The sequence below is a fragment of the Hemitrygon akajei genome, unplaced genomic scaffold (assembly GCF_048418815.1).
Source record: "Hemitrygon akajei unplaced genomic scaffold, sHemAka1.3 Scf000082, whole genome shotgun sequence".
In the NCBI taxonomy this organism is placed as follows: Eukaryota; Metazoa; Chordata; class Chondrichthyes; order Myliobatiformes; family Dasyatidae; genus Hemitrygon; species Hemitrygon akajei.
In genome coordinates this window covers 3,234,639-3,347,778 of record NW_027331968.1, presented here as the reverse complement: position 1 = coordinate 3,347,778, position 113,140 = coordinate 3,234,639, and the positions used below count along the sequence as shown (strand labels likewise).

General features: G+C 45.5%; 1 protein-coding gene, 2 non-coding genes and 1 pseudogene across 3 annotated transcripts; 1 reads left to right on the top strand and 3 right to left on the bottom strand.

The window, feature by feature from the left end:
• The first annotated feature begins 51,263 nt into the window (after positions 1 to 51,263).
• On the top strand, positions 51,264 to 110,331 carry LOC140722627 (uncharacterized; annotated as a pseudogene).
• Positions 51,317 to 51,402, bottom strand: trnay-gua (transfer RNA tyrosine (anticodon GUA)). Its single transcript is given in 2 exon segments — positions 51,317 to 51,352; positions 51,366 to 51,402. It is a non-coding gene; the product is annotated as a tRNA-Tyr (tRNA).
• On the bottom strand, positions 51,912 to 51,984 carry trnaa-agc (transfer RNA alanine (anticodon AGC)). Its single transcript has one exon. It is a non-coding gene; the product is annotated as a tRNA-Ala (tRNA).
• Positions 76,289 to 77,977, bottom strand: LOC140722616 (uncharacterized). The gene is given in 2 exon segments (XM_073037321.1): positions 76,289 to 76,419; positions 76,421 to 77,977. Coding segments are annotated over 2 exon segments (1,641 nt in total). The 3' UTR covers positions 76,289 to 76,335.
• Positions 110,332 to 113,140: the final 2,809 nt, after the last annotated feature.

The window sequence follows — 113,140 nt, the reverse complement described above, 5'->3', positions numbered from 1 at the left end:
GAGAACACTGCTACTGAAGTGCAGAATGATAGGAATTTAGTTCATCCCGGAGCCAGAGAATAACAGCCGTACAGAGAAAGCTGCAAAGCCATGCGCTTGAAATGGGCACTCTCAGTGATAAATGATGGCGGACAGATGATTGCTAACAAAATTATAGAATTGCAAAGCGGGGTTCCTTCTTTCTCTTTGTTACTGTGTATGCTAATCAAAATGGCTTCTTTGTTTTGCTAAAAGTAGGAAAGCTTCTTTGTTGCGAGAGAGTGCTGGAAGCTTGTTTGGGTTAAAATTTACTGATAACGAGAATTGTATTCCTTTGTTAACCAATTGGGATTAATGTTGTTCTTTCTTCTGAGTCTGTAAGCTATTGTTGACGGACTTTTGGGGAGCCGGCGCGAGGGTGTGTGAGAGAGAGGACGCGATGCTGTAAACTGGGCGAGGAACGGACGCAAGCGGGGGTCCAAGGCCGGGAGGTACCCCGAGGAGAGGAGATGAAGCTAGATGTGCTTGGTTGACCACTTCGGATGGTCCTGAGCTGCGATTCGAGGAGTTCGGAGGGGATCGAATGGTGGCCCGAAAACTTCAGTAATTGAGCTCCAACGGTTGTGCACTAAGTGGTTTGGACTTTGATAAGTTTGGCGCCTTTTCGTTATTTTCTTTTCCTTCATATATACTGTATGGCTATTAATCAGTTATAGTAATCTTTATAAACTGTAATCATTTAATCGCATATAGTGTCCTGTTTGTTCTTTGGCGAGGCGGGGACATCACACAGCATCCACACCAGCTGATTATCCAGTTTGGCGGGGCCGAAGGCTGCTCCCCCTGGATGAGAACGAGCTGAGCGAGCCTAAGGCGACCCAGGGGGTTACATTGTGGGCTGCTCGTCCGGGATTGATTTCTGTGGAAGCTGTGTGATCGCCCTCTTTAAATCATTCCAATGGTTGAGAAAGAGAGTTACCTTTAAATCATGCCTGCGGCGAAGAGCTGGTGTGCCTTTCCGGGTGTGCGTTTGCTGGCTATCTCTGCATGTGCGTTGGGTGGGGTGGCTGTTGGTGGGCGTTGTTCGATTTCCGAATAGCGTTGACGAAAAGGTGGTGGGGCCATGTGCTGTCCATGCTGTTAAGAGAGCGGGGAAGGACTGGTGGGTATATTTCAGCTGTGGTGGGTTCCGTTCGGTTGTTGGAATAATGTCTAGTCCTAAAGGGGCGGAGGCGTGGGCGGAGCGGACCTCTCAGTTGTTGGATGAGTGGCAGTGCTTGGCTGAGGGAAAGCGACAGGGATTGGTTGAAAGTTTGAGTAGGCGGGCTGGTGACGTAGTTAGAACTGTCGGGTGCAATTACCTCGAAGTGACAGCTGCCAGTTCTGGGAAAGTGTGGGAAAATGCGTTTGTTTCGACTGGAAGTCAAATGCCGCAGCTGGGGGGCTTATCATATCTGTGGCAGAAGATTGGTGGAAAGTTGTTAGGGTAACCCTTTTGGCTAGGGGGCAGATAGATTGCTTGCGGTGCCAGGGCGATCTGTCAAGGGGATCAACTCCTCCCTCAGTAGTGCAGTTGATTCGAGAGCTGTCAGGAAAGTTAGAGGAGGCCCAGTGGGGGAACGGCTTCGGGTCTCTGCGGGAGCACGTTCCCAGCAATGTACCAAGGAACTCCCGAAAGGAACAGACCCTATTCCTGAAGGCTTAGAGGGACCACGTACTCGGGTGTCGTTATGGATGGATGGAAGCCCCGTTAAAGCCATCTTCGACACCGGGACGCAGGTCAAGTTGCTGTACAGTTCGTTTTACAACCGGTATTGGAAGCATTTTCCCTTGACGACAATGAGGGCACTGGAGATTTGGTGTTCCAGTGCCGGTGATCATCCAGACGACGATTATTGGTCAGTGAAAATGGAGTTCTTAGAGGCCAATGCGGGGTTGCCTGAGGTTCGTGAATCGTCAATGCCGATGTGTCCGGACAATGTTGAGACGGGCAGCGTTTCGATTCTGGAGGGGACCAACACCCTGCTGGTGTAGAGACGCCTGGGGGCCTGCCCGGAGGAGGCGGGTGAGAGCTGTTTGGAGGCATTTTCGATGCACCCAGAGTTTCGAGCTGCTTGTGAGGACTTGTGTAATAGCCATGGTAATAGACTGCCAGTTATGGGAAAGCGGGGGGAAATGCATTTGGTTCGATTGGAGGTCAAATGCCGCAGCTGGGGGGGGGGGGAGGGGGCCATATCTGTGGCGGGAGATATTGTGTAATAGACTTGTGTACTGAATTCAAACGAGAGCCGGTGGTGGTACGTCCTGGGGCAAGTATCTGAGGGTGAAACCCTCGAAGTGGACGCTCCGAAATACCACGAGGGAGGGGAGTTGACCGCTGAAGACACCTCGGTGAGAGAGAGGTCGCGGCGACTGGGCCCTGAAGCCGTGGGAGAGCTAAGCAGCGTGAGTGAGGAGTATAGTGCGCTGAAGAGGCGCACTGTCGGTGATCAGAATACGGCCCTGAGGGCCGAAGAGGCGATGGCCTGACTGAGTGTTGCGAAGTGGTTTAAGGTGCTGGATCTGAGGAGTGGATGTGGCCAGATCCCGATGAGTGAGGCTGACAAGGAGAAGACGGCCGTTATAGGTCCCCTAGGATTCTTTCGGTACGAAAAGATGCGACAGGGCATATCCGGAGCCCTTGCAACCTTCCCGCGGGGCATGTGGAAGATCATGGGGGATGTGGAGGCGTTTGGAGTTTTGGCAGATGTGGATGACCACCTGGTATTTGGATTTGCCTCGGAAGAATATGAAGTGAGGTCGTTGCAGGAGCGGCTGAGAACTACAGAGTTCTCAGTTTTTATTGGACACGTGCCAGGGCTGGTGAAGGTCGCAGCTCGTGAGTGACTGTCTCTACGGAATCAAGTTTGAAATGAAAACGGAGAGACTGGAGAAAGTTGATCTGAAGGAAGTCATGAGGGAGAAAAAGCTGGAGAGAAGTGCAGTGAATACTGAACTGGAGGCTGACCAATCTTTAACTGCTGCTTTTCGGGTCGGGGTGGAAGAAGCTGTTGGAGTAACTGTGTCCCAGATTGAGGTGGCCGGGATGCTTGAGTCACAACTGCTGAGCCTGTGGCGAGAGTTGCAGGAACCAGAGAAGAAGCTGATGTCTCGATTGCAGGAGGATGAAGAGACTGCAGGAGCTGTGCAGGCCACGTGTTTCAGTTTGGAGAAGATCAAACAGCAGCTACCGTTCGCGGAAATGAGGAAGAATACAGATTAGATGGATGTCCGGGATGTGTGGTACATGCTGCCTTTTGCTGACTTTTCCTCGATTGAGGAAGAGACCTTTGGCCCTTCTCCCACTGAGTCAGGTGCAGTGGGGAGGGTTAGCTGTGTGCAGTGGGGGGCATGAGTGAGAGGTTGAGAGAGGAGTTGGTAGCGGGCCCGAGGTATCCCCAGTTGTGTCCAAGCCTGAAGGGTTTAAGTAAGGGGGTACGGAGGTCTCAGAGGGTTAGGAAACTCCCAGAGAATTTGGCCTATGTAGCACCTGAGGAACAGGGCGTGAGGATTACTGTTTGGGGAGCAACATCAATGTTTGTGCCTGGGTTAGGGTTTGTGTTGGCAGGAATGGTAGGCGAGTTATTTAGTAGTCATGAGGACATGAGTTTTATTTGCTGGGGAGAGAGTGTAAAGGGAGGGTTCTTCTTTTTCTTTGTTACTGCGTACGTTAATCAAAATGGCTTCTTTGTTTTGTTAAAAGTAGGAATGCTTCTTTGTTGCGAGAGAGTGCTGGAAGCTTGTTTGGGCTAAAATTTACTGATAACGAGAATTGTATTCCTTTGTAAACCAATTGGGATTAATGCTTTTCTTTCTTCTGAGTCTGTAAGCTATTGTTGGCGGGCTTTTGGAGAGTCGGCGCGAGGGGGTAAGAGAGAGAGGACGCGATGCTGTAAACTGGGCGAGGAACGGACCCCAAGCAGGGGTCCAAGGTCAGGAGGTCTCCCGTGAAGAGGAGATGAAGCTAGATGTGCTTGGTTGACCACTTCGGATGGTCCTAAGCTGCGAGTCGAGGAGTTCGGAGGGGATCGAATGGTGGCCAGAAGACTTCAGTAATTGAGCTCCAACGGTTGTGCACGAAGTGGTTTGGACTTTGATAAGTTTGGCGCCTTTTCGTTATTTTCTTTTCCTTCATATATACTGTATGGTTATTAATCAGTTATAGTAAACTTTATAAATTGTATTCATTTAATCGCATATGGTGTCCTGTTTGTTCTTTGGCGAGGCGGGGGCATCACACAGCATCCACACCAGCTGATTACCCAGTTTTGTGGGGCCGAAGGCTGCTCCCCCTGGATGAGAACGAGCTGAGCGAGCCTGAGGCGACCCAGGGGGTTACAATTACATTCACCCTGGACTGGTTTATATTTCCTGAAATGTGCCTGATTTAACCTGGAAATGAAAATTAGTCGTCTGTGATAGTAGAACAGTAAAGGAAGCACAACTATTCCCTGTAAATTATCCCGGTATCAATTTGTCTGTTATTCCTGGAAATGTGTTCGGTACAGTTGTTGCTAACAACGTTCACGTGAATAATCTCAGAAATGATCAGCTTTGTGTTTGAGGAGCATTTGATGGTTCTGGACCTGTGCTCAATGGAGTTCAGAGAGACGGTGGGGATGGTGGGGGATGTATGTTAAGTAAACCTACCGAATGCTGAAAAGCCTGGATACAGTGGACATGGGGAGGATATTTCCATTAGACAGAGTCTGTCATCTCACTGTACAGTCTCAGTAAAAACATGCTTCTCTATAAAACTCGGATGAGAAAGATTTTTTGGCCAAAACATGTCTGATCTGTGTAATTTTTTGCCGCAGAGTTTGGTTGAGGCTGCAATTTGGGTATATTTATGACAGCGATTAATATATTCATGATGGTTAAGAAGCTTCAGGGTTACAGGAGAAAGGCAGGAATATGGAGTTGGAATGTAAATCAGCCATGGTTAAATGGTGGGGCAGACCAGATGGATCAAATCACCTAATTCTGTTCCTGACTGAATGATGGCTCCTCCTTATCCCATAATGTTTTGTAACGGGTGAGGGACAATAAAAGATTGCTTACTGAGATCATTATATCTTCTTTCAACTTTTAATTTTCAGTGAGGGTTGTTCTTAGTAACATTAAGCAGAAATGTTTAGGTCTCCTTTTTATTGTTAATGTGCTTCATTATCTCTCTGGTTAAAGTTAGACCTGTGGTGAGAGGTTTATTGGAAGAAAAAACCCCAACTGGAGGCAAACGACAACTGAAGACGAGGGAACAGCAACAAGTGAAGCAGCCCGAGGACTGAGAGCATAAACTGGAGAGAACAACTCTGAATCAACTGACTCGGAGTTCTCATTGATTCAGTCGGAAGAAAGCTCAGTGAGTCTAATTTACTCAAACACTGGTCCTTTAGATATTACATACTTGTACAAGGGAAGGTAGGATTTAGTTGGAGTTTGACTGAATGTGCTCAGAAGAACCAGTTATGCCTTTGTCAGACCCAGTTGCAATCACTCCAGGTCTGGTACTGTGCTTCCAGCAGCCCAGCCCTTTAAAACCACTCCCATTCTGTGGAAGTCGAATCCGGAGAAAGTCTCCCAGAGAACGTACGGTACAAACTCTTTATTCCGGGTACCCGGGGCTTACTCAGTTAGTCGCTGAAACAGGAACAGTCGATGACCGTTCCCGCCCAATCCACTAACTGACTAACAATTATCCTTAGACCACAGCTATATCCTTCCAGATACTCCCCACACATGACAGGCTGGAGCCCCTAAAGACAAATTACAAAATAGTCATAATGGCTTACACACACAGAACAGACTGAAGCTGCCCTGTCTCTGCGCATGAACACACAAGGCGATGAGCGTCCTGAAACCCTAGCTATCTACCCTCAAGAAGAAATATGGCTCAGCATGGCTTAGTACATCTGTTGATCATCAGCAGTTTCTTTCAGAAAAACAGGCTGCTATTTTTTAACGTTAACCCTTTTACATACTTTATCATTCCCTCCTTTAGATCATTACATGATCAACAAAGCAGTAACTTTTTACAGAGAAAGCAACGAAGTACAGCATTGACTTCTCAGTGGGTAAAAACAGTGTACAACAGTAATTATAACAAAGATATGTACAACTATTTGGCCATAATGCAATATCATGCCCCACATATTACCAAACAGGCCTTCGAAGATCACCATTTCGGCCCTTCGGTGAACCCGTGAAAATACTGCCCTACTTTCTTGATGCTGTCAATCTCCTTGGCAGAGTGCTTGGAGAGGGATGTAACGTTAGTAGACTCATCAGGGATATAGGTGCAGCATTCTGGGTCAGTAATAGCACCGGTTCCCCCTTTCTCAGCTGGGATAGACTCTAAAGCCGTACGATTCAGTACGACTGTTTGCCGGATTGCAATCATTTCAGTGGATATTTCTGTTACTTGGGCCTGTGTTTCTGTCAGGGCCCCTGCAGTGTTGTGGCCAGTTCCTCAAGTGCTGTAGCCAAATTGATTATCTCTCGTGAATTCCTGGCTACTCCATAGGAGAGAAAAGCGAACATCCAAAATCGCTCAGTCTCAGTTATTCCTCTCGGCTGCTGGGCACCTGCAGTTATGGCCAGGATGCATGTTTCCCAGTATAGGAAGATCAGTTTGGTGGGGGCCTGCGATACCATCCCTCAAAACACCGACAGCCACAGTCATCTCTGACTGAACCACAGTTCCTCACTCTCTTCCCCAGGTGTTATTTGAGGAAGCCCAGGCTGAGAGTTCCTCATTCTGGTTGAGTAGGATTACAGACATTGGGATCATAGTTTTACCGAGCAGGCCCCTAGTTCTACCTGTTTGGCAAGGTGTGACAGAGAGACAGAAAGGTGTTGACATGGGGGCCCCCAGAAAGACATAAACACGAACACCTCTGTTACATTCCTGTAACGGTTTAAATGAACCAGCAGCAATAGACCACACCTGGAGTGTGATTTTGATGTTAAAACCACTGTCTTTATTCGTATCTACTTATAATATAACAAATTAAGCAAAATAATCAAAAGCTAAAAGTATTATGAGTACACACATGTGTAAATATAACTCCCAGACCATTGAGCTCAGGGAATACCAAGCTTAAGGTCCTGAGATGGTAAAGTATGAAAGTTCAGTTCATCCACGGAATCAATGACGAGAGAGAGATATTTGTAATCCAAGGTGAATGTCGAGAGAAGGCAATTACGTTGAATTCCACAAATTCCACAGTGGTAAAACAGGATAACAGTCGCTGTAGGTCTTATCCGTCGTTGTTCTAAATCCACATACAAATTATCTCCAAAAATATCATATCACAGGAGTACTGTTTTCAGAAGGAACTACCACCTAGGCAAGGGTTAACACACAGGTAGATTCCGCAAGGTACTCCCAATCCAGACCCAACACACAAAGTATTACCGACAGTGATTTCCACAGAATATCCCTTCTCACAAGTGTTTACCACATAACACACCCGAATCCAGCTAAGGGTTAACAAAAGTGGTAGCCACGGGATACTCCAACAAAATCCCCAGATGGATTATACGAATTATCACCAACAGTGATTGGTCACAGGGGTACCTCTTCAAGTGAATTACCACAACGAGGCAAGGGTTAGCAAAAGTGGTCCTCACAGGATACTCCCAAACCAACAGATCCATAGGAGTGGCCTTTGGCCACTGGGCCCTTTGTTTCGAACTTTCCATCTTCTTTCTTTCTCTCTGGCTGACTGTGTTTGTGACTGTCCTTGCTTAAATAAAACAAACAGTGAGCTATGTAAACACAAGCTGCAAGCAAGTGTAAACACGCTGCATAGTCAAATAGTTCCGCCCCTCTCTCTCTCTCTCTCAGTAAGAATCAAACAGGAGCCGGGAAAGCCAGGCTTGTATACACAGGAATTTAGAAGGAGAATTTAGAATTTAGTATTTTTTCCCCATATCGCCTTTTTAGTTATCTTCTGTCGCTCTTTAAAAGTTTCCCAATCCTCTGGGTTCCCACTCATCTTTGCTATGTTACACATCTTCTCTTTTATTTTTATACTGTCCTTGACTTCCCTTGTCATCCACAGTCGCCCCCTACTCCCTTCAGCTGGCTTTTACCACTGAAATGGTGTGGGACTACAACCAGAGGCCATGGGTTAAGGGTGAAAGGTGAAATGTTAAGGTGAACATGAGGGGAAACTTCTTTACACAGACAGTCATCCAGGTGTGGAATGAGCAGCCAGCGCAAGTGGTGCATGCGAGCATGTTTTCAACATTTAAGCGGTTCGTGTAGATACCTGGATGGTAGGGATGTGGGAGTGGGCAGTTTAATTAGTTCAGCACAAACCAGATGGCCCAAATGGCCTGTTTCTGTATTGTAATTTTCCACAAAAACCTGAAGTAACGCTAATATTCACTCTAAGTCCTTTTAACAGCTGTACAGACCAACCATTCACCTCAGCAGGGATTTTTTATATGGCGTTAAAATTGTGGAACTTTAAGTTAATAATACGTGACAGAAAATCCCAGATGCACGTCACGAAAGACAATTTGCATGAGAGTGTTTCAGTTACTGTGGGGCCAGGTACCCATGCAGCTCAGCAGGAACAGGGAATTATACCAATGGAGAGAGTCAAACTGAGCCAGGGTACAAATTTCAGATGGCAGAAATGCCCCATTCTTATAGAAATAGGAAGAGAATCGGGGAATTAATGGTCATTCCAGATACCAGCACGCTGCCCAGTCAGGAGATGATTTTTCTGTCCAACTTGGGTTCAACCTCATTGAAACAGTGAGGAACAGCCAGATCAAAACTTGGCGACTCAAGCAATCTCATCTGAAATGTTGTCCTACAGCCATTGATGGACTTTGTAAATCATTTCACAGGTTAAAACGAGAAGGAATTTCTCTCCAGGAAACTCAAACACAGCACGCCAGTTTTGCTGTCTCTGTCCAGATATTTAAGAAGTGGAGCGAGGGATTCAATCGAACATCCTTCCTACTCAGACTGAGGGGAGGGATTTATTCGGTCATCTGACCAACTGGCACGCCCGTCATTTTACACAGGAGAAAGGCCGTTTACCTGCTCAGACAGTGGGAACGGATTCACTCGGTCATCTCAACTGAAGGTACATCAGCAAGTTCACTGGGCAAGGCCATTCACCTGTTCTGTGTGTGAGAAAGGATTCAATTGGTCTTCCCACCTGCGGACACACCAGTCAGTTCACACCGGGCAGAGGCTGGTGATCTGCTGAATTTGTGGGAAAGGATTCACTCAATCATCTGACGTAATGGCTCACCAGCGGGTTCACACTGGGGAGAGGCCATTCACCTGCTCAGAACGTGCGAAACGATTCACTCGGTCATCCGACCTAGAGACACCAGCGAGTTCACACTGGGGAGAAGCCCTTCCTTTGTTCAGAATGTGGGAAGCGATTCACTCGATCTTCCACCCTACAGAGACATCAGCGAGTTCACACTGGGGAGAGGCCGTTCACCTGCTCAGTCTGTGGGAAGGGATTCACTCAGTCCCACCACCTACAGGGTCATCAGCGAGTTCACACCGGGGAGAAGCCATTCACTTGCTCATTCTGTGGGAAGAGATTCACTCAGTTATCCCACCTACAGAGTCATCAGCGAGTTCACACTGGGGAGAGGCCGTTCACCTGCTCAGTCTGTGGGGAGGGATTCACTCAGTCCCACCACCTACAGAGACACCAGCGAGTTCACACTGAGGAGAAGACGTTCACCTGCTCAGAATGAGGGAAGTGATTCACTCGGCCAGCCAACCTACAGAGTCGCTTGCGAGTTCACACTGGGGAGAGGCCGTTCACCTGCTCAGAATGTGGGAAAGGATTCACTCAGTCATCCCACCTACTGGCACATAAGTCAGTTCACAATGGGGAGTTGCCGTTGTTATGAATCCCTAGATTTCGTTTGCTGTGGACTGTCATTTTAAGAGAGAGAATTTAAAAAGTTAAATCAGTTTGACTTGCAGCTTGTTTACATCGCGTGCAGCTTGTTTAGTTCTAACCGAGGACACAGACACTCGGAGTCAGACGGAGACGAAGGAGGGAAAATGGAAGGATCGAAATCAGGGAACTAGTGGCCAACGGTCACTGATCACAACTTTCCTATGCCCACAAGGCTGGGTTAATTATCGATTCAGCGTACTCAAATGTGTGGTTGTCACCTCGTTTGATCCACCGGAGTGGATCTGATTTGGGGTATCCTGTGAAGACCACTAATGTGTTAACCCTTGCTGGGTGTGGTGTGGTAATTCACTTGAAGACGATACCCCTTGTGACAAGTTACTTTCCATGATAATTCGTATGTGGATTTGAAATGATGACGGATAAAATATACAGCAACCGTTGTCTCGTTTTAGCGTCATGAAACCTGTGCAATTCGACATAATTGCCTTCTCTCAACATTTACCCTGGATTACAAATATCTCCCGCTTATCACCTATTATGTGGTTGAACTGAACTTTCATTCTTTGCCATCTCAAGACGCCAACCCTTGTTTCTCCCGAAATCAATAGTCTGGGAGTTATATTTACACACATATATCCACATAACACATTTGTTTATCTTGATTAAGTTACTATATTGTAAGTAGATTCTAATAAAGATGGTTTTAACATTAAAAACAGACTCCAGGTGTAGCCTTTTGCTGGTGTTCGTTTCTAACGCGTTACAATTCATAACAAAATTTGGGCCTGCGTCTGCGATATGAACAGATTTGGGGGCGTAGTCATTAATTATCGATTTCATTGGGGAAATTCCTTTTGATTTATTTGTGTGTGGAAAATCAGCAGCATTGTATGTTGATAGATGTCAGGAAGCGACAACCTCTGAGACATTAGAGCACATCAGAAGGGTTGAGTGGTTATGTATTGCTAAAATGTTAAAACTTGCTAAGGGGAAATCGACAATGAGGAGGGCACAGATGCGGAGTGTAATAGCTGAACATTATGTATCTGAGGGTGTGTTTAAAGTGGAGGAATTGGAGGTGTTTCCTGAAAGTAAACCTAGTGAGCTTGAGCTCCAGTACAAGTTAGAAAAATTAAATGCGGAGGCTGCGGAAAGTCAGAGGCAGTTTGAGGCTAGAGAGGCGGAAAAACAGAGGGAGGAAGCAGAAAGGCAGAGGCTGTTCGAGTTGGAAAAGATAGAGAGATTGCAGCAAAGGGGTCGAGTGTTAGACTCTGGTGATAAGTTTAAGCCAGTCGGGAAGTTAAATTGGTGCCTCCATTTGACGAAGCAGAGGTTGAAAAATACCTTCAGCATTTTGAGAAGGTTGCTCAGAGTTTAAACTGGCCAACAGAGGGTTGGCTTATTCTCTTACAAAGTATAATTAAGGGGAAGGCTCAGCAAGCCTATTCGGCTTTGACAGTTGATGAAGCAGCTGATTATGAGATTGTGAAACAGGCTGTGCTCAAAGCTTACGAGTTTTTCCCAGAATCATACAGGCAAAAGTTTAGAAATTTGATGAAGTCTGTGAACCAATCTTATATGGATCTTGCTTATGATAAGTGTATGTGTTTTGACCGCTGGTGCACATATAAAAATATAACTGATGATCTTAACTGCTTGTAAGAGTTGGTTTTAATTGAAGAATTCAGAGGGTGCGTGCCTGATGACATAAAGAGATATTTAGATGAAAAGGATGCTGCCACTTTGCAGAAGTCTGCTGGATTAGCAGATGAGTTTCCTTTAACTCATAAGGTTAAGTTTATCCCGAATAAGAGCTTCCAAAAGAGTAGCAGGGATCACCAGTGTAATCCAGAAATTAAAGCTGGGACTAGTGACAAGAGTAAGGATGAAGGGAAGCATTTGAAGGAGAAATATTCTGGTCTTGCTTGTTACTATTGTGAGAAAGCTGGTCATATGATGGCTAATTGTTGCCTCCTGGGGAAGAAAAAAGGAAAAGGAGGCAGTCCGGAATGCCTGTGTTCAGTCTGTTGAAGCACCAGTAAACCCACAGGGTTCTGAACATTCTGTTGAGACTCAGATAAGGAAAAAGGAAAAGGAGGCAGTCCCGAATGCTTGTGATCAGTCTGTTGAAGCACCTGTAAACCCACAGGGTTCTGAACATTCTGTTGAGGCTCAGATAAGGATTTGAGAGGTCTGACCCAGTTAAGAAGAGATTCGATCATTTTACGTCAGATGGGATTGTATTATTAAAGCAAGGGTCAACCCCGGTACCACTGAAAATTGTTTGAGAAAATTGTTTGAGTTTATAGGGCTGAAATTTGAACTTTGGCCCACAGTATGCCCTTAGGTGGCCATTTTCGAGTGAATATAACTGTAAACAGGTTTATGAAATAATTTTACTGGCTTAATTTGAGGAAAGATGTGACCTTTTGCAAACATGTCACACTTGTCCATTTGTGGGTAAATCCCACCAGGTCACCCCAGTGGCCCCACTATAGTCTATACCTGCATTCGGTGAAACCTTTTCTAAAGTTATAGTGGATTGTGTTGGCCCATTGCCGAAGCCTAAACCTAGCCATCAGTAACTACACAGTATTATGTGTACTGCATCCAGATTCCCAGAGGCAATACCTCTCAGAAATATTAAAGCTAAAACTGTAGCGAAAGTTCTTACCAAGTTTTTTTTCACTTTTTCTGGATTGCCTAAAGAAATCCAGTCTGATCAAGAAAGAAATTTACACCTGGATTATTTCAGTAGGTATTTTATGAACTAGGAGCTGAACAAATAACATCCTCTGCGTACCATCTGGAATCACAAGGGCTGTAGAAAGTTTTCATTCTACACTCAAAACAATGATTAAGACATACTGCGTTGAAAATGGAAAAGATGAAGGAATATATTTGTTTTTGTTCTCAGTAAGAGAGTCAGTACAGGATCACTGGGCTTTAGTTCACTTGAACTATTTGGTTGTAGACTGCGGGAACCTTTGACCTTGTTAAAGGAACAGTGGATTGATGGGGATGTACATGTTAACTTGTTAGACTATGTTTTGAAGTTCAATGAAAACTACACCAAGCGTGTAGTCTATTGAGACAAAACTTAAAGATTTCTCAAAACAAAATGAAGTGTTGGTTTGATAAGCGGGCTTGCGAAAGAAAATACCAGGTGGGGGATATCTTATCTTATCTTATTTTATCTCCAATGTTGACGAATCCACTCCAGGTGAAATTCAATGGACCGTATGAAATAGGCTCTCAAATTAATGTTGTAAATTATGTTATTAAAACACCCGACTGACGTAAACTAACACAGGTTGTACACATAAATATGATAAAGCCTTATTTTGACGAACAAGCACCATCTGTGAGTGTTGTTGTCAAAACATATGAATCTGGTAACCCTGAGAATGAAACAATTGACTCGCCTGAGACTTTTCACAAGCCAAACGTGGCCCCAGTTATAACCATATAACTGTTCAGGCCACGTTAGGCTAATGAACTCGGTTGTTCTGGAAAAAATTGATAACAAGCTGGGTCATTGGCAGCCAGAGCAACAACAACAGCTGAAGGAATTAATTCTGAAGATTAAAGATTTATTTCCTGATGTTCCCAAGGAAACCACGATCGTAGTAGATGATGTAGATATTGGTCAAGCCAAACCGATTAAACAACACCAATAGCGTATGAAAGTAGAAACGTGTAAATTGGCTGAGCAAGAATTTGAAAATATGCTGGAAAATGGTATTATTAGTCCTTCAGCATCAGATTGGAGTCACCCACCGTTATTGTGCCCAGACCTGATGTCAGTATTAGATTTTGCACTGGTTATAGGAAGGTAAATGCAGTAACAAAAATAGATGCCTGTCCTATCCCTAGGGTGGATGATTGCATCGATAAAGTTGGAAAAGCTAAATTTCCAACAAAGATTGATCTGTTGAAAGGGTTTTGGACAGAGGTAGAGAAATTTCTGCGTTTGTGATACCTTCTGGGTTGTATGAATACAATGTTTTGCCGTTTGGAATGAAAAAATGGTCCAGGATAATTTCAGATAACGTTTGATTCTGTAATTCGAGGGTCAGAACACACAGATGCCTATATTGATGACTTAGTCACAGGGAGTGACACTTGGGACGAGCATATCTCTGCAGTAGAGAAGCTGTTTGACAGGCTTTCGCAGGTCAGCCTTACATTTAGCTAAGAGTGAATTTTGCCATGCCACTGTGACTTATCTTGGCTATGTTGTAGGTCAAAGCAAGTTGGCTCCTGTTCAGGCAAAAGTCCAGGCAATTTCTGAAGTTCCTATTCCGACTGGTAAGAAGGCTCTTAGAAGGTTTCTGGGAATGGTTGGATAAAGTTCAGCAAGAACTTTACTGATATCGCTCTTCCTCTGACTAATCTCCTGAAGAAGGGTCAAAAGTTTGTTTGTACCGAGCCTTGTCAGGAGGCATTTGATCGATTGAAAGCCATTTTTATGTCATTAACCTGTGCTCAGGGCACCTGACTTTACAAAGCCATTTTCTGTATCTGTGGATGCCAGTGATGAAGCTGCCGGGGCAGTGTTATTACAGAAAGATGATGATGATGTTGAACAGCCTGTAGCTTACTTTTCGAGAAAATTCAATCAGCATCAAAGAAATTATTCCACCTTAGCCGGCTCACTTTTGCCATTTAAGAAAAACTTGGACAGATATATGGACGAGAGGGGCTTGGAGGGATATGGCCCAGGTGTAGGTGAGCGGGACTAGGCAGAAAAACGGTTCGGCACAGCCAAGAAGGGCCAAAAGGCCTGTTTCTCTGCTGTAATGTTCTATGGTTCTTAGAGAAAGAGTTGTTGTCAATCATCTTAGCTTTGCAGCATTTTGATATGGATGTTTGTCCTGAGAAGAAACCTCTTGTAGTTTATACTGATCATAAACTGTTGGTTTTTTTTGATTCAGGTAAAGGGCAAAGCCAGATGATTGTTAAACTAGTGTCTGATTTTGCAAGAATATGGTATTGTGACAATACATATGAAAAGCACGGACAATATGATTGCCGATTGTCTTTCCAGATGGAAGCTTACAGTTTTAATAGTGATGCAGAATCTGGTATTTGCATACGATTCTGCAATGTGTTACATAATAACCATACATGCATTATTTTACATACTGCAGCTTGCAGTTAAAATTTTGCTCTTTTAGATCAAGAACAAATTTCCTTTGTGGGGGGCGAAGTGTTATGTATCTCTTGGTTTCGTTTGCTGTGGACTGTCCCTTTAAGAGAGTGCCTGAGTGAGGTGGGGACTAACAATGACGTCAGCCGCTGACTTTCTCAGCTCACTTTTGATTTTTACAGAGAGAGAGAGAGAGATCAAGGAGGCGGGACTGTCTGACTTCCAGCTTGTTTACATTACTCGCAGATTGTTTCGATTTAAGCGAGGAGACAGACACAGTCAGAAAAAGGCAAAGAAAGAGAACAAAAGGATTTAGACAAGGAAGCTAGTGGCCAAGGGTCACTGTTTGGAACTCTCCTGTGCCCACAAGGGTGGTTTGATTATCGATCCAGTGCACATCGAATGTGCGCCTGTCACCTCAAATAATCCACAGGAGTGGATTTTGTTTGGGGAATCCTGTGGAGACCACTTACGTGTTAAACCTTGCCTGGGTATGCGGTGTGGCGATTCACTTGAAAACGATATCCCTGTGACACACACGAGGAAATCTGAAATTCAAACAACAACACACACAAAATGCTGGTGGAACACAGCAGGTTAGGCAGCATCTATAGGGAGAAGCGCTGTCGACGTTTCGGGCCGCGACCCTTCGTCAGGACAAACCGAAAGGAAAGATAGTAAGAGATTTGAAAGTAGTGGGGGTAGGGGAAATGCGAAATGATAGGAGACCGGAGGGGGTGGGATGAAGCTAAGGGCTGGAAAGGTGATTGGCGGAAGTGATACAGAGCTGGAGAACGGAAAGGATCATGGGACGGGAGGATTCGGGAGAAAGAAAGGGGGGGGGGTGGTAGATGGAGAACAGGTAAACAACTAAACATGTCAGATATGGGGTAAGAAGGGGAGGATGGACATTAACAGAAGTTAGACATTTTAATTACACGTCCCATTCCCATCCTGATCTGTCTATCCATGGCCTCCTCTATTGTCAAAATGAATCCAAACTCAGGTTGGAAGAAGAACACCTTATAATCGGCTGGGTAGCCTCCAACCTGATGGCATGAACACTGACTTCTCTAACTTCCGTTAATGCCCCTCTTTCCCTTCTTACTCCATACCAGACATATTTAGTTTTTTGCCTGTTTTCCATCTCCCTCTGGTGTTCCGCCCCCGCCTCCTTTCTTACTCCCGAGGCCTCCCGTCCCATGATCCTTTCCCTTCTCCAGCTCCATATCTTTCGCCAATCACCTTTCCAGCTCTTACCTTCATCCCACCTCCTCCGGTCTTCGCCTATCATTTCTCATTGCCCCTTCCCCCCACGACTTTCAAATCTCTTACTATTTTCCCTTTAGGTTAGTCCTGACGAAGGGTCTCGACCCGAAACTTCGACAGCGCTTCTCCCTATAGATGCTGCCTGGCCTGCTGTGTTCCACCAGCATTTTATGTGTGTTGTTGATCCCTGTGACAAGTCACTTTCGGTGATAATTCGTATGTGGATTTGGAACGGCGACGGATAAAACCTACGACGACTGTTATCTCATTTTACCACCGTGGACCCTATGGAATTCAACGTAATTGCCTTCTCTCTGCATTTGCCCTGGATTACAATTATCTCTCTCCCATCCCTTATTCCGTGAATGAACTACACTTTCATACTTTACCATCTCAAGACTCTAAGCCTTGTTCCCCGCTCCGCCCCCCCCCCCCCAACCCACCACCAAGCTCTATAGTTTGGGAGTTATATTTACACATACATACATCTTGCTTAAGTTACTATATTGTAAGTAGATACTAATGAAGATAGTGTTTTTAACATCAAAGACGTGCTAGTCAGAGCAGAAATAGGAGGATATTTCAAATGAATACGTGGCTTGAAAAGGTGCAAGGGGGAGGGATTCAAATTTCTGGGGCATTGGAACCAGTTCTGGGGGAGGTGGGACCGGTATAAACAGGATGGTCTCATCGGGTCTGGTCTAGAACCAATGTCCTAGGGGGAGGGTTTGCTACTGCTGTTCAGGAGGATTTAAACTAACGTGGCAGGGGGATGGGAACAAGTGCAGAGAGACAGAGTGGTGTAAAATGAGGGTAGAAGCAAAAAGTAGTAAGGTGAAAAGTAAAAATGGCAGGCAGGCAAATCCAGGACAAAAAGCAACAAGAGCCACTTTTCAACATAATTGTATAAGGGCTAAGAGTGTTGTGAAAACAAGCCTGAAGGCTTTGTGTGTCAATGTGAGGAGCATTCGTAACAAGGTGGATGAATTGAATGTGCAGATAGTTATTAATGAATACGATATAGTTGGGATCACAGAGACATGGCTCCAGGGTGACCAAGGATGGGAGGTCAACGTCCAGGGTTATTCAATATTCAGGAGGGATAGACAGGAAAGAAAAGGAGGTGGGGTAGCATTGCTGGTTAGAGAGGAAATTAACGCAATAGAAAGGAAGGACATGAGCCTGGACAAGGTGGAATCGATATGGGTAGAGCTGCATAACACTAATGGGCAGAAAACGCTGGTGGGAGTTGTGTACAGGCCACCTAACAGTAGTAGTGAAGTTGGAGATGGCATTAAACAGGAAATTAGAAATGCGTGCAATAAAGGAACAGTAGTTATAATGGGTGACTTCAATCTACATATAGATTGGGTGAACCAAATTGGTAAGGGTGCTGAGGAAGAGGATTTCTTGGAATGTATGCGGGATGGTTTTCTGAACTAACATGTCGAGGAACCAACTAGAGAGCAGGCCATTCTAGATTGGGTATTGAGCAATGAGGAAGGGTTAGTTAGCAATTTTGTCGTGCGAGGCCCCTTGGGTAAGAGTGACCATAATAAGAGTTAAGATGAAGATTGACATAGTTAATTCAGAAACAAAAGTTCTGAACTTAAAGAAGGGTAACTTTGAAGGTATGAGACGTGAATTAGCTAGGATAGACTGGCAAGTGATACTTAAAGCGTTGACGGTGGATATACAATGGCAAGCATTTAAAGATCACATGGATGTACCACAACAATTATTCATCCCAGTTTGGCAAAAGAAAAACCAGGGAAGGTAGTGCACCCGTGGCTGACAAGGGGAATTAGGGATAGTATCAAGTCCAAAGCAGAAACATATAAATTAGCAAAAATAAAGCGGCATACCTGAGGACTGGGAGAAATTCAGAGACCAGCAGAGGAGGAAAAAGAGCTTAATTAGGAAAGCGACAAAAGATTATGAGAGAATCTATCTTTATGAGGGAAAGCTGGCAGGGAACATAAAAACAGACTGTAAAAGCTTTTATCGATATGTGAAAAGAAAAAGATTGGTCAAAGCACATGTAGGTCCTTTACAGTCAGAAACAGGTGAATTGATCATAGGGAACAAAGACATTTCAGACAAATTGAATAACTACTTTGGTTCTGTCTTCACTAAGGAGGACATAAATAATCTTCCGGAAATAGTAAGGGACCGAGGGTCTAGTGAGATGGAGGAACTGAGGGAAATACATGTTAGTAGGGAAGTGGTGCTAGGTAAATTGAAGCGATTAAAGGCAGATAAATCCCCAGGGCCAGATGGTCTGCATCCCAGAGTACTTAAGGAAATAACCCAAGAATTAGTGGATGCAGTAGTGATAATTTTTCAAAACTCCTTATATTCTGGATTAGTTCCTGAGGATTGGAGGGTAGCTAATGTAACCCCACTTTTTAAAAAGGAGGGAGAGAAAGACCGGGAAATTATAGACCGGTTAGTCTGACGTCGGTGGTGGGGAAAATGCTAGAGTCGGTTTTCAAAGATGTGATAACAATACATTTGGAAAGAGGTGAAATCATCGGACAAAGTCAGCATGGATTTGTGAAAGGAAAATCATGTCTGACGAATCTTACAGAATTTTTTTAAAGATGTAGCTTGTAGAGTGGATAAGAGAGAGCCAGTGGATGTGGTATATTTAGATTTTCAAAAGGCTTTTGACAAGGTCCCACAAGGAGATTAGTGTGCAAACTTAAAGCACACGGTATTGGGGTATGGTATTGATGTGGATAGAGAATTGGTTGGCAGACAGGAAGCAAAGTGTGGGAGTAAACGGGACCTTTTCAGTATTGCAGACAGGGACTAGTGGGGTACCGCAATGCTCAGTGCTGGGACCCCAGTTGTTTACAATATATATTAATGATTTAGACGAGGAAATTAAATGCAGCAGCTCCAAGTTTGCAGATGACACGAAGCTGGGTGGCGGTGTTAGCTGTGAGGAGGATGGTAAGAGGATGCAGGATGACTTGGATAGGTTAGGTGATTGGGCAAATTCATGGCAGATGCAATTGAATGTGGATAAATGTGAGGTTATGCACTTTGGTTGCAAGAACAGGAAAACAGATTATTATCTGAACGGTGGCCGATTAGGAAAAGGGGAGGTACAACGAGACCTGGGTGTCATTGTAGACCAGTCATTGAATGTGGGCATGCAGGTACAGCAGGCAGTGAAAAAGGCAAATGGTATGTTGGCATTCACAGCAAAAGGATTTGAGTACAGGAGCAGGGAGGTTCTACTGCAGTTGTACAAGGCCTTGGTGAGACCGCACCTAGAATATTGTGTGCAGTTTTGGTCCCCTAATCTGAGGAAAGACATTCTTGCCATAGAGAGAGTACAGAGAAGGTTCACCAGATTGTCTACTGGGATGGCAGGACTTTCATATAAAGAAAGACTGGATCGACTAGGCTTATACTCACTAGAATTTAGAAGATTGAGGGGGAATCTTATTGAAACATATAAAATTCTAAAGGGAATGGACAGTCTAAATGCAGGAAGATTGTTTCCGATGTTGTGGAAGTCCAGAATGAGGGGTCACAGTTTAAGGATAAAGGAGAAGCCTTTTAGGACCGAGATGAGGAAAAACTTCTTCACACAGAGAGTGGTGAATCTGTGGAAATCTCTGCCACAGGAAACAGTTGAGGCCGGTTCATTGGCTATATTTAAGAGGAAGTTAGATATGGCCCTTGTGGTTAAAGGGATCAGGGGGTATGGAGAGAAAGCAGGTACAGGGTTCTGAGTTAGATGATCAGCCATGATCATACTGAATGGCGGTGCAGGCTCGAAGGGCCGAATGGCCTACTTCTACACCTATTTTCTATGTTTCTAAAACCAGTCTCCAGGTGCAGTCTGTTCATGCTGGTTCGTTTCTAAAGTGTTACTGTTCGTAACAAAATGCTAGAATCTATCCTGCCATAGCCTATGATCGTAGCTTATAACTCTTACCCCACCAGGTGCTGCATTCAATAAAACCTCTTGTCGTTCCAGCAAACAGAAACTGATTCTTGGAAAACTCAGTGAGATAGAAGGTGCAAGATAATACTTCACAATGAAGTCAAATGTTACAGGAAACTTTACTGATACACTGTACATATTTGTCTCAGTCAAAATAAGAATTATAAAGCTCAATTGTTTAATCACATATTGTGTACCATTTGTTATTTCGGGGTACAGTACTGATTTGTAACAGTGGACACATCACGCAGCATCCACCCAATTGAGATTTCTTCAGTTTCGCCGGGTGGGAGGGGCTATCACCTCCTATATTAAGCTGCCAGCCGAAGCGAGAGTTACATAAGGTTAGGTGAATAAGCGAATCGCTTCCCACATTCACAGTAGGTGAACAGCCTCTCCCCACTGTGAACTCAATGATGCACATTTGGTTGATTTGGCTGAGAGAATCTCTTCCCAAAGTCCGAGCAGGTGATCAGACTCTACCCAGTGTGAATTCGCTGGTGTCCCCGTAGTTGAGATGACCTCATGTTTGCTTTTAGGGATTTCGTCTGCAAGTGAATCGCCACACCACATACCCAGGCAAGGGTTAACACATAAGTGGTCTCCACAGGATAGCACAAACAAAATCCACTCCTGCAGATTATTCGAATCCCTTCCCACAGTCGGAGCAGGTGAACGGCCGGTCCCCGGTGTGAACTCGTTGGTGTGCCAGTAGGTCGGATGACCGTGAATCCCTTCCCACAGTCTGAGCAGGTGAACGGCTTTTCCCCAGTGTGAACTCTCTGATGTACCTTCAGTTGAGATAACCAAGTGAATCCCTTCCCACAGTCGGAGCAGGTGAACGGCCTCTCCCCGGTGTGAACTCGTTGGTGTGCCAGTAGGTCGGATGACCGTGAATCCCTTCCCACAGTCTGAGCAGGTGAACGGCTTTTCCCCAGTGTGAACTGACTTGTGTACCAGAGGGAGATGGAGAACATGCAAACAACTAAATATGTCAGGGATGGGGTAAGAAGGGAAGGAGGGGCATTAACGGAGGTTAGAGAAGTCAATGTTCATGCCATCAGGTTGGAGGCTACCCAGCCGGTATATAAGGTGTTGTTCCTTCAACCTGAGTTTGGATTCATTTTGACAATAGAGGGGGCCATGGATAGACATATCAGAATGGGAATGGGACGTGTAATTAAAATGTCTAACTTCCGTTAATGCTCCTCCTCCCCTTCGTACCCTATCCCTGACATATTTAGTTGATTACCTGTTCTCCATCTGCCCCCCCCCCCTTTCTTTCTCCCGAGGCCTCCCGTCCCATGATCCTTCCCCTTCTCCAGCTCTGTATCACTTTCACCAATCACCTTTCCAGCTCTTAGCTTCATCCCACCCCCTCCAGTCTTCTCCTATCATTTCGCAATTCCCCTCCCCCCACTACTTTAAAATCTCTTACTATCTTAACTTTCGGTTTGTCCTGAAGAAGGGTCGCGGCCCGAAACGTCGACAGCACTTCTCCCTATACATGCTGCCTGGCCTGCTGTGTTCCACCAGCATTTTGTGTGTGTTGTTGTTTGAATTTCAGATTTCCTCGTGTTTCTCACAGGGATATCGTCTTCAAGTGAATCGCCACACCACATACCCAGGCAAGGTTTAACACGTAAGTGGTCTCCACAGGATTCCCCAAACAAAATGCACTCCTGTGGATTATTCGGGGTGACAGGCGCACATTCGATGTGCACTGGATCGATAATCAAACCGCCCTTGTGGGCACAGGAGAGTTCCAAACAGTGACCCTTGGCCACTAGCTTCCTTGTCCAAATCCTTTTGTTCTCTTTCTTTGCGTCCTTCTGACTGTGAGTGTCTGTGTCCTCGCTTAAAACGAAACAAACTGCGAGTAATGTAAACAAGCTGCAAGCCAGTCAGTCCCGCCTCCTTGAGCTCTCTCTCTCTGTAAAAATCAAAAGTGAGCTGAGAAAGTCAGCGGCTGACGTCATTGTTAGTCCCCACCTCACTCTGGCACTCTCTTAAAGTGACAGTCCACAGCAAACGATACCGAGAGATACATAACACTTCGCCCCCCACAAAGGAAATTTCTTTCTGAACTAAAAGAGAAAAATTTTAACTGCAAGCTACAGTATGTAAATTAATGCATGTATGGTTATCATGTAACACATTGCAGAATCGTATGCAAATACCAGATTCTGCTTCACTATTAAAACTGTAAGCTTTCATCTGGAAAGACAATCGGCAATGATATTGTCCGTGCTTTTCATATGCATTATCACAATACCATATTCTTGCAAAATCCGACACTAGTTTAACAATCATCTCGTTTTGCCCTTTACCTTAATCAAAAACACCAACAGTTTATGATCAGTATAAACTACAAGAGGTTTCTTCTCAGGACAAACATCAACATCAAAATGCCGCAAAGCCAAGATGAGTGACAACAACTCTTTCTCTAAGGACCATAGAACATTACAGCAGAGAAACAGGCCTTTTGGCCCTTCTTGGCTGTGCCGAACCATTTTTCTGCCTAGTGCCACTCACCTGCACCTGGGCCATATCCCTCCAAGGCCCTCTCATCCATATATCTGTCCAAGTTTTTCTTAAATGTCAAAAGTGAGCCGGCTAAGGTGGAATAATTTCTTTGATGCTGATTGAATTTTCTCGAAAAGTAAGCTACAGGCTGTTCAACATCATCATCATCTTTTTGTAATAACACTGCCCCGGCAGCTTCATCACTGGCATCCACAACTATAGAAAATGGCTTTGTAAAGTCAGGTGCCCTGAGCACAGGTTAATGACATAAAAATGGCTTTCAATCGATCAAATGCCTCCTGACAAGGCTCGGTCCAAACAAACTTTTGACCCCTCTTCAGGACATTAGTCAGAGGAAGAGCGATATCAGTAAAGTTCTTGCTGAACTTTATCCAACTATTCCCAGAAACCTTCTAAGAGCCTTCTTACCAGCCGAAATAGGAACTTCAGAAATTGCCTGGACTTTTGCCTGAACAGGAGCCAACTTGCTTTGACCTACAACATAGCCAAGATAAGTCACAGTGGCATGACAAAATTCACTCTTAGCTAAATGTAAGGCTGGCCTGGGGAAGCCTGTCAAACAGCTTCTCTACTGCAGAGATATGCTCGTCCCAAGTGTCACCCCCTGTGACTAAGTCATCAATATAGCCATCTGTGTGTTCTAACCCTCGAATTACAGAATCAAACGTTCTCTGAAATGATCCTGGACCATTTTTCCATTCCAAACGGCAAAACATTGGATTCCTACAACCCAGAAGGTATCACAAACGCAGAAATTTCTCTACCTCTGTCCATCAATGGAACACACCAAAACCCTTTCAACAGATCAATCTTTGTTGGAAATTTAGCTTTTCCAGCTTTATCGATACAATCATCCACCCTAGGGATAGGATAGGCATCTGTTTTTCTTGCTGCATTTACCTTCCTATAACCAGTGCAAAATCTAATACTGCCATCAGGTCTGGGCACAATAACGGTGGGTGACTCCAATCTGATGCTGCAGGACTAATAATACCATTTTCCAGCATATTTTCAAATTCTTGCTCAGCCAATTTACACTTTTCTACTTTCATACGATATTGGTGTTGTTTAATCGGTTTGGCTTGACCAATATCTACATCATGTACTACGACCGTGGTTTGCTTGGGAACATCAGGAAATAAATCTTTAAACTTCAGAATTAATTCCTTCAGCTGTTGTTGCTCTGGCTGCAAATGACCCAGCTTGTTATCATTTTTTTTTCCAGAACAACCGAGTTCATTAGCCTAACTGGGGCCACGTTTGGCTTGTGAAAAGTCTCAGACAAGACAATTGTTTTATTCTCAGAGTTACCAGATTCATATGTTTTGACAGCAACACTCACAGATGGTGCCTGTTTGTCAAAATAAGGCTTTATCATATTTCTGTGTACAACCTGTGTTAGTTTACGTCAGTCGGGTGTTTTAATAACATAATTTACAACGTTAATTTGAGAGCCTATTTCATACGGTCCATTGAGTTTCACCTGGAGTGGATTCGTCAACATTGGAGATAAAATAAGATAAGATAAGATATCACCCACCTGGTATTTTCGTTCGCAAGCCCGCTTATCAAACCAACACTTCAGTTTTTTTGGAGAAATGTTTAAGTTTTGTCTCACTAGACTACACGCTTGGTGTAGTTTTTATTGAACTTCAAAACATAGTGTAACAAGTTAACATGTACATCCCCATCAATCCACTGTTCCTTTAACAAGTCAAAGGTCCCCTCAGTCTACAACCAAATAGTTCAAGTGAACTAAAGCCCAGTGATCCTGTACTGACTCTTACTGAGAACAGAAGCAATTATATTTCTTCATCCCAGTCTTTGCATTTTCAACACACTATGTCTTAATCATTGTTTTGAGTGTAGAATGAAAACTTTCTGCAGCCCTTGTGATTCCAGATGGTACGCAGATGATGTTATTTGTTCAGCTCCTAGTTCATAAAATACCTACTGAAATAATCCAGGTGTAAAATTACTTTCTTGATCAGACTGGATTTCTTTAGGCAATCCAGAAAAAGTGAAAAGAAAACTTGGTAAGAACTTTCGCTACAGTTTTAGCTTTAATATTTCTGAAAGGTATTGCCTCTGGGAATCTGGATGCAGTATACATAATACTTTGTAGTTACTGATGGCCAGGTTTAGACTTCGGCAATGGGTCAACACAATCCACTATAACTTTAGAAAAGGGTTCACCGAATGCAGGTATAGACCACAGTGGGGCCACTGGGGTGACCTGGTGGGGTTTACCCACAAATGGACAAGTGTGATAAGTTTGCAAAAGGTCACATCTTTCCTGAAATTAAGCAAGTAAAATTATTTCATAAACCTGTTTACAGTTATATTCACTCGAAAATGGCCACCTAAGGGCATACTGTGGGCCAAAGTTCAAATTTAAGTCCTATAAACTTTAGGAACTACAACTTGGTGAACAATTGCCCATTCCTCACTCGCTGGTATAGCAGGTGATCTCCACTTCCTCATTAACACTCCATCCTTGAGATAATACCCCACTGGCACTTTCTTAATCTCATTATCTGAGAGAGCTGTTTCTTTTAAAGCTTCAATCTCAGGGTCTCGGTTCTGTTCTGCTTTAAACTCCTTCCTGGACAGGGATAAATCTTTCTCATCAGACTTACTACCTGAATCCTGTTGAAACAATGAAGGCAGAAAAGTCCCTGACATTCATCATAACCTGCATCCCGATTTTGGCTATCATGGGTATCAGAATCTTGCTGCACAGAATGGTCTGTGTCGGCAGCCTTTTTAACCATACTTCGAGTTCCTGCGCAGGAAGGATAAATGTTAAAATCCATCTGTGGGTCGTCAGTGGTTGGGTTAGTTGTCAACAGCAATGCAGGAACAACTTTATCATCTGCCAGGTCATTCTCTAACAAGCCAAGTAACATCTTCCACCGGTAAACTGGAGCACAATCCGATTTTATCAGGTCCCGAAACCAACCCTGACTGTAAAGTTACCTTGTACAATGGAACAGAAAGCACAACGCCCCCAATGCCTTTAATAAGATTTACCTCACCTGTTTCAGTCTCATCACCAAACTTTGGAATGCTGTCTCATATAAGTGACTGAGAAGCCCCTGTATCTCAAACAATTTTCAGTGGTACCGGGGTTGACCCTTCCTTTAATAATACAATCCCATCTGACGTAAAATGATCGAATCTCTTCTTAACTGGGTCAGACCTGTCAAATCCTAATCTGAGCCTCAACAGAATGTTCAGAACCCTCTGGGTTGACAGGTGCTTCAACATACTGAACACAGGCATTCGGGACTGCCTCCTTTTCCTTTTTCCTATCTGAGCCTCAACAGAATGTTCAGAACCCTATGGGTTTACTGGTGCTTCAACATACTGAACACAGGCATTCGGGACTGCCTCCTTTTCCTTTTTCCTATCAGAGCCTCAACAGAATGTTCAGAACCCTGTGGGTTTACTGGTGCTTCAACATACTGAACACAGGCATTCGGGACTGCCTCCTTTTCCTTTTTCCTATCTGAGCCTCAACAGAATGTTCAGAACCCTATGGGTTTACTGGTGCTTCAACATACTGAACACAGGCATTCGGGACTGCCTCCTTTTCCTTTCTCCTATCAGAGCCTCAACAGAATGTTCAGAACCCTGTGGGTTTACTGGTGCTTCAACATACTGAACACAGGCATTCGGGACTGCCTCCTTTTCCTTTTTCCTATCTGAGCCTCAACAGAATGTTCAGAACCCTATGGGTTTACTGGTGCTTCAACATACTGATCACAGGCATTCGGGACTGCCTCCTTTTCCTTTTTTATTCCCCAGGCGGCAACAATTGGCCATCATATGACCAGCTTTCTTACAATAGTAACAAGTAACATGAGAATATTTCTCCTTCAACTGCTTCCCTTCATTCTTACTCTTGTCACTAGTCCCAGCTTTAATTTCTGGATTACACTGTTGAGCACTGCTACTCTTTTGGAAGCTCTTATTCGGAATAAACTTAACCTTATGAGTAAAAACAAACTCATCTGCTCATCCAGCAGGCTCCTGCAAAGTGGCAGCATCCTTTTCATCTAAATATCTCTTTATGTCATCAGGCACGCACCCTCTGAATTCCTCAATTAAAACCAACTCTTACAAGCTGTTAAAATTATCATTTATATTTTTTATATGTGCACCAGCAGTTAAAACACACAAACTTCTCATAAGCAAGTTCCATATAAGTTTAGTTCACAGACTTCCTCAAATTTCTAAACTTTTGCCTGTATGATTCTGGGAAAAACTCGTAAGCTTTGAGCACAGCCTGTTTCACAATGTCATAATCAGCTGCTTCATCAACTGTCAAAGCAGAATAGGCTTGCTGAGCCTTCCCCTTAATTACACTTTGTAAGAGAATAGGGCAACCCTATTTTCGCCACTTTAAACTCTGAGCAACCTTCTCAAAATGCTGAAAGTATTTATCAACCTCTACCTCGTCAAATGGAGGTACCAATTTATCTTCCCGACTGGCCTTAAACTTATCACCAGAGTCTAACACTAGACCCCTTTGCTGCAATCTCTCTATCTTTTCCAGTTGGAACTGCCTCTGCCTTTCCGCAGCCTCCACATTTAATTTTTTTCACTTGTACTGGAGCTCAAGCTCACGAGGTTTACTTTCAGGAAACACCTCCAACTCTTCCATTTTAAACACACCCTCAGATACATAATGTTCAGCCACTACACTCTGCATCTGTGCCCACCCTATTGTCGATTTCCCCTTAGCAAGTTTTAACCTTCTAGCAATACGTAGCAACTCAACCCTTCTGGCGTCCTCCAGTGCCTGGCACTTCGAGACATCTATCAACATCCATTGCTACTGATTTTCCACACACAAATAAATCAAAAAGGAATTTCCCCAATGAAATCGATAATTAATGACCACGCCCCCAAATCTGTTCATATCCCAGACGCAGCTCCAAATTTTGTTATGAATTGTAACGCTTTAGAAACGAACACCGGCAATAGGCTCCACATGGAGTCTGTTTTTGATGTTAAAACCATCTTTATTAGAATCTACTTATAATATAGTAACTTAAACAAGATAAACAAATGTGTTATGTGTATATATGTGTGCAAATATAATTCCCAGACTATTGCGTTCGGGAGAAACAAGGCTTGGAGTCTTGAGATGGCAAAGTATGAAAGTTCAGTTCAACCACGGAATAGGTGATGAGAGAGATATTTGTAATCCAGCGTAAATGTTGAGAGAAGGCAATTATGTCGAATTCCACAGGTTTCATGGTGGTAAAACAAGACAACAGTTGCTGTAAATTCTATCCGTCATCATTACAAATCTACATACGAATTATCACGGAAAGTCACTTGTCACAAGGGGTATCGTCTTCAAGTGAATTACCACACCACACCCAGGCAAGGGTTAACACATCAGTGGTCTTCACAGGATACCCCAAATCAGATCCACTCCTACGGATCAAACGAGTTGACAACCACACATTTGAGTACGCTGAATCGATAATTAACTCACCCTTGTGGGCATAGGAATGTTGCGATCAGTGACCCTTGGCCGCCACTTCCCTTGTTTTGATCTTCCCATTTTTCCGTCTTCGTCTCCGTCTGACTCTGAGTGTCTGTGTCCTCGGTTAAAACTAAACAAGCTGCGAGTGATGTAAACAAGCTGCAAGTCAAACTGATTTAACTTTTTAATTTCTCTCTCTTAAAATGACAGTCAACTTCAAACGAAATCTAGGGATTCATAACAACGGTCACTCCCCATTGTGATCTGACTGATGTGCCAGTACTTGGGATGACCGAGTGAATCACTTCCCTCATTCTGAGCAGGTGAACGGCTTCTCCCCAGTGTGAGCTCGCTGGTGACTCTGTAGGGTGGATGACTTACTGAATCCCTTCCCACAGACTGAGCAGGTGAACGGCTTCTCCCCAGTGTGAACTCGCTGGTGTCTCTGTAGGGTGGATGACTTACTGAATCCCTTCCCACAGACTGAGCAGGTGAACGGCTTCTCCCCAGTGTGAACTCGCAAGTGACTCCGTAGGTTGGATGACTGACTGAATCGCTTCCCACAGACTAAGCAGGTGAATGGCTTCTCCCCAGTGTGAACTCGCTGATGAATCTGTAGGTGGGATGACTGAGTGAATTCTTTGCCACAGACTGAGCAGGTGAATGGCTTCTCCCCAGTGTGAACTCGCTGATGACTCTGTAGGTTGGATGACTTACTGAATCCCTTCCCACAGACTGAGCAGGTGAACGGCTTCTCCCCAGTGTGAACTCGCAAGTGACTCCGTAGGTTGGATGACTGACTGAACCTCTCACCACAGACTGAGCAGGTGAATGGCTTCTCCCCAGTGTGAACTCGCTGATGACTCTGTAGGTTGGATGACTTACTGAATCCCTTCCCACAGACTGAGCAGGTGAACGGCTTCTCCCCAGTGTGAACTCGCAAGTGACTCCGTAGGTTGGATGACTGACTGAACCTCTCACCACAGTCTGAGCAGGTGAACGGCTTCTCCCCAGTGTGAACTCGCAAGTGACTCCGTAGGTTGGATGACTGACTGAACCTCTCACCACAGACTGAGCAGGTGAATGGCTTCTCCCCGGTGTGAACTCGCTGATGTATCTGTAGGGTGGAAGATCGAGTGAATAGCTTCCCACATTCTGAACAAATGAAGAGCTTCTCCCCAGTGTGAACCCGATGGTGTGCCATTACTTCAGATGATTGAGTGAATCCTTTCCCACAAATTCAGCAGATCACCAGCCTCTGCCCGGTGTGAACTGACTGGTGTGTCGGCAGGTGGGAAGACCGATTGAATCCTTTCTCACACACGGAACAGGTGAATGGCCTTGCACAGTGTGGACTTGCTGATGTACCTTCAGTTGAGATGACCGAGTGTATCTATTCCCACTGTCTGAGAAGGTGAACGGCCTTTCACCTGTGTAAAATGACGGGCGTGCCAGTTGGTCAGATGACCGAATAAATCCCTCCCCACAGTCTGAGTAGGAAGGATGGTCGATTCAATCCCTCGCTCCACTTCTTAAATATCTGTACGGAGACAGTAAAACTGGCGTGCTGTGTTTGAGATTCCTGGAAATAAGTTCCTTCTCGTTTTAACCTTTGAAATGATTTACAAATTCCATCAATGGCTGTAGGACAACATTTCAGATGAGATTGCTTGAGTCGGCAAGTTTTGATCTGGCTGTTCCTCACTGTTACAATGAGGTGGAACCCAAGTTGGACAGAGAAGTCATCTCCTGACTGGGTAGAGTGTTGGTATCTAGAATGATCATTAATTCCCCGATGCTTTTCCAATTTCTATAACAATGGGGCATTTCTGCCAGCACCAATTTGTACCCTGGCGCAGTTTGACTCTCTCCATTGGTATTATTCCCTCTTCCTGCTGAGCTGCATGGGCACCTGGCCCCACAGTAACTGAAACACTCTCATGCAAATTGTCTTTCTTGACGTGCATCTGGGATTTTCTGTCACGTATTATTAACTTAAAGTTCCACAATTTTAACGCAATATAAAAAATCCCTGCTGAGGTGAACGTTTGGTCTGCACAGCTGTTAAAAGGACTTGTGGAAAATTGCAATACAGAAACAGGCCATTTGGGCCATCTGGTTTGTGCTGAACTAATTAAACTGCCCACTCCCACATCCCTACCATCCAGATACCTACACGAACCTCTTAAATGTTGAAAACATGCTCGCATGCACCACTTGTGCTGGCTGCTCATTCCACACCCGGATGACCGTCTGTGTGAAGAAGGTTCCCCTCATGTTCCTCTTAACATTTCACCTTTCGCCAACATGCAGCACCTCGCACTTGTCCGCATTGAATTCCATTTTCCATTTCTCAAGCCATATTTCCACCTGGTCCAGGGATATTCTGTGGAAATCACTGTCGGTAATACTTTGTGGTTGGATCTGGATTGGGAGTACCTTGTGGAAGCTACCTGTGTGTTAACCTTTGCCTGGGTGGTAGTTCCTTTTGAAGACAGTACTCCTCTGATAAGCTACTTCTGGTGATAATTCGTATGTGGATTTAGAACAACGACGGATAAGACCTACAGCGACTGTTATCCTGTTTTACCACTGTGGAATTTGTGGAATTCAACGTAATTGCCTTCTCTCGACATTCACCTTGGATTACAAATATCTCTCTCTCGTCATTGATCCCGTGGATGAACTGAACTTTCATACCTTACCATCTCAAGACTTTAAGCTTGGTATTCCCTGAGCTCAGTGGTTTGGGAGTTATATTTACACATATGTGTCCTCATAACACTTTTAGCTTTTGATTATTTTGCTTAATTTGTTATATTATAAGTAGATACGAATAAAGACAGTGGTTTTAATATCAAAACCACACTCCAGGTGTGGTCTATTGTGGCTGGTTCATTTAAACCGTTACAGGAAGTAACAGAGGTGTTCGTGTTTATCTCTTTCTGGGGGCCTCCATGTTAACACCTTTCTGTCTCTCTGTCACACCTTGCCAAACTGGTAGAACTAGGGGCCTGCTGAGTAAAACTATGATTCCAATGTCTGTAATCCTGCTCAACCAGAGTGAGGAACTCTCAGCCCGAGCTTCCTCAAATAACACCTGGGGAAGAGAGTGTGGAACTGTGGGCCAGGCAGAGATGACTGTGGCTGTCGGTGTTTTGAGGGATGGTATCGCAGGCCCCCACCAAACTGAACTTCCTACACTGGGAAACATGCATCCTGGCCATAACTGCAGTTGCCCAGCAGCCGAGAGGAATAACTGAGACTGCTTGATTTTGGATGATAGTTTTTCTCTCCTATGGAGTAGCCAGGAATTCACGAGAGATAATCAATTTGGATACAGCACTTGAGGAGCTGGCCACAATACTGCAGGGGCCCTGACGGAGACACAGGCCCAAGTAACAGAAACATCCACTGAAATGATTGCAATCCGGCAAACAGTCGTACGGAATCGTACGGCTTTAGATTTTATCCCAGCTGAGAAAGGGGGAACCTGTGCTGTTATTGACACAGAATGCTGCACCTATATCCCTGATGAGGCTACTAACGTTACATCCCTCTCCAAGCACACTGCCAAGGAGACTGGCAGCATCAAGAGAGTAGGGCAGGATTTACACGGGTTCACCGAAGGGTCGAAATGGTGATTTTCGAAGACCTGTCGGTAATATGTGGGGCATGAAATTGCATTATGTCCAAATGGTTGTACATATCATTGTTATAATTACTGAGGTATGCCGTTTTTACCCACTGAGAAGTAAATGCTGTACTTGGTTGCTTTCTCTGTAAAAAGTTACTGCTTTGTTGATCATGTAATGATCGAAAGGAGGGAATGATAAAGTATGTAAAAGGGTTAACTCTATATTGAAAAATAGCAGCCTGTTTTTCTGAAAGAAACTTCTGATGATGACCCAATGTGTTAAGCCGTGCTGAGCCATATTTCTTCTTCAGGGTAGCTAGCTAGGGTTTCAGGATGCTTATCTCCTTGTGCACTCATGTGTGGAGATAGGACAGTTTCTGTCTGTTCTCTGTGTGTAAGCCATTATGACTATTTTGTAATTTGTCTTTAGGGTCTGCCATGTAGTAAATATTTTTGGCTCCAGCCTGTCTTGTGTGGGGATTATCTGGACAGATATATCTGTGGTGTAAGGGGAATTGGTGAATTGGGTGGAAGCATTCACAGAATGTTCCTGTCTGAGTGACTAAGTAAGTAAGTCCCGCTCTGAGTGGATAGTTCAAAGGTTAATTTATTATCAAAGCAGGTATTCATAAATAACGCTGAGTTTTTTTTTCTTCTCCAGAGAACCACGAAACAAAGAAAACATGAAAGTCGTTCAGAGAGAAAAAAAAATGAAACTCCATCCCTACCCACCGCATCAAAACGGACGGCATCCCGATCATCAACCCCCAAAATCTGCCCCTCCCGCACAAATGGGAAGAAAAATATCGACACCCGTTAAAAAACATTCCTACCTGGAACAACTGAGGAGGAGCCGGTGTCACCAGTGTGGAGACGGCCACATCGGGAGCAGCGGACACAACAGGCGATCCCCGGAAGATTCACAGGTGAAGTGTCGCCTCACCTGGCAGGAGGATTGGACAACGGAGAAAGTTCGGTCGTCCCGCCCTTTCACTGTGACACCCCAAACCCCACATCAAATCCGTCCAAACGAATCTGGGCGAACTTTAATGACCAATAAATATAATTCATCTCAGCGATCAGCTGTCTGAGTGATTCCCTGACTCTGAGAGGAAGGGGTACCTATGGTCCACATTGTCAGGGTGTTGAGTTTACCAGGAGACAAAGACTGCAGGGACGAGAGGTTTTCTGTTGACTAATACACTGTGTGTGGACCCCGCTGGCAATTCTGGTGTTGTGACCCGAATCGAGACAAACACCACGCTGCCCACTCCACCAACAACACGGCACAGCCGAACACATAACAGAGGACTTTACATCTCACAGCACTGGATTCAGTGATGAAATCCGTGATTAATGTTGTTGTCCCACTGAAAAGTCCATTAACCATAACCATAACCCTGCAATATGGTGTAAAATCCCGCTCCCCATACTAACACGGGTTATACAGACCAAAGAACAAATTGCCGGAGGAACTCAGTGGGTCGGGCAGCATCTGTGGAGGGAAATGGACCGTCAACATTTCGGGCCGAGACCCTCCCTCTGGACTGAGTGTGGACAGGAAATAGTCAGAGAAAAGAGGTGAGGGGTGGGGATGGGGCAAGAGCTGGGGAGTAAGAGGTGGCTACAGGTTAGGGGGGAGGTGGAAGGTGAAAATAGTGACAAGGGTGGGAGGTGAGTAGTTGGGGCAACACGGGGCTGCAAAAGATGGATATTAATTCCATAGAGGATGAACAAAGAGGTTAGAGAGTATTTGTTATAGAGAGCGCAATGAAGATTCACCTGACTGATCCCTGGAGCGGTGGGGTCATCATATGAAGAACGATCAAATGTGATAACTCCAAATGTCATTTAGAGAATCGAGGACTGAGAGGCGAACACATTGAAATGCACAACATCATTACCGGTTGAACCAGGCATCCCAGTCTCTGAAAAAGGGGGTGGACTGTCCGGGACTGTGATGAGGGGAAATGTCTCCATTCCGAGGGTGGTAAATGTCTGTAAATCCCCACCACAGAGGGCGATGAAGACTCAGTGATCATCATCACGTAGAAAAGAGGCCGGCAGATGTATGGAGACCGAAGGGATAGAAGAAATGAGGATCGGACAGAAAAATGTGGCTGAGATCGAAGAGCAGCCGCCATCTTGTTGATGGTTAGAGGGGCCGAATGGCCACCTCCTGCTGTTTCTCACTTGATGTTTCAGAGTTCCTGTCCACTGAGACCGGAGGAATGTGAATAGAAATTAGTGTTTATAAACACAGAACCGATTAAAATGAAACGTGAACAATTCCTGTTTGGGCTTGAATTATGTTTAGGAACTGGATGGGAATCGAACCCGTGACTCTGTGACCTGGGGGTGGAGGGAAAGCGTTTGGCGTAGATATGGTGTGGAAAAGTAGACATGTATCTGGTGTAAATATGGAATAATGTGGGGAATGCGGCGGATGGGTCCGGCAGTGTGTGATGGGCGAAGAGCAGAGTCACCGGTTCAGGTGGGAGACCCTCCACGCGTCATCTGATCCCGTTTCCTGTTCACGTTTTTCTGCAGATCTGCAGCATCTGCAGGTCACTGTTCTACGTGTACGTGTAGCTTCACCTTTCCCCGTTCAGACAAGGCAGTGAGATCCGGATCTGTCACGTCCTCTCGTTGTGGGTGGACAATGTTTTTTTTCCTGCAATATTTTCTGCATGTTTCATTCACTGTTTCAACGTGCTGAAGTGCAGCCGATGTTTCTGGGTGTATGACCCATTTATGTGAGAATTTAGCCATTTATATTTATCTGAGCTTCTCATAAATGTGTACAGTTTAATTCAGCTTCACTTCAGAATTTCCAAAGCAACAACGCTGTCAGTCAAATAGTTCCACACAATTAAAATGGTTTAATACATTTTTATTTTTGTACTATATATATATATACTTATTTTAAATCACAATTGTTAAAATCTTTTGTTAAGAATTAGGTTCTACTGCTACCGCAGAGACAACGAATTTCAAGGCATATGCCGGTGCTATTAAACCTGATTCTGATATTGATATGGGAGACCCACCAGCGGTCACCTGATCCCAGTTACCGCAGATCGTAATGTGAGATTGAAGCATCTTCCATATATTTGCTTTCCACAGAAATGACAACAGTTCAGTTTCCTTCTGTGGTTCCAGAGCAGAAGCTCAGTCTGTCTAATATTTCCACACATTTAAAATGGGGAAATTTGTTTATTATCATCATGTACTGAGCTACAGTGCCAATCTTGCCTGACGTACCATCCACACAGATAGATACATTACAACAGTACATTGAGCTGATATACGACAAAACAATAACTGTAACAAAGCATTATGGCTGCAGAGAAATTGCAGTGCAGATAGACATATGGTGCAGGGTCAAGTCGAGTTACATTGTGAGGTCGAGTCCATTTAATGATTCATTTGGCTTATAACTGCAGACAGGAAACCATCCTTCAGCCTGGTGTTACGCACCTTAAGGGTTTTGTATTTCTCCGCCAATGTGGGAGCGGATTTGCAGCAAGAATGTCCAGGTTATGAGCTTCTTTGTGTACATGGCCTGCTTTTCCGAGGGAGGGAAGTGTAGGGAGAGTCCATGGAGTGGAGGCTTGTGTCTCTGATGTTCTCTGCAGTTCCTTGCAGTCATAGGCAGAGCAGTAGCCATACAAAGCATGAAGTATCGACAAGAAGCTCAGAGACCTCGGCCTTCACCCTGTCTTGTGTAGCTGGATCCTGGACTTCCTGTCAAATCGCCAGCAGGAAGTAAGAGTGGGCTCCCTCACCTCTGTCTCTCTGACCCTCAGCACACATACCCCACAGGGTTGTCTCTTTGGCCCTCTCCTTTACTCTCCATGACTTGTGTTGCCACCCACAGCTCCAATCTGCTAATTAAATTTGCTGACAATACTACATTGATTGGTCTAATCTCAAAAAATAACTTTCAACCGATCAAATGCCTACTGACAAGGTTCGGTCCGAACAAACTTTTCAACCTTCTTCAGGAGATTAGTCAGAGGAAGAGCGATAGCAGTAAAGTTCTTACAGAACTTACGATAATATCCATCTATTCCCAGAAACCTTCTAAGAGCCTTCTTAGCAGTCAGAATAGGAACTTGAGAAATTGCCTGGACTTTTGCCCGAACAGGAGCCAACTTGCTTTGACCTACAACATAGCCAAGACAGGTCACAGTGTCATGGCCAAATTCACTCTTAGCCAAGTTAACTGTAAGGCTGGCCTGGGAAAGCCTGTCAAACAGCTTTTATACTGCAGAGATGTGCTCTTCCCAAGTGTCATTACCTGTGACTAAGTCATCAATATTGGCATCTGTGTGTTTTAATCCTCGAATTACAGAATCAAACGTTCTCTGGAATGTTCCTGGACCATTTTTCATTCCAAACAGCAAAACATTGTATTCATACAACCCAGATGGTGTCACAAACGCAGAAATTTCTCTACCTCTGTCCGTCAATCGAACACACCAATACCCTTTCAATAGATCAATCTTTGTAAGAAATTTAGCTTTTCCAACCTTATTGATGCAATCACCTACCCTAGGGTAGGACATTTGCCTTCCTTTTATCAGTGCAAAATCTAACACTACCATCAGGTTTGGGCACAATGATGCAGGGTGAGCTCCAATCTGATGCTGAAGGACTAATAATACCATTTTCCAGCATATAGTCTATTCCTTGCTCAGCCAATTTACACTTTTCTACGTTCATGCAATATTGGTGTTGTTTAATCGGTTTTGCTTGACCAATATCTACATCATGTATTGCGACCGTGGTTTGCTTGGGAACATCGAGAAATAAATCTTTAAACTTCAGAATTAATTCCTTCAGCTGTTGTTGTTGCTCTGGCTGCAGATGAGCCAACCTGTTATCAATATTTTCTGGAACAACCGAGTTCATTAGCTTAACTGGGACCATGTTTTGCTTGTGAAAATTCTCAGACGAGTCAATTGTTTCATTCTCAGGGTTACCAGATTCATATGTTTTGACAACAACACACACAGATGGTGCCTGCTTGTCAAAATAAGACTTTATTATATTTATCTGTACCACCTGTGTTAGTTTACGTCAGTCGGGTGTTTTGATAACATAACTCACATTATTAATTTGAACGACTATTTCATCCGGTCCATTGAGTTTCGCCTGAAGTGGATTCGTCAACATTGGAGGTAAGGTAAGCAACTTATCCCCCACCTGATATTTTATTTCGCAAGCCCGCTTATCAAACAAACACTTATTTTGTTTTGAGAAATCTTTAAGTTTTGTCTCGCTAGACTACAGGCCTGGAGTAGTTCATTGTTGTACTTCAAAACTTAGTCTAACAAGTTAACATGCACATCCCCATCAATTCATTGTTCCTTTAACAAGGTCAAAGGTCCCCTCACTCTATGACTAAATACAAATTCAAATGGACTAAAGCCCAGTGATTCCTGTACGAACTCTCTTACTGCGAACAAAAGCAAATATATTCCTTCATCTCAGTCTTTTCCATTTTCAACACAGTATGTCTTTTTTTGGCATGTGTGTGCGTGCGTCCGATGATGTATTTTTCAAGCCTTTACAAGGCACGGAGCGAGAGAGTGAGAGACAGTGTGGAACATATTGTGTCTTAATCATTGTTTTGAGGGTAGAATGAAATCTTTCTAGAACCCATCGTAATTCTGGATGGTACGCAGACAATGTAATTTGTTTCGCACCCAGTTCATCAACTACCTGCTGGAATAATCCAGATGTAAAATTACTTCATGTCAGACTGGATTTCTTGAGGCAAACCAAATAAAGTAAAAAAAAAACTCGGTAAGAGCCTTCGCCACAGTTTTAGCTTTAATATTTCTGAGAGGTATTGCCTCTGGGAATCTGGATGCAGTACACATAATAGTTAGCAGATACTGATGGCCAGATTTAGTCTTTGGCAATGGGCCAACACAATCCACTATAAATTTTGAAAAGGGTTCACCAAATGCAGTTATATATAGACTGCAGTGGGGCACTGTGGAGATCTGATTAGGTTTACGAACAACTTGACCAATGTGACAGGTTCTGCAACAGGTCACAACATCTTTCCTCAGATTAGGCCAGTAGAATTATTACATAATCCTGTTTACAGTTTTATTCACTCCAAAATGGCCACCTGAGGGCAGACTGTGGGCCAAAGTTAAAATTTCAGTCCTATAAAGTTTAGGAACTACACCTTGGTGAACAATTGCCCATGCCTCACTCGCTGGTATAGCAGGTGGCCTCCACTTCCTCATTATCACTCCATCCTTGTGATAATACCCTACTGGCACTTTCTTAATCTCATCATCTGAGAAAGCTGTTTCTTTTAAAGCTTCAAACTCAGAGTCTTGGTTCTGTTCTGCGATTAACTCGTCTGCGTCGGAAGACATTTTAGCCATACTTCGAGTTCCTGCGCAGGAAGGATAAATGTTAAAATCCATCTGTGGGTCGTCAGTGTTTGGGTTAATTGTTAACTGCACTGCAGGAACAACTTTACCATCTGCCAGGTCATTCACTAACAGCAAAATAACATCTTCCTCTGGTAAACTGGAGCATACTCCGATCTTAACAGGTCCTGAAACCAACCCTGACAGTAAAGTTACCTTGTGCAATGGCAAGGAAACCATGTCGCCCCCAATGACTTTAATAAGATTTACCTCACCAGTGTTAGTCTCATCACCAAACTTTAGAACGCTGTCTAATATAAGTGACTGAGAAGCCACAGTAACTCAAAGAATTTTCACTGGTACCCGGGTTGACCCTGCCTTTACTAATACAAACCCATCTGACATAAAATGATCGATGCCCTTCTTAACACGGTCAGACCTCTCAGACCTTAACTGAGCCTGAAACAGAATGTTCAGAACCCTTTGGGTTGATAGGTGCTTCAACATACTGACCACAGGTATTTGTGACTGAATCCTTTTCCTTTTTCTTCTTCAAGATGGAACAATTAGCCATAATATAACCAGCTTTCTTACAATAGTAACAAGTGAGGCCAGAATATTTCTCCTTCAACTGCTTCCCTTCATCCTTACTATTGTCACAAGTCCAGCTTTAATTTCTGGTTTACCCTGGTGATCCCTGCTACTCTTTTGGAATCTCTTATTCGGGATAATCTTATCCTTATGAGTAGAAACAAACTCACCTGCTATTCTATCAGACTCCTGCAAATTGGCAGCATCCTTTTCATCTAAATAGGTCTTTATGTCATCACGAATGCACCCTTTGAATTCTTCAATTAAAAGCAACACTTTCAAGCTGTTACAATCGTCATTTATATTTTTATATGTGTACCGGCAGTCAAAACACACAAACTTCTCATAAGCAAGTTCCATATGTCTGTTTCACAGATTCCCTCAAATTTCCAAACTTTTGTCTGTATGATTCTGGGACCAACTCGTAAGCTTTGAGCACAGACTGTATCACTAGGTCATAATCAGCTGTTTCATCAACTGTCAAAGCAGAATAGGCTTGCTGGGCCTTCCCCTTAATTACACTTTGTAACAGAATAGGCCAACCCTCTTTTGGCCACTTTAAACTCTGAGCAACCTTCTCAAAATGCTGAAAGTATATATCAACCTCTGCCTCGTCAAATGGAGGTACCAATTTAACTTCCTGACTGGCCTTAAACTTATCACTAGAGTCTAACGCTAGACCCCTTTGCTGCAATCTCTCTATCTTTTCCAGCTCAAACAGCCTCTGTCTTTCTGTTTCCTCCCTCTGTTTTTCTGCCTCTCTAGCCTCAAACTGCCTCTGCCTTCCGCAGCCTCCATCTTTATTTTTTCTCACCTGTTCTGCAGCTCAAGCTAACGAGGTTTACTTTCAAGAAACGCCTCCACTTTAAACAGTCCCTCAGATACATAATGTTTAGCTATTATCCTCTGCATCTGTGCCTTCCTTATTGTCGATTTCACCTTAGCAAGTTTTAACCTTCTAGCAAGACTCAACAACTCAATCCTTCTGGCGTCCTCTAATACCTCAGAGGCTGGCGCTTCCTGACATCTATCAACATCCATTGCTACTGATTTTCCACACACAAATAAATCAGAGGGACTTCCTCAATGAAATCGATAATTAATGACAATGCCCCCAAAACTGTTAATATCTCGGACGCAGGCCCAATTTTGTTATGAATCATAACGCTTTAGAAATGAACCAGCAGCAATAGACTACACCTGGGGTCTGTTTTTGAAGTTAAAACTATCTTTATTAGAATCTACTTATAATATAGAAACAAGCAAGATAAACAAAAGTTAACATTGTTGTGTGTATATATATGTGCAAATATAACTCCAAAACTATTGAGCTCGGGAGAAACAAGACTTGGAGTCTTGAGATGGCAAAGTATGAAAGTTCAGTTCAACCATGGAATAGGTGATGAGAGAGATATTTGTAATCCAGCGTAAATGTTGAGAGAAGGCAATTATGTCGAATTCCACAGGTTTCATGGTGGTAAAACAAGACAACAGTTGCTGTAAATTTTATCCGTCATCATTCCAAATCGACATACGAATTATCACGGAAAGTGACTTGTCACAAGGGGTATCGTCTTCAAGTAAATTACCACACCACACCCAGGTAAGGGTTAATACATCAGTGGTCTTCACAGGATACCCCAAATCAGATCCACTCCTACGGATCAAACGAGGTGACAACCACACATTTGAGTACGCTGAATCGATAATTAACCCACCCTTTTGGGCATAGGAAAGTTGCGATCAGTGACCCTTGGCCGCCACTTCCCTTGTTTTGATCTTTCCATTTTTCCTTCTTCGTCTCCGTCTATCTCTGAGTGTCTTTGCCCTCGGTTAAAACTAAACAAGCTGCACGTGATGTAAACAAGCTGCAAGTCAGACTGATTCACCTTCTTAATCTCTCTCTCTCTTAAAATGACAGTCCACGGCAAACAAAACCTAGGGAATCATAACAACGGCCACATCCCAATGGGAACTGACTGGTGTGCCAGTAATTGGGGTGAATGTGTGAATCCTTTCCCACATTCTGAGCAGGTGAATGGGCGCTCTCCAGTGTGAACTCGCTGATGTCTCTGTAGATGGGATGACTGAGTGAATGTCTTCCCACAGTCTGAGCAGGTGAACGGCCTGTCTCTGGCATGAACTTGCTGATGTACCTTCAGATGCGATGATTTAGTGAATCCCTTCCCACATTCTGAGCAGGTGAATGGCTTCTCCCCAGTGTGAACTTGCTGGTGACTCTGTAGGGTGGATGAATGAGTGAATCTCGTCCCACAGTCTGAGCAGGTGAATGGCTTCTCCCCAGTGTGAACTTGCTGGTGACTCTGTAGGGTGGATGAGTGAGTGAATCTCGTCCCACAGTCTGAGCAGGTGAATGGCTTACCCCAGTGTGAACTTGCTGTTGACTCTGTAGGGTGGATGAGTGAGTGAATCTCGTCCCACATTCTGAGCAGGTGAATGGCCTCTCTCCAGTGTGAACTCACTGGTGTATCTGTAGGGTGGATGACTCAGTGAATCCTTTCCCACATTCTGAGCAGGTGAACTGCTTTTCCCCCGTGTGAACTGACTGGTGTGCCAGTAATTGGGATGACCGAGTGAATCCCTTCCCACACTCTGAGCAGTTGAAGGGCTCTCTCCAGTGTGAACTCGCTGATGACTCTGTAGTGTGGATGACTGTGTGAATCCCTTCCAACAGACTGAGCATGTGAATGGCTTCTCCCCAGTGTGAACTCACTGGTGACTCTGTAGCTGAGATGAATGAGTGAATAACTTCCCACAGACTGAGCAAGTGAACGGCTTCTCCCCAGTTTGAACTCACTGGTGTGCCATTAGGTCAGATGACTGAGTGCATTCTCTCCCAGAAATTCAGCAGATGACAGCCTCTGCCCGGTGTGTACTGACTGGTGTGTCCACAGGTGGGAAGACTGACTGAATCCTTTCTCACACACAGAACAGGTGAATGGCCTTGCCCAGTGTGAACTTACCTTCAGTTGAGATGACCGAGTGAATCCATTCCCACTGTCTGAGCAGGTGAACGGCCTTTCTCCTGTGTAAAATGACGGGCGTGCCAGTTGGTCAAATGCACGAGTGAATCCCTCCCCACAGTCTGAGCAGGAAGGATGGTCGATTGAATCACTTGTTCCACTTTTTAAACATCTAGACAGAGACAGCAAAACTGGCATGTCGTGTTTGAGATCCCTGGAGACAAATTCCTTCTCATTTTTAACCTGTAAAAAGATTTACAAAATACAGTAATGGGTGTAGGACAACATTTCAAGTGAGAATACTTGAGTTGCCAAGGTTTGATCACCCAATTTACTATCTCACCTTGAATGCTGAATGACTGAACCTTCGTGACCAAACTCCCTTATGAGAGTTTGTCAAGTGCCTTGCTAAAGTCCATGTAGACAACATCCACTGCCTTGACCTCCCCATCCTTTTTGTTTCCTCATATGGATTACCATTCTGATCTTGCAGAGGATTAATTTTTTCCCATGTAATCTTTTTTACTCTTAACATATCTGCAGAATCCCTGAGGATTCTCCTTCACCTTGTCTGCTGGGGCAACCTCATGCCTTCTTTTATTTCACTCATAAGTGTTCACTTGAATTTCCTGTATTTCATAACTACCCCATTTGTTTCTATCTGCCTGTACCTGGTATGTGTCTCCTTTTGTTTTGATCTGGGAGAGGAAAGCCAAAGGGGTGATAGAGCTGCATGCTGGGAGGTGGTGGTAAGGTGGGGGGAGGGGGGGTTGAACGAAAGTTGCAGGGGGAATGGGAGCCTGAATAACTGAACAGTGTTTGTGGAGATAGTTGTTGTTCAGTCCTCAAAGTCAGGAATGAAAAAGTTGAGCATAATGCAGTGAATATGCTGAGCCCTGAATATTTCAATACAAGGAGCAGCGTAGGAAAGGTGGATGTGTTCAGGGCATGGATCAACGCCTGGAATTATGATACTAGGATCTGGCTGCTTGGGACAGGCTGCTTTATGGCAAAGGTATAGGCAGGCAGAATCTTATGGAGTATAAGAAATGCAAGAGAACACATAAGAAATAAACCAGTATGGCTAAAAGAAGGCATGAGGTTGCCCTCACAGAAAAGATGAAGGATAATTCTCTGAGATTCTAGAGATAGATTAAGAGCAAAAAGATTTCAATGCACAAAGGTGGTCCTCTGGAAAACCGGAATGGCAATCCACATGTGGAACCAAAGCAGATGGTGGAGATCTTAAATCTTAAATATTTTTCCATCTCTGTTTACTCAGGAGATGGCAAAGAGTCTCTGGGAGTGTGGAAAAGCGGCATTTAAATTGTGGACCCTATACAGATTAAAGAAGAGTAGTTAATTCACTGTTCAAAATAGAAGATATAAATCTACAGCATATTCCAGACCATTCAGCCTAAAATGTTGTGCCAACCATGTAACCTACTCTAGTAACTGCCTAGAATTTCCCCAGCACACAGCCCTCTGTTTTTCTAAGCTCCATGTACCTATCTAAGAGGCTGTTAAAAGACCCCATTGTATCTGTCTGGACCACCGCTGCTGGCAGTGCATTCCACGCACGCACGACTCTCTGTGTAAAAATCTTACCCCTGACATCCCTCAGTATCTATTTCCAAGCACCTTAAAACTATGCCCCCTCGTGTTAGCCATTTCAACCCTGGGAAAAACCTCTGGCTATCCACACGCTCAATGCCCCTCATCATTTTATACACGTAAAAAAGGCTCTAAACATAAAGAGGAAATTATACATTGGATTGAGGATTTGTTAGAAGTATAGAAAATTATAAGGGTATAGATAGGGTAAATGCAAGCAGCTTTTTCCACTGAGGTTGGGTGGGACGACAACCAGAGGTCATGGGTAAGTGGGGAAGGTGAAAATTTAATGGGAACATGTGGAAAAGCTCTTTACTGAAATGGTTGTGAGAGTGTGGAATGAGATGCCAGCACAAGTGGTGAATATGAGCTTGGTTTCACCACTTAAAGGAAGTTTGGATGGGAGCCTGGATGGTACGGGTATGGAGTGTGATGGTCCCAGTGCAGGTAGTTGCATTAGACAGCTTAAATGTTTTTTTCAGCATTTACTAGATGGGCCAAATAGCCCATTTCCGTACTGAACTTCTCCATGTTTCTATGACAGAGAAACTGGCCAAACTTGTTTGGAAGGGAAAGATAGGAGTGACAATGGAGCAACAATGGCTGGAATTTCTGGGAGCAATTCGGGAGCTGAGTGATTCCACAGAAGTGGAAATATTAGAAAGACAGGAGGACACAACCGCGGCTAAAATGAGAAGCCAAAGCCAACATAAAGCCAGAGAGATGGCACATAATAGAGCAAAAACTTTTAGAAACCAACAGCAGACAACTAAAAAAACTCAGATGAGCTCAGTGTGTGGAATCCTGATATTGTAGTCATTAATGGGTCTTGGTAGCTCCCAACAGTCTGAGGGATTTAGAGGAACAAAATATCTGGGGCCTCGATATCTCTTGAAAACCAAGGTTCCCTGCACCAGTTATCTCTCAACTTTTATTTTGGCAGGCACATACAAACTCCACACCCTCAAAATTTCACTTCTGAAGGCCTCCCACTTACAAGTACTCCATTGCCAGGAAACAGCCTGTCCCAAACCGCACTTGTTAGATCCTTTCTGATACCATCAAAATTGACCTTTCTCCAATATAGAATCTCAACCCATGGTCCAGACCTCTCTTATTCCATCTTTATTTTGAATCTCATGGCATTATGATCACTAAATTCTGTCACGAGCCTTAGATCATTTCCTAACAGCTTATTACACACTTCTACGTTGGGAATTTTACGTACTGATTAAGGGTACTTTTGACAAACTTTACCCCATCTAGTCCTTTTACAGTATGGGAGTTCCAGTCAATGTATGTAAAGTTAAAATCACTTACTGAATAAACCTAAGTTTATTGACATGGTCTACAATCTCGTTACAAATTTGTTCCTCTAAATCCCTCAGACTGTTGGGTGTAAACAAGTCCCAATAATGGCTACAATATCATAATTCCCTGTCCTGAGCTCATCGGGCTTTCCTACGGTGCTTCTTGCATTGTGATATACACAGCTCAGCACATTCATCGCACCATGCTCAACCATTTGATTGCTGACTCTGTCTGAGGTCTGAACAACATCCTACTGGTGTCAAGAAAACAAACTCTCCCACATTATCATAAAAACAAAGGAGCTGATTGTGGACTACAGGAGGAATGGAGACAGGCTAACCCCTATTAACATTAATCAATCTGTGGTTAAGAAGGTGAAGAGCTTTAAGTTCCTTGGTATAAACACCACCGAGGATATCACATTGTGCCCTGACGAAAGGTCTCGGCCAGAAACGTCGACAGTGCTTCTCCCTATAGATGCTACCTGGCCTGCTGTGTTCCACCAGCATTTTGTGTGTGTTGCTTGAATTTCCAGCATCTGCAGATTTCCTCGTGTGTACGTACCGGCTGTGTTGTGAAAAAAGCACAACAGTACCTCTTTCACCTCAGACAGCTGAAGAAGTTTGGGATGGGGTCCCAAATACTAAGAACTTTCTACAGGAATGTAATTGAGAGCATCCTGACTGGCTGCATCACTGCCTGGTATGGGAACTGTACTTCCCTTAATTGCAGGAACCTGCAGAGAGTGGTGTGGACAGCCCAGCACATCTGTAGATGTGAACTTCCCACTATTCAGGACATTTACAGAGACAGGTGTGTAAAAAGGGCCCAAAGGATATCGGGGACCAATTCCACCACAACCACAAACTGTTCCTGCTGCTACCATCCTGGAAACAGTACCACAGCAAAAGGACCAACAGGCTCCTGGACATCATCTTCTACCAGGCCATCAGACTGATTAATTCTGCTGATACAGTTGCATTTGTATGTTATATTAACTGTCCTATGTACAAACTATTTATCATAAATGACTATATTTTACACATTGCAAATTTAGACGGAGACATAATGTATAGGGAGGATCGATGTAATAAAGTCAATTCAATTCAATTCACCCTCTCCACTATCTGTTCTGTCATTCTGGCTCGCATTCCCCCTACAACTTATTTTAACCACATTAACCCTCACCCCCCACCCCACCACTAGCAACCATTACCACTAGGATATTAGTCCCCTCTTGTTCTGTTCCCCTAACTATCGAATCCCATATCACCCCTTTGACTTTCCTCTGCCAGGTAATCCCCCCCAACAGTTTCTAAAGTGTTGGGGAGGAAGCATTAAGAAGAGGGACTTAAGAACTTTTTTAAGCTATTATTAATGCTTTTTGAGACGGTGATTTAGATGCATATCATTTTTTTTTTTACTGAGTTAAGTATTGTATGTAATTAGTTTTGCTACAACAAGTGTATGGGACATTGGAAAAAAAGTTGAATTTCCCCATGGGGATGAATAAAGTATCTATCTATCTATCTATCTATCTATCTATCTATCTATCTATCTATCTATCTATCTATCTATCTATCTATCTATCTATCTATCTATCTGTTGTTCTTGGGGGATGAGCACTAGAGTACTCTGCAATGGCTATTTACCCTCATTCCCCTTCCTGACTCTCATCCCGTTTCCTGTGTCCTGCAACTTGGGTGTAACTCACCTCCTAACTATCACCCCCTCCAACTCCTGGATGATCCAGAATTCATCCATTTCTAGCTCCAACTCCTTAAATTGCAGCTGAACACACATCTTGTAGGTGAGGGCATCAGGGACACTGGAGGACTCCCCACCTTCCCACCAATGTCCCCTCAAATTTCTAATGACCATTGTGCACATAAATCATGTACTGTGCATTCTTTCACCCAGTGACAACATGTGCACAGTGAATTTTATCTGGAGAGGTAGGAACTTGGATCTCCTTTGAGTTCGATCGAGTTCATCTGCACTCTCACAGAACCTATGTAGCAGGCCTGTAATGGGTAATGAAGGATTTGCACATTGCCTATATGTGGTTTGCCTGCTAAATTACACTTTAAAAAGACAGATTTCAAATAGCACTCCACTTCTTCCCACTTGTAATTTCTCCAGCAACGTTTGCATCGCCACAATACACACATCAGTTTCTGTATTGTACATAAATATTCCCCCTGAAGACTCCCCCAATGACTGACGGTGGTGAACTCAGTGATGGCAATGCCAATGAATATGAAGGGAATGGCAGTAGTCTGTCTCATTGGAGTCTGGCACATTTGCGATGTGAAAGCTACTTGTTGCCCAAGGACAAAGGTTTTTGATGTCATTATCTTCCCAGAGAGAATGGGTCAAAACATGTCGTCACGGGCAGAAAAGTCCAGAAAAACGGAGGTAGCTCAAGCAACACACACAAAATGCCGGAGGAACTCAGCAGGCCAGGCAGCATCTAGGGAAAAGTGTACTAATGCTGAGTTTCTGGTGATTTTCTCAACTGATTATGTAAAAGACCCTAATTTGTTCCCTTTCTCCGAGTTCCTAATCCTTGCATTTAGATAGCTGGAGCTCAGCTCTGTCTGAGAGATCCATCGGTTCCCATTCCCTCATCAGTCGGTGTACGGATCGTGGGGCTGAGAGACAGGGAGGTGAGCAGGACTGTCCCGGGATTGCGGGGTACAGTGTCGGAATGTCACAGCAATTGTCCCTCAGTCGGTGTTTAGGACAGTCGCCCGGAGATAATCACTTAACTGAGTCCGATCCAGAAGCCGTACTCCCGAGGCCTTTCGTGAATTGCGCGCATGCGTGATATTCGCAAACGTCATCAATCTTGACGCCTGCGCATGTGATCGATGCTTCAGCGCCGGCGAAATTTTTAATGCAGGGCATTATCGGTAATCAAGGTACCGTTAAAAGTTTCTGCAAGCTCCGGTTCCATCTCCAAACCTCAGTTTTTTTTTGTATATAGAAAACTCAGGAGCTGTTTTAACGCAGAAAGCGGCTCCCATAAACAATATACTCACTATCAAAGTGTATCTAATGCCCAAGTCCAATCCACAAAGGCAGATATAAAACACAGGAGTTTAATTTATTACCATCCTTGTGGATCAAGTGTGGAATTACTTCCGATATTGGAACAGTATTTGACGCGTTCATCTGAGCGGTACAGACTTCTAAAAAAATTCAAAGCTGAGGTACAGGGGGAGAGCAGAAGAGCTTTCACCTGCTCTCTGAATCTGGTCTCGGTCACTCCGTAGATAAATGTATTGGTGCAGCTGCTGAAATTCTGAATCACAGAACCCCAAAACTGTGCCTGAAAAAGCCGGATTGACACTTCCAGGTCTGTGTAGAGGCATCGCATGAGAATGAAGACCAGAGTGGTTGTCGCCCAACAGAGAAGGAAACTCGCCGACAGGCTGAAGAGCAGAATGATGGATTGTCTCCGACTCTCCATCTCCGGATCTCGCTGTTTCCGGCAAATTCCCCGTCCCTTCAGCCCCCTGCGGACTCTGCTCGCCGCCAGTATCTGTCTGACGGTCAACGCATTGAGGGTCAAAATGAGGAAGAAAGGAAGTAGCGGATTCAACAGACGGTCCCCTCAATAAAACCACTCAAACGATCCCGAGAAAAGAAGTGCGGGCCTACCGAAACAGATCCAGTCACCACTCACCAACAACGCCTTCCATGTATATGACATAAAATGGGATGTTTTTTAAACAGAAACCGATCGATATTGCGCCAATCACTATACCCGCAATTTTGGGGGTACAGTATTTTGATTTAAATTTAGCGGAGCAAATGGCCACAAAGCGATCGAAAGTGAAAACGACAGTAAACCACACGGAACAGTCAACGGCCACGTGACACAGGACGTAGTGGACAAGGCAGAACGGAGCGGTGGCCAGGACTCCGTAACTAAATCCTTTTGCTCAACCCATCTGGTAGAACAGGACTTCGATAATCACCACCATTAGATCCGCCGCAGCCATCGCCACCAGGTACCGCGTGACGCATTTGGAGAGACCGCAGTTTCTTCGGCTGAGAATGATGATCGCCACAAGGTTAACTGCAGTGAAACTAAAAGGACCAAAAATAAGAATAAAGAAATTCAAAAGCTTTTTTTTGCATTACTACAGCCGTCAATTGTTCTCTTGAAATAAAATCCATCGTTTATCTCTGCTGGACATTATCAGTTGAAGTAAAAAGATACTTTGTTTGTTTGAACACGTGACCGCAGCATAAAGCGTTTTACAGGAGCGCATGCTCACATTAATCTCTTCACGTTCACAGATGCAGCAGCGATGAGCAGAGTCCAAGAATGATAGATCACAGAAACGGGTCCTTCGGCCCAATATCTCCATGCCGACCGACATGGCCACCTGATACCGTTGTCCGTGATTGGATCAGATTCGTCAAACTGTCCACCTGTATTTTAAATATTATTAATGACTCTGTAAAGCCCATTTCCTTTCTCAGGCTGTTCAATACACAGAGCAACTTCTATGTGACGAAACGTCGCTCGGAATCCAGCTACATTCTGCCCTCAATAAAATGCCACTCGGCCGAACCTCTCCCTGTAACTCAACCCCGAGAGTCCCTGCAGCATCTCTGTGAATACTGTCTGCACTCTTTTCAGCGGACTTCTGCCTTTCCTATAACAGGGCGACCCCTCAATAAAATGCCCCTCGGCCGAACCTCTCCCTGTAACTCAACCCCGAGAGTCCCTGCAGCATCATTGTGAATACTGTCTGCACTCTTTTCAGCGGACTTCTGCCTTTCCTATAACAGGGCGACCAAGACTGTTCACAGAACTCCAAGCGCGGTATCTCCAAGGAGAGGGGGAGTGTAATTGAAGTGCGCATCTACACTTCTTTCCGAAAGTCTGAGTTACTATTCGATTGCAGGGTCAGATTCTGAAAACAAGATCTCGCACCGCAACAACCTTCCCTCTGTTTTATTTTACTGATTCGGGGACAAACCATTGCTCTGAGCAGAACATCGTTACACGGTCTTAAAAGTGCTCGGCACTTGTAATGTTTTTTTAAATCTGTAATATGCAAGTCAAACGATGACAAAACATAACACACAACACACGTAAACACTGTCAGACAGTCACAATTGACAGGGAGGATGCAACAGTGAAATGTTCTGACGGGACGGCGATGGTGGTTTCTGAACAGTGAGCGACCGACTTAGATAGATAGATAGATAGATAGATAGATACTTTATTCATCCCCATGGGGAAATTCAACCTTTTTTCCAATGTCCCATACACTTGTTGTAGCAAAAACTAATTATACAATACTTAACTCAGTAAGAACTATCTCAAAAAGCATTAATAATAGCTTAAAAAAGTTCTTAAGTCCTGGCGGTTGAATTGTAAAGCCTAATGGCATTGGGGAGTATTGACCTCTTCATCCTGTCTGAGGAGCATTGCATCGATAGTAACCTGTCGCTGTAACTGCTTCTCTGTCTCTGGATGGTGCTATGTAGAGGATGTTCAGGGTTTTCCATAATTGACCGTAGCCTACTCAGCGCCCTTCGCTCAGCCACCGATGTTAAACTCTCCAGTACTTTGCCCACGACAGAGCCCGCCTTCCTTACCAGCTTATTAAGACGTGAGGCGTCCCTCTTCTTAATGCTTCCTCCCCAACACGCCACCACAAAGAAGAGGGCGCTCTCCACAACTGACCTATAGAACATCTTCAGCATCTCACTGCAGACATTGAATGACGCCAACCTTCTAAGGAAGTACAGTCGACTCTGTGCCTTCCTCCACAAGGCATCTGTGTTGGCAGTCCAGTCTAGCTTCTCGTCTAACTGTACTCCCAGATACTTGTAGGTCTTAACCTGCTCCACACATTCTCCATTAATGATCACTGGCTCCATATGAGGCCTAGATCTCCTAAAGTCCACCACCATCTCCTTGGTCTTGGCGATATTGAGACGCAGGTAGTTTGAGTTGCAGCATATCACAAAGTCCTGTATCAGTTTCCTATACTCCTCCTCCTCCTGTCCATTCCTTACACACCCCACTATGGTCGTGTCATCAGCGAACTTCTGCCATTCTGTCTTCATTGTGACCATTTGTGACAGTGTTGTAACTTGAAACAATGACAATGCACGTACGCTGAAGCTAAAATGTTTCAATGTAAATGTGGTTAGTTTAGCGTTTACCCATTTATGGATTATATTCATTAATACAGTTAAATTCATCATTATATTACCAAAGATTTCGAAAGATTTTAGCATAATTTCAAAATGATGTTAACATGCTGTAAAATAAATTCCAGCTGCTTGTCCACAAATGCCACGTTCGCGGGGGACAATTTCAATCATGGCGAGGCTGTGGTCTGGAATTGATGATGGGCGCAGTAAAAGAAGTCCTGATCCTTCGAGCCGGAATCGAACCAGCGACCTAAGGATGACTCTATTTCCTCTACAGTCCTCCGCTCTACCAACTGAGCTATCGAAGGAAAAGCGACACCAAGTTTCTCCACGTTGGCTCCTACCGACAATCATTATGCAGATTTCAGCCTGGCATCTGTCGACCGATGGCAAAAGCCTGCCTATGGCAACTATCTCGTCCTTCCAGCACTGGGGGCCACAGGCCACGGGGCGACGCCTATCACCGCGCATCTGACAATTCTAGGGACACTACGATTCCAACACAGCTCTTTGATCGTCCTCGCCCGTTCAAATCAAAGGTTACTCAGCTTTCTCTTTTCACCCAGTAACCAGGGCAATGTCCTTCTAACCACTCACCTGATTTATGCCTGAATCGTCGCCTGCAGCTCATGCATTACTGAAACACCAGCTGCCAGCCAGCTTTTCCTCCTATCTGCTTTCAACGCAGCAAACCTACGACATTTTCTCCCGGCCCTTTGACTGAGGCACTTCCCGCTCGCTCTGCGCCAACCGCATCTTTTGTGCATTCCAAGATCAGGGATTTGGTGCGACGAATCCTCTGAATACAAAATGCCAATGGAGAATGCGAGCATCGATCTCGCTACCTCTCGCATGCTAAGCGAGCGCTCTACCATTTGAGCTAATTCCCCCGCACGTCACGCTAACCTCCTATAATTTGCTCCGTTGGACAAACATCATTGCATGCCTGCCACTGTTCACCGATGCACAATCAGCAGCTCACAGACAGGCACACTCACTCACTCACTCACTCATCAGTAGCTGAGAGCGGCGTGAGGTCTCTGCTTCCGTATAAGTAATGCAAAGGTACTTACCCGGGATACCGACAATTACAATGACTGTATAACAAATATCCCTGTCTGGAAACATTGTTAATCCAAGGCTGTTCTGTTTGGAATTATGTCAATTTCTAAATTTCATAAAAGTTGTAAATAGCCAGTAAATAAACTCAAACAGTTATAACAAAGCCCAAAGAGCAAATTTCTTTTACGCCTGCAAAGTAAAACCCTTCACCGATCACACGTTGTTGAGAGTCCACCGCGTCTGGATGTTTCCCTCCTAAATGTAGCTGAAGCTCAGAATGACGTACTTTTATAGAAAAATCGGTCACCAATAATGAAAACAACTTGTACAGTGACTAGTGCTAATTACCGCTAGTTAACAAAAATATCTCTGCTCTAACGAACCGTAATGTCAGTGGGGAAATAACACGCCGTGGTGACCCACTTCCTAGCGCACTCGAACCGGCTCACAAATAGCCAGCGCGCCGGCATAAAGGCCAGTCCCAAAAGGGCGCCAAGTCTGCTTCACCAGCAAGGGGAAAAGCCCGCGCGGGTCTGTGAATACTTGCCCCCTACAGCATCCGCGTGCGGGACAGGACTGTGAATACGTGCCCCCTACAGTATCCGCGCGCGGGACAGGACTGTTAATACGTGCCCCCTGCAGCATCCGCGCGCGGGACAGAACTGTGAATACGTGCCCCCTACATCATCCGCGCCCGGGGAGGGCGGGATCAGAAAGACTTTAAAGCGAGGCCGCGAAGTTCGAATAAAATCTTTATGTAACTGCAGCTCACCGACTACGTGTCGTTATTTTAGCGCTGCGTGTAGCACATCGCTACAATTGGTGACCCCGACGGCCCAAACGATATTTGGGCCGAAGATGACCGACGCCGCATCTGTTCATGCTGTTTCGTTGAAACTGCCAAGCTTCTGGACGCTGCGACCTCACCTATGGTTCCAGCAAGCAGAAACCCAATTCTACGTTCGGCAGATAACCTCAGAGGACACACGGTACTACTACGTGGTGAGCTCCCTCGACCAGGACAGTGCGGCTCAGGTTGAGGAGTTCATACAGTCTCCGCCAGCGGACGGCAAGCACAGGGAATTCAAAGCCCTGCTCATAAGGACTTTCGGACTCTCACGGCGCGAGAGGGCTGCCCGTTTACTGCACCTGAATGGTTTGGAGGACAGACCTCCATCGGCTTTAATGAATGAGATGTTGTCTCTGGCCGGCGGACACACACCCTGCCTTATGTTTGAGAAGGCATTCCTGGAGCAGCTGCCCGAGGACATACGCCTGCTGCTGTCCGACGCGGATTTCAGCGACCCCCGGAAGGTGGCAGCCCGAGCGGACTTGCTGTGGAACCCAAGAAGGTGAGTGGGGCGTCCATCGCACTGATCACCCGGCCACGCTCCCAGCAGCAGACCAGTCCAGGCCCGGCCGCAGAGCCCGCTAACCCCAGAGGCAGGGGTGAGGAGCCCAACGAACAATGGTGCTTCTACCACCAGCGGTGGAGCGCGGAAGCCCGCCACTGTCGCCCGCCCTGCAAGTTCCCGGGAAACGCCAGGGCCAGCCGCCGCTGATGGCTACGGCGGCTGGCCATCGGGATAGCTTCCTGTATGTGTGGGACAAGCGGTCGGGACGCCGTTTTTTGGTCGACACCGGGGCTGAGATCTGCGTCTTACCTCCGACGAGTTACGACACCCGCAGCAGGGCGCCGGGTCCCCCCCTACGGGCCGCGAACGGCAGCACAATAAGGACTTATGGCACCCGTCCGGTGCAGCTACGGTTCGGCTCCAGCAAGTTCACGTGGGACTTCACACTGGCCGCCGTAGCCCAACCGCTTCTGGGTGCGGATTTTCTGCAGTCTCACAGCCTACTGGTCGAGCTGCCCAGGAAGAGACTGGTTCACGCCGAGACCTTTCAGACGTTCTCCCTGGGTGAAGCCCAGTTGCCAGCCCTTCCCCTCGGCTCCATCACGCTGTCCGACGACGACTTCACCAGGGTCCTGGCGGATTTCCCATTGGTTCTGGCACCGCAGTTCACGGCAGCCATGCCCCGACACGGCGTACAGCACCACAACCCGACCCAGGGACCACCTCTCCACGCCCGCGCTCGGCGGCTTCCCCCGGACAAGCTCCGACTGGCGAAGGAGGAGTTCAAGAGGATGGAGGAATTGGGGATCATCCGGCGGTCCGACAGCCCATGGGCCTCCCCCCTGCACATGGTGCCCAAAGCGACAGGGGGCTGGAGACCGTGCGGCGACTACCGCAGGCTGAACGAGGCTACCACACCGGACCGCTACCCTGTGCCGCACATTCAGGACTTTGCAGCAAACCTGCACGGCGCACGGATCTTCTCCAAGGTAGACCTCGTCCGAGGATACCATCAAATCCCGATGCATTCAGACGACGTCCCCAAAACGGCTCTCATCACCCCGTTCGGCCTTTTCGAGTTCCTCCGCATGCCGTTCGGCCTGAAGAATGCCGCACAGACGTTCCAGCGGTTAATGGATGCGGTGGGACGCGACCTGGACTTCGCATTCATCTATTTGGACGACATCCTCATAGCCAGCAGCAGTCGTCAGGAGCATCTGTCCCACCTCCGTGAACTCTACGCCCGGCTGAGTGACTACGGTCTAACAATCAACCCAGTCAAATGCCAGTTCGGGCTCGGCACCATTGACTTCCTGGGCCACCGGATTACTGCAGACGGGGCAAGCCCTCTGCCCGCTAAGGTAGATGCGGTCCGCCATTTTCCCCGACCCACCACGATCAAAGGCCTTCAGGAATTCGTAGGCATGGTCGATTTCTACCACCGCTTCCTCCCTTCAGCAGCCCGGATCATGCGCCCCCTGTTCGCCCTGCTGTCCGGTCCGGGCAAGGACATTACCTGGGACGAGGAGTCCGCCGCCGCTTTCATTCAAACGAAAGAAGCCTTGGCGAACGCCGCGATGCTAGTGCACCCCAGAATGGACGTCCCTACCGCCCTCACAGTGGACGCATCTAACACGGCAGTCGGTGGGGTATTGGAGCAGCTCATCGCGGGCCGCTGGCAACCCCTGGCGTTTTTCAGCAAACACCTGCGGTCACCCGAGCTCAAATACAGTGCTTTCGACCGGGAACTGTTGGCGCTATACCTGGCAATCCGGCATTTCAGGTACTTCTTAGAAGGTAGGCCCTTCACCGCGTTCACGGACCACAAGCCGCTTACCTTTGCGTTCACGAAGGTGTCCGATCCCTGGTCGTCCCGCCAGCAGCGCCATCTGTCCTACATCTCTGAATACACGACGGACGTCCGGCACGTCTCGGGTAAGGACAATGTCGTGGCGGATGCACTCTCTCGCCCTAACATTCACGCCCTTTCCCAAGGGGTAGACTTTGAGGCGCTGGCAGAGGTACAGCAGGCAGATGAGGAGATCCCGTGTTACAGAACAGCAGTCTCCGGCTTGCAGCTCCAGGACCTCCCCGTAGGCCCAGGTGAGAGGACCCTACTCTGTGACGTTGCCACCGGCCAGCCCCGTCCCTTCGTCCCGGCACCTTGGCGACGACGCGTTTTCGACTCCATTCATAACTTGGCGCACCCCTCCATCCGCACTACTGTCCGGATGGTCTCCAGCAGGTTCGTTTGGCACGGACTCCGCAAGCAGGTCAGTGGGTTCGTTTGGCACGGACTCCGCAAGCAGGTCCGTGAAAGGGCCAGAACGTGCATGCACTGCCAGACGGCCAAGGTGCAGCGACACACCAAGGCCTTGCCGCAGCAGTTCCACCCCACCCACCGGCGTTTCGATCACATTCATGTGGATATCATGGGCCCCCTGCCAGTGTCGCGCGGAGCGCGGCACCTCCTGACTATCGTGGACCGGTTCACAAGATGGCCAGAGGCGGTCCCGCTCCCCGACACCACCTCTGAATCTTGCGCCCGGGCACTGATCGCCACCTGGGTGTCCCGCTTTGGTGTCCCTGCCCACATTACCTCCAACAGAGGCGCCCAGTTCACCTCCAGCCAGTGGTCAGCGATGGCCAGCCTGTTGGGGACTCAGCTGCACCACACCACTGCCTACCACCCACAGTCGAACGGACTGGTGGAGCGTTTCCACCGTCACCTGAAGTCGGCTCTCATGGCGCGCCTGCGAGGAGCTAACTGGGCGGACAAGCTTCCCTGGGTCCTACTCGGCATCCGCACGGCGCCCAAAGACGATCTGCACGCTTCGTCGGCCGAGGTGGTGTACGGCGCACCCCTGGTCGTTCTCGGGGAGTTCATACCAGCCCCAAGGGGGCGAGAGGAAGAACCCGTAGCAGTCCTGGGCAGACTACGCGAGAGGCTCGGGGCCCTGGCCCCCATACCCACTTCGCAGCATGGGCAACACCCGACCTGCGTACCCAAAGACCTGCAGAACTGTAAGTTTGTGTTTGTACGCCGGGGAAGGCATCGGCCACCGCTGCAACGGCCCTACGAGGGGCTGTTTACGGTGATCAGAAACGACAGGTCCACCTTCGTGCTGGACATTGGGGGGAGAGAGGAGGTGGACCGACTCAAACCGGCCCATGTGGACTTGGCGCAACCGGTCGAGTTTCCGGCACCGCGGCGCAGAGGCCGACCTCCCAAACAGGGTCCGGCCCAGACTGTGGACATTGGGGGGTGTATCGCCGGTTCTGGGGGGGGGGGAGGTTTATGTAGCGACCCAATTACTAGCACACTCGAACAGGCTGACAATTAGCCAGAGTGCAGGCACAAAGGAAGAAAGCCAGACGGGGTTTCAGTACGTGCCTCTCGAGGTATCCGCTGGGGGAGACAGGCTTTAAAGCAATACTGTGAAGTTGAAATAAACTTATTATTTGGCTGCAGTTTACCGACTCCGTGTCGTTATTTTAGCGCTGCGTGTAGCACACCGCTACAGTACAATGTATAATGTTATCAGCTCTCAGTGTGTCTCTCTGCAAGCCACAGAGAACTGGTTATGAGCCTGTCTTAGCTAAATGCTGATAACGGAGTTCACTTCAGTTCAAAATTCCTATTCAGTCCCAATTATTCTTTTAGCCAGAGGATACATAGGTTCAAAATGATTTTTTTATATGTCTCTCAATTCCTCAGGTGGGTTCAGGGGAAATATTTATGTCCAATATAGAAACTGCTGTTACCTGTGTGTATTGTGGCGATGCAAAGGTTGCTGGAGAATTTGCAAGTGGGAAGAAGTGGAGTGATATTTGGAAATCTTACTTTTTAAAGCGTAGTTTAGTAAGCAAACCACATATGGACAATGTGCAAAAGCTTTGGTGAGAAAATCCTTCATTACCCGTTACAGGCCTGCTACATAGGTAGTGTGACCGTGCAGATGAACTCAATCACGTATAATGTGTAATGTCCTTGTTTATGTTAAGAGCCTTTTTTAGGTGTATAAGATGATGAGGGGCATTGATCGTGTGCACAGCCAGAGGGTATTTTCCCAGAGCTGAAATGGCTAACACGAGGGAGCAGAGTTTTAAGATGCTTGGAAATAGATGCTGAGGGGATGTCAGGGTAAGTTTTTTTTTTACACAGAGAGTGGTGGGTGCGTGGAATGCACTGCTGGCTTTTTGTGTGAGAATATTTCAGTTGCTGTGGGTCCAAGCACACATGCATCTCAGTGGGAACAGGGAATAATATCAATAATAACAGTGATAATTACTGGTGATAATTACAGGGGACTTCAACCATGTGACTTTGGACAAGACACTACCTGCTTTCTCCCAGTACGTGGATTGCTACACCAGGGGTAATAGGACTATTGACCTACTGTATGCAAACGTAGAGGAGGCATATAGTGCATCCCCACTGCCTTCATTGGGGAATACTGATCACAACCTGGTTTTGTTACAGCCCAGATATAAATCAATTGTGATGAGGCATCCCACTACACACGCTCTTTTAGGAAGTGGACTCCTGAAGCTGAACAGGCCCTGAGAGACTGCTTCGGTACTACTAACTGGGATGTACTGCAAGGGGGGCTCTGTGGGGGCGTTGAGGAGGTCACTGAATGCACAACGGACTATATTAACTTTTGTGTGGATGCAGTTGTCCCTGTTAGAACTGTTCGCTGCTATCCCAATAATAAGCCCTGGATCACTAGTCACATCAAAGGCCTCCTAAACCAGAAGAAGAGGGCCTTTAAAGATGGTGATCGGTTGGAGCTTAAAAGAGTTCAGAAGGAACTCAGAGTACAGATAAGGGGGCAAAGGAGCAGTATAGGAGGAAGCTAGAACAAAAGCTGCAGAAAAAAAGCATGAAGGAGGTGTGGGATGGGATGAAGATCATCACCGGAAGCGGTGCAAAGCGGGGGGCGAACATAAGTGGAGATGTGGAGAAAGCGAACCAGCTGAACAACTTCTTCAACAGGTTCGACAGCTCAATCTCATCCTCACCGCAGAAATCCACACCAGGCTTACTTCCCTCACAGGAAAATAGCCACTCACAGGAGACCTTGCCCATGCCCAGGATTACGGCTGCACAGGTGGAAGGTCAACTGAGGAAGATCTGTACCAGCAAGGCGGCTGGACCGGATGGAGTTTCCCCACGATTACTGAGGGCCTGTGCGACTGAGCTGGGAGAACCACTACAGCGCATCTTCAACATGAGCCTGGAGCAGAGAAGAGTACCCAGACAGTGGAAAACATCCTGTATTGTGCCGGTACCGAAGAAACCACAACCAAAGGAGTTGAATGACTTCAGACCTGTTGCCTTGACGTCGCACGTTATGAAGACCATGGAGCGGCTGATAATACAGAATCTGAGGCCACAAACCAGGCACGCCCAGGATCCTCTTCAGTTTGCGTGTAAGGAGAAGGTGGGAGTGGAGGATGCTATCACGTATTTTCTGCACAAATCACTCTCTCACCTAGAGGGGGTCAGTTGTGCTGTGAGGATTACATTCCTTGACTTCTCTAGTGCCTTTAACACCATCCAGCCCAAGATCTTAAGGCACAAACTAACGGAGATGGGAGTAGACTCTCACATGGGGAATTGGATAGTGGTCTACTTGACAGATAGACCTTAGTATGTGCGGTTAGGAGTCTGTAGGTCTGACACGGTGGTCAGCAGCACAGGAGCGCCGCAGGGAACCGTACTCTCTCCGGTCCTGTTCACCCTGTACACATCAGACTTCCAATATAACTCGGAGTCCTGCCATGTGCAGAAGTTCGCTGATGACACGGCCATAGTGGGGTGTGTCAGGAATGAACAGGAGGAGGAGAATAGGAAACTGATACAGGACTTTGTGATATAGATAGATAGATAGATAGATAGATAGATAGATAGATAGATAGATAGATAGATAGATAGATAGATAGATAGATAGATAGATACTTTATTCATCCCCATGTGGAAATTCAACTTTTTTTCCAATGTCCCATACACTTGTTGTAGCAAAACTAATTACATACAATACTTAACTCAGTAAAAAATATGATATGCATCTAAATCACTACCTCAAAAAGCATTAATAATAGCTTTTAAAAAGTTCTTAAGTCCTGGCGGTAGAATTGTAAAGCCTAATGGCATTGGGGATTATTGACCTCTTCATCCTGTCTGAGGAGCATTGCATCGATAGTAACCTGTCGCTGAAACTGCTTCTCTGTCTCTGGATGGTGCTATGTAGAGGATGTTCAGAGTTATCTATAATTGACCGTAGCCTACTCAGCGCCCTTCGCTCAGCTACCGATGTTAAACTCTCCAGTACTTTGCCCACGACAGAGCCCGCCTTCCTTACCAGCTTATTAAGACGTGAGGCGTCCCTCTTCTTAATGCTTCCTCCCCAACACGGCACCACAAAGAAGAGGGCGCTCTCCACAACTAACCTATAGAACATCTTCAGCATCTCACTACAGACATTGAATGACGCCAACCTGCTTAGGAAGTACAGTCGACTCTGTGCCTTCCTGCACAAGGCATCTGTGTTGGCAGTCCAGTCTAGCTTCTCGTCTAACTGTACTCCCAGATACTTGTAGGTCTTAACCTGCTCCACACATTCTCCATTAATGATCACTGGCTCCATATGGGGCCTAGATCTCCTAAAGTCCACCACCATCTCCTTGGTCTTGGTGACATTGAGACGCAGGTAGTTTGAGTTGCACCATATAACCATATAACTTCCAATATAACTCAGAGTCCTGCCATGTGCAGAAGTTCGCTGATGACACGGCCATAGTGGGGTGTGTCAGGAATGGACAGGAGGAGGAGTATAGGAAACCGTTACAGGACTTTGTGATATGCCTGTCAGTTTAAACAAGGGGGAAAACCCATTCATCTGCTTAGACAGTGGGAATGCATTCTGTCAGTCATTTCAACTGAAGGGACATCACCAAGTTGACACTGGGACAAGGCCATTCACTTGTGAGTGAGAAGGGATTCAGTCGGTCTTCCCACCTGTGGACATACCAGTCAGTTCACACTGGGCAGAGGCTGGTCATCTGCTGAATTTGTGGGGAAGGATTCACTCGGTCATCTGACCTAATGGCTCACCAGAGAGTTCACACTGGGGAGAGGCCATTCACCTGCTCAGACTGTGGGAAGGGATTCACTCGGTCATCCGACCTACTGGGACATAAGTTAGTTCACACTGGGGAGAGGCCGTTCCTCTGCTCATTCTGTGGGAAAGGATTCATTTCATCATCTAACCTAAAGGTACATCAGCGAGTTCACACTGGGGAGCGGCCGTTCAGCTGCTCAGACTGTGGGAAGAGATTCACTCGGTCAATCGATCTCCTGGGATACAAGTTGGTTCACACTCAGGAGAGGCCGTTCATCTGCACAGACTGTGGGAAGGGATTCACTGCGTCATCTCAACTTTAGAGACACCAGCGAGTTCACACCAGGGAGAGGCCGTTCACCTGCACAGAATGTGGGAAGGGATTCAGTCGATCATGTCAACTACAGACACACCAGCGAGTTCACACTGGCGAGAGGCCAGTCATCTGCTCGGAATGTGCAAAGGGATTCAGTCAGGCATCTCACCTACTGAGACACCTGCGAGTTCACAGTGCGGAGAGGCCATTCACCTGCTCAGACTGTGGGAAGAGTTTCAATTGCTCATCCCAACTGAAGGGACATCAGCGAGTTCACACTGGAGAGAACCCGTTCACCTGCTCAGACTGTGGGAAGGGATTCACTTGCTTATCCCAACTGAAGGGACATCAGCGAGTTCACACTGGAGAGAACCCGTTCACCTGCTCAGACTGTGGGAAGGGATTCACTTGCTTATCCCAAATGAAGGTACATCAGCGAGTTCACACTGGAGAGAGGCCATTCACCTGCTCAGACTGTGGGAAGGGATTCACTCGATCATCCTCTGAAGGAACATCAGCGAATTCACACTCGGGAGAGGCCGTTCACCTGTTCAGACTGTGGGAAGGGATTCATTCAGTCACACGAATTACTGGTACACAAGTCAGTTCACACTGGGGAGTGGCCATTCACCTGCTCAGTCTGTGGGAAAGGATTCACTTGCTCATCCCTAATGAAGGTACATCAGCGAATTCACACTGGAGAGAGGCCGTTCACCTGCTTAGTCTGTGGGAAGCGATTCACTTGTGCATCCCAACTGAAGGTACATCAGCGAATTCACACTGGGGAGAAGCCGTTTACCTGCTCAGACTGTGGGAAGCGATTCACTTGTTCATCCCAACTGAAGGTACATCAGCGAATTCACACTGGGGAGAAGCCGTTTACCTGCTCAGACTGTGGGAAGCGATTCACTTGTTCATCCCAACTGAAGGTACATCAGTGAATTCACACTGGGGAGAAGCCGTTTACCTGCTCAGACAGTGGGAAGGGATTCACTTTTTCATCCCAACTGAAGGTACATCAGTGAATTCACACTGGGGAGAAGCCGTTTACCTGCTCAGACTGTGGGAAGGGATTCACTTTTTCATCCCAACTGAAGGTACATCAGCGAATTCACACTGGGGAGAAGCCGTTTACCTGCTCAGACTGTGGGAAGGCATTCACTCAGTCATTTCAACTACAGAGACACCAGCGAATTCACACTGAGTAGAGGCCTCTTTGGGAAAAGTATCTCTCAGCCAAATCAACCAAATTGTGCATCATTGAGTTCACACGGGGAAGAGGACGTTCACCTGCTGTGAATGTGGGAAGGGATTCATTCACTTATCTATCCTTATGACACACTACCTGGTTCACAGTGGGGAGAGGCGAATCAGCTGCTGTGAATGTGGAAAGGGACTCACTCAGTCATCTAACTGATGTAACCCTCGCTTCAGCTAGCAGCTTAATATAAGGGGGTGATAGCCACCCAGCCCGGTCAAACATAAGAAATCTCATTTGGGTGGATGCTGTGTGGTGTGTCCCCTGAAATAACACAATATGTGATTTAATGATTGATCTTTATAATTCATTCTCTGACTATAGGGTTAGTAAAGAAAACAAAAAAAAAGAAAAAGGGCCCACTCTCTCCATTCATGTCTCCTCATCTCTCCCCAGCAAAAAAACACAATAATCTCTCTTCCAGACTCACAAGAAAAAAAGCATTTCTGCCATCGGAAAGCCTTGCACTCCAAAACCCTGTTATCTCTAGTCATAACCTAAACATTGCTGCTACAGAGAAACCATTACATTGGCAGTGAACCCTTACAGCGTGTTACACTTGTGACAGACTACCGGGTTCACACTGGGGAGAAAGTTTCAATAAGCTTCATGCTGGATATTTGTCCATCACCGTTGCTGAATGCAATTTCGAGAGTGACTGTCGGTGCTGAACTCTGCAATTATTGCTGCTGCTCACCACACCCAGTTCTGCACCCTGGTCACTGGGCATGGGAGGAGTTTCTTCTGCTGCATATTCACCTTTAATGGGACAGGAGTTTAATATTCTGCATCTGAGACAAATAAATCAGTTCCATTTTAAACCCTGTCCTTGGTACTTAGTGAATTTACATCACAACTATTGTACAGTAGAGAGTAAACTCAGACCGGCTGGACCCTGCTAGTGATTCTGTTCCAGGATAGTCCTTTTAAATCTTCCCCTGTTCTTCACCTCTTCCTCTCTCTGTAGTGGGTTCCAAACAGTCACCACTCTGTGGGTGAAGTGCTTTCCCTTGAATTCTCTGCAGACTAAAGAAGTTAAGCTGATTGCAGTTCTGTCTGAGCTGTTCTTTACCCCTGAAATCTCTGTGCTGAGGAAGAATTAATTTTGGAGTTACCCTCCTTACTCATGGCTCATTTCCACATTGTGGGTCATTTTCTCTGCTTCTAAAGGGTTGTCGAAAACACCACTGTCCTCTAAAGACTGAAAGCAGAATGGGAAACCATTAGATGGATGTTCAATGGAGCAGGGTTAGAAACCAGAGGCGGGTCTGGACAGGGCAGAGTTTGGGGATCTGGACGATGGTCGGGGTAAGAACTTATTATGAGAAGGGAATCAGCAGCGGGGCGTGGCAACAAATGACAGAGTAGCAACATTTGGAAGCAGATTGATAGAGAAAATCTTTTGGTGGTTTGACTGATGACACAAACTATACCCGTGTGACATCTGTGTGTTGGGAATGGTTTCAGCTATTGAGGGTGTTATTCCCGCTTGTTTATCCTGTAATATTATATCTGGATAGTTATTATGGATTGTCCTATCTGTAACAATGTATTGATTGTCATATAATTTATAGGATTTTGACTCTAAAACTGGATCAGGCTTGAACTTACGGTGCCTGTATGAAGTGATGGTGGGCAATCATGAGTCAGTATTTAAAGCAAGAATTTGGTGAATGATATTGTATCTTTATAAGTAATCAGATTGAGCTAAATTCCTGCTGGATCCTGGAATGTGTTGGATTGTGTCTGGTTTATCTTGGCCTTTTCTGCACTTACTGCCTTAAATACAAACAATATTGTATGTATTTTTGATTTTTTTTCCCCTTTTGTTAACCAGCTTGTCCTGTATTCCTGCAAGGAATCCCTCTGTTTCTGGGAAGAGGAGTCCAACTCTCAGTCAGGTGCTCGATGCTTCCTTGTCAACATCTGATCTGCTCAGATTGTTGTGATGCCATACTCATTCCACTTCTCAATGTTTTCTTCCAGAGTGATGATTTATTTTTCTGAGTTGGCCTCTCATTTAATTTTTCTGATCTGTATTCCGTATCACAACTGTATATACACACATGGAGTGCTGAATCCAGTTAATTTTTCTTGAAAATATAGAAGTTTTATCTGACTGTTGTGTGATCTTTCCTCGTGTGTTATTTCTCTTCCTCCTTCTGTCCAAGGTAGTGTTAATCTAAGTGGGTTTCAGTGTAAATACTCATTTCTAAAGCTTTCTAAAGTTCGTATTTACCTTTGTAAGTTTTACTGATTGAAATGGGACCAATGTATTTTTCTTATTAATAAGTCAATGCCGGTATTGAAGAAAGTGTTTATTGCCTTTGTTTTATTTATTAACTAGTGAGCTCTGTTTGACAGGACTTTTCGTGCCGTGAACTAAATTTTGTCAAAAGTTTTCCCTATTTCGCACTACTTTCTATTTAATTGCTTGTTGATATTCCAGATACGTGGGTATCAAGAGTCCCGGTGAAGGGTCTTGGCCTGAAATGTTGATTCCCATCCATAGATGCTGCCTGACATGCTGAGCTCCTCCAGCACTTTGTGTGTAGCTCTCCAGATTTCTAGCATCTGCAGTTCCTCTTATTTCTCAGATACTTATATATTTATTGAAAGAACAAGACAAAAACAAGCTGGTAGTAGCGTTGTGTGGCTCTGTTGGTAAAATATTAGATAAAATCATTAGAAAGAGGTGGCAAAGGGTTGGAAGTTGTAGAATTAAGGAACAGCAAATGTAAAAAAAAAATCCCTAATGGGAATTGTACAGAAACCTTCAAACAGTAATAAGTATGAGGTCCTGAAATTACAATGGGAGATAGAAAATGCGTGCCAAAGGGCAATGTTACAATAGTCATAGGGGATTGTCATGCAGGTGATTAGGAAAATCAGGATGGTGTTGGTCTGAAGAGGAGGAATTTCCAAGAATGCCTACACGATGCTTTTTAGAGCAGCTCGTGGCTGAGCCCAGTTGGGGATCAGCTATTCAGGATTGGGAGTTGTAATGAACCAGAATTAATTAGGTTACTGAAGTTCAATGAACCCTCAGGGGCAAGTGATCTTAATGTGATCAAATTCACCCCGACATTAGAGAAGGAGAAGTTAAAGTCAAATGTGGAATAAAAAGAATTAGAGAGGCATGAGAAAAAAATAGGTCAAAATTTATTTAAAAAGAACACGGGCAGGGACGAAAACAGTGCAGCAATGGCTGGAATTTTTGGAAGCAGTTTGGAAGGCACAGGATATACACAGTGACATGCAAAAGTTTAGGCACCCCTGTTCAAAATTTCTGTTACTGTGAATAGCTAAGTGAGTAAAAGATGACCTGATTACAAAAGGCACAAAGTTAAAGATGACAAATTTCTTTAACATTTTAAGCAAGATTACATTTTATTTCCATTTTTTACAGTTTCAAAATAGCAAAAAAAGATAAGGGCCAGAAGCAGAAGTTTGGGCACCCTGCATGGTCAGTGCTTAGTAACACCCCCTTTGGCAAGTATCACAGCTTGTAAACACTTTCTGTAGCCAGCTAAGAGTCTTTCAATTCTTGTTTGAGTAAATTTCTGGGTTCAGACATTAGTAGCAATGTACTAAATGTGGAAATTACAAATTACAATATTATTAGTATCACAGAGCCAAGCAGCACTGAAACTTGCAGTCAATGCTGACCTGTTTTTGTTGTTACTGCCCATTTCCAACTACCTGCACCAGAGCCTCCATACACCTCCCATCCACGTCCTTGCCCAAATTCCTCTTTAGTGTCTAAATCAAACCCACATCCTCCACTTCCACTGGCAGCTCATTCCACACTCTCACCAACCTCCGAGTGAAGAATTCCCCTTCAGATTCCCCGAAAGTAATTCACTTTCACCCTGAACGTATATCCAATGTCAGGGTGAGAGGGAGGACGGGGCAGAGAGGGAAGACAGTAAGGGGAGGGGTGGTCGAGTGCGGAGAGGGAAACAAAGCCGAGTGTTTATACTTAATATCTTTCAGAAAAACTAATTGTTTGAACTTGCTGCAAATCTACTCTCCATATCCTGTATATTCTTAACCAAATTAGTGATCCAAATGACAAGTAGCAGTGGTTGATGTTCAAAGTAAATGTTATTATCAGAGTACATATATGTCACCACATACAACCCTGAGAATGTTTTTCCTACAGGAACACTTAGCAAATCTATAAAATGTTAACAGGATCAATAAAAGATCAAGTGGAGCATAGAATTCAACAAACTGTGCAAATGCAAATATAATTAAATATCAATGAATAATGAGAGCAATGGGGTGTAACCCTGGGGAACCTCACTAGGCCCGGGCCTCGAGTCCAATAACAGCCTCCCACCATCACTCTCTGCTTCCTACCATCAAGACAACTGTGCATCCAGTGAGCCAGCTCTCCCTGGATCCCGTGTGATCTGACTTTCCACAGCAACTTACCATGCTGAACCTTCTCAAAGGCCTCACTGATGCCCATATCGGCCACAATCCTGGGACAGAGGTGTCACAGATCAGAGGGCATGGATTTAAGCAGAGGATGAAGAGGTTTAGAGGGATCTGAGGAAGAGAATTCTCACTCAGAGGGTAGCTGAAATCTGGAACACACTGCCCGAGGTGGTGGTGGAGGCAGGTCCCTTCACAACATTTATGAAGAGGATGAGCATTGAAACTGCCGAGATACAGTCGGCTGTGAACCAAGTGCTGATAAATGGGACCAGTGTAGACAGTGAGTGGATGGTCAGAACAGGTATGGCCGGCCAAAGGCCTGTTTCCGTGCTGTGTGATCCACCACTCCGGACATGCTAAATTATCGATGGTGGCACCGCAAGGCATTGATTTCAAAACTTCTCACCCCTCTCCAACCTGAAATAAACCAGACTGCACCCCTTTGTCACCACTGGGAATATGTGATTCTGTCAAGGTAATATACCAATTGATCATTTCTGCTGAACAACTGGCAATTGATGAAGTTCCTGTGTCTTCTTCCATTAATGTTGCTGCCTTACAGCAAAACTAACCCTCTCACTGTGTCAGAATAAGTGATTAAATCAGACTCCAAACACTGTGCTTTCATCCCTGCACGTTATAAACTGGAACCATCTCACTGAGGGTCTGATGGAGACATGGGATCACATCTCCCCTGCTTCTGACATTTCAAATACCCTCAGAATGGTTTTCTGATTCAGTCTGAAGGTTATGGTACATTCAGCTCGTCGTCAGACCTGACAAACCGTGTCTTCCCACAGCTGGTTCCACCTGTTGGTGTGTCCTCTTTCCTCCACCTCCAGGGAAACTGCATCTCCACACTAACTCCTCACTGGAGACAACTGTCTGTACCTGTGACACAGGAAATCACATCTCTGTCACTCTCCTGATACTGTGTCTGACCTGCTCACCCCCGGGTATCCTCCCTCAACAAGCTTCTTCCTCAGTCACCATCTGTGAGATTATATAAAAATACAATTACTGTAGAACGATCTGTCAGGCGGCTCCTGTACCCCTCCACCTCTGACCATGCTTCGCTGGTTAAAACTCTTTCTCCCTTTGCAAACACCGGATGTCCCACTAGATCCGAACCATCTGTACAACCCCATGTCCTCCTCTGATGCAAAGGTCAGTGACCTCCCACCCCCCCCCCCCCACTTCTCAATCTGCAGTTGCAGCCCATGGTCTCGCAGACTCTGCGGCTTTGTAACAAACACAATGTTAACAGCAAGATTACACAGTAATTAATATGAACAGAGAATTGCTGCTTCCTGAAAGGACATGCCAATTGGCTCATGCAATTGCCCAGATTCTCCCTAGTTAACAACTTATTTTGTCCCGGAACCTCTCTTCCCTGGGTTACAGAACGTCCGATCACTACTCTGCTCCCACATCCCTCATCCGACCACTCACCCCACACCTATACATCCACCTATCAGCTCTATCCACACACACAGACAGACAACCCCTTACTCACCGCTGCCCGAATAGGAGAAACGCCGCGCCTGCGTTTAGAGGTACTCAGAAGCAACACCGGTGGACAGAGGTCTGCACAGCGCCACCAGTGGCCGGAGGCGGGAGGGGCAAAGGAGAGGTAAATCACAAATAAAACGTACACAACGCTGGAAGAACTCAGCATCCGTGAGAAAAGAGCAGCCAACGTTTCGGGACGAGACCCTTCATCAGGAATGGGGGGGGGAAAGAGAGGGCCGAAGCCCAGTAATAGAGATGGGGGAGGGGGAAGGGCTAGAGGCGCCAGGTGGAGAGCCAATCAGAGGAAAGATAAAGGGGGGAGGGGATAAGCATGAAGGAACTGTAGAGATAAAGGAGCAGAAAGTTGAAAGGGGAGAGAGGCAGAGAGGGACCTGGGCTAGGGGAAGGGGCCCTTTCCCACTGCAGCAAGCCCTCGATCTACACAAACCTAGGATCAGCCCCCGCCGCCCGAATGGGAGAACCACCGACGAAAGTCGTGGTCGGTACCGCGCCTGCGTTTCGCAGGAGGTTCGCGGCAGCAACACCCACGGCCGGAGGTCTGCACATCGCCGCGGGTGAGCGGAGGTCCACGCAGCGCCACCGGAGGCCGGAGGGACAACGGAGAGGTAAATCACAAACACGATAAAGTCTGCAGATGCTGGAAATTCAGAGCAACACAAATAAAATGCTGGCAGAACTCAGCAGGCCGGGCAGCATCTATCGTGAAGAGTCAACAGTCGACGTTTCCAGTTGAACCCTCCTTCAGAAATGAGATGGAATGAGGGAAATACCTGAATAAAATCGGGGCGGGCGAGGAAATGTCTCGCTGGAAGGTGACAGGTGAAACCAGGTAGGTGGGAAAGCTCCAGAGCAGAAGAAAATAGAGTCTAACAGGAGAGGAGAGTGGAGAATAGGAGAAAGGGATGGAGCAGTGGACCCAGAGAGAAGTGATAAGCAGGTGAGACGACGTGAAAAGTCAGAGAGGAAGAGAGGGAGGGGTGAGAGGGAGATTTGTTCACCGGGAGGAGAAATCGATATTCATGCTATCAGGTTGGGGGTGGGGGTACATAGACAGAATATCAGTTGTTGATGCTGGGCGCTGAGGGTGGCCTCATCTTGGTATAAGTTGGGCTGACACATCGGAACGGGAATGGGAATCGGAATGAAATTGTTTGGACACCGGGAAGTCCCGCTCGGAGCGGATAGTTCAAAGGTTAATTTATTATCAAAGCAGGTATCCATAAACAACTGAGTTTTTTTCTTCTCCAAAGAACCACGAAACAAAGAAAGAGCATGAAAGTCGGTCACAGAGAAAAATCAAACTCCTACCCCGCCCACCCCGCATAAAAATCTAACGGCATCCTGATCATCAACTCCCAAAACCCACACCTCCCGCACAAAAGGGAACAATAATATCGACCCCCGATAAAAAAAAGCACCCCTACCCCGCACAACTGCGGAGGAGCCGGTGTCACCAGTGTAGAGGCGGTCGCATCGGGAGCAGTGGACACAACAGGAGACCCCGGAAGATTGACAGGTGAAGTGTCGCCTCACCTGGAAGGATGTTTGGACAACGGAGAGAGTTCGGCCGTCCGGTCCTTTCACTGTGACACACCGAACTCCACATCAAATCCGTCCAAACGAATCTGGGTGAACTTTAATGACCAATAAATATAATTCCTCTCAGCGATCAGCTGTCTGAATGATTCCCTGACTCTGAGAGGAAGGAGTATCTATTGTCCACTATGGTTGGGTTTACCGGGAGACAAAGACTGCAGGGACGAGAGGTTTTCTGTGTGGGGACCCCGCTGGCAATTCTGGTGTTGTGACCCGAATCGAGACAAACACCACGCTGCCCACTCCACCAACAACACGGCACAGCCGGACACATAACAGGGGACTTTACATCCCACAACACTGGATTCAGTGATGAAACCCGTGATTAATGTTGTTGTCCAACTGAAAAGTCCGTTAAGGTGTTTTTAAATGTCAGCGCTCTCCCGCAGGTGACGTCACACAGCTCCTCCCCCCACGCGCCTGACGTCACACACGGGCTCCCCACACCGGGATCTGCTCTCACGTGCGCGGTGTCTTACGTCACCCACGCGCTTCTGTGCTCGAAATTTATCGGTTTAACGGCTGGGCTAATAATCACGTGACCACCCCGCCCCCACCGCTGTCAACAGAGGATGAATGAGCTGCGCTATTCCCATTGGTGCGAAGCGATGTCAATCACTGGTTACAGCCAGTCGCAGAGTCGGACAAGCCGAATGGGCGTTACCCCGCTGAGTCCGTCTCCCGCTCAAGCGCCGACCGCCTCATCAGAGCGGAGAAAACCTCAAAGTAAATGTCCGCTTTCTGATTTATTTCCATTTCCCTCCGAGGGAAGTCGGGGCGTTTGTGAAGCGTCTCCTGCGGCCGGAGTCTGATGTATCGCTGAGAGGTAGGAGGAGACCGCTCGGCCCGTCGGTTTGATGCCGGTTCCCCGGGGAGGGAGGGAGAGAGGGGATTTTATTGAAAGGATGAAGATGGTGTGAGAGGGGGCGGACAGGATGTTTGTCCCGGTGGGGACAGGAGGGGCTCATCTGTGGAATTGTCTGGGCCCACGGTGGTGGCGAGCAGAGGGATTCACCACATTGGGGGCAAACAGAAGAAGACTGTTGCCCTGCAAGCGGGGCCAATGGTCCGGGCAAAGTGACAATTATTTGTGCTTTGTTGAGATTGTACCAGGAATATGGTGTAAAATCCCACTTCCCATACTAACACGGGTTATACAGACCAAAGAACAAACTGCCGGAGGAACTCAGTGTGTCGGGCAGCATCTGTGGAGGGAAATGGACCGTCAACATTTCGGGCCGAGACCCTCCCTCTGGACTAAGAGTGGACGGGAAATAGTCAGAGAAAAGAGGTGAGGGGTGGGGATGGGGCAAGAGCTGGGGAGTGAGAGGTGGATCCAGGTGAGGGGGAGGTGGGAAGGTGGAAACAGTGACAGGGGTGGGAGGTGAGTGGTTGGGGCAACACGGGGCTGCAGAAGATGGAAATTAATTCCATAGAGGATGAACAAAGAGAGTATTTGTTATAGAGAGTGCAATGAAGATTCACCAGACTGATCCCTGGAGCGGTGGGGTCATCATATGAAGAAAGATCAAATGTGATAACCCTTTCATTTGGAGAATCGAGGACTGAGAGGAGAACACATTGAAATGCACAACATCATTACCGGCTGAACCAGGGATCCCCGTCTCTGAAACAGGGATGGACTGTCTGGGACTGTGATGAGGGGAAATGTCTTCACTCCGAGGGTGATGAATGTCTGTAAATCCCCTCCACAGAGGGCGGTGAAGACTCAGTGATCGTCCTCACATAAAACAGAGGCCGGCAGAAGTGTGGAGACCGAAGGGATCGAGGAAATGAGGATCGGACAGAAACATGTGGCTGAGATGGGAGAACAGCCGCCATCTTGCTGATGGTTAGAGGGGCTGAATGGCCTCCTCCTGTGGCTTCTCGCCTGATGTTTCAGTGTTCCTGTCCAGCAAGGCTCTGGAGGAATGTGAATAGAAATTAGTGTTTATAAACACAGAGCTGATTTAAATGAAACGTGAACATTTCCTGTTTGGGTCTGAATCATGTTTTGGACCTGGATGGGAATTGAGCCGGTGACTCTGTGACCTGGAGGTGGAGGGAAAGGGATCGGGGAAGATATGGTGTGGAAAAATAAACATGTATCTGGGGTAAATATGGAATAATGTGGGGAATGTGGCGGATGGGTCGGGCAGTGTGTGAGGGGAGAGGAGCAGAGTCACCGGTTCAGGTGGGAGACTCTCCACCCGTCACCTGATCCCGTTTCCCGTTCATGTTTTTCTGCAGATCTGCAGCATCTGCGGGTCACTGCTCTACGTGTCCGTGTAGCTTCATCTTTCCCCGTTCAGACAAGGCAGTGAGATCCGGATCTGTCACGTCCTCTCATTGTGGGTGGACAATGTTTTTTTCTCTGCAATAGTTTCTGTTGTTTCATTCCACTGTTTTGAGGCGCTGAAGTGCAGCCGATGTTTCTGGGTGTATGACCCGTTTATGTGAGAATTTAGCCTTTTCTATTTCTCTGAGCTTCTCATAAATGTGTAAAGTTTAGTTCAGCTTCACCTCAGAATTTCCAAAGCAACACCCAGTCAGTCAAATTGCTCCACAAAATTAAAATAGGTTATTACAAATTTTTTCTATTTTTGTACTATATATATATATGTATATTCTTATTTTAAATCACAATTGTTAAAAACTATTGTTATGAAATAGGTTCTACTGCTACTGCAAGGACAACAAATTTCATGTCATATGCCGATGCTATTAAACCTGATTCCTGGAGCAAAAGGAAAAACCTTGTATTCATACAACCCAGATGGTGTCACAAATGCAGAAATTTCTCTACCTCTGTCCGTCAATGGAACACACCAATACCCTTTCAACAGATTAATCTTTGTAAGAAATTAGCTTTTCCAGCCTTATCGATGCAATGATCCACTCTAGGGATAGGATAGGCATCTGTTTTTGTTACTGCATTTACCTTTCTATGATCAGTGCAAAATCTAACATGACCATCAGGTTTGGGCACAATAATGCAGGGTGACTCCAATCTCATTTTGACGGCCTAATAATACCATTCTCCAGCATATACTCAATTCCCTGGTCAGCCAATTTACACTTTTCTACGTTCATGCAATATGGGTGTTGTTTAATCAGTTTGGCTTGACCAACGTCTACATCATGTACTGCGACCGTGGTTTGCTTGGGGACATCGGGAAATAAATCTTTAAACTTCAGAATTAATTCCTTCAGCTGTTGTTGTTGCTTTGGCTGCAGATGAGACAACTTGTTAGCAGTGTTTTCTGGAACAACCGAGTTCTTTGGCCTAACTGGGACCATGTTTGGCTTGTGAAAAGTCTCAGATGAGTCAATAGTTTCATTCTCAGGGTTGCCAGTTTCATTTGTTTTGACAACAACACACAACAACACAGATGGTACCTGCCTGTCAAAAAAGGCTTTATCATATTTATGTGTACCACCTGTGTTAGTTCAAGTCAGCTGGGTGTTTTACTAACATAATTCACATCATTATTTTGGGAGACTATTTCATACGGTCTATTGAATTTCGCCTGAAGTGGATTTGTCAACATAAGGCAAGCAGCTTATCTCCCACCTGGTATTTTCATTCGCAAGCCCGCTTATCAAACCAACACTTCATTTTGTCCTGAGAAATCTTTAAGTTTTGTCTCGCTAGACTACAGGCTTGGTGTAGTTTATTATTGAACTTCAAATCATAGTCTACTGAGTTAACATCAATCCACCATTCCTTTTAACAAGGTCAAAGGTCACTCTGCGACCAAATACAAGTTCAAATGGAGTAAAGCCCAGTGATTCCTGTACTGACTCTCTTTCTGTGGACAAAAGCAAATGTATCCATCCCAGTCTTTTCCATTTTCAACACAATATGTCTTAATCATTGTTTTGAGGGTAGAATGAAATCTTTCTAAAGCCCCTTGTGGTTCTGTATGGTATGCAGATGATGCAATTTGTTTTGCTCCCAGTTCAGAAACTACCTGCTGGAATAATCCAGATGTAAAATTACATCCTTGATCAGACTGGATTTCTTAAGGCAAATCGAATAAAGTGAAAATCTTGGTAAGAGCCTTCGCCACAGTTTTAGCTTTAATATTTCTGAGAGGTATTGCCTCTGGGAATCTGGATGCAGTACACATAATAGTTAGCAGATACTGATGGCCAGCTTTAGTCTTTGGCAATGGGCCAACACAATCCACTATAACTTTGGAAAAGGGTTCACCGAATGCAGGTACAGGCCACTGGGGTGAACTCATTCGGTTTACCCACAACTTGACAAGTGCCTTTTGGAAACTCTTATTCAGGGTAAACATAACTTTATGAGTTAAAGCAAACTGATCTGCTAATCTAGCAGATTCCTGCATCGTGGCAGCATCATTTCCATCTAGATACGTCTTTATGTCATCAGGGATGCACTTTTTGAATTCTTCAATTAAAACCAACTCTTTCAAGCTGCTAAAATCAGCATTTACATGTTCAGATGTGCACCAACGGTCAAAACACACAAATTTCTCATAAGCAAATTCCGTATGTCTGGTTCACAGATTTCTTCAAATGTCTAAACTTTTGCCTGTCTGCTTCTAGGACCAACTCGTAAGCTTTGAGCACAGCCTGCTTCACGAGGTCATAATGTGTGATGCGTGGCCATGTGGTTAAGGTGTTGAACTAGCGATCTGAAAGTCATGAGCTCGAGCCTCAGCCGAGGCAGCATGTGTGTCCTTGAGCAAAGCACTGAACCACACACTGCTCCTGCACATTTATAGCCCAGTGGCGATGATTGGGGCAGCATAGATAAATAAATAATAAGCTGCTTCAGGAACTGTCAAAGCAGAATAGGCTTGCTAAGCCTTCCCCTTAATTACACTTTGTAAGAGAATTTTCTTTCTGCTTTTCTGCCTCTCCAGCCTGAAACTGCGTTTGCCTTTCAGGAGCCTCCATCTTTAATTTTTCTAACTTGTACTGGAGCTCAAGCTCACTAGGTTTACTTTCAGGAAACAACTCCAACTCCTCGACTTTAAACACACCCTCAGATATATAATGTTCAGCTATTATCCTCTGCATCTGTGCCCTACTCATTGTCAATTTCACCTTAGCAAGTATTAACGTTTTAGCAATACCAAATAACTCAATCCTTCTGGTGTTCTCTAATGACTGAGAGGTTCACACTTCCAGATATCTATCAACATCCATTGCTGCTGATTTTCCACACACAAATAAATCAAAAGGGATTTCCCCAATGAAATCGATATTAAATCAATCCTCAAATTTGTTCATATCCCAGACGCAGGCCCCATTTTGTTACAAACCGTAACACTTTAGAAATGAACCAGCAGCAACAGACTACTCCCAGTGGCCACACATTTTAATTCCACGTCCCATTCCCATTCTGATATGTCTATCTATGGACTCCTCTACTGTCAAAATTAATCCAAACTCAGGTTGGCGGAACACCACCTTATATACCAGCTGGGTAGCCTCCGACCTGATGGGATGAACATGGACTTCACCAACTTCTGTTAATGCCCCTCTTCCGCCAACACCGACATATTTAATTGTTTGTTTGTTTTCCATGTCTCTCTGGTGCTTCCCCCCGCCACCTTTCTTTCTCCTGAGGCCTCCTGTCCCATGATCCTTTTCCATCTCCAGCTCTGTATCACTTTCGCCAATCACCTTTCCAACTCTTAGCTTCATCCCACCTCCTCCGGTCTTCTCCTATCATTTCGCATTTCACCCTCCCCCCCCCCACTACCTTCAAATCTCTTAGTATCTTTCATTTCAGTTAGTCCTGACGAAGGGTCTCAGTCTGAAACATCGACAGTTCTTCTCCTTATAGATGCTGCCTGGCCTGCTGTGTTCTACCAGCATTTTGTGTGTGTTGTTTGAATTACCAGCAACTGCAGATTTCCTCGTGAGTGTTATGTGTATAAATGTGCATAAATATAACTCCCAAACTATTGAGCTCGGGGGAAACAAGGCTTGGAGTCTTGAGATGGTAAAGTATGAAAGTTCAGTTCAACCACAGAATAGGTGATGATTGAGATAATTGTAATCCAGGGTAAATGTTGAGAGGTTCCATGGTGGTAAAATGAGACAACAGTCGCTGTAGATTTTATCTGTCATCCTTCCAAATCCACATAATAATTATCACCCGAAGTGACTTGTCATAAGGGGTATCGTCTTAAAATGAATTACCACACCACAGCCAGGCAAGGGTTAACACATAAGTGGCCTCTGCAGGATACCCCAAATCAGATCCACTCCTATGGGTCAAATGAGGTGACAACCACACATTCGATGTACGGTGAATTGATAATTAGCCCACCCTTGTGGGCAAAGGAAAGTACCAAACAGTGACCCTTGGCCACTAGTTCCCTAGTTTCAAAGCTTCCATTTTTCCTCCTTCGTCTCTGTCTGACTCTGAGTGTCTGTGTCCTCGGTTAAAACTAAACAAGCTGCACACGATGAAAACAAGCTGCAAGTCAGACTGATTTGCCTTCTTAATCTCTCTCTCTCTCTCTTAAAATGACAGTCCACAGCAAACAAAACCTAGGGATTCATAACAATGGCCACTCCCCATTGTGAGCTGACAGGTGTGCCAGTAGGTGGGATGACTGAGTGAATCCCTTCCCACAGACTTGAGCAGGTGAACGGCTTCTCCCCAGTGTGAACTCGCTGATGACTCTGTAGGCTGGATGACCGAGTGAATCTCTTCCCACAGACTGAGCAGGTGAACGGCTTCTCCCCAGTGTGAACTCGCAGATGACTCTGGAGGTGGGATGACTGAGTGAATCCCTTCCCACAGACTGAGCAGGTGAATGGCCTCTCCCCAGTGTGAACTCGCTGGTGTCTCTGTAGGGTGGAAGAGTCAGTGAATCTCTTCCCACAGACTGAGCAGGTGAACGGCCTCTCCCCAGTGTGAACTCGCTGATGACTCTGTAGGTTGGCTAGATCAGTGAATTTCTTCCCACAGACTGAGCAGGTGAATGGCTTCTCCCCAGTGTGAACTCGCTGGTGTCTCTGCAGGCTGGATAAATTAGTGAATGTCTTACCACAGACTGAACATGTGAACAGCTTCTCCCCAGTGTGAGCTCGCTGGTGTGTCTGTAGGGTGGATGAGTGAGTGAATCTCTTCCCACATTCTGAGCAAGTGAACGGTTTCTCCCCAGTGTGAACTTGCTGGTGACTCTGTAGGTGGGATGACTGAGTGAATCCCTTCCCACATTCTGAGCAGGTGAACGGCTTCTCCCCAGTGTGAACTCGCTGATGACTCTGTAGGTGGGATGACCGAGTGAATCCTTTCCCACATTCTGAGCAGATGAACGGCGTTTCCCCAGTGTGAACTCGCTGATGTCTCAGTAGGTGGGATGAATGAGTGAATCTCTTTCCACATTCTGAGCAGGTGAACGGCCTCTCCCCAGTGTGAACTCGCTGATGTACCAGTAGGGTAGATGACAGAGTGAATCCTTTCCCACATTCTGAGCAGGTGAACGGCCTCTCCCCAGTGTGAACTCGCTGATGATTCTGTAGGTGGTATGAATGAGTGAATCTCTTTCCACAGACTGAGCAGGTGAACGGCTTCTCCCCAGTGTGAACTCGCTGGTGTCTCTGCAGGCTGGATAAATTAGTGAATGTCTTCCCACAGACTGAGCATGTGAACAGCTTCTCCCCAGTGTGAGCTCGCTGGTGTGTCTGTAGGGTGGATGAGTGAGTGAATCTCTTCCCACATTCTGAGCAAGTGAACGGTTTCTCCCCAGTGTGAACTTGCTGGTGACTCTGTAGGTGGGATGAATGAGTGAATCCCTTCCCACATTCTGAGCAGGTGAACGGCTTCTCCCCAGTGTGAACTCGCTGATGTCTCTGTAGGGTGGAAGATTCAGTGTATCTCTTCCCACATTCTGAGCAGGTGAATGGCTTCTCCCCAGTGTGAACTCGCTGATGTCTCAGTAGGTGGTATGAATGAGTGAATCTCTTTCCACAGACTGAGCAGGTGAACGGCCTCTCCCCAGTGTGAACTTGCTGATGTACCAGTAGGCGGGATGACAGTGTGAATCCCTTTCCACAGACTGAGCAGGTGAATGGCTTCTCCCCAGTGTGTACTCGCTGATGTACCAGTAGGGTAGATGACCGAGTGAATCCTTTCCCACAGACTGAGCAGGTGAATGGCTTCTCCCCAGTGTGAACCCGCTGGTGAGCCATTAGGTCAGATGACTGAGTGAATCCTTTCCCAGAAATTCAGCAGATGACCAGCCTCTGCCCGGTGTGGTGTGAACTGATTGGTGTGTCAACAGGTGGGATGACCAACTGAACCCCTTCTCACACACAGAACAGATGAATGGCCTTGCCCAGTGTGAACTTGCTGATGTACCTTTAATTGTGATAACCGAGAGAATCCATTCCCACTGTTTGAGCAGGTGAAAGGCCTTTCTCCTGTGTAAATTACAGGCATGCCAGTTGGTCAAATGAGCGAGTGAATCCCTCCCCACTGTCTGGGCAGGAAGGGTGGTCAATTGGATCCCTTGTTCCACTTCTTAAATATCTAGACAGAGACAACAAAACTGCTGTGCCGTGTATTGAGCTTCCTGGAGATGAATTCCTTCTCATTTTTAACCTGTAAAAAGATTTACAAAATCCATCAATGGGCGTAGGACAACATTTCAGATGAAATTACTTGAGTTGCCAAGGTTTGATCTGGTATCACGCTGTTACAGTGAGGTTCAACGAAAGTTGGACAGAGCCAGTGGTCATTAATGGAGAATGTGTGGAGCAGGTTAAGACCTACAAGTATCTGGGAGTACAGTTAGACGAGAAGCTAGACTGGACTGCCAACACAGATGCCTTGTGCAGGAAGGCACAGAGTCGACTGTACTTCCTAAGAAGGTTGGCGTCATTCAATGTCTGTAGTGAGATGCTGAAGATGTTCTATAGGTCAGTTGTGGAGAGCGCCCTCTTCTTTGTGGTGGCGTGTTGGGGAGGAAGCATTAAGAAGAGGAACGCCTCACGTCTTAATAAGCTGGTAAGGAAGGCGGGCTCTGTCGTGGGCAAAGTACTGGAGAGTTTAACATCGGTAGCTGAGCGAAGGGCGCTGAGTAGGCTACGGTCAATTATGGATAACTCTGAACATCCTCTACATAGCACCATCCAGAGACAGAGAAGCAGTTTCAGCGACAGGTTACTGTCGATGCAATGCTCCTCAGACAGGATGAAGAGGTCAATACTCCCCAATGCCATTAGGCTTTACAATTCTACCGCCAGGACTTAAGAACTTTTTAAAAGCTATTATTAATGCTTTTTGAGATAGTGATTTAGATGCATATCATATATTTTTTTTTACTGAGTTAAGTATTGTATGTAATTAGTTTTGCTACAACAAGTGTATGGGACATTGGAAAAAAGTTGAATTTCCCCATGGGGATGAATAAAGTATCTATCTATCTATCTATCTATCTATCTATCTATCTATCTATCTAAATCAACTCCTGACTGGGCAGAGTGCTGGTATCTGGAATGACCATCAACTCCCTGATGCTCTTCCTGTCTCTATAAGAATGGGGCATTTCTGTCATCTCCAATCTGTGCCTTGGCTCAGTCTGACTCTCTCCATTGGTATTATTCCCTGTTCCTGCTGAACTGCATGGGTGCCTGGCCACACAGTAAGTGAAACACTCTCATGCAAATAGTCTTTCTTGACGTGCAGCTGGGATCTTCTTTTATGTATTATTAACTTAAAGTGCCACAGTTTTAACGCCATATAAAAAATTCCTGCTGAAATGACTGGTTGGTTCGCACAGCTGTCAAAAGGGGATAGAGTGAATTTTTGTATTATTTCATGTTCTTGTCACTATCAAAGAAAATTTCAACACAGAAACAGGCCCTTTGGGCCATCTAGTTTGTGCTGAACTATTTAAACAGCCCACTCCCACACCTCTACCATCCAGGTACCAACACAAACCTCTTAAATGTTGAAATTGAGCTCACATGCACCACTTGTGCTGGCTGCTCATTCCACACCAGGATGACCGTCTGTGTGAAGAAGTTTCTCCTCATGTTCCATTAACATTTCACCTTTCACCCTTAACCCATGGCCTCTGGTTGTCGTCCCACACAATCTTCGTGGAAAAAGCCAGCTTGCATTAACACTATCTGTGCCTCTCTATCACAATCAAATCTCCCCTCAATCTTCTACATTCCAAGGAATGAAGTCCTGATTTGTTCAATCTTTCCTTCTAACCCAACTCCTCCAGACCTGGCAAAATCCTTGTGAATTTTCTCTGAACTCTCTGAACTTCTTTTACAGCTTTCCTGTAGGCAGGTGACCACAACTGCACAGAATTCTCCAAATTAGGCCTCACCAATGTCTTCTAGAAGTCAACATAACATCCATCTATTGTCAGTATATGGTTCATGAAGGCCAATGAACTAAAATCTTTCCTTCCATCCCTATCTACCTGTGATACCACTTTCAGTGAATTAAGGACTTGTATTCCCAGGTCCCTTTCTTCCACAACACTCCTCCGTGCCCGACCAGTCACTGTGAAAGACCTCCCTTGGTAGGTCATACCAAAGTGCAACAACTCACACTGGTCTGCATTAAATTCCATTTTCCATTTCTCAAACCATTTTCCCAGTGGGTCCAGATCACACTGCAAGCCATGATAGTCTTCCTGACTGTCCACTACCCCCAGTCTTGGTGTCACCCACAAATCTGCTGATCCAGTTAACCACACTATCATCCAGATTACTGATATAGATTACAAACAACAACAGATCCAGCACTGATCCCTGTGGCAACCACTAGTCACAGGCTTCCAGTCAGAGAGGCAACCATCTGCTACCACACTCTGGCTTCTCCCAAAGACAGTGTCTCATCCAAGTTACTATCTCATCTTGAATGCTGAGTGACTGAACCTTCTTGACCAACCTCCCATATGAGACTTTGTCAAGTGCCTTGCTAACGTCCATGTAGACAACATCCACTGCCTTGCCTTCATCCACTTCCCTGATAACTTCCTCGAGAGACTCTATAAGATTGGCCAGAGCCATGCTGTCTATCCTTTATCAGTCCACACCTATCCAAATACTTACAGTATATACTTGGTTCCTGCACACACATTCCAATAACTTTCGCAGTACTGATGTCAAGCTCACAAACATATAATTTCCTAGTTTATTTTTACAGACTTTCTAGAATAGCAGAACAACATTGTCCTCCAATCCTCCAGTACCTCACCTGTCACTAAGGATGATTTAAATATCTGTGCTGAGGCCCCGATAATATCTGCACTTGTCTTTCGCAGGGTCCAAGTGAACAACTTGTCAGGCCCTGGGGATTGATCCACACTAATTTGCCTCAAGACAGCAAACACCTCCACCTCTGTAATCGGTACAGGGTCCATGAAGTTGATGCGGCTTTGCCTCACTTCTATAGACTCTGTGTTCATCTCTTGAGTAAATACGGATGCAAAATAAATCTCCTCAAGTCTATATTATCCCTTCATATGGATTACCATTCTGATCTTCCAGAGAATTAATTTTTTCCCTTGCAATCTTTTTGCTCTTAACATATCTGCAGAATCCCTGAGGATTCTCCTTCACCTTGTCTGCTGGGGCAACTTCATGCCTTCTTTTATTTCTTTCATAAGTGTTCACTTGAATTTCCTGTATTTCATAAGTACCCCATTTGTTCCTATCTGCCTGTACCTGGTACGCACCTCCTTTTTATTGATCTGGGAGAGGAAAGCCAAAGGATGATAGATCTGCATGGTGGGAGGTGGGGGTAAGGAGGGTTAAACTAAAGTTGCAGGGAGAATGGGAGCCTGAATAACAGAACAGAGAGTGGAGAGGTTGTGAATGAAAAAGTCAGGAATGAAAAAGTTGAGCATGATGCAGTGAATATGCTGAGCCCTGTATATTTCAATACAAGGAGCAGCGTAGGAAAGGCGGATGTGTTCAGGACATGGATCAACACCTGGAATCAACACTAGGATCTGGCAACTGTGGATTGGGACTGGCTGCTTTATGGCAAAGGTGTGCTTGGTAAATGGGAGGCCTTCAAAGCGAAAATTTGAAAGCAGAAAGTCGGTATGTCAGAATAAAAGGTAAAGATAAAAACTGTAAGGAAACTTGGATTGCAAGAGATATTGAGACCCTGGTAAAGCACAAAATGGAATTGCATAACAGGGATAGGCAGTCAGTTTCTTATGGAGTAGAAGAAATGCAAGAGAACACATAAGAAATAAATCAGGATGGCTAAAAGATGGCATGAGGTTGCTGTCACAGAAAAGGTGAAGGATAATCCTCAGGGATTCTAGAGATAGATTAAGAGCAAAAGGATTGCAAGGCACAAAGTTGGTCCTCTGGAAGACTGGAATGGCAATCCACGTGTGGAAACAAAGCAGATGGGGGAGATCGTAAATATTTTTCCATTTCTATTTACTCAGGAGATGGACAAAGGGTCTACGGGAGTGTGGAAAAGCGGCATTAACCATTTCAACCCTGGGGGAAAAAAACACTCCTCTGGCCACTCACACGCTCAATACCCCTCATCATTTTATACACCAAAAAATGTCTCTAAATATAAACAAGGAAATTATACATTGCACAATCTACTTTCCACGATTCAGTACATTTACACGGACAGGTGTGTAAAAAGGGCCCAGAGAATATCAGGGACAAACAGGCCCAATTCACCCCAACCACAAACTGTTCCTGCTGCTACCATCCAGGAAACGGTACCACAGCAAAAGGAGCAACAGGCTCCAGGACATCATCTTCTACCAGGCCATCAGAATGATTAATTCCTGCTGATACAATTGCATTTCGATGTTATATTGACTGTCCTTTGTACAAACTATCTATTATAAATTACACATTGCACATTTAGATGGAGATGTAAGGAAAATATTTCTACTCCTCATGTTTATGAAGTATGTATCTAATAAAGTCAATTCAATTCACCCTCTCCACTATCTGTTCTGTCATTCTGGCTCCCTTTCCCCCTACAACTTATTTTAACCACATCACCCCCACCCCTGTTCACTACCACTAGCAAGCCTTACCACTAGGATATTCGTCCCATCTTGTTCTGTTCCTCTAACTAACAAATTCCCTATCAGCCTTTTGATTTTCCTCTGCCAGGTAATTCCCCCCAACAGCTTCTAAAGTGGTCCACCTTTTGTTGTGGGGGATGGCCACTAGAGTATTCTGCGATGCCTATTTAACCTCATTCCCCTTCCTAACTCTCACCCAGTTTCCTGTGTCCTCCACCTTGGGAGTAACTCACCTCTCATCATGTCATATCTATCACCCCCTCCAACTGCTGGATGATCTGGAATTCACCCATTTCAAGTTGCAGCTCATTGAAGTGCAGGGTTACAAGCTGCACATCTTGTAGGTGAGGGCATCAGGGACACTGGAGGTCTCCCCTCCTTCCCTCCAATACCCCTCTAATTTGTAATAACCAGTGTGCAGATAAATCTTGTACTGTGCATTTTTTACCCAGTGACAATATGTGCACAGTGAATTTTATATAGAGAGGTATTCATTTTCACAGCTAGCAAATCACTGTCAATAGGAACTTTGATCTCCTCTGTGTTTGATCGAGTTCATCTGCACTCTCACACAACCTATGTAGCAGGCCTGTGACAGGAAATGGAGGATTTTCTCACCAAAGCTTTTGCACATTGTCCGTATGTGGTTTGCTTGCTAAATTATGCTTTAAAAAGTCAGATTTCCAAATATCACTCCACTTCTTCCCACTTGCAAATTCTCCAGCAACTTTTGCATCACCAAAATGCAAACAGGCATCCCCAGTTTCTGTATTCTACATAAATATTCCCCTGAACCCTCCCCCAATGACTGACGGTGGTGAACTCAGTGAATGCAATGCCAATGTATATGAAGGGAAGGGCAGTTCTCTGTCTCACTGGAGTCTGGCACATTTGTGATGTGAAAGTTGCTTGTTGTCCAGGGCAAAGGTGTTTGATATCATTACGTCCCCAGAAAGAATGGGACAAAACATGTTCTCACCGGTAGAAAAGTCCAGAGAAAGAGGAGGTAGAGGAAGCAACACACACAAAATACTGGAGGAGCTCAGCAGGCCAGGCAGCATCTATAGAAAAGAGTACTAATGCCGATTTTCTCAACTGCTGATGAAAAAGATTTTGTTCCCTTTCTCCGAGTTCCTAATCCTTGCATTTAGATAGCTGGAGCTCAGCTCTGTCTGAGAGATCCATCGGTTCCCATTCCCTCATCTACCGGAAGCTCCCCGGGGTTCGTGTACGGATCGTGGGGCTGAGAGAGAGGGAAGAGGGCAGGACTGTCCCGGGATTGCTGGCCACGGTGTCCGAAATTCAGAGGAATTATCCTGAAGTCGGTGTTTAACCGAGAATCGCCCTTACCTGCAAGCGACATTTTGAAAGCCTTCTGTGTACTGCGCGCATGCGTGAAACTCAGGGCCGGCCTCAGCCTGACGCCTGCGCAATTCATCGGCGCTTCAGCGCGGGCGAAAATCTTAACGCATGGCCCTATGGGTAATCACGGTACCATTAAACATTTCTGCAAGCACCGGTTCAATGTCCATACCTCATTTTTTTAATCATGTGTATAGAAAAAAATCTGCAGCTGTTTTAACGCAGAAAGCGGCTCCCATAAGCAATATACTCAATATCAACGTGTTTCTAATGCCAAAGTAAAATGCAGATATAAAACACTGGAGATTCTGCAGTTGCTGGAAATACAGAGACGCACACATACAAAACGCTGGAGGAACTCTGCAATTCAGAGAGCAACTAAGCAGCGGAGTACACAGTCTAGACATGCGGAAGGGCCTCTGCCTAAACGTTTTCTATTTATTCCTCTCCAAAATTTCTGCCTGATCTGTTGATTTCCACCTGTGTTTTGCAGAAATTAACCACCTTTTTTTTTTCGATCAACCAGTTTCCAAATGCTTCTAATCTTTCACTTTTGACCACATCCTGCTGGTCTTATTCGTCGTCCTCCTCTGGACCCCATCTCTCTCTGGAGCCCCTGACTCAGGCTGGCAAATCTTCGGTTTCTGACTCTGCGCCATCGAAGATTCACTCGCTAGTCTGCTGTCAGACTTTAGAGGTGCATTGTGTTACGAGACCGCAGGTTCGTTTACTGTGAGTGTCGCTTTAAGTGCCTGAGTGAGGTGGGGCTGTGACGTCAGACACAAGCTGCGGCAGCCTGAGGGAGCGGGAGAGGGAGAGGGAGAGGGAGACAAGCTGTTGGAACTTCAGCGTGTGACTGCTCTAGGCTGCAACTCTTCCATGCCCAAAAGGTTGGGTTGATCTGATCATCGGCACGCAGTACACAACGGATGTGTGACTGTCACTTCGTATCATCCATATGTGTGGATTTGCTGGAGTGTCCTGTGGTATCACTTTTGTTGGCCCTTACGTGGAATCGGGGTGTTCTGTGGTAACCACTTGAAGACGATATTCCTGTGACTGTCATCTGGTGATATTTCTAAGTGGATTTCGGAACTAATCGACGGATAAGATCTTCGGCGACTGTTATTTCGTTTACCCAGCATGGAATGTGTGTGGAATTCTTCGTAATTGCCTTCTCTCTACATGTTCGTGTGGATTTACACATCTCTCCTCTCACTCACTTATTCCATGGATTACTGAACTTTTCTAATTTACCATCTGAAGACTTTAAGCATTGTTTCTCAAGCTTGATAGTTTGGGAGCTATATATACGCATTACACTGTTAACTTCTGTTTATTTCCTTTAATCTTGTATATTTGGATTAGATACTATTATGTACCCCGTGATGGGTCAAAGAACCAGCAGAAATAGAAAACACCGTGGAGTCTGGTATTGCTATAAACTAATGCTATTTATTAGTAACTACGCAATACAGCAATATAAATGCAGATATATCAAACAGGTTAGCAATGATTGTGTGTGTGTGTGTGTGTGTGTGTGTGTGGAAATAGGAAAGCCAAGCTTCTTCACGCCTCGGGGTGAATGGATACCGTCTTACGGTGATGAGTGAAGTTCGGTTCAGTTCGTGGGATTGAGTCGAGTAGTGATGGAGAGAGAGAGAGAGGGAGAGTTTTGAGTCTTCAGGTAAGCTGACGCCGTCGATAGTCCCGTCGCCCTCCGAAATCCTTTGGAAGTCACCGACTGTGAGACTACAAACGGGACCGTTCTTCTGTGGTGGAGTTATTAACCCAGGCGAGGGATGGGCACACGAATAACTCCCCACCGGTCACAGCCTTTTCACACTGCGAGAGCCACTGATCGATACTCCTGATCGATCCTCCAAAACCCACCTTTTTCTGTGGACACAACAAAGCTCATTCAGTGTCCAAAACCATGTGTCTGGAGGTCTATCAGCGGACCTCCTACTTATCTCACCGTGCTGAGCCCCAGCTGTCCATCAAACAGTTCCTCCCTTCTCTCTCTGTAACACAGAAGCTGACAGTGTCCTTGTAAAAGTGTAAACAAGCTTGCAGAGAAACCATCTCTCTCTCTCTCTCTCTCTCTCTCTCTCTCTCTCTCTCTCTCTCTCTCTCTCTCTCTCTCTCTCTCTCTCTCTCTCTCTCTCTCTCTTCCCCCCTCCCTCTCTCTCTCTTTGTCCGGTGTTGAACATCTCCCTCTCTCTTTTCAAAAACACAGTTCATAGGGGTAATTCAGGACCCCGTTACAATACTAATGAAGAGAGTGGTTTTAACATCGAAACCAGACTCCGTTAGTGATCTATTGCTGCTGGTACGTAACAATTGCAACAACCCAGCTGTCTGAGGCACAGTCCTTTAAAATTGGTGAAAATGACCCAAAACGTTGAAAAGAGCGGGGAAGAAGGAGTTTAACCAACTTCGTCCGGAGCCCTGAAGAACGTCACAACCACAGTGAGCTCATCGTCTTATTCAGCCCGGAGAAAATCATGCAGGGAATTCATGCAGGTGTATAAGATGATGAGAGGCATTGGTCGTGTGGGTAGCCAGAGGCTTTTCCCCAGGGCTGAAACGGCTAACACGAGGGGGAATAGGTTTAAGCTGTTTGGAAGTAGGTACAGAGGAGATGTCAGAGCCAAGTTTTTTAAGCAAAGAGTGGTGTGTGTGTGGGATGCACTGGCAGCAACAGTGATAGAGCCGGATACAATAGGGTCTTTTCAGAGACTCTCAGATAGGTACATGGAGCTTAGGAAAATAGAGGGCGATGCGGCAGGGTAATTCTAAGCAGTTTCTAGAGTAAGTTACATGATTGGCACAACACTGTGGACCAAAGCGTCTGTAATGTGTTGTAGATTTCTATGATTCTATGAAATTCAAGGGAGATCTGTTATGAGTGATGAACAGATCTGATGGACAATGGGGTGAAGAGTTAACCATCCTCCCCCCCCCCCCGAGAAACACGAACTATTACTGTTGCTATGCTAACCATGAGAAAGAGACGAAAAACAGGCAAGAACATTTGCTACAGATAAGAGAGGGGAGGGAGACTGTTGATTTACTGTATTATGACTTCTGCAAGGGTTATTTATCTTCTACTATTTTGCTGATAAACATTCCTCAGTGGACTGCAGGAGTGGCCTGATTTGATGGACACAGTCATTCAGGAGTGATGGATAGCTGAGTCCCCGTGAGTAGGGATAAAAAGACAGGTCTGGAGAGACACCCTCTAGACACGCCAGTGGACACTGATTGAGTGTTGGAACCCACAAGAAAGGTGGGGGCTTCGAAGACCGAACCAGGTGGTCAGTCATTAAGGCTATCAGTGTAAAAGCAGGGCCGGTGGGGGCTTGTGTGCGTGTCCACTCATGCCAGAGTGACGAGTCCACCGTAGAAGAACGGTCCAGCTGAAGGACAGAGGGGTCATAACTGAATGACCACAACGGTACGACGGATTAAGAAAGCAAAGGAAGGTTTGGCTGCTGTAGTTGTTACATCTGGCTCTCTCTCTCCCTCTCTCTCTCTCTCTCTCTCTCTCTCTCTCTCTCCAATGATTGCAATACAACAACCATAACTACATCAGCACTCATGAACTGAATTGAACTTTATACTTTTCTATGACAATTCATTTACCCCTAGACATCAATAGAGCTTGTTTATTATTGCTTATTATTATTCCTACACTTTTAGATTTATTACTGCTAACTTGTTTTATATGTATATTTGCATTATTGATATGGTCTTGCTTATTTTTATTAATAAACACCTTTAGTTTGGTACCACCAGACTCCAACGGATTCTTCTTTCTCTGCTGTTTAAACACCCAGTTACGGGGTACGTAACAAATCTCCTATCCCATAGAGTGGTGACTAGTTGCAACATGTCATCTCAGGGAGAGCAAGAGGTGAACGGCAGGGATATATTTTCATATACTGATATGGAACAGAAACATGGGCAGGGACAAGATGGGCCGAGTGGCCTCTCCAGTGAGACCAGGAATTTGATACAGAAGTGATTTATATATCACAGCTCCACAATATTAATCACCAGTCTAGTTTAAGGCTAACATCAGCAGAACAGACTCCTCCAATGCTCAGTGACCAGAGTTCAGTCCTGGGTGCGATGAGCAGCCGCAAGAACTGCAGAATCTGACAGTAACAGTCCCTCATGAACCTGCAGCTGCCTTCAGTCACCGTGATGGTTAAACATTTAACACGGAGCTGATTTGAACTTCCTCCCTGATGTGAAGTTTCTGGTGCTGCAGCAGCTGGGATGAGTGAGTAAAACTCTTTGCTCACTCCGGACAGACATGTGGCCTCTATTTATTGTGAACTCACCGGAGCATCACAAGGTGGGTTAACTGAATGAGTCTCTTCGCACACACGGAGCAGGTGAACGGCCGCTTCCCAGTGCGAATCTTTGGTGTATCTGCGATGTCCGACCGAATCCTACCAAAATGAGAGCCAGTGAATGACGTCACAGTGCTATCAACGTCATGGCGATGTATCCAATCATATCACGGACATGGACACGTACGCGGGCTCTCCTTGTAGCGAGAGGGGCGCTGTCTTCTCCAACATCTCCACCTCCACATTCAAGGATCGGCGGCATTCAAGCGCTGGTGAACTGACAGATACAGCAGACTAATGTGCTGTTGTGTTTGTGAGTCCCATAGACAAATCCTTTGCCTTTTCTACACTGTTAAAAGCTTACAAAGCACGTCGGTGCGTAAAGGACAACATTTCAACTCAAATAACTTCAGTCTCCATGGTGCCTTCTGATAAAAAAAAAACATTTTCACAGTTCAAAACAAGTTGGAGGAACAAGACTTCATCTTCTAACTGGCCACAGTTCCGGCATCAGGCACAATATCAAACTCTCCACTTCCCTCTCTGTATCAAAATGGATCATTCCTCCCCTTTATTAGTCTGTGACTTGGCTCAGTTTGTCTGTCTTCTTCCCATTCTGAGCATGCGCCACACACGGACTGAGATCACACTTTATTTAGACGGCTGTGACTGGAGACTTTCTGATTATTATGTCCCTCCCGGCATTTGACGGTGGTAAACTCAGAGGCAGCAATGGTATTGATCCTCAGGAGTAGGTGAATAGGCTTTTTCGTTGGAGATCGATAAACTGCCGGTAGTGTGTGTCTGAATGAGTGGGTCGTTTTCAGACTGGAAGGAGGTAGCATTTGGAGTACCCCAGAGATCAGTCCCTGACCACAGTTGTTCACAGTTTAATGTCCTGGCGGAGGCAGCGAGATGTCAGATGTCCCAGTCTGCTGGTGACGCAGAAAGAGTGGAGTTGGGGGACGGGAGGCTATTCACATGCAATTTCGTAGCTTTGCAATCAGTACATAGTGCACTGTGGGGCTGCAGTGGCGGGTTCCAATCTGCTAATTAAATTTGTTGACTACACTACATTGATCGGCCGAAACCCAAACAATAACGAGGCAGCGGATAGAGAAGAAGTCATCACCCCGACACAGTGGTGTCAAGAAAACAACCTCTCCCTCATTGTGACAAAAACAAAGGTGCTGGTTGTGGATTACAGGAGGAATGGAGACAGGGACCAAATTCAACATTTCCAAGACTGTTATTGACACAAAATGCACATTTTAATATTGATCATGACACAATGTATTTTATATATTGTTAATGGTAGAAAACATATTTAAAAAATTGTTACTGACAGAGAATAGTATAATTTGTGTTCCGTGTGTTATCTGAATGTACTTGCCTGTGATGCTGCCACAAGTCAGTGTTTCTCTGTACCTGTACCTTCCCGTACTTGTGCACTTGGCAATAAATTCAACAGGACCTGAGAAATCTCAGTGAGATTTGATTAGTGATGATCATCTTGGCAGCTCGGTAGGTCGATTGTATGAGACAGTACACTGTTAAATGCAAAACTCTGAACAGTGTCGATGATCAGAGGGATCTTAGACTCCAAGTTCATCGCTCCCTGAAAGAGACTGCACAGATTGATCGGGTGGTTAAGAAGGCAAATGACATGGTTGTCTTTATTAGTTGAAGCATTGAGTTCAAAAGTCGGGAAGTTGTGTTGCTGCTGTTACGAGCCTGCGGTCGTACTGTGACTGTTTCTTTAAGAGCGCCGGCGTGAGGAGGCGGGGCTATGACGTCAGTCACAGGCTGACAGCGCTGACTGTGGACTGAACCATAAGAGAGGGAGAGCGATCTGCAGACAGGCAGTCGGCCAGTCTAAAGAGAGAGAGAGACTGGAAAAGCTGATAGCTTCAGTTAGTCACAGCTGAGGCTTGGAACTCTCCTCTGCCCACAAGAGTGGGTTGATCATCGGTACACGGATCCACAACGAACGTGTGTGGCTGTCACTTCGTATAATCCATAGGAGTGGATTTTTGGAATATTTTGTGTTAACCCTTGCCTGGGTATGTTGTGTGGTAACCCCTGGAAGACGGTATTCCTGTGACAGGTCATTTTCGCTGATAACTCGTATGTGGACGGATTCGACGGATAAGAACTTCATCGACGGTTATTTTGAAGTAACGGCCTTTTCTCTACGTTTCACCCTGAATTACAAATATCTCTCTCCCATCATTTATTCCGTGGATTACTGAACTTTCCTACTTTACCATCTCAAGACTCTAAACTTTGTTCCCTCAGGCTCGATGGTCTGGGAGTTATATTTACACATATATACACATAACAATGCTAACTTTCCTTTATTTCATTAAGTGACTATATTATAAGTAGATACTAATAATGAGAGTGGTTTTAACAACAAAACCAGACTCCAGTGTGAACTCTATTGCTGCTGGTTCGTTTCTAAAACGTCACAGTTCGTAACACAGTTTTATAAAACTAGTTAGACCACATCTGGAGTGTTTCATACAGTTCTGGTCGCCCCCATTCTCGGAAGGATGTCGGGACTTTGGACAGGGCGCAGAAGAGGATTACCAGGACACTGCCTGGATTAGAGGGCATGAGCTATAACGAGAGGCTGGACAAACTTGTGTTGTTTTCTCCAGAGCGGCGCAGGCTGGGGTGAGACTGGATGGACTTTTATAAGATTACAAGAGGAATAGATAGAGTGGACAGACGATATATTTTTCCTGGGGGTTGAAATGTCTAATACATTTAAGGTGAGAGGAGATGTGAGCGGCAAGTTTGCTTCTATCCAGAGACTAATGAATAACTGGATTCTCTGGCCGGGGGGGGGGGGGGGGGCACCAATCATGTCACGTGATCCCGTTTGCCCCTCCCATTTAACCGGAGATGGGCAGCACCTGCGCGTCTGTTTCCGAGGCCCCGCCTCCGGAATCTCTTCGCGCATGTTCACAGTCTCCGGGTGGACGGTGTTATCCTCTCCGCTCAGAGCTGAAGTGGGTCGGCTGTGTGTTCGTGAAAGACTTTCGTCTCTTGCGTCGGATCAGAGTCTGCGGGCCGAAGATATCACTTTCCCATCGGTGAGTATTGAGACCGATCCCGAGCGGGGAGATCCGATGTTGGTCGTGAGCCCTGAACTGAGGGCCAGGAATTCATTTATTTTCCAATTATCTGGGCTCGTCAGAAATGTGTCGACTTCACTTAATCTGCATTGAACGATCCAAACCAGGAGTCCAGGCTGTCTGTTTCCGCAGAATTGAAATGGAAGTCCCGCCGTCAGGTCACGTGAGGCTGTGTGCCGCAGATTTGCCCCGCCCTCCGCTTTGTGACGCCAGATCACGTGGTGTGATTTTGGCCAATGAGTCCCATTAACTTCCCCGAACTCGCCTCGTTTCCTAAAGCTCCTCGCATTTGTCCTGGAGCTTTATGGCTGTTATGTCTTCTTCCGGACTGTCCCAGGTTGTGGGGATCTTTGATTTCACTGCCTGCTTTACCGAGGGACTGGGAAGTCAAGGGAGATCATGGTTCGAGCCTCAGCTCCAGGCAGCGTGGTGTGTCCTTGAATAAGGCATTTAACCACACATTGCTCCTGCACGTTTATAGCCCAGCGACGGCGGTCGGTCCAGTATGTACAAGACAGGATCTGTAATACAAATTTCCTGAAATTGACCTGTTTTAACCTGGAAATGGAGTGATAGTATATCAGTAAAGAAAGCACAAATTTTCCCTGTAAATTATCCTGGAACCAATTTGTCTGTTATTCCTGGAAATGTGTTCAGTACAGTTGTTCCTAACAAGGCTTACAAGAATAATCTCATGAATGATCGGCTTTATGTATGAGGAGCATTTGATGGCTCTGGACCTGTGCTCAATGGAGTTCAGAGGGACGCTGGGGGTGGTGGGAGATGTATGGTTAAGTAAACCTACCGAATACTGAAAAGCCTGGATACAGTGGACATGGAGAGGATGTTTCCATTAGACCATATATGTCAAACTCAAGGCCCGCGGGCCAAATCCGGCCCGTGGTGGAATTATCTTCGGCCCGCGAGATAATATCTAATTACTATTAAAGCTGGTCCCAGTAATCGAAGCGCCTATGGCGTATGTTATGGCTAATGCTGAGTTTATTCAGGTACCAGGTTTTCAGGGTTTTTTGTGTTTATTCGGCAGTCTTCTTCATAAGAAACGGAATTTGTAAAGTGAAACACTTTGTAGTTACAGCAGAGTCTGAGACACATGAGAGCAGGCTGAAAAAACGGAGGCAACGAAAGCTGCGTTCGCTCGCGTCCGACTGATCCAGCCCGCATGACGCTGCATTTTGCTCAATCCGGCCCGTGACCTGAAATTAGTTTGACACCCCTGCATTAGACAGAGAGTCTGTGATCTGACAGCATGGTCTCAGAATAAACTTGCTTCCCTTTAAAACTGAGATGAGGAAAAATTTTTGGCCAAAAGATGTCTGATATGTGGAATTTGTTGCCGCAGAATTTGTTTGAGGCAGCCATTTGGGTATATTTGTGAAGATTAATATACTGATGATTGCTGAGTAGCTCAGGGTTACAGGAGGAAGGCAGGAATATGGTGTTGGATTAAAAATCAGCCATGATTGAATGGTTGAGTGGTGGGACAGACTAGATGGATTGAATCACCTGATTCTGTTCCTGTGTCTTATGTCTTACCATGACTGAATGATGGCTCCTTCTTATCCCGTATTGTTTTGTGATGTGTGAGGGACAATAAAAGATTGTTCACTGAGATCATTATATTTGCCAACGTTTAAATTTCAGTGAGTTTTGCTCCTAGTAACATTAAGCAGAAATGTTTGGTCCTCCTTTTCATTGTTGACGTGCTTCATTATCTTTCATGTTAACGTTAGACCTGCACTGAGAGATTTATTGGAAGAAAAACCATGACTGAAGATGAAGGAACAGCAACAAGTGAACCAGCCTGAGGATTGAGAGCATCAACTGGAGAGAACCCATCTGACTCGGAGACTCCAGTGATACAGCCGGGAGAAAGTTTGGTGAGTCTCATTTACTCAAACACTGGTCCTTTAGACATTACATACCTGTACAAAGGAAGGTAGGAAATAGTTGGGAGTGAGACAGAATGTGCCCAGAAGAACCAGTTATGCCAGTACCAGTCAGACCCAGTTGTGAAGAAGCTCCCCCTCCCCAATATTCCCTTCAAACTTTTCACCCTTCACCCTTAACCCATGTCCTCTGGTTTTTTTTCTCCCCTAGCCTCAGTGGATAAAGCCTGCTTGCATTCACTCTATCTATACCCATCATAATTTTATACACCTCTATCAAATCACCCGTCATTCTCCTACGCTCCAGGGAATAAAGTCCTAACCTATTCAACCTTTCTCTGTAACTCAGTTTCTCAAGTCCTGGCAACATCCTTGTAAACCTTCTCTGCACTCTTTCAACCTTATTAATATCCTTCCTGTAATTCGGTGACCAAAATTGCACACACTACTCCAAATTCCCCCTCACTAATGCAATATACAACCTCATCATTACATTCCAACTCTTATACTCAGTACTTTGATTTATAAAGGCCAATGTACCAAAAGCTCTCTTTACTGCCCTATCTACATGTGATGCAACTTTTAGGGAATTTTGTATCAGTATTCCTAGATCCCTCTGTTCTAGTGCACTCCTCAGTGCCCTGCCATTTACCTTGTATGTTCTACCTTGGTTTGACCTTCCAAAGTACAATACCTCACACTTGTCTGTATTAAACTCCATCTGTCATTTTTTCAGCTGGTCCAGATCCCTCTGCAAGCTTTGAAAACCTTCTTCACTGTGCACTACACCTCCAATCTTTGTATCATCAACAAATTTGCTGATCCAATTTACCAAATTATTATCCAGATCATTGATATAGATGACAAATAACCATGGACCCAGCATTGATCCCTGTGGTACACCACTAGTCACAGGCCTCCACTCAGAGTAGCAATCCTCCACTACCACTCTCTGACTTCTCCCATTCTCAATTCCCAATCAAATTTACTACCTCACCATGTATACCTAGTGACTGAATCTTCCTAACTAACCTCCCATGCGGGACCTTGTCAAAGGCCTTACTGAAGTCCACTACATCCACTGTCTTGCCTTCATCCACTTTCCTTGTAACCGCCTCGAAAATCTCTAATATATTTGTTAAACATGGCACAAAGCCATGTTGACTCTCCCTAATAAGTCCCTGTCTATCTAAATAATTGTCGATCCTATCTCTTAGTACTCCTTCCAATAATTTACCCATGACCGACATCAAACTTGCCAGCCTATAATTTCCCAGATTACTTTTAGAGCCTGCTTTAAACAACGGAACAACATGAGCTATCCTCCAAATCTCTGGCACCTCACCCGTAGATAACAACATTTAAATATATCTGCCAGGGCCCCTGCAATTTCAACACTAGTCTCCTTCAAGGTCCGAGGGAATATCCTGTCATGTCCTGGAGATTTATCTACTTGCCTCAAGGTCGCAAGCACCTCCTCCTCTTCTATCTGTATAGGTTCCATGACCTCAATACTTGTTTGCCTTATTTCCATTGACTCCATGCCAATTTCCTTAGTAAATTCAGACACAAAAAAAACATTTAACATCTCCCAAATTTCTTTTGGTTCCATACATAGCCAACCGCTGTGATCTTCAAGAGGACCAATTTTATCCCATAACTACCCTTTTGCTATTAATATACCTGTGGAAGCTCTTACTATCCTTCACCTTGACTGCCAACGCTACCTCATGTCTTCTTTCAGCCCTCCTGATTTCTTCCTTAGGTATTTGTTTGCACTTTTTATACTACTCAAGTACCTTCTTTGCTCCCTGTTTCTTATACATGTCATACATCTCTCTCTTCTTTATCAGAGTTCCAATATCCCTCAAGAACCAAGGTTCCTTATTCTTATTCACTTTGCCTTTAATCCTGAAACTTTGTTCCCAGGGTGTCCTCATGGGCCATCCAGAAATGATGTCAGCTGGTGACAACCCTGTTTCCCCTGTGGTGTAACCCTCATGTGGAATCAGGCTAATGGTCGGACCTTCAACCAAGTGAGTCCAGTCTCCGCTGTTAGTCTGGCTAGTTTACTCTTCAGAGTGCCGTTGGCATTTTCGACTCTGCCAGCAGCCCATGGGTGGTGTACACAGTGGAATTGTTGCTTGATAGCTAGTTTGTTACATACTCCTTCATTAACTTTCAGCATAAAGTGTGAGCCATTGTTGAACTCAGCATCTCTGGCTTGTACCTGGGAATTATTTCCCTTAATAATACCTTCACAACAGTCACAGCAGTATTAATGGTAGTTGGAATAGCTTCAATCCATCTACTAAACACATCTATAATAACTAAGCAGTATCTATAGCAATGGACTCTAGGCAATTCAATAAAATCAACTTGTAGACACGAAAAAGATCCACCTGTCAAGGGAGTCGTACCCGATGTGCAGGGTACAGGTTACCAACCATTCCCTCCTTTCCCAGGTGTGTACAATTATGTATATAATCAACCAATATTGGTAAAAACTGTGTAGGAACCCAAACCTGTCCCGCTGGGTGATCCAAAAACTTATGTTGGGGTCTTTCTGGCACCCCATCTGGGACCACAGTTTTCACTCCTCCTCAGAGGCGTCCCCCTGAGAAGAACAAAACTCGAGGTAGCTGTAGAGCGGTGAGTAAGTTCTTTACAAAGGTGGCATTTTAATGGGGTGGCCAGAGGAAGTCAGGAATCCACATGTTCCCAGAGAGCCCCGTAGTCATGTACAATTCCAAATGCATAACGGGAGTCTGTGTAAACGTTCCCACTTTAGTCTGTTGCTGGGATACAGGCACGAGTCAGAGCAAACAGCTCAGCCTTCTGGGCGGAGACAACTGCTTCAAAAGAGGCCTGCTCAATTACTTCACTGTCCGTCACTATCGCATAGCCAGGATATCGTTTTCCTGCTGGATCCACAAAAGAGTTTCCATCCTCATAAAACGTTGCCTCAGGCTAGAGCAGATATTACAGAATGGATGGGAGAGTCTGTCCTTCTTTCACTGTGATCCGGATAGGCTAGAGGGGGTATTGCAGAATGGATGGGAGAGTCTGTCCTTCTTTCACAGTGATCCGGACAGGCTAGAGGGGGTATTGCAGAATGGATGGGAGAGTCTGTCCTTTTTTCACAGTGATCCGGACAGGCTAGAGCGGGTTTTGCGGAACGGATGGGAGAGTCTGTCCTTCTTTCACTCTGATCCGGACAGGAGGGCTGACTTCATGGACTGAAATTGCCCAGAGATGGGGTATAACGTCTTGGGTTCGGTCACTATTAAAAGAATTTCTTACCAGATGTCCTGTTTTCACCTCAGACTCATTCCAGTATCGGAGTTGGCCCACGGCAAAGTCTTGCCAGTCTCCCTCGGTGCTGGATGCCTGTTTCGTCAGGGTGTAGGCAAGGAGCCCTAGGCTCTTTGGCTTGAACCCAGGGCAAACCCTGAAGGTGGTATGGGGAACCAGCAGTCCTGTCTGTCACCAAAAGAAATCTGGAACTTCAGCAAGAAATGCAATGCCGTTTCTTCCTTTAACCTCTCCAATCACCATGACTGGGAATTTCTGTCACTCGAGGGGTGCATAATATTAGCTTTCCTCAGTTGAGCACCACGTAGGATCATAGCACAGAGTCACATGAGAGTCAGCTGCTGGCAGAAGGGGTTCAAAGAGTCCAGATAAAGTGCCCACCACTGGGTGGTCAGAGGAAGCTATCAGTTGTTCGCAGTTCCAGCGTGATATCCTTGTCCGTGCATAGAATCTCGACTTCCAACAGACAGAGCAAGTCTCTCCCTACGAGATTACACCCCCGTCTGGTGGTGACTGTAAATGAAACCTCACACTGCTTCCCCTGGAATTCCACCTGCAGTGGCTGGGTATGTGAATACATATGTTCCGTGCCTTTGAACACAAATAGAGTGATTGTAGCGTCTGATAGCTGGAATCCCTTTTCCGATACTATTTCATGATCGAGAGTGGTTGTGGTTGCCCTCATATCAATCATAAACGGAACTGGATTTCCAGCAACTTGCAATATTACATTGGGCTCTTCCTGAGGGTTGGCACTCATGGTTGGAAGCATCTTCTTGTCAGTTTCTGAACAGGTTGTTGTCCCCACTTGTCCCTTGGTAGGTTTTTGTTCCCATTTCTGTTCCTCAGATATAGCCCGCTCGCGTCCTTCTTCCCGCTGAGCATATTCACCTGTAATATTAGTTCCCTTCGGGGTTGATTGGGATTCGAAAGTTGGGTCCTAATGATATGTCAAAGCTCGTCGCATTCAATTTCGGTCATTGTCAGACCAGTCCATATTATTTGTTTTAATCATGTTGGCTAACTTAGTTTGTAAGCATTGGAGCAGTAGGGCATTGAACTGGGGGGACAGATTCGCTTGGTCTCCTGCGAAGGTGCCGTAGCAGGCCACAAATCACAATCAGTAGTCTGGTCCCGATTCCCCAGGCTTAGGTTTGCATTTAGGTACTTTAGTGATGTTTACAGTTTGCTGGAGAGCCCTTTCCAAGGCTTGAATAATCTGGTCTGTCTGTTCATTCTCATTATGTTTTCCCGCCTGTAACTCCTGATAGGTTTGGTATCTCAATTCTGCCTTCCATTTCTGCCCTTCATCAGCTGAGAGAATCATGCAGCAGAGACTGAATAAATCTTGCAGAGTCACATTAAACATTTGTGTAGTACTGTGGACACACTGAGCAAACTGTGCTGGTTTTTCTTTTCTATCTGGGGCCTGATTCATGATCATTATCATTTCTCGAGGCTTCCAGGGAGCAGACACAGGAATCACTGAGGGCTGTCCCTCCTCCTAGTCCTAGGGGGAGCGTTTGCTACTGCTGTTCAGGAGGATTTAAACTAATGTGGCAGGGGGATAGGAACAAGTGCAGAGAGACAGAGGGGTGCAAAATGAGAGTAGAAGCAAAAAGTAGTCAGTTGAAAAGTAAAAGTGGCAGGCAGTCAAATCCAGGGCAAAAATCAAAAAGGGCCACTTTTCAACATAATTGTATAAGGGCTAAGAGTGTTGTAAAAACAAGCCTGAAGGCTTTGTGTGTCAATGCAAGGAGCATTCGTAATAAGGTGGATGAATTGAATGTGCAGATAGTTATTGATGAATATGATATAGTTGGAATCACAGAGACATGGCTCCAGGGTGACCAAGGATAGGAGCTCAATATCCAGGGATATTCAATATTCAGGAGGGATAGACAGGAAAGAAAAGGAGGTGGGATGGCGTTGCTGGTTAGAGAAGAGATTAACGCAATAGAAAGGAAGGACATCAGCCTGGAGGATGTGGAATCAATATGGGTAGAGCTGCGTAACACTAAGGGGCATAAAACGCTGGTGGGATTTGTGTGCAGGCCACCTAACAGTAGTAGTGAAGTTGGGGATGGCATTAAACAGGAAATTAGAAATGCATGCGAAAAAGGAACAGCAGTTATAATGGGTGCCTTCAATCTACATATAGATTGGGTGAACCAAATTGGTAAGGGTGCTGAGGAAGAGGATTTCTGAGAATGTGTGCGGGATGGTTTTCTGAACCAACATGTCGAGGAACCAACTAGAGAGCAGGCCATTCTAGACTGGGTATTCAGCAATGAGGAAGGGTTAATTAGCAATCTTGTCATGCGAGGTCCCTTGTGTAAGAGTGACCATAATATGGTGGAATTCTTCAGTAAGATGGAGAGTGACATAGTTAATTCAGAACCAAATGTTCTGAACTTAAAGAAGGGCAACTTTGAAGATATGAGACGTGAATTAGCTAAGATTGATATCTAATGATATTTAAAGAGTTGACAGTGGATAGAAACATAGAAAATAGGTGCAGGAGTAGGCCATTCGGACCTTCGAGCCTGCACCGCCATTCAGTATGATCATAGCTGATCATCCAACTCAGAACCCTGTACCTGCTTTCTCTCCGTACCTGCTTTCTCTCCATACCCCCGATCGCTTTAGCCACAAGGGCCATATCTAACTCCCTCTTAAATATAGCCAATGAACCGGCCTCAACTGTTACCTGTCGCAGAGAATTCCACAGATTCACCACTCTCTGTGTGAAGAAGTTTTTTCTCATCTCGGTCCTAAAAGTCTTCCCCTTCATCCTTAAACTGTGACCCCTCGTTCTGGACTTCTACAGCATCGGAAACAATCTTCCTGCATCTCGCCTGTCCAATCCCTTTAGAATTTTATACATTTCAATAAGATCCTCCATCAATCTTCTAAATTCCAGTGAGTATAATCCTAGTCGATCCAGTCTTTCTTCATATGAAAGTCCTCCCATCCCAGGAATCAATCTGGTGAACCCTCTTTGTACTCCCTCTATGGCAAGAATGTCTTTCCTCAGATTAGGGGACCAAAACTGCACCCAATACTCTAGGTGCGGTCTCACCAAGGCCTTGTACAATTGCAGTAGTCCTGTAATCAAATCCTTTTGCTATGAATGCCAGCATACCTTTCACCTTTTTCACCACCTGCTGTACCTGCATGCCTCCCTTCAATGACTGGTGTACAATGACACCCAGGTCTCGTTGCACCTCCTCTTTTCCTAATCGGCCACCATTCAGATAATAATCTGTTTTCCTGTTCTTGCAACCAAAATGGATAACCCTATATTTATCCACATTAAATTGCATCTGCCATGAATTTGCCCACTCACTTAACCAATCCAAGTCACCCTGCATCCTCTTAGCATCCTCACAGCTAACACCACCACCCAGCTTCGTGTCATCCACAAACTTGGAGATGCTGCATTTAATTCCCTCATCTAAATCATTAATATATATTGTAAAGAACTGGGGTCCCAGCACTGAGCCTTGCAGTACCCCACTAGTCACTGCCTGCCATTCTGAAAAGGTCCTGTTTATTCCCACTCTTTGCTTCCTGTCTGCCAACCAATTCTCTATCCACATCAATACCATACCCCCAATACCGTGTGCTTTAAGTTTACACACTAATCTCCTGTGTGGGACCTTGTCAAAAGCCTTTTGAAAATCTAAATATACCACATCTACTGGCTCTCCCCTATCCACTCTACTAGTTACACCTTCAAAAAATTCTATAAGATTCGTCACACATGATTTTCCTTTCACAAATCCATACTGACTTTGTCCGATGATTTCACCTCTTTCCAAATGTGCTGTTATCACATCTTTGATAACCGACTCTAGCATTTTCCTCACCACCGATGTCAGACTAACCGGTCTATAATTTCCTGGTTTTTTTCTCCCTCCTTTTTTAAAAAGTGGGGTTACATTAGCCACCTTCCAATCCTCAGGAACTAATCCAGAATCTAAGGAGTTTTGAAAAATTATCACTAATGCATCCACTATTTCTTGGGCTACTCTGAGATGCAGATGATCTGGCCCTGGGGATTTATCTGCCTTTAATCCCCTCAATTTACTTAACACCACTTCCCTTCTAACATGTATTTCCCTCAGTTCCTCCATCTCACTAGACCCTCGGTTCCTCTACTATTTCCAGAAGATTATTTTTGTCCTCCTTGGTGAACACAGAACCAAAGTAGTTATTCAATTGGTCTGCCATGTCTTTGTTCCCTATGATCAATTCACCTGTTTCTGACTGTAAAGGACGTACATTTGTCTTGACCAATCTTTTTCTTTTCACATGTCTGTAAAAGCTTTTACAGTCAGTTTTTATGTTCCCTGCCAGCTTTCTCTGATAATCTTTTTTCCCTTTCCTAATTAAGCTCTTTGTCCTCCTCTGCTGGTCTCTGAATTTCTCCCAGTCCTCAGGTGTGCCGCTTTTTTTTGCTAATTTATATGTTTCTTCTTTGGACTTGATACTATCCCTAATTTCCCTTGTCAGCCACGGGTGCACTACCTTCCCTGGTTTATTCTTTTGCCAAAATGGGATGAACAATTGTTGTAGTTCATCCATGCAATCTTTAAATGCTTGCCATTGCATATCCACCGTCAACCCTTTAAGTATCATTTGCCAGTCTGTCTTAGCTAATTCACGTCTCATACCTTCAAAGTTACCCTTCTTTAAGTTCAGAATCTTTGTTTCTGAATTAACTATGTCACTCTCCATCTTAATGAAGAATTCCACTATATTATGGTCACTCTTACCCAAGGGGCCTCGCACGACAAGATTGCTAACTAACCCTTCCTCATTGCTCAATACCCAATGTAGAATGGCCTGCTCTCTAGTTTGTTCCTCAACATTCATATGCAATGGCAAGCATTTAAAGATTGCATGGATGAACTACAACAAGTGTTCATCCCAGTTTTGCAAAAGAATAAACCAGGGAAGGTAGTGCACCCGTGGCTGACAAGGAAAATTAGGGATAGTATCAAGTCCAAAGAAGAAACATACAAATTAGCCAGAAAAAGCGGCACACCTGAGGACTGGGAGAAATTCAGAGTCCAGCAGATGAAGACAATGTGATTAATTAGGAAAGGGAAAAAAGATTATGAGAGAAAGCTGGCAGGGAACATAAAAACTGACTGTAAAAGCTTTTATAGATAAGTGAAAAGAAAAAGATTGGTTAAGACAAATGTAGGTCCCTTACAGTTAGAAACAGGTGAATTGGTCATAGGGAACATGGACATGACAGACCAATTCAATAATTACTTTAGTTCTGTCTTCACTAAGGAGGACATAAATAATCTTCTGGAAATAGTAGAGGACCGAGGGTCTAGTGAGATGGAGGAGCTGAGGGAAATACATGTTAGTAGGGAAGTGTTGTTAGGTAAATTGAAGGGATTAAAGACCAGGGCAAGATGGTCTGCATCACAGAGAGCTTAAGAAAGTAGCCCAAGAAATAGTGGATACATTAGTGATAATTTTTCAAAACTCCTTAGATTCTGGATTAGTTCCTGAGGATTGGAGGGTAGCTAATGTGACCTCACTTTTTTTAAAAATGAGGGAGAGAGAAACCGGGGAATTATAGACCGGTTAGCCTGACATCAGTGGTGGGGAAAGTGCTAGAGTTGGTTGTGAAAGATGTGATAACAGCACATTTGGAAAGAGGTGAAATAATCGGACAACGTCAGCATGGATTTGTGAAAGGAAAATCATGTCTGGCGAATCTTATAGAATTTTTTGAGGATGTAACTAGTAGAATGGATAGGGGAGAAAAAGTGGATGTGGTATATTTGGATTTTCAAAAGGCTTTTGACAAGGTCCCACACAGGAGATTAGTGTGCAAACTTAAAGCACACAGTATTGGGGGTATGTTATTGATGTGGATAGAGAATTGGTTGGCAAACAGGAAGCAAAGAGTGGGAATAAACGGGACCTTTTCAGATCGGCAGGCAGTCACTAGTGGGGTACTGCAAGGCTCAGTGCTGGGACCCCAGTTGTTTACAATATATATTAATGATTTAGACGAGGGAATTAAATGCAGCATCTCCAAGTTTGCGGATGACACGAAGCTGGGTGACAGTGTTAGCTGTGAGGATGCTAAGAGGATGCAGGGTGACTGGGATAGGTTAGGTGAGTGGGCAAATTCATGGCAGATGCAATTTAATGTGGATAAATGTGAGGTTATTCACTTTGGTTGTAAGAACAGGAAAGCAGATTATTATCTGAATGGCCAATTAGGAAGAGCGGAGGTGCAATGAGACCTGGGTGTCATTGTAAACCAGTCATTGAAAGTGGGCATGCAGGTACAGCAGGTGGTGAAAAAGGCAAATGGTATGTTGGCATTCGTAGCAAGAGGATTTGAGTACAGGAGCAGGGAGGTTCGACTGCTGTTGTACAAGGCCCTGGTGAGGCCACAGCTGGAGTACTGTATGCAGTTTTGGTTCCCTAATCTGAAGAAAGACATTCTTGCTATAGAGGGAGTACAAAGGAGGTTCACCAGATTGATTCCTGGGATGGCAGGACTTTCATGTGAAGAAAGACTGGATCGACTAGGCTTATACTCGCTGGAATTTAGAAGATTGAGGGGGGATCATATTGAAACGTGTAAAATTCTAAAGGGATTGGACAGGCTAGATGCAGGAAGATTGTTTCTGATGTTGGGGGAGTCCAGAACGAGGGGTCACAGTTTAAGGATAAAGCGGAAGCCTTTTAGGACCAAGATGAGGAAAAACGTCTTCACACACAGAGTGGTGAATCTGTGGAATTCTCTGCGACAGGAAACAGTTGAGGCCAGTTCATTGGCTATATTTAAGAGGGAGTTAGATATGGCCCTTGTGGCTAAAGGGATCAGGGGTATGGAGAGAAAGCAGGTACAGGGCTCAGAGTTGGATGATCAGGCATGATCATACTGAATGGCGGTGCAGGCTTGAAGGGCCTAATGGCCTACTTCTGCACCTATTTTCTATGTTTCTATGTGTGGAAAATTAAAATCTCCCACAATCACAACCTTGTGCTTACTACAAATATCTGCAATCTCCTTACAAATTTCCTCCTCCAATTCTTGCTCCCAATTAGGTGGTTTATAATACACCCCTATAAGTGTTACTATACCTTTCCCATTCCTCAATTCCACACAAATATGCTCCCTAACTGAGCCCTGTAATCTATCCTGTCAAAGCACTGCTGTAATATTTTCTAGGACAAGCATTGCAATACCTCCCCCTCTTGCCCTTCTGATTCTATCACACCAGAAGCAATGAAACCCAGGAATATTTAGTTGCCAATCACACCCCTCCTGCAACCATGTTTCACTAATAGATACAACATCATATTTCCAGTTATCAATCCATACTCTAAGCTCATCCTCCTTTCTTACAATGCTCCTAGCATTAAAATAGATGCATTCAAGAAACTTTCCACCTCTTCCTCTCTGTTTATCCCTAACGGTGCAAATAAAATTATCTCTTTTTTTCCCTTCTCCCCTACATCTTCGGTCTGAGCGCTCCTACATCAGGGAGGAAGTTCAAATCAGCTTTGTGTTAAATGTTTAACCATCATGGTGACTGAAGGCAGCTGCAGATTCATGAGGGACTGTTACTGTCAGATTCTGCAGTTCTTGCGGCTGCTCATCGCACCCAGGACTGAACCCTGGTCACTGAGCATTGGAGGAGTCTGTTCTGCTGATGTTAGCCTTAAACTAGACTGGTGTTTAATATTGTGTATCTGTGAAAGATAAATCAGTTCTGTATCAAATCCCGTGTCTCAGGTACTTACTGTCTCTACCACACTCACAATGTAGACGAGAAAGGCCACTCAGCCCATCTGGTTCCTGCCCATGTTTCTGTTCCATATCCGTATATCAAAATCTCTCCCTGTCGTTCCCCTCTCATTCTCCCTGAGATGACAGGTTGCAACTAGTCACCACTCCGTGGGATAGGAGATTTCCCGTGAATTTCATTGAAACATATAAATGCACAACACATTACAGATGCTTTGTCCCACATTGCTGTGCCGCCCATGTATCTTACTCTAGAAGCTGCTTAGAATTACCCTGCCACATAGCCAACCATTTTCCTAAGCTCCATGTACCTATCTGAGAGTCTCTTAAAAGACCCTATTGTATCCGCCTCTACCACCGTCGCTGGTGGTGCATTCCACACACACACCACTCTTTGCTTAAAAAACTTAGCTCTGACATCTCCTCTGTACCTACTTCCAAGCAGCTTAAACCTATTTCCCCTCGTGTTAGCTGTTTCAGCCCTGGGGGAAAAGCCTCTGGCTATCCACACGACCAATGCCTGTCATCATCTTATACACCTGCATGATTTTCTTCAGGGTGAATAAGACGATGAGCTGACTGTGGTTTTGACGTTCTCTCTCTCTCCCTCTCTCTCTCTCTCCTTGTGTCTGACGTCACAGCCCCGCCTCACTCAGGCACTTAAAGTGACACTCACAGTAAATGAACCTGCGGTCTCGTAACACAATGCACCTCTAAAGTCTGACAGCAGACTAGCGAGTGAATCTTCGATGGTGCAGAGACAGAAACCAAAGTGTTGCCAGCCTCAGTCAGCGCTTTGGGGCTCCAGAGAGAGATGGGGTCTGGAGTTTACGAGGAGGAAGAATCAGACCAGCAGGATGTGGCTACAAAAGAAAGATCAGAAATATTTGGAAAACTGGTTGGCCGAAAAAAACGGTTGTTAATTTCAGGCAGCAAATGTGGAGAGGAATAAAAAGACAACGTTTAGGCCGAGCCCCTTCAGCGTGCCTAGCCTGTGTACTCCTCTGCTTAGTTGCTCTCTGAATTGCAGAGTTCGTCCAGCGTTTTGTGTGTGTGCATCTCTGTATTTCCAGCAACTGCAGAATCTCCTGTGTTTTATAACTGCATTTTACTTTGGCGTTAGATACACGTTGATATTGAGTATATTGCTTATAGGAGCCGCTTTCTGCGTTAAAACAGCTGCAGATTTTTTCTATACACACTATAAAAAAAATGAGGTATGGACATTGAAATGTTTAATGGCACCGTGATTACCCATAGGGCCATGCGTTAAGAATTTTGTGGTTGCTGAAGCGCCGATGAAATGCGCAGGCGTCAGGCTGAGGACGTCCCCGAGTATCACGCATGTGCGCAGTACACAGAAGGCCTTGAAAATCTCGGGTGCAGGTAAGAGCAATTCTCCATGTTTTTATCTTAAACACCGACTTCGGGACAATTCCTGTGAAATCCGGACACTGTGGCCAACAATCCCGGGACAGTCCTGCTCTCGTCCCTCTCTCTCAGCCCCACGATCCGTACACGGGTCCCGGGGAGCTTCCGGCTGCTGAGTGAATGGGAACCGATGGATCTCTTAGACAGAGCTGAGTTCCGGCTATAGTAAAGGCAAGGATTAGGAACTCAGAGAAAGGGAACAAAATCTTTTACATCACCAGTTGAGAAAATCACCTTTGTTCTACCTCCAATCACTAACAAGAGAAAATCTGCAGATGCTGGAAATCCAAGCAACACACACAAAATGCTGGAGGAATTCAGCATTAGTACTCTTTTCCATAGATGCTGCCCGACCTGCTGAGTTCCTCCAGCATTTTGTGTCTGTTGCCTGTTCTACCTCTTTTTCTGGACTTTTCTACTGGTGATAATGTGTTTTGTCCCATTCTCTCTGGGTACTTAATGATATCAAGCACCTTTGCCCTGGGCAGCAAGTAGCTTTCACATCACAAATGTGCCAGACTCCAGTGAGACAGACTACTGCCCTTCCCTTCATATTCATTGGCATTGCCATCACTGAGTTCACCACTGTCAGTCTTTGTCTGATGTGTGTATTGTGGCGATGCAAACATTGCTGGAGAATTGGGGGAGGCTTCAGGGGAATATAGAAACTGAGTTCACCACTGTCAGTCATTGCGGGGGGGGGGGGGGGTTCGGGGAAATATTTACGTAGAATATAGAAACTGGTGATACTTGTGTGTATTCTGGTGTTGCAAAAGTTGCTGGAGAATTTGCAAGTGGGAAGAAGTGGAGTGATATTTGGAAATCTGACTTTTTAAAGCATAAATTTGCAAGCAAACCACATATGGACAATATGCCAAAACTTTAGTGAGAAAATTCTTCATTACCCATTACAAGCCTGCTACATAGGTTGTGTGAGACTGCAGATGAACTGGATCGAACCCAGAGGAGAACAAAGTTCCTATTGACAGTGATTTGCTAGCTGTAAAAATGAATACCTCTCTATAAAAAATTCACTGTGCACATCTTGTCACTGGGTAAAAAAAAATGCACAGTGCAAGATTTATGTACACGCTGGTTATTACAAATTAGAGGGGGTATTGGAGGGAAGATGGGGAGACCTGTAATGTCCCTGATGCCCTCACTTACAAGAAGTGCATCCAGCTGCAGCTTGTAACCCTGCACTTTAAGGAGTTGGAACTTGAAACGCATATGGGAATTGATGGTCATTCCAGATACCAGCACTCTGCCCAGTCAGGAGATGATTTATCTTCCAAATTGGGTTTAACCTCACTGTAACAGTGTGATACTAGATCAAACCTTGGCAACTCAAGTAATCTAATCTGAAATGTTGTCCTAAACCCATTGATGGGTTTGTAAATCTTTTACAGGTTAAAAACGGGAAGGAATTTGTCTCCAGGAATCTCAAACACGGCACAACAGTTTTGTTGTCTCTGTCTAGATATTTAAGAAGTGGAGCAAGGGATTCAATCGACCATCCTTCCTGCTCAGACTGTGGGGAGGGATTCACTCGGTCATCTGACCAACTAGCAAGCCCGTCATTTTACACAGGAGAAAGGCCATTCACCTGCTCAGGAATGGATTCACTCGGTCATTTCAACTGAAGGTACATCAGCAAGTTCACACTGGGCAAGGCCATTCATCTGTTCTGTGTGTGAGAAGGGATTCTGTCGGGCATCCCACCTGTGGACACACCAGTCAGATCACACTGGGCAGAGGCTGGTCATCTGCTGAATTTCGGGGAAGGGATTCTCTCGGTCATCTGACCTAATGGCACACCAGCGTGTTCACACCAGGGGGTGGCCATTCACCTGTACAGTCTGCAGGAAGGGAATCACTGCGTCATCCAACCTACAGAGACATCAGCGAGTTCACACTGGGGAGAAGCCGTTCACCTGCTCAGTCTGTGGGAAGGGATTCACTCGGTCATCCAACCTACAGAGTCATCAGCGAGTTCACACTGGGGAGAAGCCTTTCACCTGCTCTGACTGTGGGAAGAGTTTCACTCGGTCATCCCAACTACTGGTACACCAGTCAGTTCACACTGGGGAGAAGTCGTTCACCTGCTCAGACTGTGGGAAGGGATTCACTCAGTCATCCAACCTACTGGTACATCAGCGAGTTCATACTGGGGAGAAGCCATACACCTGCTCAGAATGTGGGAAGGGATTCACTCAGTCATCCAATCTACAGAGTCATCAGAGAGTTCATACTGGGGAAAAACCATTCACCTGCTCAGTCTGTGGGAAGGGAATCACTCTGTCATCCAACCTACGGAGTCATCAGAGAGTTCACACTGGGGAGAAGCCATTCACCTGCTCAGTCTGTGGGAAGGGATTCTCTCTGTCATCCAACCTACGGAGTCATCAGAGAGTTCACACTGGGGAGAAGCCGTTCACCTGCTCAGACTGTGGGAAGGGATTCACTCGGTCATCCCAACTACTGGTACACCAGTCAGTTCACACTGGGGAGAAGCCGTTCACCTGCTCAGACTGTGGGAAGGGATTCTCTCAGTCATCCAACTTTCAGAGTCATCAGAGAGTTCACACTGGGGAAAAGCCATTCACCTGCTCAGTCTGTGGGAAGGGATTCACTCAGTCATCCAACCTACAGAGTCATCAGAGAGTTCACACTGGGGAAAAGCCGTTCACCTGCTCAGTTTGTGGGAAGGGATTCACTCAGTCATCCAACCTACAGAGTCATCAGAGAGTTCACACTGGGGAGAAGCCGTTCACCTGCTCAGTCTGTGGGAAGGGGTTCACTCTGTCATCCAACCTACAGAGTCATCAGCGAGTTCACACTGGGGAGAAGCCGTTCACCTGCTCAGAATGTGGGAAGGGATTCACTCAGTCATCCAAACTACAGAGTCATCAGAGAGTTCACACTGGGGAGAGGCCGTTCACCTGCTCAGTCTGTGGGAAGGGATTCACTGATCCATCCAACCTACAGAGTCATCAGAGAGTTCACTCTGGGGAGAGGCCATTCACCTGCTCAGTCTGTGGGAAGGGATTCACTCAGTCATCCCACCTACAGAATCATCAGCGAGTTCACACTGGGGAGAAGCCATTCACCTGCTCAGACTGTGGGAAGAGTTTCACTCGGTCATCCCAACTACTGGCACACCAGCAATTTCACACTGGGGAGAAGCCATACACCTGCTCAGTCTGTGGGAAGGGATTCACTCAGTCATCCAACCTACTGGTCCACCAGCGAGTTCACACTGGGGAGAGGCCATTCACCTGCTCAGTCTGTGGGAAGGGATTCACACAGTCGTCCAACCTACTGGTCCACCAGCGAATTCACACTGGGGAGAGGCCATTCACCTGCTCATAGTGCGGGAAGGGATTCACTAGCTCATCTGTACTGAAGGTACATCAGGGAGTTCACACTGGGGTGAAGCCATTCACCTGCTTAGACTGTGGGAAGAGTTTCACTCAGTCATCAAACCTCCTGGCACACCAGTCAGTTCAAAGTGGGGACTGGCTGTTGTTATGAATCCCTAGGTTTTGTTTGCCGTGGACTGTCATTTTAAGAGAGAGAGAGATTAGGAAGTCAAATCAGTCTGACTTGCAGCTTGTTTACATCGCTCACAGCTTGTTTAGTTTTAACCAAGGACAAAGACACTCAGAGTCAGACGGAAACAGGAGGAAAAATGGAAGGATCGAAACCGGGGAACTAGTGGCCAAGGGTCACTTTTTAAAAGTTTCCTATGCCCACAAGGGTGGGTTAATCGATCCATGTACATCGAATCTGTGGTTGTCACCTTGTTTGATCCATAGGAGTGGATCTGATTTGGGGTATCCTGTGGAGACCACTTATATGTTAACCCTTGCCTGGCTGGGTGTGGTAGTTCACTTGAAGATGATACACCTTGTGACAAGTCACTATCGGTGATAATTTGTATGTGGATTTGGAAAGATGACAGATAAAATCTACAGCGACTGTTGTCTCGTTTTACCACCGTGGAACCTGAGGAATTCTACATATTTGCCTTCTCTCGCCATTTATCCTGGATGACAAATCTCTCTCTCTCTCATCGCCTATTCTGTAGTTGAACTGAACTTTCATACTTCACCATCTCAAGACCGCAAGCCTTGTTTCCCCCAAGCTCAATAGTTTGGGAGTTATATTTTCACACATTTATAAACTTAACACTGTTAACTTCTGTTTATCTTGTTTAAGTTGCAATATTACAAGTAGATTCTAATAAAGACAGATTTAACGTCAAAACCAGACTCCAGGTTTAGTCTATTGCTGCTGGCTTGTTTCTAAACAAATTATGGTTCGTAACAAATTTGGGGCCTGCGTCTGGGATATGAACAAATTTGGGGCTATTGATCGAAGAATGATCAATTTGATTGGTGAAATCCCTTTTGATTTATTTGTGTGTGGAAATCAGCAGCAATGGACATTTATAAATTTCTGGAAGCTCCAACCCCTAAGGCATTAGGAAAAGCCAAAAAGAATGAATTGCTGACTGTTGCTAATGGGCTGAATCTTAAGCAGGTAAGGGGGTGTGAAGGACCAGGGCAAGCATAAAACTGGGAGAGGAGGTAAAGGTAAAACAATAGGGGTTTTATTATAAAATATAGGCATCCACCCCTTTTTCAGAGACTGGGATCCCTGGTTCAACCGGTAATGATGTTGTGCATTTCAATATGTCCACCTCTCAGTCCTCGATTCTCCAAATGAAAGGGTTATCACATTTGATCTTTCTTAATATGATGACCCAACCATTTCAGGGAACAGTCTGTTGAAACTTCATTGCACTCTCTATAACAAATACTCTCTAACCACTTTGTTAATCCTCTGTGCAAAAAATGTCCATCTTCCGCAGCCCCGTGTTGCCCCAACCACTCACCTCCCACCTTTGTCATTGGCCCCACTTGCAGGTCAACCGTCTGCCGGTTTTTCCCCCCCAATGTGAATCCCTCTACTCACCACCACCGTGGGCTCAGACATTTCCACAGATTTCCACCGGGACAAAAATCCTGTCCGCCCCCTCTCACACCATCGTTTCCCTTTCAATAAAATCCCTCCTCTCCCTCCCCAGAGAACTGGCATCAAACTGACGGGCCGAGCGGTCTCCTACCTCTCGGGGACACATCAGACTCCGGCCGCAAGAGACGCTTCACAAACCCCCCAACTTCCTTTGGAGGGAAATGGAAATTTACTCCACTGTGATGTGGGGTTTGAGGCCGGAGCGGGAGGCGAAATCAGCGGGGGTAACGCCCTCTGGACTTGTCCACCTCTGCGACTAGTGGTAACAAGTGATTGACATCGCTTTGCACCAATGGGAATAGCGCAGCCCCTGAATCCTCTGTTGACAGCGGTGGGGGAGGGCTGGTCACGTGGTTATTAGCCCAGCTATTAAACTGATAAAGCCCGAGCTCAGCAGCGCATGGATGACGTAAGACGCTGTGCACGTAAGGGCAGATCCCGGTGTGGGAAGCCGATGCGTGACGTCGGGCGCGAGGGGGTCTGTGTGACATCACCTGTGGGGATGCGCTAGCATTTGAATGCACCTTAATGTGCGTTTCTTATGATTTGAGAGGGACAACAACATTAATCACAGGTTTCATTACTGAATCCAGTGTTGTGAGATGTAAAGTCCCCTGTTATGTGTCCGGCTGTGCCGTGTTGTTTGGGGGCTATTGATCGATTAATTATCGATTTGATTGGGCATATCCCTTTTGATTTATTTGTGTGTGGAAATCAGCAACAGTGGATATTGATAAATTTCTGTAGGTTGGATGACTGAGTGAATCCCTTCCCACGTACTTCCTCATCCAAGTCATCCACTCTTGGTCTTCCTGAAATCATTCTTTGACACTTCTCCGGACCCACTCCAAAACGAACAAATCTTTTGCTCAGATAATAAGTCGTAAGTACAGGTCAGAATCTGCTCACAATACACCAACAGTGATCTGCCCAATGCGTTATAAAGCTATAGTATCGCATCCTTGCTCTTATGTTGCTAACATTGCAGTTGTCATCCTTAATCAACTCAATCTGCAAGCAAACCTTTAGGGCCTCTTGCTCAAGGACTCACAAGCACTTATGCACCTCTAATTTTTTCAAGTTTCTCCCATTTATTTTTTTCTACGCCCAGTTACTTCCACCAAATGTACATGACTTGCATACACTGTATTTCAACTGCTACTTTGCTGGCATTCTCCAGACCTATCGAAGTCCTTCTGGAGACTCCCGCTTTCCTCTAAACTACCTGTCCCTACCTATCTTTGTATCAACTGCAATGTTCGTCACCAAGGTATCAATTCCGTCATCCGTATCATTCAGATTTAACATGAAACGATGAGGTCTCAATACTGACCCCTGCAGAACAGCATTCGTTACCGACAGCAAAACAGAATTGCCCACATTATTCTGACTCTTTCTCCCTTGTCAGTACAAGTTTCTTTCCTGTAATTCCATGAGCTGTGATCCTGTTAAGCAGCCTTACGTGCAGCACCTTAGAAACATAGAAAACCTGCAGCACGTTACAGGCCCTTTGGCTCACAAAGCGATGCCGAACATGTCTTTGCTCTAGAAATGCCAAGGGTTACCTACTGTTCTCTATTTTTCTAAGCTCCGTGTACCTATCCAGGAGTCTCTTAAAAGACCCTATCGTGTCCAACTCCACCACCATTGCCGGCAGCCCATTCCAAGCACTCACCACTCTCTGTGTAAAAAACTTACCCCTGACATCTCCTCTCTACCTACTTCCAAGCATCTTCAAACTATGCCCTTTCGTGCTAGCAACTTCAGCCCTGGGAAAAAGCCTCGAACTATCCACACGATCAATGTCTCTCATTTTGTTGTACACCTCTATCAGGTCCCCTCTCATCCTCCATCATTCTAAGGAGAAAAGACTGAGTTCACTCAACCTATTCTCAAAAGGCATGCTCCCCTATCCAAACAACATCCTCGTAAATCTCCTCAGCACCCTTT